We start from the raw sequence: 144,179 nt of genomic DNA on the forward strand, positions 1-144,179 counted from the left end.
ATGAGAACTTGTTCTCAACTTGCCTACCTGGTTAAATAAAAGGTGGGAAAAAAATATAAATAAAGAAATAAAGAACATCCAATAGTCAAAGGTATATGAAATACAAATGGTATAGAGAGAAATAGTCCTATAAATACTATATTAACTACAACCTAAAACCTCTTACCTTGGAATATTGAAGTCTCATGTTAAAAGGACCACCCATACGTAGAATGTATGCACACATGACTGTAAGTCGCTTTGGATAAAAGCGTCTGCTAAATGGCATATATTATTATTATTATTATTATTATTAAAAGGAACCACCAACTTTCATATGTTCTCATTTTCTGAGCAAGGAAGGAACTTAAACATTAGCTATTTTACATGGCACATATTACTTTCTTCTCCAACAATTTTTTTTCGCATTACCGGTATTTAAACCAAATTGAATATGTTTCATTATTTATTTGAGACTAAATTGTTTTTATTTATGTTTTATATTAAGTTAAAATAAGTGTTAATTCAGTATTGTTGTAATTGTCATGATTCCAAATAAAAAATATTTAAAAATTGTCCGATTAATCGGTAGCGGCTTTTTTGGTCCTCCAATATATCGGTATCGGCGTTGAAAAATCATAATCGGTCGACCTCTACTATATATAGCCTTGCTACTGTTTTTTTTCTTTACTTACCCACACACACACACCTTTTTTCGCACTATTGGTTAGAGCCTGTAAGTATGCATTTCACTGTAAGGCCTACTACACCTGTTGTATTCAGCGCACGTGACAAATAAACTTTGATTTGACTTAGACAGATATTCCACTTCTCCTCCTGAAATATGGAAACCCACAGAAATTCATAACCTGGCTTTAGCTTACTCAACAGCTCAGCAGGAAATGTTGTCTCAATCAGCAAGTACAGTCGCTTAGGCCTAGTACTTTATTCCAATAACAAAAGCTGCCCTACTTCCTTACTGTGCAATTACTACAGTACTAGCTATGTAACAGTAGTCAGTACAGTGTTACTACTACACACAGGTATAGAGCTGGGTGCATTTCAGTTGGCAGTGTTAAAACCAAGAAGTTGAGATGAGCCAAGGGTGAAGCACTCTTAGAGTCTCTGTGATCCAGTTGGAAATATACTGGAACGGGACACCATATCAATACTGGAGACGAACCAGAATCCACAGGAATCGGACTAGGCTTTATAGCTTCCAAGCCATATGGTGAAGACAGGAAAGGTGATCTGAGCTGCCGCAGTCAGACCACAGCCCTGCCAGCATCCCCTGGTTTGGCCTAGTCTCCACCCCCTGCAGCAGACCACAAACCACATGGTGATGGCTGGGCCTGGGGGTTTGTTCACCCACTATTTGATTGTACATGTGCAAGAAGATCAGCATCAGTAGCCTATGACCCTTGGCCCTTAAGACCTCAGACCACACACACTCACCCTGTCTGTCACCTGACTAAAATATGACGTAACAATGCTATTACAGTGTTATTACACAGGTATGAGAGCTAAAGTGTTACCTATAATCCCGATACTGTAACAAACAATCACTTTTTTGTTTGATCTAAATACTACTACTATTTACGGGCGGCAGGTAGCCTAGTGGTTAGTGCGTTGGATTTGTAACCGAATCCCGAGCTGACAAGATACAAATCTGTCGTTCTGCCCCTGAACAAGGCAGTTAACCCACTAGGCCGCAATTGAAAATAAGAATCTGTTCTTAACTGACTTGCCTAGTTAAATAAAGGTAAAATTAAAAAAATAAAATATCATGTTTTTTTTTTAAATGTGTGCAAATACTGATGTGTTTACATTTCAAACACCTGTCACCCAGAGCGGCTACAGGTGACATCATCCTAGCTACAGTACTTACTACGCCAGAGACAAAACCAATAAACATTTGACATAATCTAGCAATGATACAAAGGAGCAAAATACAGAAATGGTGATTGCAATCTGTAGAATCTGAATCATTAGTCATTTTATTATCAACGTCGCGTGCTAAAACTTGAAGTTGCTTAGTTAAGAGAGAGCCGAGCTAGCTTCACTATTACGTCAATAAAGAAAAGATGTAGCTACCATAACATGTATAGTTTCTGATGTTGATGTCCTTATTCCAAACAATGCAAAGCCCCCAAAATAAGAAGAGGTTAGTTTGCAAATATGTACCCAGTTGCCTCGCGCTGTCAGTGACAAGCTCCGTGTCAAAACACTTGGCTCGAGCTCAAGAAGGGGGTCTGTAATTCCTTCGCATCCGTGCTAGCTCACTACAGCTAACCTTGCATATTGGAAAGTACAGCTATTATTGCCATATATTTTGTTAATTTGCTTAAGAGATGTGAGCGGATTTAGAAAACAACTTAAATTTATTAACCAACTGTTGCCATGAGGACAGAATAGCTGGCAAGTTAGTTTCCCACGCAACATGGAACAGTTTATCGTCAAACGCAATATTACTCACTCAAGCTTCGTTGCATTCGTGCAAATTTGCTCTCACAGTTTGCTCTTCGCCAGATCACTTCGGGGTAGAAACTCCTTTGCAGTCAGCCTTACGAGCTAGATATTTCAATTCTAGACGGAGACATCTCAAACTCATCCTTGTACTTTCTCTGACGCGGACACGAGAATTTCACAAAGAAACGCCCAGTCCCAAACTCGTTAAACTAATCTCTTATTTGATTGGCTGGTATTCCCATTTTGGGTATTGCCAGTTGTTGATCTGCACATTTCCATAGGTCCTCTCTTGTAACATTATTTGAAAAAGAGAAGAACAGAATTCAAATGTATTTATAGACTATGGCAATAATAGATCATTTGGATATTCACCATGTTTACATTAAGGTATAGTAAAAACGATTTATAAAGGCTTTATAAATATAAACAATATTCAGACAGTACCAGTCAAAAGTTTACACACCTACTCATTCAATGGTTTATCTTTATTTGTACTCTTTTCTACACTGTAGAATAATAGTGAAGACATCTAAACTATGAAATAATACATATGGAAACATGTAGTAGCCAAAACAAATAGTTAAACAAATCGAAATATATTTTAGATTCTTCAAAGTAGCCACCCTTTGCCTTGATAGCTTTGCACACTCTTGGCATTCTTTCAACCAGCTTCATGAGGTAATCACCTGGAATGCATTTCAAATAACAGGTGTGCTTTGTTAAGTTCATTTGTGGAATTTATTTCCTTAATGCGTTTGAGCCAATCAGTTGTGTTGTGATATAAGGTAGGGGTGGTATACAGAAGATAGCCCTATTTGGTAAAAGACCAAGTCCATATTTATGGCAAGAACAGCTCAAATAAGCAGATAAATCGACAGTCAATCATTACTTTAAGACATGCAGGTCAGTCAATGCGGAAAATGTCAAGAAATGCAGTCGCAAAACCATCAAGCGCTATGATGAAATTGGTTATCATAAGGACCGCCACAGGAAAGGAAGACCCAGATTTACCTCTGCTGCAGAGGATAAGTTCATTCGAGTTGCCAGCCTCAAAAATTGCAGCCCAAATAAATTCTTCACAGAGTTCAAGTAACAGATGCATCTCAACATCAACTGTTCAGAGGAGACTGTGTGAATCAGCTCTTCATTGTCGAATTGCTGTAAAGAAACCACTAATAAGAAGAAGAGACTTGCTTGGGCCAATAAACATGAGCAATGGACATTAGACCGGTGGAAATCTGTCCTTTGGTCAGATTTTTGGTTCCAACTGCCGTGTCTTTGTGAAATGCAGAGTAAGTGATCTGGTGATCTCCGCATGTGTGTTTCCCACTGTGAAGCATGGAGGAAGAGGTGTGATGGTTTCGGGGTGCCTTGCTGGTGACACCGTCTGTGATTTATTTAGAATTCAAGGCACACTTAAACAGCATTCTGCAGCGATACGCCATCCCATCTGGTTTGCGCTTAGTGGGACTATCATTTGTTTTTCAACAGGACAATGACCCAACACACCTCCAGCTGGTGTAAGGGCCATTTGACCAAGAAGGAGAGTGATGGAGTGCTGCATCAGATGGCCTGGCCTCAACTATCACCCGACCTTAACACAATTGAGATTTCTTGGGAAATGTTGAATTGAAAGGAAAAGTGAAGGAAAAGCAGCCAACAAGTGCTCTGCATATGTGGGAACTCAGTCAAGACTGTTGGGAAAGCATTCCAGGTGAAGCTGGTTGAGGGAATTCCAAGAGTGTGCAAAGCTGTCAAGGCAAAGGGTGGCTACTTTGAAGAATCTAAAATCGAAAATATATTTAGCTTTGTTTTGTCACGCCTTGGTCATTGTATTTTGTGCTTTTGTTATATGTTTGGGTAGGCCAGGGTGTGACATGGATTTATATGTTGTGTTTCGTATTGGGGTTTGTATTATTTGGGATCGCGGCTGATTAGGGGTGTGGTATAGGCTTGCCTGCCTGAGGCGATTCTCAATTAGAGTCAGGTGCTTATCGTTGTCTCTGATTGGGAACCGTATTTAGGCAGCCTGACTTTCGCTTTGTATTTCGTGGGTGTTTGTAACTGTCTCTGTGTTGTAGTCACCAGATAGGCTGTAATTAGTTTCACGTTCCGTTCTGTTGTTTTTGTATTTAGTTTCAGTTATTTCATGTACCACATTTTCATTCATTAAAGGCATGAGTAACCAACACGCTGCATTTCGGTCTGACTCTCTTCTTTCAACAGACGAACGCCGTTACATGTTTCACACTTTTTTGGTTACTATATGATTCCATATGTGTTATTTCATAGTTTTGATGTCTTCACTATTACTCTACAATGTAGAAAATAGTAAAAATTAAGAAAACCATGGAATGAGTAGGTGTGTCCAAACTTTTGACTGTAAATTCAACCTTTTGGCAGGTATCTCGCTCCATAGACTTGCTTCCATTCAGCCAGAAGAGCATTGGTGATGTCGGGCACTGATGTTGGGCGGTTAGGCCTGGTTCGCAGTCTGCGTTCCAATTCATCCCAAAAGTGTTAGATGGGGTTGAGGAGAGGGCTCTATGCAGGCCAGTCAAGTTCTTCGACACCGATCTCAAAAAAACATTTCTGTATGAACCTCGCTTTGTGCTCGAGGGAATTGTAATGCTGAAACAGGAAAGGGCCTTCTCCAAACTGTTGCCACCACTGTTGGCAATCGCCAGATGGTGAAGCGTGATTCATCACTCCAGAGAACGCGTTTCCACGGCTCCAGAGTCCAATGGCGTTGAGCTTTACACCACTCAAGCCGGCTCTTGCCATTGCGCATGGTGATCTTAGGCTTGTGTGTGACCGACATTGCTTCTAGAGGCAGTTTGGAAATCGATAGCGAGTGTTGCAACCGAGGACACATCATTTTTCAGCACTCGATTCTATGAGCTTATGTGGTTGACTGGTGCAGCTCTAGCAGAGCAGAAATTTGATGAACTGACTTGTTGGAAAGGTGGCATCCTATGACGGTGCCACATTGAAAGTCAATGAGCTCTTCAGTACGGGCCATTCTACTGCCAATTTTTGTCTATGGAGATTGCATTGCTCTGTGCACGATTTCATACACCTGTCAACAACTAAATAAATAGCCCGATTCCACTAATTTGAAGGGGTTTCCACAAACTTATGGCCATGTAATGTATATTTAAGCATTAAGGCACAAAATAAATGCTTTGTCATACCCGTGGTATGCAGTCTGTTATACCACGGCTGTCAGCCAATCAGGATTCAGGACTCGAACCACGCAGTTTAAAATGTACATATAAACTCAACAAAAAAAGAAATGTCAATTTCTCAGGACCCTGTCTTTCAAAGATAATTCGTAAAAATCAAAATATCTTGACAGATTGTTATTGTAAAGGGTTTTTACACCATTTCCCATGCTTGTTCAATGAATCATAAACAATTAAGGAACATGCAACTGTGGAACAGTAACAGCTAACAGCTTACAGACAGTAGGCAATTAAGGTCACAGTTATGAAAACTGTGGGCCTTTCTAATGACTTTGAAAAACCCCAAAAGAATGATACCCAGGGTCCCTGCTCATCTGCGTGAATGTGCCTTGGGCGGCATGCGGACTGCAGATGTGGCCAGGGCAATAAATTGCAATGTCCGTACTGTGAGACGCTACAGACGGCGCTACAGGGAGACCGGACGGACAGCTGATCGTCCTTGCAGGGGCAGACCACGTGTAACACCTGCACAGGATCGATACATCCGAACATCACACCTGCGGGACAGGTACAGGATGACAACAACTGCCCGAGTTACACAAGGAACGCACAATCCCGCCATCAGTGCTCAGACTGTCCGCAATAGGCTGAGAGAGGGCTGAGGGCTTGTAGGCCTGTTGTAAAGGCAGGTCCTCACCAGACATCACCTCACCATCGCTGGACCAGACAGGACTGGCAAAAAGTGCTTTTCCCTGACGAGTCACGGTTTTGTCTCACCAGGGGTGATGGTCGGATTCGGGTTTATCGACGAAGGAATGAGCATTACACCGAGGCCTGTACTCTGGAGCGGGATCGATTTGGAGGTTCCTTCATGGTCTGGGGTGGTGTGTCACAGCATCATCGGACTGAGCTAGTTGTCGTTTCAGGCAATCTCAACGCTCTGCGTTACAGGGAAGACATCCTCCTCCCTCATGTGATACCCTTCCTGCAGGCTCATCCTGACATGACTCTCCAGCATGACAATGCCACAAGCCATACTGCTCGTTCTGTGCGTGACTTCCTGCAAGACAGGAATGTCAGTGTTCAATCAATGGGATTGAGCATGTCTGGGACTTCTTGGATCTGAGGGTGAGGGCTAGGGCCATTCCCCCCAGAAATGTCCTAGAACTGTCGTTCTGTCCCTGAACAAGGCAGTTAACCCACTGTTCCTAGGCCGTCATTGAAAATAAGGTTTAGTTCTTAACTGACTTGCCTAGTTAAAAGTTAAAAATAAAAAACATTTCACAGCAAGAAATAGCAAATCTGGTGCAGCCCATGAGGAGGAGATGCACTGCAGTACTTAATGCTGCTGGTGGCCACACCAGATACTGACTGTTATTTTTGACCCCCCTTTGTTCAAGGACACATTATTCCATTTCTGTTAGTCACATGTCTGTGGAACTTGTTCAGTTTTTGTCTCAGTTGTTGATTATTGTTATGTTCATACAAATATTTACACATGTTAAATTTGCTGAAAATAAACTCAGTTGACAGTGAGACGATATTTCTTTTTTTGCTGAGTTTATATACACTACTGTGTGAGCGTACCAAGTAATTAGGCGTCACTCTAAAGCGGGAAGGTGGAATAAACGAGTCAGGAGTAGGTTTTTTTGATTGAACACAGTTCTCTATTGAGGGTATTTTGTCAACAAAAACATTCTAACATAATCAATGAAAAATCTTCCAAGGAAAAACACACTTCTTCTCCAGATGAAACAAGAACACAATGGGATAATCTTTAAACTACAACAAACATAAATCACGGGTTTGTCACCGTCTTAGTGGTTCTTTCATCACAGCTTCTCTCTCTCTCTCGGTGGCCATCTTCCAGAGATAGTTTCCCCCTCTCTCCGCTGGTTCCATTCTCTCTTTTATAGGGGGGAAGGAGTGTATCTCATTAGTACCGTCAGCTGTGCTTAATTGACTCTGGTTACCTTGTCTCCCATGCTTTGTTGGGCTACTATCCATGAGCCCAGCCTGCCCTCTAGTGGTCCTTCCACAACTGTTTAAAAGTTTGGGGTCACTTAGGAATGTCCATGTTTTTGAAAGAAGCAATTTTTTTGGTCCATTAAAATAACATCAAATTGTTCAGAAATACAGTGTAGACGTTGTAAATGACTATAGTAGCTGGAAACGGCTGATTTCTTTAATGGAATATCTTCATAGGCGTACAGAGGCCCATTATCAGCAACCAACACTCCTGTGTTCCAATGGCATGTTGTGTTAGGTAATCCAAATCATTTTAAAAGGCTAATTGATCATTTGAAAACCCTTTTGCAATTAAGTTACAGGTGAAAACTGTCGTGCTGATTAAAGAAGCAATAAAACTGTCCTTTAGACTAGTTGAGTATCGGTAGCATCAACATTTGTGGGTTCGATTACAGGCTCAAAATGGCCAGAAACAAAGAACTTTCTTCTGAAACTCGTGAGTCTATTCTTGTTCTAAGAAATGAAGGCAATTCCATGCGAGAAATTGCCAAGAAACTGAAGATATTGTACAACTCTGTACTACTCCCTTCACAGAACAGCTCAAACTGGCTCTAACCAGAATAGAAAGAGTGGTAGGCCCCAGTGCACAACTGAGCAAGAGGACAAGTACATTAGAATGTCTAGTTTGAGAAACAGGCTCCTAACAAGTCCTCAACTGGCAGCTTCGTTAAATAGTTCCCGTAAAACACCTGTCTCAACGTCAACAGTGAAGAAAAATATATTAAACATAGTGGCTGTTTATTGTTCGGCAGTATTATGAGTTGGGGGTAGAAGCTTTAAAGAGCCCTTTGGTCCTAGAGAGAGAACAGTCTGGAGGTGACTGGAGTTGACCATTTTTGGGCCTTCCTCTGACACTGCCTAGCATAAAGGTGTTACGCACGCCTCTAGGAAGAGGGAACGCAACACCCTGCTACAACGCAACTCCCTGTGGTGCGAAAGAGGTATGGGACTGTAGGTGTGAGTAAGGATGACAAAAGGCAGAGAATTTACCGTTTACTAGGAATTTATTCCATCACACAGTAATTTTTGGGAAAAGGGGCTGGACAGAACCAAAGCAAAGAAAGTAAATATCAAAGCCCCCTCTCCTACCTTACCTGCCTACCCACTACTTACCTAACTTAACAACACCTGGTGCCCTAAACAAAATACAGGGGGTGGTCCGCCCATGTCTTACCTAGTGTGAATAGACAGTGAATATACTACGGGTATATGTATTCCCGCGGGCCTCTTGCCTAAGCACTCCCTAGGTGCCTTCCCCTTCCCCCTGGGTACAAATGAAACACAATAATACAAACTACTTCACAACAAAAGCTGAGAAACTCAGGACATTAAAGAAGCTATATCTGACAAAGCAACAAACTAACACAGAACATACCAAAGCTGCTCCCAACAACAACTAACATAGAACATACCAAAGCTGCTCCCAACAACAACTAACACAGAACATACCAAAGCTGCTCCCAACAACAACTAACATAGTACATACCAAAACTGCATGTCTCACTCTCAGCAACATATAATATAGCCATCAGCCTCCTCTTTCTACTGAGCAACAGAACTCTGGCTTATATAGCTTCAGAAGGAGTTGGTAATTGAAGACAGCTGCGTCCTGACGAGGGGACGGGGTCAGCTCTCCAATCATCAATGGGGCTGACCAAGCTGCTCGGGGAGAGTTTCAGGAAGCCATTTCCTGAAATGCATACATTAAAATACATAAACCACAACACAAAAACTGGGGAACGTAACACGCCCACCACAAAACATGCAAAGTTTGCAATAACAAAAACCAATGCATCCCCAGTTATTAAAACCGTGATAGAGCGTCGGCAATCACATTTGCAGTGCCCTTCACATAGGCTATCTGTACATTATATCCTTGTACAATCAGAGCCCACCTCATAAGGCAACGGTTATGATTGTACATTTGCTTCAGAAACACTAAAGGATTATGGTTCATGAATACCAGTATAGGCAAGGCACTGGAGCACACATATACTTCAAAGAACTTCAAAGAACTGTAAGGCAAGCAATAAAGCCAGCGTCTCTTGTTCAATTGTGTAGTACCTTGACTGACACGAGTTGAACTTGCGGGAGAAGAAACTGACGGACCGATCCACTCCCTCTTCATCTTCCTGTAAGAGAACCGCACCCACCCCCACTATACTAGCATCTACCTCCAACTTAAAAGGTTTGTCGAAGTTGGGGGCGGCAAGCACTGGGGCACTACCCTCCCTCCAGCCCGGAGCTGGCAGAGTCTCCCTCCAGTCCGGAACTGCCGGAGTCTCCCTCCAGTCCGGAGCTACCGGAGTCTCCCTCCTGTCCGAAGCTGCCGGAGTCGCCCTCCTGTCCGGAGCTGCCGGAGTTGCCCTCCTGTCCGGGGCCCGCTGCTACTTCCGGGTTGGAGCGAGCGGTCGCATCGGCACTTCGCTCCGCAGGTAGTATAACTTTTTCATTACATTTCATTACATTTCATTATAGCACAACGGTTTGATTTGTCTAATCTTAGCAATTTCTTCTTAGCTAGCTACATAGCCGTCTTTGTATCAAAGATAATTGCGTAATTATCGTATTTCGCCGTCCTAACATAGTCTTCACTAGCCAGCTAGCTAACGTCCACTGATTAGCTGCACTGGAGAAACTATTACACTCAACTGAACGACTTGATTAGTGTAGTGTTAGCTAGCTACATAGCTGTCTTTGCTGTCTTCGTATCCAAGATAATTGTGTAGTTTAGAGTGTGTGGTCTTAGAGTGATTATCTTAATTTACCGAGGTTAGCTAGCCAGCTATTTGTCGTCCTTAACGTAGGAGACTCTGCTAGCTAGCCAACAGCTAGCCAACAGCTAGCCAACAGCTAGCCGACAGCTAGCCAACAGCTAGCCAACGTCTACCGAATAGACTCAACAACCCGGTCGCATTCACAGGTAGTATCACATTTTCATTTCATTTCATTACAGTACAACGGTTTGATTTGTTTGATCGTAGCTAGCTACATAGCTAGCTACATAGCCGTCTTTGTATCAAAGATAATTGTGTAGTCTAGAGCGATTTTCTAGGTTAGCTAGCCAGCTATTGTCGTTCTTTTAACGCAACGTAACGTAAACAACACTGCTAGCTAGCCAGCTAGCCCCGAATAGCAGCACTGTCGAAACTATTACACTCAACGGAACGACTTGATTAGTGTAGTGTCAACAACGCACCCACTGCCAGCTAGCCTACTTCAGCAGTACTGTATCATTTTAATCATTTTAGTCAATAAGATTCTTGCTACGTAAGCTTAACTTTCTGAACATTCGAGACGTGTAGTCCACTTGTCATTCCAATCTCCTTTGCATTAGCGTAGCCTCTTCTGTAGCCTGTCAACTATGTGTCTGTCTATCCCTGTTCTCTCCTCTCTGCACAGACCATACAAACGCTCCATACCGCGTGGCCGCGGCCACCCTAATCTGGTGGTCCCAGCGCGCACGACCCACATGGAGTTCCAGGTCTCCGGTAGCCTCTGGAACTGCCGATCTGCGGCCAACAAGGCAGAGTTCATCTCAGCCTATGCCTCCCTCCAGTCCCTCGACTTCTTGGCACTGACGGAAACATGGATCACCACAGACAACACTGCTACTCCTACTGCTCTCTCTTCGTCCGCCCACGTGTTCTCGCACACCCCGAGAGCTTCTGGTCAGCGGGGTGGTGGCACCGGGATCCTCATCTCTCCCAAGTGGTCATTCTCTCTTTCTCCCCTTACCCATCTGTCTATCGCCTCCTTTGAATTCCATGCTGTCACAGTTACTAGCCCTTTCAAGCTTAACATCCTTATCATTTATCGCCCTCCAGGTTCCCTCGGAGAGTTCATCAATGAGTTTGATGCCTTGATAAGCTCCTTTCCTGAGAACGGCTCACCTCTCACAGTTCTGGGCGACTTTAACCTCCCCACGTCTACCTTTGACTCATTCCTCTCTGCCTCCTTCTTTCCACTCCTCTCCTCTTTTGACCTCACCCTCTCACCTTCCCCCCCTACTCACAAGGCAGGCAATACGCTCGACCTCATCTTTACTAGATGCTGTTCTTCCACTAACCTCATTGCAACTCCCCTCCAAGTCTCCGACCACTACCTTGTATCCTTTTCCCTCTCGCTCTCATCCAACACCTCCCACACTGCCCCTACTCGGATGGTATCGCGCCGTCCCAACCTTCGCACTCTCTCCCCCGCTACTCTCTCCTCTTCCATCCTATCATCTCTTCCCTCTGCTCAAACCTTCTCCAACCTATCTCCTGATTCTGCCTCCTCAACCCTCCTCTCCTCCCTCTCTGCATCCTTTGACTCTCTATGTCCCCTATCCTCCAGGCCGGCTCGGTCCTCCCCTCCCGCTCCGTGGCTCGATGACTCATTGCGAGCTCACAGAACAGGGCTCCGGGCAGCCGAGCGGAAATGGAGGAAAACTCGCCTCCCTGCGGACCTGGCATCCTTTCACTCCCTCCTCTCTACATTTTCCTCCTCTGTCTCTGCTGCTAAAGCCACTTTCTACCACTCTAAATTCCAAGCATCTGCCTCTAACCCTAGGAAGCTCTTTGCCACCTTCTCCTCCCTCCTGAATCCTCCCCCCTCCTCCCTCTCTGCAGATGACTTTGTCAACCATTTTGAAAAGAAGGTCGACGACATCCGATCCTCGTTTGCTAAGTCAAACGACACCGCTGGTTCTGCTCACACTGCCCTACCCTGTGCTCTGACCTCTTTCTCCCCTCTCTCTCCAGATGAAATTTCGCGTCTTGTGACAGCCAGCCGCCCAACAACCTGCCCGCTTGACCCTATCCCCTCCTCTCTTCTCCAGACCATTTCCGGAGACCTTCTCCCTTACCTCACCTCGCTCATCAACTCATCCCTGACCGCTGGCTACGTCCCTTCCGTCTTCAAGAGAGCGAGAGTTGCACCCCTTCTGAAAAAACCTACACTCGATCCCTCCGATGTCAACAATTACAGACCAGTATCCCTTCTTTCTTTTCTCTCCAAAACTCTTGAACGTGCCGTCCTTGGCCAGCTCTCCCGCTATCTCTCTCTGAATGACCTTCTTGATCCAAATCAGTCAGGTTTCAAGACTAGTCATTCAACTGAGACTGCTCTCCTCTGTATCACGGAGGCGCCAATTTGTAAGTCGCTCTGGATAAGAGCGTCTGCTAAATGACTTAAATGTAAATGTAAATGTAAACAGGGATAGACAGACACATAGTTGACAGGCTACAGAAGAGGCTACGCTAATGCAAGGAGATTGGAATGACAAGTGGACTACACGTCTCGAATGTTCAGAAAGTTAAGCTTACGTAGCAAGAATCTTATTGACTAAAATGATTACATTTACATTACATTTAAGTCATTTAGCAGACGCTCTTATCCAGAGCGACTTACATGATACAGTACTGCTGAAGTAATAAATAATAATAATAATAATAATAATATATGCCATTTAGCAGACGCTTTTATCCAAAGCGACTTACAGTCATGCGTGCATACATTCTACGTATGGGTGGTCCCGGGGATCGAACCCACTACCCTGGCATTACAAGCGCCATGCTCTACCAACTGAGCTACACAGGACCAAGTAGGCTAGCTGGCAGTGGCTGTGTTGTTGACTTTGTAGGCTAGCTGGCAGTGGCTGCGTTGTTGACACTACACTAATCAAGTCGTTCCGTTGAGTGTAATAGTTTCTTAATATTTAATATATATGAAGGGAAAAAAAAGGTATATACATAGGACAAGACGAAGACAAAGGCATCTGAACTGCTACGCCATCTTGGAATTTGATGATGGTGTTGGAGTCATGCATGGACATGCAGTTGTGGGTGAACAGGGAATACAGGATGGGACTAAGCACACACCCCTGTGTCGCCCCCTTGTTGAGGGTCAGCGTCGCAGAGGTGATGTTGCCTACCCTCACCTCCTGTGGTCGGCCTGTCAGAAGGTCCAGGATCCAGTTGCAGAGGGAGGTGTTCACTCACAGGGTCCTGACCTTGGTGACGAGCTTGGAGAGGACAATGGTGCTGAATGCTGAGCTGTAGTCAATATACAGCATTCTCACATAGGTTTTCCTCTTATGTAGGTGGGTGAGGACAGTGTGGAGTGCAATTGAGATTGCATTATTTGTGGATTTGTTGGGGTGGTATGCAAATTGGAGTGGGTCTGGAATGATGGAGTTTGTGTGTGCCATAACCAGCCTTTCAAAGCACTTCATGATTACAGATGTAAGTGCTACAGGGAGGTAGTCATTGTGGTATGAAGCCTTAGAGTTCTTGGGAACAGGAATGATGTTGGTTATCTTAAGACGTGGGGATTACAGACTGGGACAAGGAGAAGATGAAAATGATTGTGAATATGCCTGCCAGTTGTTCTGCGCATGCTCTTGAGGAGTTTATGACATGCCAACATAGGGTGTGGCTCAGGCTCAGGGCAGAAAAGCCCCAACTGATAAACTACAAGTGCTTTTTTCACATGTAGGCATAGTGTGAACCATTGATCTATGGCGCCCCCTGGTGTTTTCTTTTCAGGCACCGTGGAGATTTTGGGATTGTCAGTCATATGCAGAGTATGTGAGCTGAGATGAGCAGTCAGAAATACCACTCATCACTCACGGAGCGACTTCCTTTCCCCGCCTCTGCTAATGAACTGAGGTCGACACTCCAGTCCAGGTGGAGGTGGTAATGCCCCTTGAAGTTGGTTGCCAACCACCATATAAAGTCCAAAGAAGAAGAAGAACCCTGGAGGAGGAGAAATTACTAGGTAAAAAAATTGGTTTACCCTTTTATCTGTGTATTAATTGTCAGAGTAGAGGACTGTGCATTTCAGGTAAATAACAAATCCTAGCTAAATTGCCATGAATGTTAATGCTTTTCGACCTGTCCCCAAATTAATATACTTGGTTCAGAGTTCGTTTTGATATTTAAACCTGTGTGTCCTGATCATGTCTGGTGTGGGTGGACAAAATCAACATGCGTGCGATGGCGCATGCAGACGCACGCGTGTGAGCAGTGTGGTCAGCATGTTCGACTCCTTTAATTTAAATTTTTTACAATAGCCTGATGCATGGACTCATTTGCACGGGCGTACCGGACACCCCCACAGCCCCCGCCAGGGGGTGCCATGGGCCTGTTATCTACTGTATGTCAATGTTTTTACATTGAATAAATATTTTTTTCAGTAACCCTCTAAAAAGTCATTCATTAACCATATAATTTCCATATGTACTAGAAAGCTAAGCATTTGTTTCTTGGGTTTCAAGAATATGACTGATAAAAGTGTCTCTGGCCGTGAAAAATAAATAATGGAACTAATTTCAAATAAGGGTATATCGGCTAACAAATGCCATGGTCAAAAGGCTAAGACGGCTCCAGTGCAAAGTGGAGCTTACTCAAGTGTTCAAGAGCGCATATCAGACCGAGAAGCATTTCATTCTAGGCTAGAAGTGACAGTTACATGGATGGTTAAAAACAGCTTTATTGCCCTAGCAACATCAAGTAAACTGGGCAGAAGGGAGTGGTGATTCAAATACAGCAGTCCTGCAACATCTTTAATAGAGCCTCTCCCATCTTCTGAAATTGCCGGCCTGAACACGTTGTTGAAAGAGATGAGCTGTATATATAGTAATCTCCGGGACAGACCGTTTGGATACTGGACAGCCAATAAATGCTAACAAATCATCATTAGAGGACAATAGTTATTTGCTATTTTCTTCATACTGGTGAACCGGTTTTTGAGTTTTGATGTGTTTGCATTATCAACAGTCCCTTATCTCTGGTATATCTTGACCAGTGGTGTAAAGTACTTTAGGTAGGCTAGTCTTTTTGGGTATCTGTACTTTACTTTACTATTTTTATATTTTTGACAACTTTTACTTTTACTCCACAACATTCCTAGAGAAAAGAATGTACTTTTTACTCTGTACATTTTCCTTCACACCCAAAAGTACTTGTTACATTTTGAATGCTTACCAGGACAGGAAAATGGTGCAATTCATGCACTTATCAAGAGAACATCCCTGGTCATCCCTACTGCCTCCGATCTTGTGAACTCACTAAACACAAATGCTTCTTTGTAAATTATGTCTAAGTATTGGAGTGTGCCTCTGTCTATCTGTAAAAAACAACAAGAAAATATAAATGTTAGTGTAACAGTATAACTGTAATCCGTCCTCTCGCCACTTCCCGGGGGCGAACCAGGGACCCTTTGCACACATCGACAACAGTAACCCACGAAGCATCGTTACCCATCGCTCCACAAAAGCCGTGGCCCTTGCAGAGCAAGGGGAACCACTACTTCAAGGTCTCAGAGCAAGTGACATCACCAATTGAAACTCCACTAACGCGCACCACCGCTAACTAGCTAGCAATTTCACATCGGCTACACTCACCCCCCTTTTGACCTCCTCCTCTTTCCACAGCAACCAGTGATCCGGGTCACGGCACCAATGTAACAGTATAACTTTAATCCGTCCCCTCGCCCCTACCCGGGCGCGAACCAGGGACCCTTTGCACACATCAACAACAGTAACCCACGAAGCATCGTTACCCACGAAGCATGTGCCACGGCCCTTGCAGAGCAAGGAGAACCACTACTTCAAGGTCTCAGAGCAAGTGACGTCACCGATTGAAACGCCACTAGCGCGCACCACTGCTAACTAGCTAGAAATTTTACATCGGCTACATTAGCAATACCTCCCCCTTTGCGGGATGCGCAGGGGATATGGTCACTAGTGTAACCAGGAGGAGAGGCATCATTTAACACAGTAAATTCATCAGGCTTAGGCCATGTTTCAATCAGGCCAATCACATCAAGATTATGATCAGTGATTAGTTCATTGACTGGAACAGCCTTGGAAGTGAGGGATCTAACATTAAATAGCCCTATTTTGAGATGTGAGATATCACAATGTCTTTCAATAATGGCTTTATTCCAGTGACATTGCCAAGGTGAACACCGCCATCTTTAATTTTGCCCAACCTAGATCAAGGCACAGACATGGTCTCAATGGGAATAGCTGAGCTGACTACACTGACTCTGCTAGTGGCAGGCTCCACTAAGCTGGTAGGCTGGCTAACAACCTTTTGCCTGGCCTGCACCTCATCTCATTGTGGAGCTAGGGGAGTTAGAGCCCTGTCTATGTTTGTAGATAAGATGAGCGCACTCCTTCAGCTAGGATGGAGTCCGTCACTCCTTAACAGGCCAGGCTAGGTCCTGTTTGTGGTTGAGTCACAGAAAGAGGGTCACTTATCTTCAAATTATATATTTTGGGAGGGGTGATGGAGTTGTGAGACTCTGCTGTAGACCTCATCACTCCCCATAACGGGGAGGGGGCCAGAGACAATTACTCAATGCTGACATCTTTCAAGCTGTTTTACACGCTGAAGCTATGTTGCGCTTGGTGACCTCTGACTGTTTCATTCTAACATTGTTGGTGCCGACGTGGATAACAATATCTCTATACTCTCTACACTCTGCAGTTTTAGCTTTAGTCAGCACCATCTTCAGATTAGCCTTATTGTCGGTAGCCCTGCCCCCTGGTAAAAAGTGTATGTTCGCTGGATGATTTGTTTTATGTCTAATACTGCAGGCAATGGAGTGGCCAATGACTAGGGTTTTCAATTTGTCAGAGCTACTGGTGGGAGGCTCTCAGACACCGTAACGGGAGGAGTAGAGACCAGAGAAGGCTAGGCCTCTGACTCTGACCGGTTACTAAATGGGGAGAACCGGTTGAAAGTTTCTGTTGGCTGAATGAGCGACAACGGTTGAGCATTCCTACAGCATTTCCTTCCAGAATCCATGAAAAAAATTGTCCAGCTGCGGGGACTGTGCGAGGGGATTTAAACTACTATATGTACTTACTGGTGACACGGACGCTGTTTCATCCTTTCCTACACCTAAATTACCCTTGCCTAACGATTGCGTCTGAAGCTGGGTTTGCAGCACAGCCATCTTCACCATAAGGCGATTGTTCTCCTGTATATCATGAGTACAGTGACTGCAATTAGAAGGCATCATGTTAATGTTATTACTTAGCTTCGGCTGGAAGTGGTACTGACTTGCAGATAATGTGTTCGGGATGAAAAAGTTCAATGAAGAAAGTTGAAAAAAACTAAAAATATAAACGGTAATTAAAAATAAAAACCGTAAAGTTGGCAGGTAGCAAAGTAAGGTTAGCATCAAACTGCACAGCAGCACGTAAACAAGTCTACAAGTTATGACCCACGTTTGCTACTATACCAGCCTCCACTCACAAGGCCATATACACTGTCTGCAGTTGTGATACCGGTTGGACGTACTGGAGGCAGCTTATGGTAGAGACATGAACATGAACTTCTCTGGTAACAGATCTGGTGGACATTCCTGCAGTCAGTGTGCCAATTACATACACCCTATATACACCCTCAGAACTTGAGACATCTGTGTGTAATGATCATGATGTTTAATCAGTTTCTTGATATGCCACACCTGTCAAGTGAATGGATTATATTGGCAAAAGAGAAATGCTCACTAAGAGAGATGTGAACAAATTTGTGCACAAAATTTGAGATAAATAAGATTTTTGTGCATATGGAACATTTCTGGAATCTTTCATTTCAGCTCATGAAACATGGCACCAACACTTGACATGTTGGATATTTATTTTTATTCAGTGTAGCTATAGATAGTGATGAATCAATCCATAGTAAGCTAGAGTTTTGATGGTGGACTGACAGTATTATTTGGAATTAATAAACTTTCTATCCAAGCTGGGATATGTAGGATCATGTCTATGTAAAAAATAAAAATATATTTTTTTCCTTAAAAAAAAAAAAAAAATTAGAAAAGGACAAACAAATAGACCGGTACAGTTGAAAACAATTAATGGAAGTATACTGCATATGGAGACTGTTTCGTGCCAAAAACAAAAGGTTAATTAAAAAAAATAAGGGGTTAATTAATTTTCAAATAAAAAACAATTTCCTGATCTTTCTTACACTACATGACCGGAAGTATGTGGACACCTGCTCATCAAACATCTCATTCCAAAATCATGGGCATTAATATAGAGTTGGTCCCCCGTTTGCTGCTATAACAGCCTCCACTCCACTTAGGCTTTCCACTAGATGTTGGAACATTGCTGTGGAGACTTGCTTCCATTTATCCACAAGAGTATTAGTGAGGTTGGGCACTGATGTTGGGCGATTAGGCCTGGCTCGCAGTCGGCGTTCCAATTCATCTCAAAGGTGTTCGATGGGTTTGAGGTCAGGGCTCTGTGCAGGTCAGTCAAGTTCTTCCACACCGATTTCAACAAATCATTTCTGTATGGATCTCGCTTTGTGCACGGCGGCATTATCATGCTGAAACATGAAAGGGCTTTTCCCAAACTGTTGCCACAAAGTTGGAAGCATAGAATCAACTAGACTGTAATTGTATGCTGTAGCATTAAGATTTCCCATCACCGGAACGTAGAGGCCTAGCCAGAACCATGATAAACAGCCCCAGACCATTATTCCTCCTCCACTAAACTTTACAGTTTGCACTATGCATTGGAGCAGGTAGCGTTCTCCTGGCATCTGCCAAACCCAGATTGGTGAAGCGTGATTCATCATTCCAGGGAACGCCTCCAGTGGTGTCTAACTTTACACCCCTCCAGCTGACGCTTTGTATTGCTCACATGGTGATCTTAGGCTTGTGTGCAGCTGCTCGCCCCATGGAAATCCATTTCATGAAGCTCCCAATGAACAATTATTGTGTTGACTTTCCTTCCAGAGGCAGTTTGTAACTCGGTAGTAAGTGTTGCAACTGAGGACAGATGATATTTACGTGCCACGCGCTTGTGTAGCCTACCACTGAGCCTTTGTTGCTCCTAAACGTTTCCACTTCACAATAACAGCATTTACAGTTGACCGGGGCGGCTCTAACATGGCAGAAATTTGACTAACTGACTTGTTGTAAAGGGGGCGTCTGGAGAAGAAGGCTGACGTTTTACATGTTCCTAAACAATTGTGTTTTTTTTGTTTGTTTCTTTGGGTTGTTTGTAGCTTTTTTTTAAACTGATTTTATGCTGTTACCGTCTCTTTTGACCGAAAATAACTTCTGGACATCAGAACTGCGATTACTCAGCACGAACTGGCAAAATATATATTTTTCTTTAATAATGAGTCCGACGAGATCGACGTGAATGACATACTGCTTTCCCGGGAACCGGCCCAGATCCCTGTCATTTGCATGAAGAGAAGGCGGAGAAAAAGCGTCCGGAGCGCGGACTGCCTTCTGAGAATTCATAGGCGATTGAATAAACCCTCACTGCCTTCCATTCTGCTAGCAAATGTGCCATCTTTGGAAGATAAAATTGATGACCTACGCGGAAGATTATACAACCAATAGAACATTCAAACCTGTAATATTTTTTGTTTCACGGAGTCATTACTGAACGACGACATCATCAACCCACAGCTGGCTGGTTATATACTGCATCGACAGGATAGAACAGCGGCGTCTGGTAAGACAAGGGGCGAGGGAACAATGTATTTAAGGAAGTGTCAAGGTTTTGCTCGCCTGAGGTCGAGTATCTCATGATAAGCTGTAGACCACACTTTCTACCTAGAGATTTTTCATCTGTATTTTTCGTGGCTGTCTACATACCACCACAGACTGATGCTGGCACTAAGACCGCACTAAGACGTCGTCCCCACAGTGACCGTACGTACATACCCCAACAAGAAGCCATGGATTACAGGCAACATCGGCACTGAGCTAAAGGCTAGAGCTGCCGCTTTCAAGGATTGGGACTCTAACCCGGGAAGCTTATAAGTAATCCCGCTATGCCCTCCGAACCATCAAACAAGCTAAGTGTCAATGCAGGACTAAGATCAAATGGTACTACACCGGCTCTGATGCTCGTCGGATGTGTCAGGGCTTGGAAACCATTACAGATTACAAAGGGAAGCACAGCTGAAGGCTGCCCAGTTATACGAGCCTACCAGACGAGTTAACTACTTCTATGCTCGCTTCGAAGCAAATACCATGCTCTCCGCAGACGATGTGAATAATACCTTTAAAAGGTCAACATTCACAGGGACGCAGGGCCAGACAGATTACCAGGACGTGTACTGCGAGCATGTGCTGACCAACTGTCAAGTGCCTTTACTGACATTTTCAACCTCTCCCTGTCTTAGTCTGTAATACCAACATGTTTTAAGCAGACCACCATAGTCCCTGTGCCCAAGAACTCTCAGGTAACTTGCCTAAATGACTGCCGACCCGTAGCACTCATGTCTGTAGCCATGGAGTGCTTTGAAAGGCTGGTCATGGCTCACATCAATACCATTATCCCAGAAACCCTAGACCCACTCCAATTTGCATGCCGCCCTTACAGACCTACAGGTGATGCAATCTCTATTGCAGTCCACACTGCCCTTTCCCATCTGGACAAAAGGAACACCTATGTGAGAAAGCTATTAATTGACTACAGCTCATCGTTCAGCAACATAGTGCCCTCAAAGCTCATCACTAAGCTAAGGACCCTGGCACTAAACACCTCCTTCTCCAACTGGATTCTAGACTTCCTGACGGGCCAACCCCGGGTGGTAAGAATATGTAACAACACATCCGCTACGCTGATCCTCAACACAGGGGCCCCTCAGGGGTGTGTGCTCAATCCCCTCCTGTACTCCCTGTTCACTCATGACTGCACGGCCAGGCACGACTCCAACAACATCATTACGTTTGACTTATCTTGAAGCCACTCCTGCGTTGTCTTAGCTGTGTGCTTATGGTCATTGTCCTGTTGGAAGGTGAACATTCACCTTCATCTGAACAGGTGTTCTAAAGGTGATTTGATAGTTTCTGATCTACCCCCTGGGAAATACCTCACCTTTAATGATTTTATTTGATAAGCATCTTGAAATGCATTTGTTGTAAGAAATGTGCCATATAAATAGTTTGATTGATTGGCTGACGACAACATTAACAACTACACAATACAATGTTTATTTATTCATGACACTAACATTCTTTAGTTTCTATATAAACACTTGTAAATCATCATTAATTTAGATTTTATCACTCAATTTGTCATCATTTACACACATGTCACCAAACTAAGTAGCCTATTTATTTGTAGGATGTACAAAGCAATTATAGTTGCCTCTCCTTTTAGGCTTTTCAATTATTAAAGTGTAGCTAATAATGCAACATCATGTTGAATGTTTTAACTCCTGTGAAATGTATAATGATTGTCTTACAAGGCATTAAAGCATTGCAAGAGTCTACAATCAGCTTGTTTCCGAAATTCACAAAGAGAGCTCCATACTGGGACTTCCTGACCAATAGTGGAAATCCATTGTGCACCAAAGTGCTGGTGGACATAGCTTCTTTTGACTGTGGCCAGTCGGCTTTCTTTTTCATTCTGACCATGCTCACAATATGTAAATGACCATATCTCCACCAATCTGTTCAGACTAGGATATGTTTATTTCTCAGAAGGTTTACTTTGCAGGCAGCATCATACAATATAATAGGTCAAAATATGTGTTAATGCACTTCCACAAATACCCAGCAGACAGCACAAGAGATCCACAATAGAACCAGGGAGATTGTTTTGAGTTTATACTCGAACTACTAGATTACCTACCAACTACTCTGAGAGTGTATTTGTGAAAAAATGTGACAGACTTGCTGGTAGGTAATAAACCTATTTTGGTGCATGAAAATGCCACTGAAGTGTGCTGTTCTAAAGTAATCCGTGCTGTTGTTTTTCTGAACAACTTTGCAGCGTCTCAAAAAAAATCGACAACCGGATGATGGCAGCCGAGTTTAGCGCCGCAGTGTCCCGGATGTAGTAGTGGGAGGGGGGACCTGCAGGCTGAGCTTCACCTTTCGGTAGATAGGGGCATAGCTAGTTGGTGTGCGCGCGAGTGGGAGATGGACCGAGAGCGTTCTTCCGATTAGCAACTGAAATACTCAGAACTATTAAAATAATATAACAGGTTGCTGAAGAAAACATAACTTAGTCCATCTTTCACATCCAATCCACACACACTAACACGGCATTGATGGTAATGTATGCAAGGAAACAACCGAGACTCAGCGATGGGTAAACAGCTCTAACGTTACTTCTATTCAGTTTTTTCTTCTCAGTTTTGACAATCCGCCATTTTTATTGCAATAAAAATAAGTACAAACTTATGGAAGCTATTCAGCTGTTGCAGATTATTGAACTGTTCTTGTTTTGTTTTTTTCATTGATGTTTGAGATCATTACAACCTGTTTCTTATTTTTTTTAGGTGCAACGACCGAAGGGATTCACAGCCCTACCAGGTACTTGTTAGCTAGCAACAAATAAGATTAAAATGGATACTCTAGTGCAGGCTTCTTGAGTACTACAGGCCTCGGTGCGGAAAATCGCAAAGTAGCGAATTTCCTTTGGGTTTGAACGAAAAACAATGCTGTATGTTGGTTAACATTACAATTATGACTGGTAGATTGTATACATAATTTAAACGTCGAATTTTGCTTTGTGAACACATTTACTAGCGAGTTTTATTGGAGCCCATAGTTAACTATAATTCCGGCCTATTCGTAATGTCACAGTTTGCGCGATATAAGATTAAGGAGCAAAGTTCAGAAAAATAAATGTAGTTAACTAAATAAACTTCATGTTGGTCACACCCAAATACTATAATACATTAGGTTTTATTTGAAATTAAGAATTAACGTTAGTAGCTAGCTATATATGGTCGGCATTAACGCTAACTAATGTTAGCTAACGTTAAATGATAAGACAGAAAAACACTTGAATTAGCTGTCTCCCACATCTATTGATTTCAAAATGTGGCGTTACACCCCACGTTTAGTTTGAGTCTTACATGCGCAGGGTTTAGCTAATCAATTGTCATTGCCCATCCATGGAGCCAATAGCTTGTGACGTACCCACAGCTGATCTAGCTAACTACCAGATTAAGTCACGACTTTTTAGAATTTGCAAGCTCTTGTAAACACATTTTCATGGCATGCGTATTATTTGGCTGCATAATTTTGGGGCTAATAAGCTTTTGTGCTATGCAACTTGTAATGATATCACATTCACAGACACTTAGTCAGACGTCTAGATTCAGCTCGAGCCTTTGGAATCGATCATGGCTCTGAATCGATTGCCGTTCCAGAATCTATTTTTGTTTTGATTTGTTTTCAGACCCTCAAGTACTCATCGAAGAGTCACCCCGGTGGTGATCACCGCCATGACAAGATGCGAGACACCGCAGATGCCACTCCACCATGTAAAATGCTTCGGCGATCTGACAGTCCTGACAACAAACACATTGACAGCACGGGGCATGGCAGGGCAAAGGCAGTCCACGCGCAGCGGGCCAGAGAGAGGGATGGAGGTGAGAGATGCATTTAAGATCTTTAAAAAAATTGTTCAAGTAGCTAACCACCAGTGTCTGTTAGTTTCTCCCTATGCAAATCTTACTACTGACATGTATTCTGCTATTCATTTGTTAAGCTGTATGGTGTAGGCCGAGTCAGAAATATGGTGTTGCTAAGATCAAGCATACGTGTATGTCGCTCTGAGTGTCTGTCTGCTAAATGACTAAAATTTAAATTTTAAAAGTAATTTCTCTCAAATGATGTTGCCATTATAGATCTGAAGTGCAAAGGCAACAGCTCTGTCTAGTCACATGCCTTAAATCTATCTTTAAAGATGCACTATGCAGAAATGGCTCCACATTTACATTTACATTTAAGTCATTTAGCAGACGCTCTTATCCAGAGCGACTTACAAATTGGACCATTTCCTTGTTGCTAAAATACCATTAGTTTGCCTAATTTCAGTTTTGACAAAACAAGCAGTCATTGTGTAGAGCATAATAGAACCATCTAACCCGCTGGGAAATATATTTTCCAAAACCAAAAATGTTGTATATTGTTTGAAGCTTGTGTACAAAACTGAAAGTAAAAGACAAAAATGAAACTTCTGAACGGGAAGCATAGAAATAGCACATAGATGGTTTAATGACACACTTATTGGAAGTGAAAGACTGCACAGTGCCTCATATGTGCTGCTTAGTATATTTATAAGACAGTGACAATCTAGTCCAGCATATCAGCCAGGACAACACATGTAATAAATCATGGCAGAGGTGTAAATCATAAGAAAGATCATCTAACAAATCAGAAGTGTATGTCTAAACCTAGAATCGTATTCATATCCTCTCGGTTCTCCTGTTTTCTGAGTTTGGGCTCTGAATGAGGTTCATTATCCCTGGTATTTTGATCTTGAATTGAACACTTAAGTTACTCTACCTTCTGCATTGTCAAACAGTAGTCGGATGGCACTCTCTAGGATAGGTAAGACTAGACAATATTCTGAGTGCTGTGGTGAAACTAGACTGTCAGATTCATGAAAACTAGCTAGCTGGCGGATGCCAGCTCTGTAAAGCGCATCTCCTTCACTAGCACTTAATTTCACTGTCTACACTAGTCAGCCTGCTCATTGTACACTGATACTCATATGCTTACCTAAAACAGTGTTTTGAATAGGGTTACCAGTTGTGCCTTGTTACCGATTTGATGTGATCTGTTAGCATTGTGTTTTTCATCCCAATTCTAAATATGTCCATAACCAACTATTTGCAAATGCACACTATTAACATTGACTAGTTTTGTCAACTATTAGCCTCTATTTGGATGTAGCCTCTTTAACCATTGACCAAACTGCTAATGTTTCATTGTAATATTATTTTAAGAATAGTATTCACACACCAACTTTGGAGATTTGGTCATGAGATAACAGCAGTATGGTGCTCAACCTTCATTTCCCATTATACTGTACTTCTGGTCTGCTCTGTACCTGTTTAAGTCCAGCTGTGCATTATTTAAGCCTATTTACTGGCAGTGTGTTTGCCTATTTCTTGCAGGGCCTAAAATGAACACCTGTACAAATGTGGGTAGATTTTGTCATTGGTGGGTAAAGATGTCTATTTCACCCACCACGTTGGTGGCATTTCACTCTTTGTGAATGAAAGTAAATGCTGCAGTAGCTGTATTCAAAGTATTTCTGCGGCCTTGTTTCATAGCTGGTAAATTAATTTCACAAAGTCAAAGAACTACGAATCCTACTATAGCCTATCCACCTGGCGCTGCAACACTGCCTGGCTTGGGTCTGTGCGCATGTGAAGAGCTGAGTGAGATACGCTTTTAGAAGCGCTGCGCACGGGTACAAAAGTTGGTCTAATTTACTTGTCTACTGAAGTGACACTGCCCTTGTGTTTCTTGGCTATTTACATTGTATTGTTAACAAGCTAGGTTTTTCAATGTTGGAGTTTCAACTGTTAGGGAAGAGAAGACGACTCAGGCACAAACATGACATTTCCACGGTAACCTCCCACCCTTAAAGGGGCAGGTGAAATGTTTGTTTCTGATCTTTTGGTTAACTTCTTAGTGATCCCTTCACGCGCCAAATTCAAAAACTGAAATACTCATAATAATTAATAAATCATACAAGTGTTATACACCGGTTTAAAGATGGACTTCTTGTTAATCCAGCCACTGTGTCAGATTTCAAAAGGGCTTTACAGCAAACGCAAACCATGCTATTATGAGGACGGCACCCGATCAAACATACACATGATAATCATAATTCAACTCGCCAGGCACAACACAAAAGTATAAATAACATATTATTCATGCCTTACCTTTGAAGATCTTCTTTTTTTGGCACTCCAATATGTCCATTATACATCACAAATGGTCCTTTTGTTTGATTAGTTCTGTCTATCACCAAAATGTCCATTTATTTGGCGCGTTTGATTTTGAAAATACACCGGTTCCAACTTGCGCAACATGCCTAACATGCCTACAAAGTATCTAATAAGTTACCTGTAAAACTTGATCCAGACTCTTCAAACAACTTTAGGTATTTTTTAACATAAATGATCGATACAATTTAAGACGGGATAAACTGTGTTCAATAGCGGATAAAAACAAAGTGGAGTGAGTTCAGGCTTTCAGCCTCTAACAAACAGTACACTTCACTCGACCCTCATTCTGAACTGCCTTACTTCTTCATTTCTCAAAGGAAAAACAATCTCTAAAGACTGACATCCAGTGGAAGCGATAGGAACTGCAAGCAAGTGCCTTAGAAATCCAGGTATCCATAGAAATCCCATTGAAAAGATAGTGACCTCAATATTTTTCCCTGGATGGTTTGTCCTCAGGGTTTCGCCTGCCAAATAAGTTATGTTATACTCACAGACATCATTCAAACAGTTTTAGAAACTTCAGTGTTTTCTATCCAAATCTACTAATAATATGCATATCCTAGCTTCTGGGCCTGAGTAGCAGGCAGTTTACTTTGGGCACACTTTTCATCCGGATGTGAAAATAGTGACCCCTAGCCTTAAGAAGTTTAAGATTCAGGTCACAAATTAAACAATATACCACGATACTTCTTACTAGTAATACATTTATTGTTTTAGAAAAATTACTAAGCATGTTCATCTATTTTTTTGTGTGTTTTTGTTGGTGCAATTTTAGGGAGAAAATCTGGAGGAAAAGATATGAGTGTCTGGTAGCTTTTTAAATCTATCTGCCACAGTGGCTGGTGGGCTTTGGTCACTATCCAAAATGTCTGCCCTCTTTTTCCCTACCCTGACTGGAAATCGGTCGTTGTTTGTCTTTATCCACAATGAGAATGGCATAACCAACCTAACCTAGCCAGACATGTATGAACAGTGAAATACCAGTGTATAGGTTTGTTTACTTCAATATCATGCTGAACATCTGTGGCACATACGCTATATACAAGGGACATCTGGGCCTGTATTCATCAATCATGTGCGATTATGAGTGCTGGCCTAGAATCGGGTCTCTCCTGTCCATGTAATCTTAGTCATTACGATCTAAAAGGCAAAACTTTTTGTGTATCATCACTCTTCTGAGATACTTTATACAGGCCCTGAATTAAGCCCCACTCTAAGTCAGTACACACAGTTCTTGCCTGTACCATACAATGTAAATACTATACAGAAGGAAGCCTGCCTAATTACATATGATTAAATTAATTACTGTGGTTGGCTCATCATTCACTGAACAAAATTATAAATGCAACATTTTAAATTGTTGGTCCTATGTTTTATGAGCTGAAATAAAAGATCCCAGAAATGTTACATATGCACAAAAAGCTTATTTCTCAAATTGTGCGTCGCGTGCACGTGCGTTGCAAAAATAAATGTCAAAATCCATGTTATGCATTTATTGCACACAACGAGCATCTGCGTTGCCAAGGGCTAAAATAGAAGTCATTGCTATTTCTGACGCAGATCGCGCTGCAAGTCCTGCCTCTCCCATCTCCTCATTGGCTTATAGAAGCAGGTACCCACATGCCATCTCCTCATTGGTTATACCCACGTGGGTGATTGAAAGACTAACTGTTTTGCCGGTCGTCGTGGTAATACTATGAAAGTTTAGATGCCAATCGCCATATAAGTTCAAAGATGAAAAAGCCGGGAAGGAGGAGAGATGACTAGAAACGATTCGGTTGACCGTTTTATGTGTGGATTAATTCTCGGAGTAGAGGACCTTGTGCAGTTTGGGTAAAATAACAACTCAATGTTTATATCCCAGGAAAAATTAGCTAGCAACAGCAAGCTAGCTAAATAGGACAAATTAGCTAGCATGTGCAAGCTAGCTAGATAAATTGCCATACATGTTTAATGCTTTTCAACCTGTCTCCAAATTAATGTAATTGGTTCAGAGTTTGTTTTGATATTTTAACCTGTGTGTCATGAACACGTTTTGTGTGGGGGGACAAAATGCATTTATGCGTGCCAGCCGTTTTGGGTTCCGTGTCAGTGAGCATTTCTCCTTTGCCAAGATAATCCAGGTGTGGCATATCAAGATGCTTATTAAACAGCATGATCATTACACGGTGCACCTTGTGCTGAGGACAATAAAATTTACATTTACATTTAAGTCATTTAGCAGACGCTCTTATCCAGAGCGACTTTACTCCACAATACTAACCTAAATGAGAGTGAAAAGGAGGCCTTTCTAAAATGTGCAGTTTTGTCTCGCAACACTGTCCTGTGTGGCTCAGTTGGTAGAGCATGGCACTTGCAATGCAAGGCTTGTGGGTTTGATTCCCACGGGGGACCAGTGCAACAAAAATATGGAAATGTATGCACTCACTACTACTATACGTCACTCTGGATAAGAGCATCTGCTAAATGACTAAAATGTAAATGTAATGCCACAGATGTCAAGCTTTGAGAGAGTGTGTAATTTGCATGCTGACTGCAAGAATGTCCTCCAGAGTCCAGAGGATGGAATGTTCGTTTCTCTACCAACATCGTTTTAGAGAATTTGGCAGTACGTTCAACCGGCCTCACAACCGCTTTCTAGGGTTAAAGCGTGGTGTGGGCAAGCAGTTTACTGATGTCAGCTTTATGAACAGGGTGTCCCATGGTGGGGTTATGGTATGGGCAGGCATTAAGCTATGGACAACAGACATGATTGCATTTTATCAATACACGTTTGAATGCACAAAAACTCTGATCTGATCCTGAGGCCCATTTTCTTTACGCGTATCTGACCAACAGATGCATATCTGTATTCCCAGTCATGTGAAATCCATAGATAAAGGCCGTATGAATTTATTTCAATTGACTGATTTCCTCATATGAACTGTAACTCAGTAAAATCAATGAAATTGTTTTATTTATGTTCAGTGTGTTTATTCTAGGCAAAACATGCCTTTGCCATGACATACAAACTCACCTTGTGATATACTCATTTTACTCCTTAGGCCCCTTGTAACTCTCTAGGCTTGTTGCGAGAACAATTTTTTTAAAGGTGTGAGTAGTTCTGACAAGTGCTAGAAAATGGCAGTGAATTTCTGATTTGTTCCGCTTAAATTATACATGCATTCTTTCCCCAATCTCACTTTTGGTAGGAGCTAACTAGCGTTCACCCCATACTGTTACCAGGAGTTGCAACCAAAAGTATATTCTTGTAAACTATGGAGCGATATGGGACTGGCAAAGATTTTCAGCTTGCAGGCAGAAGCTGGAATAAGTTTGAGTGACAGTGAGCGCTTTGCATAGGCGATTTGTTTGTTTATGATGTATTTTTTGAAACTAGAAAAAAATGCCTGGAACGTAAAATAACGTAGTCTGCCAGTTTCCATGTTTTTAAAATAACTGTTCTGTTCCGGGACAGTATGGATCACTTTCGTTCCTTGAAATGTTATTTTCCTGTTTGTTGGTTCTGTTCCTTGAACCGGTTCCAACCCCTGATTGGCCCCGTGTGTTGCAGCCTGCCAACCCTTCTATCATTTTCCATCATGCCATATAACAAACAATAGTTGGCCACAGCACCTAGACCTACAGCACGGGATGAGGAGTTAACTTGTAGGGCTAGGGCCCTATTAGTATGCTTTTAAAATGTAGAAATACTTGAAATAACTCATCTGACATGACATAATTGTTAAAAGCAATGCAATGGCAAGCTTGCTAAAAAAACTTTAGTAATGTCAGCTCAATGATCACTTCAATGAAGGAAAGATGCATGTTAAGAGTATTTGAACCGTGCCAAAGTTGGTAGACCCAGACGTTGACAGCTACTTATTTCCCCATAGTCACTTTGATGCACAGTACTACAAACTAAGCCTCAATGTTTCACCATCTTCAGGGGAGCATAAGGAAATCCTTAATTGAATACCTTTTCAGACTTTGCCATGTTAATGTAAAGGCCACAATAGTCTAAAATAGCTGTTCGTTAATCTTTTCAGTGTTAGTTTTTGGTACAGTTAAGTATTCTGTGCAAGAAGTACCCTTATCAATGAACAACGGAATGAATTACAAGAAATACATTAAAAAAATAAACCATCCTTCTGTGAGTTGCGTCTGTGGTCTGAAATAAGGCTCCTGCCCATTTCAATTGGTCTCCTAATATGAGTATCTGCCATATTTCTATTCAATTTTGATTATCACAACATTTCTTACAAGGTAATAGTTGACAATGTCACTATTTTTTTTATATTGTCTTAGTTCATTTTATTATCTGGTGGAACATCTTTTGATAAAGCACACCCAAAAAATGCATCGCCTTATTCACCGATTTGTCTCCAATGACAGTGAACGTTCAATCTATTCCAGTAATGGAACACCTGATTTCAAGTAATCAAGGGCTTGATGATCAGTTGATTAATTTAATCATGTGTGCTTGTACTAGAATAGATAAGTGGAGTGGCTGGAGGCACTCTTCAGTCACCTGTTGATACCCTTTTCGTTCGCCTCAGATAATGTTCAGGGTCGGAAATTAACTTTTTGGGCCACCAGCCACTGTGGCTGGTAGATAAAGAAAATCTACCAGCCAAAAATCACAAAATAACTGAGCGTGCATTCTGTTTCAAAAACAAATGTTTTACCAGTAAAAAGTATTGGGGTATAATGCTTAATTGTATTTTTTTTAAACCAAAATATGTTAAAATGCATCATTTAGAGCCAATAATAAAAACAACTTATCAAGAATCAACAAAGTGCCTGCCCTGCCACAAAATGCTGTTTATTTGTAATTCGTTTTGATAAGCAGTACATGATGTGCTCCTAATTAGAAATGTAGAAGCACACACATCTAGGAGAACAATGAGTAAAAGTTTTTGGCAGTGATCCACCAAGCACAATCATTAGGTGAGACAAATGTTCAGCTGGCCTTTTTAAGGGACGAGATGTTACCGACTTTCCTTTTGCACTCGCTTGTCTGTGATGAAACAAATCAATGACTGCGATGTCCCCCAGCAGCAAACTCAAAGTAACGTTGAAAAACCACTTTGCATGTGAACAAAACGATGTTCTAGCCAAGAAACATTAGGACAAAGTCATACTTCACTATCCTTTCTAGTCAATTTCAAATCAAATGTAACTATTTGTCACGTGTGCCAAATACAAATGTAGACCTTACAGTGAAAGGCTTACGTACAAGCCCTTAACCAACAGTACAATGAACATGCATAGATAATAAACAGCGAGCACAGCAGTGTACAAAACAAATCTGGGGGGGGGGGTTGCCATACGAACAACCCTCTGTGGCGCCTTACGGTCAGATGCCGAGCAATTGCCATACCAGGCGGTGATGCTCTCGGTGGTGCAGCTATAGAAACTTTTGGATATCTGGGGACCCATGCCTAATCTTTTCCGTCTCCAGGAAGAAAAAGGTGTTGTGCCCTCTTCACGACTGTCTTGGTGTGTTTGGACCATGATAGTTCGTTGGTGTGTTTGGACCATGATAGTTCGTTGGTGATGTGGACACCAAGGAATTTGAAGCTCTCGACCCTCTCCACTACAGCCCTGTCGATGTTAATGGGGGAATGTTCGGGCCCGTCTTTTCCTGTAGTCCAGGAAAAGGTCAGCTTCTTTGTCTTGCTCACATTGAGGGAGAGGTTGTAGTCTTGGCACCACACTGCCAGGTCTCTGACACGCCTATAGGCTGTCTCATCATTGTCGGTGATCAGGCTGTTGTTGTCAGCAATGTTAATGTTGTTTGAGTCGTGGGTGTACAGGAGGGATCTAAGTACACACTCAGTGTGGTAGACGTGTTGTTGCCTACCCTTACCACCTGTCAGGAACTCCAGGATCCATTTGCAGAGGGAGGTGTTTAGTCCCAGGGTCCTTAGCTTAGTGATGAGCTTCGTGGGCATTATGGTGTTGAATGATGAGTTGTAGTCAATGAACAGCATTTTGTCCATGTGGGAAAGGGCAGTGTAGAGTGCGATTGAGATTGCGTCATCTGTGGATCTTTTGGGGCGGTATGCGAATTGGAGTGGTTCTAGGGTATCTGGAGAGATGCTGTTGATGTGAGCCATGACCAACCTTTCAAAGCACTTCATGGCTACTGATGTGAGTGCTACGGGTAGGTAATCATTTAGGCAGGTTACCTTCGCTTCATTGGGCACAGGGACTATGGGTGGTCTGCTTGAAACATGTAGGTATTACAGATTAGAGGTCGACCGATTAATCGGAATGGGCGATTAATTAGGGCCTATTTCAAGTTTTTATAACAATCGGAAATCGGTATTTTGGGGCGCCGATTAAAAAATAATTACATTTTTTATGTTTTTTTATACCTTTTATTTAGCTAGGCAAGTCCGTTAAGAGCACATTCTTATTTTTAATGACGGCCTAGGAACGATGGGTTAATAACTGCCTCGTTCATGGGCAAAACCACAGATTTTCACCTTGTCAGCTCGGGGGATCCAATTTTACTAGTCCAACGCAATCACGATCTGCCTCTCTCTCGTTGCACTCCACAAGGAGACTAGCTAGCATTAAATTTCTTATAAAAACAATCAATCAATCAATCATAATCACTAGTTAACTACACATGGTTGATATTACTAGATATTATCTAGCGTGTCCTGCGTTGCATATAATCTGACTGAGCATACAAGTATCTGACTGAGTGGTGGTAGGCAGAAGCAGGCGTGTAAACATTCATACTGTTACACTGGCAATACTAAAGTGCCTATAAGAACATCCAATAGTCAAAGGTTAATGAAATACAAATGTTATAGAGGGAAATAGTCCTATAGTAACTACAACCTCTTACCTGGGAATATTGAAGACTCATGTTAAAAGGAACCACCAGCTTTCATATGTTCTCATGTTTTGAGCAAGGAACTCAAAACATTAGCTTTCTTACATAGCACATATTGCACTTTTATTTTCTTCTCCAACACTTTGTTTTTGCATTATTTAAACCAAATTGAACATGTTTCATTATTTACTTGGGCTAAATTGATTTTGAACTATTATATTAAGTTAAAATAAGTGTTCATTCAGTATTGTTGTAATTGTCATTATTACAAATAAATTAATAAAAATTGTCCGATTAATCGGTATCGGCCCTTTTGGTCCTCCAATAATCGGTATCGGCGTTGAAAAATCATTATCGGTCGACCTCTTACAGATGTCAGGGAGAAGTTGAACATGTCAGTGAAGACACCTCCCAGTTGGTCATCGCATGCTTTGAGTACACGTCCTGGTAATCTGTCAGGCTTTGTGGATCTTGACCTGTTTAAAGGTCTTGCTCACATTGGCTACCGAGAGCGTTATCACAGTCGTCCAGAACTGCTGGTGGGTGCTCTCGTGCCTCAAAGCGAGCATAAAGGGCATTTAGCTCGTCTAGTAGGCTTGCATCACTGTGCAGCTTACGTCTGTGTTTCCCTTTGTAGTCCGTAATAGTTTTCAAGCCCTGTCACATCCAAAGAGTGTTAGAGCCAGTGTAGTATAATTAAAATTTAGTCCTCTATTGACACTTTGCTTGTTTGATGGTTCGTCTGAGGGCATAGCAGGATTTCTTATAAGCGTCCGGATTAGTGTCCCGCTCCTTGGAAGCGGCAGCTCTAGCCTTTAGCACGATGCGGATGTTGCCTGTAATCCATGGCTTCTGGTTGGGGTACGTACGGTCACTTTGGGGATGACAAACTTCTAATTTGTAAGTCGCTCTGGATAAGAGCGTCTGCTAAATGACTTAAATGTAAATGTAAATGTACATGTGGGCTTTGGATTAAATTTTTTTTTTTTTTTAAACTTTTTCCAAGTGGTCTATGTTGCCAACATGGTTGTTGAAATATACATTCTTAATTTCCAACCTTGAGAATGTTCGCATGATGATTTTGCCTGGACAGAATAAACAAAAACATGCTAAATGTATCTCGAGCCCATGGTAGCAGGATGGTTCAGGTATGGACCCGAAAGACATCAGGGCTTGTATTTAGTGTCTGAAACTAGGAGAGATCATCTACGATCAGGTCCTCCCTGTCCATCTAATCTTATTCATTATCTAAAAGGCAAAAATTATCCTAAAACAGTACTCCTCCTCTAAGAGCCATAGGGCTCTTGCCAAAAATAGTGCCCCACATAGGTAATAGGGACACAACCCTTGCCCTTTAGGAGTTATCCCTTAAAGTTAAATGCCTTTCAGCATCCCCTATTATTCTCGCTCTCCACTGTTGATACTGCTGTCAGTACAGAGATGCCACAGCTAATCTGTCCACTGTGACATAGCTACTTTGTGACATAGCTACTTCCTCCACCTGCTGCGTTTGGTGATGCTATGTCCCTGTCCCAAATTGCAACCTATTCCCTATATAGTGCATTATCTTTGATCAGATCCCTATGGTCTCTTGTCAAAAGTAGTGCGCTATATAGGAATTAGGATATCCTGGTTCCCTTAGGCTTCTGCCTCTGACTCATACCTGCCGCATGGGACTGGGAGCTTTCTCTCACACACACACACACACACACACACACACACACACACACACACACACACACACACACACACACACACACACACACACACACACACACACACACACACACACACACACACACACACACACACACACACACACACACACACACACACACACACACACAGCAACCTTCCTCCTCCCTCTGGGCCTGCAGCCACAGGCAATATGGCCCACTGTGTTAACACGCCATTGTATCTGCATCACAAAGAATTAAAAGGAAAAAACTTATGAGATACAGCAAACACTATCTGCTATTGATGCAGACAAGTCTTTTTATTTGGCATTGGTTTCCAGTTAAACAAGGTTTAACTTTTGAATTTGTGAATTGGAAATATGTGTATTTCTGGCAAGTCAGTTTTCCTAACTGCGTTTTGGATTTGCAAGCCAGTGTTGTGTTTGATAGGTTACGTTAATATGTAGCTTAGTAATTACCTTCACTAATTTGCATTAGCTGAGTACCTCTGTCAATCTCTGGATGTTAGCCTATAAGCTACTTCTGTTTACTTCTACTTTTTTTTTACCTTACTTGGGGTAGTTCTGTGCCACTGTTTTTATTTGCCTTGTCAAATGTTTAACTGTGACCTTTCTGTGATGCTTATCTGATTATGGGGATGCCTCTGAGGTCTAGCTGCTAGTTAAAATTCTTCTAGAAATAGATTGCCAGATTCAGTTGTGCATTAACAATGTAACTTTGTTTACTAACTTGTTATTTTGAGAAGTGGTTTACTTGTAATGTGAATCTGTGTAATATTTATACCCCAAAATAAATACTACAGTGTAGTTTTGATTCCAATTGAGGCACTGGTTTCTTCTTCTCGTGGTAGTTGGATGCACTTATCAGTCAGCGATTATTCTTATTAGGCTGATGTCTGGCTGACGCATTCTAAGCTTACCAAAAAAGTAAGGCTACAATGTATTATCTTGAGTTTCTGTTACAGACTGAATGGGACAAGTGAAAGGACTTATATCTAGCAATATGATACTTGCCTGTTGGTTGAATAAAAAACAACTTTTCTGTTCTTTCTAGGGACCAGTTATTCTCCACAGGAAAATTCACACAACCACAGCACCCATCATAGCAGCTCCAATTCACATTCGAACCCCAGCAAGACATCAGACGCAGTAAGTACATTACACGCTTGCCACCTTTGCGTTGTTGATGTTAAAGCATGGTGGCCTGGACAATGTCCCAATCTCTCATTTTCTCTGAAGTGTACACTTATTCACTTCCCTGCGTGGATTTGAAAGGAAATTATTGGTTTTAAGAAATAAGCTGCTGATGCCTAAAATAGTCCAATGACTTGACATTTGTGGGAAGGAGTGTACAAGTGTACACGTTTCCCTAATCATTTGCTGAACATCTTCAATGTGCTAAATGCGTCAGTCGGTCTCTTGAGTGGGACTCTATAGCCAGACACTGGACCAGACCAGGGTTCGTATGTATCAAGCATTCCAGACATAAACTATTATGTCCAACATAAACTATTGTCCTGTGGCCTGGGAATAACATTTTGGACAAGTGGATCTTGTCAGTCACTGACTTGTCCAGGCCAGTAACTTCTCAGCACATTTTGCATTCCAATTTGACATTTACCTGCTCTGTCAGTCTGCCATCTGAAAACCATTGAAGACCACATGCTGAAAAGTCATACTATTTGTATTTGAGCAATATGATTGGGTGGTAAAGCACCACACTCACAACTTACAGCAGTACATTACTAGGTGACACGCCCATGAGCCTTGCAGAGCAAAAATAAGCATTCATCAATCCACCCGCTGATCTTATGTTATTTATTTTAGGTGAACATACTTGCAATAGTCTGTCTAATGTTCATTTTATGCAAAAGGTGTATTGATATCTAAAGGGGCAACATCTTATTCTTAAAATGTGACTCGTTTCAGGAAACTAGGCATATGTTGCGTGTCACTACTTCACAGGAGAGCCATTTGAGAGCTTATGTTTTTGATCAAAATGTGTTTGTTTGTTTGTCAGAAATGCCTTCTGGAAAGTGAACTTTAATGTACCTTAACATACTTGTATACCATCTGTAAATACTAATACAATTAAATTACGAGCCTAGTTGGTTTAGCCACAGAAAAAGTCAGCAACCTTCCTGCTAGCCATGATTGGCTGAGATGAGTTGGCTGGACATGCTGAGAGAGGAGTTCAGATTGGTCTGCCATATAGCACGCTTCTGTCTATTTGAGCTGGTCAGTGTATGTAGGTAATCCTGTCTTAACGTGGATTAAAAAATATATGTATGTATCACGTCAATGTTGCTCTCCACTTTCTGGAGGACTGAGTTTTGAAATCAGTGGAATTCGAGTATGATGGCTAAGGAGCTGGAGAAAGGACCTGTCTCCGAATAACATCTTCAAACTAAGGGCAACCATGGCATCTGACAGGCAGAGGCGTCCATCCATGATAGTCTAGCTATCGGCATTTTTTCCGATATTATACGTTTATAATTTTGACAGTCGTTTTCATATCAAGTTTGTATACTGTTAGCTTGCAAGCCAGCTAACCTTACGTGTATGATATTATTCGTATCTCAGAGCCATTTGCTTTGCTAGATATAGCCCGATGCTAGCTAGCTAACATTGAACCTGGTTGGTTAGCTGCCTGCAGATTCATGCAGGGTAGTAACATTATGAGTTGGGATTATGGTTCATTCTTTTACCTAGCTAGCTACATGTTTCAACAAAAGACTCCAATTTGCAAGTAACCATTTCAATAGAATGTCAATACGTCAACTGTTGCTAGACATAGCTGGTAAATTCCCTCTGGCTATCTACTCTGATTTCAGAGCACTCTCGTCTGTGTGCCAGAGCGCAGAATAACGGACAAATTTATGGACGGTCAACACCCGTTGAATATGGCCAGTGTCCGTAAACGTTGGCAAGAAAGCGCAAATTGTTGTCAGCAGCATAGTTGCAATCACCAATGCTCTGGATAACATAACCGCCTAACCTGCACTGCGAGGGCAAGTAAAATGGTCAGTGAACGGTTCTCTCATGTTAGCCAGTTTGCTTGACTGTTAGGACAGAACGCTCGGCTCAATCCTTGAAGAGTGATGGTTGGGTGTAAAGCTTAAGAGGATGTGAACGATGCTGAATTACTAGTAGTAGTAGTAGTAGTACCAAAACATTCAAAGGACCTTTTCTCAAAAAGTTACAAGTTTATCAACTTTAAAACCAGAATTACTTTTCCATTGTTCCTCAAATGCAGTGTATGATATACCATTTTGTAGCTCTGTTTCTGCTTTTATCCAATGATTTGTTGCTACAAGACCAAATCAAGGCGGTTGGTCACAAATGACATATTATACAAACAAAAATGAATGCTATGAATACAGTGCAATGTTAAAAAATGGATTAGCGTCCCACCTGGCCAACATCCAGTGAGATTGCAGAGCGCCAAATTCAAATACAGAAATACTCATAAAAATTCAGAAAACTAAATATATTTTACATAGTTTTAAAGATGAACTTCTTGTGAATCCAACCACTGTCAGATTTTTAAAATGCTTTACGAAGAAAGCATACCGTACGATTATTTGAGAACATAGCCCAGCAGACAAATCATTACAAACAGTAACCAGCCAAGTAAGAGTTACACAAGTCAGAAATGGAGAGAATTAATCCCTTACGTTTGATGATCTTCATATGGTTGCACTCAGAGGACATACATTTACTCAAATGTTTATTTTGTTCAAAAAAGTCTTTTTATATCCAAAAACCTTCATTTTGTTCACGCTTTTTCTTCACTAATCCACAGGCTCAAACGCAGTCAAAACAGGCAGACAAAAAAATCCAATTTGTATCCGTAAAGTTCATAGAAACAATGTTTATATTCCATCCTCAGGTTGTTTTTAGCCTAAATAATCAATAATATTTCAACCGGACAATAACGTCGTTAATATAAAATGTAAACAAGAAAGGCGCGCTCTCGAGATTGTGCATGAAAAAGCTCTGACACAGCAGGGTCCACTCATTAAGATTGCTCTTACTCCCTCATACTGTAATGTCATTGAATAGAAAAACTACACACACACACATCCTACTTCCTGAATGGATTTTTCTCAGGTTTTCAACCGGCCAAATCAGTTCTGTTATACTCACAGACACTATTTTAACAGTTTTAGAAACTGTCAAGTGTTTTCTATCCAAATATGCATATCATATCGTCTGCACCCGAGTAGCAGGCAGTTTAATTTGGGCACGTTTTTCATCCAAAATTCTGAATGCTGCCCCCTACCCTAGATAAGTTAAACCTCTGGGATATGTGGGACGCTAGTGTCCCACCTCGCCAACAGCCAGTGAATTTGCAGGGCGCCAAATTCAAAACAGAAATCCCATAATTAAAATTGCTCAAACATACAAGTATTTTACACAATTTTAAAGATAAACTTCTTGTAAATCCAGCCACAGTGTCCGATTTCTAATAGGCTTTACGGCGAAAGCACACAACGATTATGTTAGGTCAGCACCTAGTCACAGAAAACCGTACAGCCATTTTCCAGCCAAGGAGAGGGCTCACAAAAGTCCGATATAACGACTAAATTAATCACTAACCTTTGATCTTCATCAGATGGCACTCACAGGACTTGCATCATAAATGTGTGTTTTGTTCGATAAAGTTTATCTTGATGTCAGAAATGCATTGTCTCGAACAAACATCCGGTGAAAGTGCAGAGAACCACATCAAATTACAGAAATACTAATAATAAACATTGATAAAAGATACAAGTGTTATGCATGGAATTATAGGTAAACCTCTCCTTAATGCAACCGCTGTGTCAGATTTCAAAAAGGCTTTACGGCAAAAGCACACCTTGCGATTATGTTAGGTCAGCACCTAGCCACAGAAAAAACGTACAGCGATTTTCCAAAGAGGTGTCAGAAATAGCGTTATAAATAATCACTCCCAGGATTCCCAGTTCCACAAATGTTTGTTTTGTTCGATAAAGTCCATAGTTTGTACAAATACCTCCTTTTTGTTAGCGCTTTTAGTTCACAAATCCAAACTCACGAGGCAAGGGCAAGTCCAGGCGAAAGTTCAGACGAAAATGAAGGAACGCAGTTACCTCTCAAGGCCACGCACATGATTTAGCTCATTGCATTCTGCCAAACACATGACTCAAACAGCTCTCATTCTCTCCCCCTTCACAGTAGAAGCCTGAAACAAGGTTCTAATGACTGTTGACATCTAGTGGAAGTCTTAGGATGTCCAATATAACCCCATAGACACTGTATATTCGATAGGCAATGACTTGAAAAACTGCAAACCTCAAATTTCCCACTTCCTGTTTAGATTTTTTTCTCCGGTTTGCCTGCCATATGAGTTCTGTTATACTCTCAGACATCATTCAAACAGTTTTAGAAACTTCAGATGTTTTCTATCCAATATTAATAATAATATGCATATATTAGCAACTGGGACCGAGGGACAGGCCGTTTACTCTGGGCACATTTCATTAGGCTTATTAGGTTTACCCAATAATAATGCACTGAAACACAGATTGGGCATGTTATTTATTGCGCACGTTGTTACAAATCAAATATATCGAGGAACTCAATTGACAAAATGGAACTCGATTGATTTAAATATGATAGGCTACATGGGCCTACATTTTCCAATCTTTTAATGCAGTCATCTGTTTTTAATTTGAAGCATCTTTTTATCCTTCACTTATTCGTAACAATTGCAACGACTCTGTATTTGTAATAGACTTCGTTCTGAAGTTATTGGTAGTCAGACAGATAAACATAATGGTTTTAGCGGAGATCTTTCAATAGTGGCACAAGATGGCAAAAAAAGCATCTAACGAAGCACTTACCTGCTACGAGTGGTCTGAGGCAGTCGGTAAATAACGAGCGTTTTTTAGTGCAACTTTAATAGCGGTGGTTTTGGGAAACAGCTCAGCGATAACGATGCCCCCGTCTAGGTTCTCCACTACCACCCCCATTGAAATATTGACCTATCAGGGGCATCAGAAACCATAAAGCTGCTTCAATGTAAACATATTAGGGTACAACAATATAGTTGGCCTATATATTTAGTTAAAACATTTCACCTTAATGTTGGAACTGCCACGTCTTTTTGGGATATTTCAACAACTTGATCTAAGCACCTCGCCTCCGTTTCGTCCACAAAACAAGGATAATAAATAAAAGTATTGGGGCGGATGGTTGCGCCATTTCCCTTAATGCAGATTTCATCTTTAACCTCTTAAGTCGACCCGACACGCATGCGTCCCATCTAGCCATCTGGATCGAAAATGCGCTACGCTAAATGCTAATAGCACTCGTTAAAACTCAAACATTCATTAAAACACACATGCAGGGTACTGAATTAAAGCTACACTCGTTGTGAATCCAGCCAACAAGTCAGATTTTTAAAATGCTTTTCGGCGAAAGCATGAGAAGCTATTATCTGATAGCATGCAACACCCCGAAATACCTGAAAGGGACGTAAACAAAACAATTAGCATAGCCGGCGCTACACAAAACGCAGAAATAAAATATAAAACATTCATTACCTTTGACGATCTTCTTTGTTGGCACTCCTAGATGTCCCATAAACATCACTATTGGGCCTTTTTTCGATTAAATCGGTCCATATATACCCTAAATATCGATCTATGAAGTGTGATCCAGGAAAAAAGACTGTTTTAAAACGCAACGTCATTTTTTTAAATAAAAAAAGTAGACGATAAACTTTCACAAAACACTTCAAAATACTTTTGTAATCCAACTTTTGGTATTAGTAAACGTTAATAATCTATCAAATTGATCACGGGCGATGTGTATTCAATAGCTCCACGTCTTGAAATCCTGTTCGGAAATTTCTCATCCAAAACATCCTGTCGGAGACCGGAAGGAATGGGCTCTCTCAATTGACAAGACTAGCGACATCGCGTGGAAGCTGTAGGACTTGCAATCTCAGCCCCATGTAATTTGCTTTCCAATAGACAATACATGCAAGTGGCGCATTGATATATTTTCCAGATTTTGGTGATCAGTTTTTCTTGCGCTTTTCAATGAAACACGTTATGTTATAGTCACAGCCGTGATTTAACCAGTTTTTAGAAACGTCAGTGTTTTCTATCCACACATACTAATCATATGCATATACTATATTCCTGGCATGAGTAGCAGGACGCTGAAATGTTGCGCGATTTTTAACAGAATGTTCGAAAAAGTAGGGGGTAGACTTACACGTTAAATGGCAAAATATTATAAACTCAGAAAAAAAAGAAACTTCCTCTGTCAACTGCGTTTTATTTTCAGCAAACTTAACATGAGTAAATATTTGTATAAACATAAGATTCAACGACAGACATAAACCGAACAAGTTCCACCGACATGTGACTAACAAATGGAATAATGTGTCCCTGACCAAAGAGGTCAAAATCAAAAGTAAGTGGTTTGGCCACCAGCTGCGTTAAGTACTGCAGTGCATCTCCTCCTCATGGACTGCACCAGATTTTCCAGTTCCTGCTGTGAGATGTTACCCCACTCTTCCACCAAGACCTCTTCAAGTTCCTGGACATTTCTGGGGGGAATGGCCCTAGCCCTCACCCTCTAATCCAACAGGTCCTAGACGTGCTCAATTGGATTGAGATCCGGGCTCTTCGCTGGCCATGGCAGAACACTGAAATACCTGCCTTGCAGGAAATCACTCACAGAACGAGCAATATGGCTGGTGGCATTGTCATGCTGGAGGGTCATGTCAGGATGAGCCTGCACGAAGGGTACCACATGAAGGAGGATGATGTCTTCCATGTAATGCAAAGCGTTAAGATTGCCTGCAATCTCAGTCCGATGATGCTGTGACACACTGCCCCAGACCATGATGGATCCTCCAAATCGATCCCGCTCCAGAGTACAGGCCTCGGTGTAACACTAATTCCTTTGACGATAAACGTGAATCCGACCATCACCCCTGGTGAGGCAAAACCGTGACTCGTCAGTGAAGAGCACTTTTTGCCAGTCATGCCTGGTCCAGCGACAATTGGTTTGTGCCCATAGGCGGTGCGGTTGCCCGTGATGACTGGTGAGGACCTGCCTTACAACAGGCCTAGCAGAAGTCCTAGTATGATGTTTAAAGCCTTTACAATGGTGATATGTGAAGTTATCTGGATTTTTACGAATTATCTTTGAAAGACAGGGTCCTGAAAAAGGAACATTTCTTTTTTTGCTGAGTTTATATGCCATTTGATATCTTTGTTAGCCTACATTTTCATTTGATAAATAAATATAGATGATTTAAATCTAACAATTGACTTGATTTCATAACACACACATTTCAAATATGGACAGTCCAGGGATATTTTACCCCCGATCTGGATAAAAAATTACCTCGTCAGACAATTATTTTAAAGTCTTGTATTTGATTGATTAAATTGGAAACGAATGAAATAAGGGTAGGCTTCACCAACATTAGTTTTCCATTCATACATGTCGGGTAAATTGTCACAGTACATTTGCCTTGGTAAACGAGAAAATACACTTTCAGTGGTCCAGAATGATTGTCGAACGGATAGATAAATTGTCCTTTCGTCTTCACAAAAAGTAGGTCTTTGATAGCAAGCAGGACCAAGGTAACACCGATATCAAGTGAAAACCTACAGGGGGAAACAGTCTTATGCTTCTATCAGCTGCTAGGCTAATTCCTTTCCTACTTTTGTTTTCATTTAAAAGATGTTAAGTGTGTGTCAAGTGGCTGGCCTCTTCAGTCAGTAATGAGCTGTGAAGCTGCTGTCTTGGATGAGATCATGATCATTGGTTTCCCAAAGAACGGAGCCTGAACACGGCCTTGCCTTTCTTTATTGTTGTTGATATTCCCTAGTCCCTAATTATTGGATGACATTGAACATAATTCAAGTGTTTGTCACTTGTCAAAAATAAAGATCAGCAAAATGTATTTTATTTAACTTTATTATATTTAGCTGACTGGTACCATGCACACCATTACTCAACAGGCCTGTGAATACAACAAATGTGTATCTGTAGTCTCTGGGCAGGTGGTTTTCTGAAATCCGGAAACATTATTGCCTTGCTACCAATGTTGCTAGGAATTTGTCTTGGGTTTTGTACATGGAAGCATCCACCTCAACAATCACAAAAAACGGCAATATTTTGAAATCTTGAGAAGCGTTCCTAGTTGTCAGTTGGGTTAGCCAGCATCCGTCCCTCCGTCTCATCTCCCAACCAGCCCTGGTATCGGAGCCAAACCTTCATGCCCAAATAGACCCACACATCTTTTACATCTCACATTGCAAGCTCTTGCATCAGATCTAATCCCTCTCTTGCTGCGGTATATATTTTTTGCCTCAACTCTTGATGGGATAAAATGCAGCGTTTTATTTTCTCCTATCCTTACTTAATTGTCCCTTCTCATGCTCTTTCCTTTCCCGAATGTCGTCATCTTCTTGCCAAATGTCCCTCGCTCTCTCTCGCGCTCTCTAGGGCCTTCATAAAGTATTCAGACTTTTCCCACATTTTGTTACTCTGAATTTAAAATGGATTCCATTGAGACTTTGTCACGGCCTAAACACAACGCCATATGCACAAAAAAAGAAGTGTGTGTATATAAATGCGCGCACACCCACACACACACACATATGGTAGCAGGGTAGCCTAGTGGTTAGAGCGTTAGACTAGTAACCGGAAGGTTGCAAGTTCAAATCCCCGAGCTGACAAGGTACATATCTGTCACTCTGCCCCTGAACCCACTGTTCCTAGGCCGTCATTGAAAATAAGAATTTGTTCTTAACTGACTTGCCTAGTTAAATAAAGGTCAAATAAAACACAGTGGGGTAAAAAAGTATTTAGTCAGCCACCAATTGTGCAAGTTCTCCCACTTAAAGACGAGAGGCCTGTAATTTTCATCATAGGTACACTTCAACTATGACAGACAAAATGAGGGAAAAAAATCCAGAAAATCACACTAGGATTTTTAATGAATTTTTTTGTTGCAAATTATGGTGGAAAAAAAGTATTTGGTCAATAACAAAAGTTTATCTCAATACTTTGTTATACCCTTTGTTGGCAATGACAGAGGTCAAACGTCTTCTGTAAGTCTTTACAAGGTTTTCACACACCGTTGCTGGTATTTTGGCCCATTCCTCCATGCAGATCTCCTCTAGAGCAGTGATGTTTTGGGGCTGTTGCTGGGCAACACGGACTTTCAACTCCCTCCAAAGATTTTCTATGGGGTTGAGATCTGGAGACTGGCTAGGCCACTCCAGGACCTTGAAATGCTTCTTACGAAGCCACTCCTTTGTTGCCCGGGCGGTGTGTTTGGGATCATTGTCATGCTGAAAGACGCAGCCACGTTTCATCTTCAATGCCCTTGCCAAAATAATCTGTCCCCCTGACGGGCGTGCCATATCGAGAAGCTTATTAAACAGCATGATCATTGCACAGTTGCACCTTGTGCTGAGGACAATAAAAGTTACTCCACAATACTAACCTAAATGAGTGAAAAGGAAGCCTGTACATAATATAAATAATCCAAAACATGCCTGAGTACCACACTCCATTATTTTGGGGTTATCAAGAAACAGAATAGAGCCAAGTACAGGCAAAATACTAGAGGAAAATCTGGTTGTCTGCTTTCCAACAGACACTGGGAGACAAATTCACCTTTCAGCAGGACAATAACCTAAAACACAAGGCCAAATATTCACTGCTTACCAAGACTATGCTGAATGTTCCCGGGTGGCATCTATGGCAAGAGTTCAATGGCTGTCTAGCGACAACCAACTTGATAGAGCTTGAAGAATTGTTTTAACCTCTTGCTTCTACCTGGCACGCAGGCGTCCCATCTAGAGCTCTGGAAATGCAAATGCGCTACGCTAAATGCTAATAGTATTAGTTAAAACTCAAACGTTCATTAAAATACACATGCAGTGTATTGAATTAAAGCTACACTCGTTGTGAATCCAGGCAACAAGTCAGATTTTTAAAATGCTTTTCGGCGAAAGCATGAGAAGCTATTATCTGATAGCATGTAACACCACAAAAGACCCGCAGGGGACGTAAACAAAATAATTAGCATATTCGGCGCTACACAAACCGCACAATAAAATATAAAACATTCATTACCTTTGACCATCTTCTTTGTTGGCACTCCTAGATGTCCCATAATCACTATTGGGTCTTTTTTTCGATTAAATTGGTCCATATATAGCCTAGATATCGTTCTATGTAGACTGTGTGATAAATGAAAAAAAATAGCGTTTCATAACGTAACGTCATTTTTTTAAATTCAAAAAGTCGACGATAAACTTTCACAAAACACTTCGAAATACTTTTGTAATGCAACTTTAGGTATTAGTACACGTTAATAAGCGATCAAATTAATCACGAGACGAAGTGTTTTCTATAGGGATCCATCTTGAAATACTGTCCGTCTATTTCTCAACCAAAATATCTGGTCGGAGACCGGAAGAAATGGGCTGTCTCTTGTTCGTTTGACCAAGAAACAAATCCTAGGCAAATGACAAGACTGTTGACATCGTGTGGAAGCTGTAGGTACTGCAACCTCAGCCATATTTAATGTCTTTCGCCCATAACAATGGGTTGAAGCGGCGGATGGATATATTTTTCCACTTTCAGTGATCGAATTTTCCTGCACTTTTCAATGAAACGCACGTTATGTTAAAGCCACAGACGTGATTTAACCAGTTTTATAAACGTCTGAGTGCTTTCTATCCACACATACTAATCATATGCATATACTATATTCCTGGCATGAGTAGCAGGGCGCTGAAATGTTGCGAGATTTTTAACAGAATGTTCGAAAAAGTAGGGGGTAAGCTTAACAGGTTAATTCATGTGTAAATATGGTACAATCCAGGTGTGCCAAGCTCTTAGACTTACCCAGAAAGTTAATCATATGTTATTAACATTTCTTGACTCTGGTGTGAATACCTATGTAAATCAGATATTACTGTATTTCAATCAATTTACTTTAACTTCTAAAAACATGTTTTGTCTTTGTCATGGTGTATTGTGTGTAGATGGGTGAGAAATAAATGTTATCCATTTTGAATTCCCGCTGTAACACAACAAAGTTGAATAAGTGAAGGGGTATGAATACTTTCTGAAGACATTGTAGATGCCCTCAGTCTGCTTGCTTGCTTGTGGTGGCACAATGCACAGAATGATGGCTTGCCATAACTCTGTGGTTCATGACACCTGGTAGGTCTGCCGTTGTGAGACCAGTCTCTCGGCAGATGTTGGCCTCCCGTGGTATTCCTGTCCTCAATGTAAAATGCTCTCCCTCACTCACCTTTTTCCTTTCTCCCTTACATAAATGTCCTCTTCCCTACTCCACAGCCATATGAAGATAAAGATGACTGGTCAGAGCACATCAGTTCCTCTGGGAAGAAGTACTACTACAACTGCAGGACCGAGGTCTCACAGTGGGAGAAACCCAAAGAGTGGCTGGAGAGGTACGCATTATGCCATTTTCATTAACATAATACCGATTTCACACTACTGAGCCTAGTTGAGCTGGCCTGGTTTTCTATTCATTTTTAAAATGCTTGTCTCTTAAGTCCTTGATGAGCTGTGAAACTGATGTCTGAAATCATAAACACCGCTTACCAAAACATTGAGACTGGGATGGCTTTGCTTTGCTCTACCCTGGTCCTGATTTGTTATTGCATTAAATGTAACATAAGCCATATTGTTTGTAAGTTACCATTCCATTTGTAGGGCCTTAAATCCACATTTCGGAGAACGTGGACAGAATCTTGGAATGCAGACACTTAAAACTGCTATTCAACAATATTAAAAAATGTCTTCGACTTAATATGAAATCAACTACATTTGTTGAAATTATTAGAAAATGCATTCATTAAGTTAATCATAAGACATTAACCAAATGCATCAGTTTTTCATATATTTCTGGAACTTTCTGAAACGGCGTGTGGTGCAGGTATGATTAAGGCAGCCCCCCGCACCTCTCTGATTCAGGGTGGTTGGGTTAAATGCAGAAGACACGTTTCATTTGAATGCATTGTTGTACCACTGACTAGGTATCCACCTTGACCTTTCTTCATTTTGTGTAGCCGTTAGCGATTATGCTAATAATTACAAAAGTTCTGGTAGAAATGAAAAGGCTTTCCAGAACCTTTTCCAGTTAAATTTTAACTACAAAGTAGCCTTCTTGTGAACCACGCTTCCCTAAAACAGGAAGCATGGGGAAGTTCCATGGCAGTAATCCTCTAAAGAGTTTGGAAACCTGGTGCATGCGCAGCCCCCTCCTGTACTCCCTGTTCACCCATGAATGCGTGGCCACGCACGCATCCAACTCAATCAAGTTTACAGACGACACAACAGTAGTAGGCTTATTACCAACAATGACGAGACTGCCTACAGGGAGGAGGTGAGGGCTCTGGGAGTGTGGTGCCAGGAAAATATCCTCACTCAACGTCAACAAAACAAGATAATTGTGGACTTCGGGAAACAGCAGAGGGAGCACCCCACCTATCCACATTTACGGGACCGCAGTGGAGAAGGTGGAATGCTTCAAGTTCTTTGGCGTACACATCACTGACAAACTGAAATGGTCCACCCACTCAGTGTGGTGAAGAAGGTGCAACAGTGCCTCTTTAACCTCAGGAGGTTGAAGAAATTTGGCTTGGTACCTAAAACCCTAACAAACTTTTACAGAGGCACAATTGAGAGCATCCTGTCGGGCTGTATCATCGCCTGGTATGGCAACTGCACCGCCCGCAACCGCAGGGCTCTCCAGAGGGTGGTGTGGTCTGCCCAACGCATCACCGGGGGAAAACTACCTGCCCTCCAGGACACCTTCATCACCTGATGTCACAGGAAGGCCGAAAAGATCAAGGACAACAACCACCCGAGCCACTGCCTGTTCACCCCGCTATCATCCAGAAGGCGAGGTCAGTACAGGTCCATCAAAGCTGGGACCGAGAGACAGAAGCTGTTTTTCAATCTCAAGGCCATCAGACTGTTAAATAGCCATCACTAGCACATTAGAGGCTGCTGCCTATATACATAGACTTGAAATTACTTACTGGCCACTAATAATGTTTACATATTTTCTATTTCTCATCTCGTATATACTGTATTATATTCTACTGTTAGTATATGCTGACATTGCTTGTCCATATATTTATATTTTCTCCTTTACTTAGATTTGTGTGTATTGGGTATATGTTGTGAAATTGTTAGATATTACTCCACTGTTGGAGCTAGGAACAATCATTTCGCTACACCCGCAATAACAGCTGCTAAACACATGTATGTGACCAATAACATTTTATTTTATTCGATCAGTGACGCCTCGCAACACGTCAAACCAATTAAATGCCTGCTTTGGCGGGGCTCCAGAGGCACTCACCAGATTAGTGCCTTAGGAGCAACCGTACAAAAATTAATCAAATTTAACCTCTAATGCTAATCTCCAGGAAGCCTAATTGTCTCCTTATTTCCATACTGTACTTGCATGACAAGGGTCGGATTTCCACTAAACAATTTTAGGTCCGCACTTACAAGGCATGTACAAAACCTGGTATATGGTTTGCCTCATACTGAACATTGTCTACTGGTATAATTTTAAACTGTACATATAACTCGACATGTAAACAGTGTATGAGTTTAGCTATTCTCTGCTTCAGATGAGATGCCCATAAGGCCAGTAATGCCATCATACTGTAGGCTTATGGCTGCATTGGCGATGCATGCCTTATGATAAGCTGCAAATGGATTCACATAGCTAATATACTGAGGGTGACAATCAAATTAAACAGATTGGAGTTCTACAACTACACAAAAAGGACATGTTCATTTGGGAATACAACAGACACATTAGACAGAACACCACCCCCTCTTGATTGTGATGTGATTCATCAACATTGACACTAGTTCATACGCACTATCCTCTAGTGCCTTGCAGTTGGAGGCTGAGCAATTGCCGTACCGTACCAGGCAGTGATGCAACCAGTGTCGATGTTGCAGCTGTAGAACCTTTTGAGGATCTTAGGACCCATGCCAAATCTTTTTAGTTTCCTGCGGGGGAATAGGCTTTGTCGTGCCCTCTGCACGACAGTTTTGGTGTGTTTGGACCATTCTAGTTTGTTGATGTGGACACCAAGGAACTTGAAGTTCTCAACCTGCTCCACTACAGCCCTGTCGGTGAGAATGGGGGCGTGCTCGGTCAGGTGAACAAACTCCAGACCAGTGGTGGCCAACCTTGCTCCACTAATCCCTGATCTACAGGGTGAGCAGACTTAAATTCCAGCCCAGCAATAGCGCACTTGACTCAACTCAAGGTTGAATCAGGTGTGTTATTGCTTGTCTGAAACAGAAGGCTGCACATCCATCAGACCTCCAGCATGATTGGTCTGCTCCAATTGTTGTCGATTATAACTATTTTTGTATACAACATTTGCTAACATAGGTAGGCCTGCACATGTAACCCATGGCATATAGGATATGCCCTTAGTCTGTTGGGGCATTCATTGGGACCTCTCCATCTGCAAACAGGCTTTGACAGCTTTCCATGTCTGAAGACAGAAATCGTGTTCATAATACTCAAATTAGACCGAACTGAATATTATGTTGCCATTTATGGCTCTGTCCTCAGTTTTCCTATCTAGGGACTGGAACTATGAAAAGATTCTCCAATGTCCTCCCACAAAAAGACTTGCCCTATCCAATAGCTAGCCTAGGCAGCCAATAGTGCATGGGCACTAGATCTGCACAGTCTGCTGCCTAGGTTATTAGCCTACACTCTCCCTTCAATGACAGCAGCAATTTCACTCTCTTTCATGGCTGTTATTTACGCTTTTGATGACTATTTTTAATGTACAATGATTGCATCAGAATAGCTAGCTAATAGGATGTTGGGTGATTACATTTAATTCCCTTAGCTAAATAGTGTGGAAAGTTGGCTAGCTAGCAGCTCAGTTGTGTTAGCCTACAAAGTGGCCTACTTGTAGCCAGCCAGCTAGCTAATAATACATTGTTTAATAAAGGAAACTATTTATTTACTTGCCTCTGCTGTTTGACCAAGGACCCAATCTTAACAATGATTTTGGTGGTAGCACAGCCAGTGGCCACGTGGACGAATCGAGACTAGGGGAAAAGTGTTTGTCATCAGCATAATCCACTTTCAATTTCTATAAATAGCAGACTATCGGCCACACTTAAACTAGCATAGGCAACAACTACCCGGATGGAAAACAGTGACTCATATAACATACAGCACCCGTTCTATGGGCGTGTGGGTGGAGGGTTCTTGAAATGTAACATCCAATCAAAATCCCAGTCGACCATTCAAAACGGTTTTGCAATACAAAATTCTCTAGACCTCAAAGTGAGGCGTGACAACGATGTGATTTGAGGTATGGCAGCGTGAGACTAACTACAAAGTAGCCTTCAGGACAGAATGATATCATTATTTGCATCAATCCTGTGGCCATTTTTTGTTTTCAAATTTTGCAATCACACGAGCGCTACAGAAACATTGCTAACCAAACAGTCTCTGACTGGTACACACTTGAATTGAAGGGTAACTACACCCAAAACCCACACATTTCTTTAGATTTGTTTTCCCATCATTAGAATTTGAACACTGCAAATTGACCACTGCAAATTGACCACAACTAAGCCCAACAATAGATTGTATTTGAAAATAACGATTTCATTATTTGATTGAGACGTAATCACATGCTTTATTAGTTAGACCACTTTAGTTAAAACACAAATTTCCTAAATCAATTGCCAATCCCTGATTTAGAACGTTTTGTTTTTCTATTAAAAAGGTAGGATTTTTGTGAACAGAAACTGGGAAAAACAAAAACCTGAACTAAAAGGAGAAAATGGAATTTGGGAAGAAACTAAACTCAATCAAATGTATTTATAAAGCCCTTTTTACATCAGCCGATGTCACAAAGTGCTTTACAGAAACCCAGCCTAAAACCCCAAACAGTAAGCAATGCAGATGGAGAAGCACAGTGGCTAGGGAAAAACTCCCTAGAAAGGCATGAACCTAGGAAGAAGCCATGCTCTGAGGGGTAGCTGGTCCTCTTCTGGCTGTGCTGGGTTGAGATTATAACAGTACATGGCCAAAATGTTCAAACGTTCATAGATGATCTGCAGGGTCAAATAATTATAATAGTAGTGGTTGTAAGAGGGTGCAACAGGTCAGCACCTCAGGAGTACATTTTAGTTGGCTTTTCCATACAGATTAAACTGAATCGGGCAAACAATTCAAACATATTATATAGGGCTCTACCTTTGCGCAGATCTTCCTCATCTTTGAGTGCCAATGTGTTTTACTTACCTTCGGGCCCTTGTCAAAAGTAGTGATGGATCAATGGTGCCAGTTGAGATGCAATCTTGAGCTCTAACTTGACTGTTTGTTTGTTTCCCAGAGAGCAGAGGCAGAAGGAGTCCTCCACTAAGTTGACGCCGGTCAACAGTTTCCCCAAAGACAGGGACTACAGACGGGAGGCCATGCAGCAGGCTACATCAGCCACTGGCTTTACTGCTGCTAGTAAGTCTTTAAAAAATTGTTTTTTTATACAAGGTCTCCCATTGAGGTACAAAAGTAGGCTTGGCCGGTGTCATGCCTTCATACCGGCCTTGTGCCATACTGGGATATTCGGTAATACCTGCACTAAGCACAAGGGGAGCTATTTTCGAACCCCACAGCCTCTGTAATCCGAAGGTTAGCAATGCTAACAAGTACATGTAAAATCCCATAGAGAATTGTAACTAAATGGTAACGAGCGCATTGCAAATATTTTATACAGTCTCTGATCTAAACTATTTAACGACAGACATCCCAGTTCATACAAGTAACTCTAAAATGCTATTCAGTTTGCTGCATGCCCAAAACATATTAGACTGCAGGGCTCTTGATCCAGGAGGGGGTTCTATTTATTTATTTTACCTTTATTTAACCAGGCAAGTCAGTTAAGAACAAATTCTTCTTTTCAGTGACTGCCTAGGAACAGTGGGTTAACTGCCTGTTCAGGGGCAGAACGACAGATTTGTACCGTGTCAGCTCGGGGGTTTGAACTTGCAACCTTCCGGCTACTAGTCCAACGCTCTAACCACCCTGCCGCCCCTATGCGACGCTTGATTTTGGTAGAAGCTAACCGCTTAGCTAGATAGCCGGCTAGCTACTAAATTATCAAACCAAATGCACAACTGCAGAGCATTTACAACATTTTAGACAGTTATCTTAACTATTAAGTTATCTTGCTGGCAAACATTTAGTTGTGAATTCCATAATGTAACTACATCTAGGGTTTCAAAGGGTCTGTATATTTCCAGACATTTTCCATGGGAAGTTAAGCCTTGAAATTTAGCTTAAATTCATGAAAAATGTTGCCTTATAACAGTGAACCTTTTTTTGTGGGATATACATAAGGCAATTCTAGGTCTTGTGGCATATTTTGGTTAAACTATCCCCAATTCAATGGAATTGCAACCCTCTGCATGCACAGTGCATTCTTCCATCACATGTACAGCTGATTCTCAAGATCTTGCACACTAATGAGATGCTATTGAGCCCACACTATTACACTGTCTGAGCCAAGGACTACATGCTTTTGTAACGGATGTGAAACGGCTAGCTAAATAGCGTTTCAATCGGTTACGTCACTTGCTCTGAGACCTTGAAGTAGTAGTTCCCCTTGCTCTGCAAGGGCTGCGGCTTTTGTGGAGCGATGGGTAACGATGCTTCGTGGGTGACTGTTGTTGATGTGTGCAGAAGGTCCCTGGTTCGCGCCCGGGTATGGGCGAGGGGACGGTTTAAAATTATACTGTTACATTGATGCTGTTGACCCGGATTACTGGTTGCTGCGGAAAAAGGAGGAAGGTCAAAAGGGGGGTGAGTGTAACGGATGTGAAACGGCTAGCTTAGTTAGCGGTGTGCGCTAAATAGCGTTTCAATCGGTTACGTCACTTGCTCTGAGACCTTGAAGTCGTAGCTCCCCTTGCTCTGCAAGGGCCACGCCTTTTGTGGAGCGATTGGTAACGATGCTTCGTGGGTGACTGTTGTTGATGTGTGCGGAGGGTCCCTGGTTCGCGCCCGGGTATGGGCGAGGGGACGGACGTAAAGTTATTCTGTTACACTTTCTGGTAAGTTTTGATTACAGCACTGGGTGGGGTGAATATATTTTATGACTTACCCTACCGTTCTAAAGTTTGGGGTCACTTAGAAATGTCCTTGTTTTTGAAAGAATCACATTTTTGTCCTTTAAAATAACATCAAATACAGTGTAGACGTTGTAAATGACTATTGTAGCTGGAAACGGCTTTTTATCTTATGCAATATCTACATCGGCGTACAGAGGCCCATTATCAGCAACCATCACTCCTGTGTTCCAATGGCACGTTGTGTTAGAAAACCCTTTTGCAATTGTTAGCACAGGTGAAAACTGTAGTTCTGATTAATGAAGGAATACAACTGGCCTTTAGACTAGTTGAGTATCTGTAGCGTCAGCATTTGTGGGTTCAATTACAGGCTCAAAGTGTCCAGAAACAAAGACCTTTCTTCTGAAACTCGTAAGTCTATTCTTGTTTTGAGAAATGGAGGCTATTCCATGCGAGAAATTGAAGATATTGTACAACGCTGTGTACTACTCCCTTCACAGAGCAGCACAAACTGTCTCTAACCAGAATAGAAAGAGGTTCGGGAGGCCCCGGTGCACAACTGGGCAAGAGGACCAGTACATTAGAGTTGAGTAACAGATACCTCTCAAGAACTCAACCAGCAGGGTCATTAAATAGTACCCAGTCTTAAAGTCAACCGTGAAGAGGCGACTCCAACTCCGACTCTGTCCAGTGTCTGTTCTTTTGCCCATCTTAATCTTTTATTTTTATTGGCCAGTCTGAGATATGGCTTTTTCTTTGTAACTCTGCCTAGAAGGCCAGCATCCCAGAGTCGCATCTTCACCGTTGACGTTCAAAACCACTCTTATAATTCTCTGGTATTTGTGACTTGGTGTTTTCAGATCATTTTAATCTAAGACTGTCATTGTCAGTGAAAGTGTAGTCACTTACTGGAGATACTGCAGGAGTGGTGGTGGCTCATGTTGGTGAGTGTGTGCCTGTGCTGTACAGCCAAATGGGGAGGACAGACTAGCAGGGGCTTCTAACCAGACTTCAAAATCCTGTTGATTTGAGATGGTTTGAAACAATAGAATATTTATCCAAACTAGAACTACTGTGTACAGTGGGGTCTGAAGTTGACACCCTTGATAAAGATGAGCAATATTGTATGTTCAAGAAAATGGGGAAAGTATATTTACAATTTGCTAAACATACATCAAAAGTTAGGTAGGGGTCAAAATTGACACCCCTGAAAATTATTATAAATAAAGCAGTCAAGGTTATTTGGTCCCATATTCCTAGCATTCAATGACTACATCGCTTGTGACTCTACCAACTTGGATGAATCTACACACAATACCCCATAGAGAAAGCAAAAATAGATTTTTAGCAATCTTTGCTAATTTATTAAAAATAACCTGAAATATGACATTTACCATAGTATTCAGACCCAGCCGGGTTCAAGACCGGGCTCTGGCTGGGCCACTCAAGGACATTCAGAGCCACTCCTGCATTGTCTTGGCTGAGTGTTTAGGGTCATTGCCTGTTTTTAACATGTATTTTTATTTAACTAGGCAAGTCAGTTAACACATTGATTTACAATGATGAACCCAGACTGTGTTGGGCCAATTGTGCGCCACTCTATGGGACTCCCGATCACGGCCGGTTGTGATACAACCTGGAATAGAACCAGTGTCTGTAGTGACTCCTCTAGCACTGCGATACAGTGCCTTAGACCGCTGCGCCTCTCAGGTGCCTGTTGGTGAACCTTCGACCCAGTCTGAGATCCTGAGCACTCTGAAGCAGGTTTTCATCAAGGATCTCTCTATACTAGGCTACCTGTGGAGGCAGGTAGTCTAGTGGTTAGAGCACTGTCTCCCAGTCCCTTTCGCTAAAAAACATCCCCATAGTATGATGCTGCCACCACCATGCTTCACTGTAGGGATGGTTCCAGGTTTCCTCCAGATATGATGCTTGGCATTCAGGCCAAGTTTCTTGGTTTCATCAGACCAGATAATCTTGTTTCTCATGGTCCTTTAAGTGCCTTTTGGCAAACTCCAAGGGGGCTGTCATGTGCCTTGAACTCAGGAGTGGCTTCTGTTTGACATCTCTACCATAAAGGCCTGATTTGGTGGAGTGCTGCAGAAATGGTTGTCTTTCTGGAAGGTTCTTCTGTCCTCCGCAGAGGAACTCTAGAGCTCTGTCAGAGTGACCATCGGGTTCTTGGTCACCTCTCTCAGCAAGGCCCTTCTCCCCCGATTGCTCAGTTTCGCTGGGAATGCTGCAGAAATGTTTTGATACCTTTCCCCAGATCTGTGCCTCGACACATTCCCATCTCGGAGCTCTACGGACAAATCCTTCGACCTCATGGCTTGGTTTTTGCTCTGACATGCACTGTCAACCTTATATAGATAGGTGTGTGCCTTTCCAAATCATGTCCAATCAATTGACTTGACCACAGGTGGACTGCAATCAAGTTGAAGAAACCTCAAGTCTGATCATTGGAAACAGGATGCAGCTGAGCTCAATTTCGAGTCTCATAGCAAAGGGTCTGAATATTTATTTTTTATTGTGTAGATTGAGACATTTTTGAATAAGACTGTAACGTAACAAAATGTGGAAAACGTCTGAAGGCACTGCCACAACAGGTGTAAATGTGGAATGACAAGTTCTGTCAGCTGTTATGACCATGTCATGATGTGTTATGACACTGGGTGTCAAGTTAAGTGTTACCCAATTGAGTATACAATATATTTTGTACAGTCATTATTGCTCATCTTTATCAAGTGTCAATAATTTCAGACCCTACTATATGAATGTCACTCGCTCGACACACCCACTTGCTGAGCTGTCATTTGAAAATGCGATTTCACTTTTGAGGCAGTTTCCACTGGTGCGGACCCTGTCTTTAATAAACGTGTCTGTTGCCCAGACAGAGGCATTCTTGTACACTGCACTTGCCAGTATCACTTGTTTATTAGGCTAAGCTTTCGTCTTGGCCTCTTAACTTCTTTGGGGTACCCCCCCTTCTCAATTTCCCCTAAAGACATACCCTAATCTAACTGCCTTGTAGCTCAGTCCCAGAAGCAAGGATATGCATATTATTGGTATCATTTGAAAGGAAACACTGAATTCTGTGGAAATGTGAATTTAATGTAGGAGACTATAACACAATAGATCTGGTAGAAGAAAATACAAGGAAATAAACATACATTTTCTGTTTTTATTGTTGCTGCATCATCTTTCAAACGACCAAGAACAGCCAAATATACATATAGGATGCTGGGGATGATTTGAATGAAGAACATAAGATGGCAACAATAGCTGAGCAAAGGTTTAGACAGAACATAAAAAATGAGCGAGCTACATGACATTGAGCATGAAGTCACTCAAGTGTCCCACACAAATGTAACCAAATGTACCCAAGTGGCCAAATTGGTACAGTGATACATTTTGAAGGAAATAACTATATACATAAATGCTATTCTAACACACACCAAAAAATATATATGTAAAAAAAAATATTTTAAAAATGTAAATAACGAGGGTAACTATTTACTGTCTCGCTTTCTCTATCAATTTCCTCTATAATTTGGGTTAAATCTGTATACCTAGACTTTGTTTTAGCTTTTCCTGATTTATTCGCCATAATTTGAATATATAAACTTGTTGAAAATTCTATTGACCCTGTACTGCTATACGTAACACTCGTGGCTCCGTCAAGTAGGATTTGCAATGGCGAATTAACCTCTTTTACACCAGAGTTTACGACAAAGGCTGGTCTTCAAACGTATAACCATTACATATTGCCGTTTACCTCAACTCATTGGCTATCTTCCAAGCTAGATTTCAAGATGATCAGTGGTCATTGGGCCAAAATGCAGTCAATCAATGATAGACCGGTCCTAACATTGGTGTGCAATGAGGTCGTTGATTGGTGTCTTCAAAACGGTTTGTTTCGGTCAATACGTCCAGGGAAAAGAACAGTGAAGTATGGTTGTGGTAGTAACAACCAGAGGATTGAAACCAACACCAACAACTGGATAAATGTATGTTTAGTGTGTGTAATTACCATGAACGCTTCATCCAAAGTTGAATGAGACGGAAATCACGACGCAAGCGGTTTACAAATGTTATGTGTTAGGCTATAAAAATGGATGTTATCAAACAAAACGAACATTCACTGTGTAGTTGGGACACTTGGCATTGCCACCAGAGGAAGATCTTCAAAGGTAAGCAATTTATTTTATTATCTGACTTTCGTGACGCTAATTCATGCTTGGTTGGAAAATGCTAGTAATACTTGTGTGTGCGGGGAGCTGTCCTCAAAAAATCGCATGGTTTGCTTTCGCAGTAAAGCCTGTTTGAAATCTGACACAGCGGCTGGATTAATAAGACGTTCATCTTTTAAATTATTTAAGATGTATGTATTTACAAAAATGTTTACTATAACATGGTGTATTTAGAATCTTAGCACTCTGCAGTTTCACCTGGATGTTGGCCTGGTGGGACGTTAGCGATAGTTTATCGATAGCCTAGCATAGCATTATGTCCAGCTAGCAGCAGGTAACTTGGTCACAAATCAGAAAAGCAATAGAATTAAATCGTTTACCTTTGAGCTTTGGATGTTTTCACTCACACGACTCCCAGTTAGATAGTAAATGTAAAACAAAATCTCAAATATTATTTTTGTAGGCAAAATAGCTCCGTTTGTTCTTCACGTTTGGCTGAGAAATCAACCGGAAATTGCGGTCACGACAACGCCGGAAAATATTCCAAATTAGCTCCATAATATCGTCAGAAACATGGCAAACGTTGTTTAGAATCAATCCTCAAGATGTTTTTCAAATATCTATTCGATAATATATCCACCGGGACAATTGGGTTTTCAGTAGGAGCGAGAGGAAAAATGGCTACCTCTGTATTTTACGCAAGAATCACTCAGAGCCATCAGGTGACCACTTGCGCAATGTAGCCGCTTATTCTTCAACATAAATGCACGAAACTACGTCACAATGCTGTAGACACCTTGGGGAATTACATAGAAAAATGTAATCTGGTTGATAGCCCATTCACTGCTCAATAGGGACGCATCGGAACGCAGAGCATTCAAAACATGAGTCACTTCCGGATTGGATTTTTCTGTCTTTCGCCTGCAATATCAGTTCTGTTATACTCACAGACAATATTTTTACAGTTTTGGAAACTTTAGTGTTTTCTATCCTAAGCTGTCAATTATATGCATATTCTAGCATCTTGTCCTGACAAAATATCCTGTTTACTTTGGGATTGTTATTTTTCCAAAAATGAAAAAACTGCCCCCTAGTCACAGCAGGTTAAATGCACCTGCAAAAAAATTGTGATCAGATGTGCGAATCATAACTGGATGTGCGAATGCTTTTCACATTTGAGATCTGACAAGGCTGCCTCCCTCACTCCTTCCTCCTCTCCTCCCTCCACAGAATCAGCCCAGACGGAGAAGCAGCCAGCATTGGCGTCCTCCTCAGGCTCGGGCCTGAACCCCACATCGGTTACCCCCGGTTCCTCTTCGGCCTCTACCACGGTGCCCGTGTCCCCAGTCCTGCAGTCCCCCATCCATACCCCTCTGCTCCAGGACCCCTCACTGCTCAGACAGCTCCTCCCAGCACTTCAGACCGCCCTACAGCTTAACAATGCCAGCGTCGACATGGCCAAGATCAACGAGGGTAAGAAAGTCACGTGCGTACACACCATGTCATCTGAAGAGTCTTACATGTGAGGGTTATGGTGGTAAATGATTTCGCAGCCAGCAAATTATGGGTCATCGCCATCTGTTTCTCTTAGACCCAGTATTCTCTTACCCTTCTATCCACAACACTGTAATAGCTCAGACACACAAACACGATAGAGGGTATGCTGAATGTCTCTGAAGCAAATTAAGATTGAAGTGTTTGTTTTGGTCATGATTGTGACTGAGACCAGTAGTCTTTCAACCTTTCTTTTACCCCCCTCTGAGGACACTACACAGGTACTAGGCAGGTACAGTCGAAGTCGGGAAGTTTACATACACCTTTACATTTAAACTCAGTTTTTCCACAATTCCTGGCATTTAATCCTTGTAAAAATGTCTTGTCTTTAGGTCAGTTAGGATCACCACTTTATTTTAAGAATGTGAAATGTCAGACTAATAGTAGAGAATGATTTATTTCACATTCACAGTGGGTCAGATGTTTTCATACACAACATTTGTATTTGGTAGTATTGCCTTTAAATTGTTTAAACTTGGGTCAAACTTTTCGGGTAGCCTTCCACAAGTTTCCCATAATAGATTGGGTGAATTTTGGCTCATTCCTCCTGACAGTGCTGATGTAATTGAGTCAGGTTTGTAGGCCTCGTTGCTCGCACACGCTTTTGCAGTTCTGCCCACGCATTTTCTATGGGATTGAGGTCAGAGCTTTGATGGCCACTCTAATACCTTGACTTTGTTGTCCTTAAGCCATTTTGTCACAACTTTGGAAGTTTGCTGGGGGTCATTGTCCCTTTGGAAAACCCATTTGCGAGGTTTGGTCATTATGGCCAAACAGTTCAATTTTTGTTTCATCAGGCCAGAGGACATTTCTCCAAAAAGGATGATCTTTGTCTCCATGGGCAGTTGTAAACCGTAGTCTGGCTTTCTTATGGCGGTTTTGGAGCAGTGGCTACTTCCTTGCTTTGCGGCCTTTCAGGTTATGTCGATATAAGACTCGTTTTACTGTGGATATAGATACTTTTGTACCTGTTTCCTCCAGCATCTTCACAAGATCTTTTGCCTTTTGTTCTGGGATTGATTTGCGCTTTTCGCACCAACGTACGTTCACCACAAGGAGACAGAACGAGTCTCCTTCCTCAGCAGTATGACGGCTGCGTGGTCCCATGGTGTTTACTTGTTTACTATTGTTTGTACAGATGAACGTGGTACCTTCAGGCGTTTGAACCAGACTGTGGTGGTCTATAACTTTTTTTCCCCTGCGGTCTTTGGTGATTTTCTTTTTATTTATTTTTATTTTCCCACTGAGTTTGAAGGTAGGCCTTGAAATACATCCACAGGTACACCTCCAATTGACTCAAATGATGTCACTTAGCCTATCGGAAGCTTCCAAAGCCATGACATAATTTTCGGGAATTTCCCAAGCTGTTTAAAGGCACAGTCAGCTTAGTGTATGTAAACTTCTAACCCACTGGAATTGTGATACGGTGAATTATAAGTTAAATAATATCTGTAAACAATTGTTGGAAAAATTACTTGTCATACACAAAGTAGATGTCCTAACTGACTTGCCACAAGAAATTTGTGGAGTGGTTGAAAAACGAGTTTTAGTGACCCCATCCTAAGTGTATGTAAACTTCCAACTTCAATTGTATGTACACTTGACTAACAGGTTACCTGTGTATGCATACACCCACATGTTGTCCAACCTAGGAGTGAGCTGCCTTTTCTTCTGAGGTCTTCCATATTGGTAGTGGTGCCTGACTGTGTGGTAATGTTGTCATGATACCAGAATTTTGATTTCGATACATTTACATTTACGTCATTTAGCAGACGCTCTTATCCAGAGCGACTTACAAATTTTAGTATCATGATACTCGATATCAAGGCATATTAGCCAGTCACAGAATGGCTCTTGATTCTGACAGATCAACTCAGCTACTTCTTCAGTCGTTTGGTGTCTTGAGTTCAATATCATTGCATTTAAAACACACATATCATTGCATTTAAAACACACATATCATTGCATTTAAAACACACATATACAGTGGGGTAAAAAGGTATGTAGTCAGCCACCAATTGTGCAAGTTCTCCCACTTAAAAAGATGAGGCCTGTCATTTTCATCATACTTACACTTCAACTATGACAGACAAAATGAGAAAAAAATCCAGAAAATCACATTGTAGGATTTTCAGTGAATTTATTTGCAAATTATGGTGGAAAATAAGTATTTGGTCACCTACAAACAAGCAAGATTTCTGGCTCTCACAGACCTGTAACTTCTTCTTTAAGAGGCTCTTCTGTCCTCCACTCGTTACCTGTATTAATGGCACCTGTTTGAACTTGTTATCAGTATAAAAGACACCTGTCCACAACCTCAGTCACACTCCAAACTCCACTATGGCCAAGACCAAAGCACTGTCAAAGGACACCAGAAACAAAATTGTAGACCTGCACCAGGCTGGGAAGACTGAATCTGTAATAGGTAAGCAGCTTGGTCTGAAGAAATCAACTGTGGGAGCAATTATTAGGAAATGGAAGACATACAAAACCACTGATAATCTCCCTCGATCTGGGCTCCACGCAAGATCTCACCCCGTGGGGTGAAAATGATCACAAGGTGAACAAAAATCCCAGAACCGCACGCGGGGGCCTTGTGAATGACCTGCAGAGAGCTGGGACCAAAGTAACAAAGCCTGTCATCAGTAACACACTATGTCGCCAGGGACTCAAATCCTGCAGTGCCAGATGTGTCCCCCTGCTTAAGCCAGTACATGTCCAGGCCCGTCTGAAGTTTGCTAGAGAGCATTTGGATGATCCTGAAGAAGATTGGGAGAATGTCATATGGTCAGTTGAAACCAAAATATTACTTTTTGGTAAAAACTCAACTCGTTGTGTTTGGAGGACAAAGAATGCTGAGTTGCATCCAAAGAACATGAAAACGTGGCTGGGTCTTTCAGCATGACAATGATCCCAAACACACCGCCCGGGCAACGAAGGAGTGGCTTCGTAAGAAGCATTTCAAGGTCCTGGAGTGACCTAGCCAGTCTCCAGATCTCAACCCCATAGAAAATCTTTGGAGGGAGTTGAAAGTATGTGTTGCCCAGCAACAGCCCCAAAACATCACTGCTCTAGAGGAGATCTGCATGGAGGAATGGGCCAAAATACCAGCAACGGTGTGTGAAAACCTTGTGAAAACTTACAGAAAACATTTGACCTCTGTCATAGCAAACAAAGGGTATATAACAAAGTATTGAGAAACTTTTTTTATTGACCAAATACTTATTTCCCACCATAATGTGCAAATAAATTCATAAAAAATCCTACAATGTGATTTTCTGGATTTTTTTTCTTATTTTGTCTGTCATAGTTGAAGTGTACCTATGATGAAAATTACTGGCCTCCCTCATCTTTTTAAGTGGGAGAACTTGCACAATTGGTGGCTGACTAAATACTCTCTTGCCCCACTGTGTATATATATAATGAGTGACAGCCATGTCTGCATTAAAGGAAATGGTCACCCATTTTGAATGTTATTGTTTTGTTCATCGAATTATGTCTTGATTTTCTGGGTCATTTCATGTTTTCACGTGAATCTGACCATCTAATAATTTGGTGATGTAAAAATGTATTTGAATGCTCATTCGACGATCTGACACAATGTGTCTTTCCCTCTCTTGGTGTAGTTTGTGTCATGTTTACAAAAGGTAGCAGATGCTCTTATCCAGAGCGACTTCCTCAAGGGCTCATCTTCAAATTTTTCTCCCAGTCGGTTCGGATTCAAAACCGCAACCTTTCAGTTACTGGACCAAGGCTCTTAACCGCTAGGCTACCTGCCGCCCTGTGTTCTAATGCTACTATTAGTCAGGGTCTGGTTGGTTGGAGGCTGACCCTGTCTGGCGTGTCATGCCTGGTGCTTAAGTGCTCCAGAGCAAATGTGCTCAGCGGGGCCCTCTGTCACACAGACCGGGGCTCTGCAGCAGCCCAATCCTGCTTCAATATGCACCAATGACTGGCCATGCAGAAAAGAACATGGCTGGCACTGGCTGTCTGGGGCGAGCGTGTCATCCTCTCTGACTGCTTTATGATCCCTGAGCATGGCCCAGAATGCAATATCTTTACTTGAAGCCAACATAAGATACTCAAAGACATTGTAATGCTTTTATTACTTGTTTTCAAGCATGTGTGCCTTCAGGTTTCAAATTGTATTCTGTGCCGTGACCATTTCAGATTTGTTAGAAACATTGCATAACTATGAGATGCTATTTACGTTTTGAGGTCCACTCTCTAACAAACAAAAACACGTAAAATTGCATATTGATGTAGTGTTGCAATTTTAGTGTGCTTCTATACTAGAACATTAAACTTTCTGTACTTTGTCTACTAATTGAGAGGTTGTCTGTCTATCAGCGCAGCCGATGTCCCCTTATAGTGCGAGTGCACCGTGCATGCTACACTTATTCATTGCTAGCTCCTAACCTGTCCTGAGGAACCACTTTACTCACTGGGAGTCTGGGCTGCATCATGTTATCTCCCCACTCATGCTGCACAGAAGTTAACACACTTGAATAATGCAACACAGAATGTAGAAATGTTGCAACTGTTATTTACTGTTTGCAAAACAGTCCATTACAGGCTAGAACACAATGCAAGAAGATACCAGTAGCTTCCAGCTTTGTAGGCTAATTTTCCTTGCTAGCTTACAGCTGAAGCCAACATCCATTCACTCCCCTAGTACTTTGTGATGACATGCAAACCATAATGAAAAAAATGCTGATTTTCAGTCACTGCCAAAAACGTTATTCGTTCACGTCGTCTCTCTTGCCTCACATCTGGGGGTGGGGTGGGGGGGGTCATTAGGTCTTAAACGGACAGCATACTCTGTTATAAAAATATTGCTTCTTCTATGCATGTTAAGTACAATAAAATAAGTCCCAAATGGAAGGCAAAGAGATGTAAGCTCCATGAAGTCAGCCAATACAAGCTCAATAATTCAATGTATGCCCATACTCCACTTGATGGAATTAAGTCTGTATTGTAAATTTTTCTTGGCTACATCTTTATTTACCAAGTTTATCAACAGATTTACCATTCAAATAAATTATTACCGTTATGTAGTTTGGTAAAAGCAAATTGATTCATTAATGCATACATAGCTTTCTCTGAAAAATTGACAAAAGGTTAAAAATGTAATGATATTGAACTCAAAAGATCTGTCTGGATAAAGTGCAATTCTGTAACTTTGGCTAATATACCTTTTTAATCCAATGGTATCGTGATACTAAACCTGGTATGGCTATCGGAGTCAAAATTATGGTATCGTGACAACAATAGTGAGGTACAAAGTAGAGGTCGGCCGATTATGATTTTTCTATGCTGATTGTTGGAGGACCAAAAAAAGCCGATGCCGATTTGAAAAGAGATTATTTTTTTAATACAAGTTTTACAATTATTTATTTATTTGTAATAATGACAATTACAACAATACTGAATGAACACTTATTTTAATATAATACATCAATAAAATCAATTTAGCCTCAAATAAATGAAACATTTTCAAATTGGTTAAAATAATGCAAAAACTAAGTGTTGGAGAAGTAAAAGTGCAATATGTGCCATTTAAAAAAGCTAAGGTTTTGAGTTCCTTGCTCAGAACATGAGAACATATGAAAGTTGATGGTTCCTTTTTAACATGAGACTTCCAAGGTAAGAGGTTTTAGGTTGTAGTTATTATAGGAATTATAGGACTATTTCTCTCTATACAATGTTGTATTTCATGTACCTTTGACTATTGGATGTTCTTATAGGCACTTTAGTATTGCCAGTGGAATAGTATAGCTTCCGTCCCTCTCCTCGCCCCTACCTGGGCTCGAACCAGGAACACATCGACAACAGCCACACTCGAAGCAGCGTTACCCATTGCTCCACAAAAGCCGCAAGGGGAATAACTACTCCAAGTCTCAGAGCGAGTGACGTTTAAAACGCTATTAGCGCGCACCCCACTTACTAGCTAGCCATTTAACTCCTCTGGTAGGCTTGTGTCACTGTGCAGCTCTCGGCTGTACTTCCCTTTGTAGTCTAATAGTTTGCAAGCCATGCCACATCCGATGAGCTTCGGAGCTGGTGTAGTACGATTCAATCTTAGTCCTTTATTGACACTTTGCTTGTTTGATGGTTCGTCGGAGGGCATAGCGGGATTTCTTATAAGCTTCCGGGTTAGAGTCCCGCTCCTTGAAAGTGAAGGCTCTACCCTTTAGCTCAGTGCGAATGTTGCCTGTAATCATGGCTTCTGGTTGGGGTATGTACATACAGTCACTGTGGGGACGACGTCATCGATGCACTTATTGATGAAGCCAATGACTGTGGTGCACTCCTTAATGCCATCGAAAGAGTCCCAGAGCAAATTCCAGTCTGCACGCAAAACAGTCCTGTAGTTTAATATCTGCTTCATCTGACCACTTTTTTAAAAAATTAACGGAGTCACTGGTGCTTCCAGCTTTAATTTTTGCATGTAATCAGGAGGATAGAGTTATGGTCAGATTTGCCAAATGAAGGGTTGAGGAAGAGCTCCGTGTGTGGAGTAAAGGTGGTCTAGATTTTATTTAATTTTTCCCCCCTCTGGTTTGCTCATTTAACATGCTGATAGAAATTCAGTAAAACTGATTTAAGTTTCCCTACATTCAAGTTACCGGCCACTGGGAGAGCATTTTGCTGTTTGCTTATGGGGGAATACAGCTCATTGAGTGCGGTTTTTGTTCCAACCTTGCTCTGGTATGTAGACGGCTACGAAAAATACAGAAACTCTCTAGGTAGATAGTGTGGTCTTCAGCTTATCAGGAGATACTCGACCTCAGGCGAGCCAAACTTTGACTTCCTTAGATATCGCACACCAGCTGTTTACATAAATGCATATGCCCCTGCCTCTTGTCTTACCAGAGGCTGGTGTTCTATCCTGCTGATAGTCTATAACCCTCCAGCTGTACAGCCACTACACGGTGAGACATAAGATATTACCGTTTTCAATGTCCCGTTGGTAGGATATATGTGCTTTCAGTTCGTCCCATTTCTTTTCCAGTGATTGAAAGTTAGCTTGCAGAACGGAAGGCAAACTCAGATTAGCCATTCGTTGCCTGATCCTCGCAAGGCAGGCACCCTGATCTTTTGCTTCAATCTCCGTTTCCTTCTCCAGCGAATCACGGGGATTGGGGCCTGGTCATGTGTCTGGGATATCCTTCATGTCCGACTCATTGAGTGTAACTTCTCGTCTAATTTGAGGTGAATAATCCCAGTTCTGATGTCCAGAAGTTCTTTTTGGTTATAAGAGGTAGCAGGAACATTATGTACAAAACAAGTTATGAACAACACGAAAAACCAACAAAATGGCATGATTGGTTGAGAGCCGGTAAGACCTCAGCCCTTACACTCCGGTGAATTTGTCCTGCGTGTTATAGAGTTGGGTGACGTCAACCTTTGTCCTGTCGTAATTGTGTACTCATAAAAGATATTGATATATGATGATATTGCACACTATTGGCCAACCCCCTAAAAAATACATGCTTAAAATAAAATACAAAATAAGACGCTGCTAAAACCACCGTTGGGCTATAGGGCTAAATCGCAAGCTAAATCAAATTTTATTTGTCACATACACGTGTTTAGCAGATGTTGCGCATGTAAAGAAATGCTTGTGTTTCTAGCTTCAACATTGCAGGAATCTGTAACAATACACACAATCTAAAGGAATGGACTTAAGAATATATAAATATTTGGACGAACGATGTCAGAGCGACTGACTTGCCTAGTTAAATATAAATAAACTTTAATATGAGATGAATAATGTAAAATACTTCAACATTATTAAAGTGGCCAGTAATTTCAAGTCCATGTATATATGCAGCATTCTCTGTGCTAGTGATGGCAATTTAACAGTCTGGTGGCCTTGAGATGGCTATTTCTCAGTCTCTCTGTCCCAGCTTTGATGCACCTGTACTGACCTCTCCTTCTGGATGATAGCGGGGTGAACAGGCAGTGGCTCGGTTGGTTGTCCTTGATCTTTTTGACCTTCCTGTGATTACGGGTGCTGTAGATGTCCTGGAGGGCAGGTAGTTTGCCCCCATGATGCGTTTGACAGACCGCACCACCCTCTGGAGAGCTCTACAGTTGCGGGCGGTGCAGTTGCCATACTGGGCGGTGATACAGCCCAACAGGACACTCGATTGTGCATCTATAAAAGTTTTAGGTGACAAGATGCATTTCTTCAGCCTTCACAACACTCTGTGTGGGTGGACCATTTCAGTTTGTCAGTGATGTGTATGCCGAGAAACTTGAAGCATTCCATCGTCTCCACTGCGGTCCCATCGATGCGGATGGGGGGGTGCTCCCTCTGCTGTTTCCTCCTTTGTTTTGTTAACGTTGGGTGAGATGTTATTTTCCTGGCACCACAATCCGAGCCCTCACCTCCTCCCTGTAGGCTGTCTTGTCATTGTTGATAATCAGGCCTACTACTGTTGTCGTCTGCTAACTTGATGATTAAGTTGGAGGCATGCATGGCCACGCAGTCATGGGTGAACAGGGAGTACAGGAGGGGGCTGAGCACACATCCTTGTGGGCCCCCAGTGTTGAGGATCAGCCTCTTGAAGCTAGGGGGCACCATTTTATGTTTGGAAAAATAACGTTCCCAAAGTAAACGGCCTATTAACAAAAGGCTAAGCTGTGTTTTCCTATATTGCACATGTGATTTCATGAATACGAATATTTTCTAGTTAAATTATTTGACTGTGGCGCTATGCTATTCAGCGTTGTTGATGACAATTCTCCCGGATCCGGGATGGGTGGTTCTAAGAGGTTCACCTGGGGGTGGCCCGCCAGGAAGTCCAGGAACCAGTTGCCCAGGACGGGTTTCAGACTCAGGGCCTCGAGCTAAATGATGAGCTTTGAGGGTACTATGGTGTTGACTGCTATAGTCAATGAACAGCATTCTTAGATGGGTAATCCTGTTGTTCAGATGGGATAGGGCAGAGCAATGGCATCGTCTTTGGTTCTGTTGGGGCGGTAAGCAAATTGAAGTGGGTCTAGGTTGTCAGGTACGGTGGAGATATGATCCTTGACTACTCTCGCAAAGCACTCTTGACAGAAGTGCTACGGACGTGGCTAGGGAGACCGTCTGGCCTGAAAGCCTTGCGAGGGTTAACACGCTTAAATGTCTTACTCTCGTTGACTACAGAGAAGGAGAGCGCACACTCCTTTGTGACGGGCCGCGTTGGTTGCAGTGTTATCCTCAAAGCGGCGAAGGTGTTTAGTTTGTCCGAAAGCAAGACGTCTGTGTCTCCGACGTGGCTGGTTTTCCCTTTGTAGTCCGTTATTGTCTGTAGACCCTGCCACTTCACTTTCTCTTTACTGACGTTTTACCTGTTTGATTGCATTACGGAGGGAATAACTACGCTGTTTGTTTTCGGCCATATTCCCAGTCACTTTGCCATGGTTAAATGCGGTGTTTTGCGCTTTCAGTTTTGCGCGAATGCTGCCATCTATCCATGGTTTCTGGTTAAGGTAGGTTTTAAAATTCAGTGGGTACAACACTTCCTGATTAACACAGTCACCGTATCAGTATATTTGTCTGTTGTTCTCGGAGGCTACCTGGAACATATCCCAGTCCGCGTGATCAAAACAATCTTGAAGCGTGGAATTCCAATTTGGTCAGACCAGCATCGGTGTAGTCCTTAGCACGAGTACTTCCTGTGTGAGTTTCTGCCTATAGGAAGGGAGGAGCAACATCGAGTCGTGATCAGATTTGCCCGAAGGGAGGGCCTTGTAGGCATCCTGGAAGCTGGAGTAGCAGTGGTTGAGTGTTTTAAGTCGATGTGTTGATAGAACTTCAGTAACGTTTTCCTCAAATTTGCATTGTTAAAATCCCCAGCTACAATAAATGCAGCCTCAGGATATGTGGTTTCTAGTTTGCATAAAGTCCAGTGAAGTTCTTTGACGACCATCGTGGTATCGACTTGAGGGGGAATATACACGGCTGTGACTAACCGAAGATAATTATCTTTTGGAGGTAATACGGTCTGCATTTGAGGTATTCTAGGTTGGATGAACAAAAGGACTTGAGTTCCTGTATATTATCACAGTCACACCATGAGTAGTTAATCATGCAACATACAACCCCGCTCTTCTTCTTCCCGGAGAGAGATTTATTCCCGTTTGCCCAAATGAACTGAGAAACCAACTGGCTGAACGGACTATCCTCAGAGCCATGTTTCCGTGAAAGAGTATGTTACACTCCCTGATTATTCTCTGGAAGGAAATCCTTGACCACAGCTCATAAACTTTATTATCCAGAGAATGAACATTAGAAAGTAATCTACTCTGAAGCGGTGGGTGGTGTGTGCGCCTCCTGAGTTGGACTAAAAGTCATCTCTGAGTGCCTCCATTCCACCAGCTGAGTTTTGGAACAACCTCTGGCATCAGTTCAATTGCCCTGGGGGATACGAACAAAGCATCCGGTTCAGGAAAGTCGTATTGCTGGTAATGCTTGAGTTACCGCCACGCTGATTTCCTGGGCAAATAATGTAAATACTGCTAAAGCGCTTGAAGCACAGCAGCCCTATACATTGGCGCCATTATTGCATCAAGTGGATGAATCATTACAAAATTATAAGTGTGGGAAAATCCTTTCTAATATTACTTTCTGGTAGAGTTTCATCAGTATGGAACAGGTGTGTCTGATGGAACCAAGTGACAGTCGGCTGATTAGGAGCGGGCTAAAGCTGGCGTCATGGACAAAAACCTATATCGTAATTGATCAATTGCAATCTATTTTTTTGGGTTGAAGTGCACAGTTACTCTAGCCTGGCTGACTTGCGCCGCACGTGACTACACAGCGAGCTGCACTGATGTAAAGGCTGGTGTTAGCAAGACTACAGGTACTCTCCATTATTTGGTTACCAGGTGATCCATCATATATCATCATGATATAACGCTGCTACAGACAGAGCCCTGTATTTTAAACATTCATTTAGTTATGCATTGATTTCTTAATTCTGATTTTGAATGTAATAATATTTCGAACCAAGTTCAAGTCTGTCACTATGTTGATGTTTGGTAATTGCCGCATATTATTTGCCCCAAATACAATCAAAATGTAGGCCTGTAACTTTTTGCCACCGATCGCGTGGAGAGGTCGATGGCCAAAACACAGAAACCGCGTTCATCCATTTTGGTTGGTGGCTTTCATAACGTTTGATGCTTTTCCTTTGGCTGATTCCCAGGCTTCTAACGAGTCTTGCAGCCCCTGGCCTGGGCTATTATCTCCCCAGTGTGGTAGTCTGCAAGCACCGGCTGCGCAGCTTATAAACTGCATCGGTGTAGTGCAGTGTCAATTACATGTAGGGCTACAGTTGTTGTCACGAAATAGTACACCGCTTTCAGCTCCGATGTTATTTTGGCATGACATTTCTTGTACGTGGCATTTGGTATTTCTTGTCCAGAGTGTGAACCATCTTCTTGAACCCGCTGATCAATTGTTTAAATTGGGGCCATGTCATTTGCAATGTGGTACGTTATGGCATCTGTTATATCATTCATTCCTTCAGTCAGAATGTATTCAAATCAAATTATCAATTGTTATCAGTCACATATATTTAGCAGATGTTATTGCGGGTGAAGCTAAATGCTTGTGTTGCATAGGGAGTTGTGTGTTTGTGTGTGCAAGCAAACTATTCCATAATGGATTGTTGCCTGGGCTCTTGTCATGTCGCTTGTTGGCCTCTGCCTCATTTTTCTTCGTCATGCTGTGTTACATGCCTGTGTTTCAAATGGTAGGTTAACATGCTTGTGTTTCCTTGAGTGGTTGCTATAGTTTTGCGACAGTTCAAGCACACTGCCTCACGCTGCTCAATGTCACTAGGTTTAAAACCAAAGTAAGTCCCAACAACCAACACTGCATCCTCCTTTGTCATTATTTGTTCTTGGATTTCTTGGACTGCATGTTCTTCATTGCTGTTCATTTCCCCCCGCTAATGAGCGAAGCTACACGTAACATCACTTGAGAACTGCCAACAGGTGTGGGAACATGGAATAGAACACAGCTCTGGTTGGCTGCTGTAGTCTTAGTTCAAATGAAACGACATGAAGGAATATTGTGTAATCATCGAAAAATACCGACATATGCAAAATTGCTTTAGTATGACTCAAATGTCTGTAATTTTCGGTTTATCGTCCCAGTGAGTTACATAATAAATCATGGGTTGGATAGAAGCATAGTCTACAGCAGGGGTGTCAAAGTCAAATGGACGGAGGGCCAAATAAAAAATTTAGCTACAAGCCGAGGGCCGGACTGTTCGAATGTTCATTGAAAATTTTTTAAATGACGCATATAGTCTAGTGAACCTAATTGAACCTACTGAAAACCTAACAAATATATTCCAATATGATCAGATAAATAAAGCAATATTTTCTTATGGCTCTGTCGGTAATCTTTAATTTTCAACAGACACAAAAGACAAATTTCCTTTATATAAAAATCCCCATAACATGAACATTAAATGAAAGAAACCGGTATTCAAGGCACCATCAGTAGCCTATATTTTCTATTTTAGCAAAAGTGGGCTAAATTTACTTCAAAGAAAAAAACAATAATAGCAATTTTCTATCATCCACTCAACTGAAATATTTTTAAAATATAATTGGATTGAAATACAATAAAATAAAGTGCAAAAATCTATTAATCAAAAACAACACTTTGTTTAAGGAGAAGTAACATGCAGTGAAAACAAATATTAAACTTTAACTTTTAAACTTGAACTGAGTAAAAACTCTAAATATGTGATTGCACAGTAATGTTCACTTGTTTGAGGTTGAGGGTGATACTTGGTGGTGTCCCATCTTTTCCACAAGTTCATCAATGTTCGGGGTAAGGCTCTGAGCTGAGGAAATCCTCAGAATTGAGTGGAGGTGTTCAGCAGTAAGTCGACTTCTGTGTGATGTTTTGTTCAAGTTCATCAAAGAAAACAGTTGTTCACACAGGTATGTGCTGCCAAACATAGACAACGTTTGAGCAGCCTGGATGCGCAGCTGGGGCATTGTGTCGGGAGGAAACGGGCGAACTCCGCAGCACCCACTGCCGCACAGTTTGGTTTTAAATGCCTTCACTGTACTGTACATATCAGAGATGACACGATCCCGACCCTGCAGCTGCAAGTTCATTGCATTCAGATGACTCGTAATGTCACACAGAAAAGCCATTTCACACAGAAACATTTCGTCTCGGAGTTGTGTTGTGTCTTTCCCTTTGCTGTCCAAGAACAGACAAATCTCCTCACGAAGCTCGAAACATCTTTGAAGCACCTTTCCCTGGCTTAGCCATCGCACCTCTGTGTGATAAAGCAAATCACCATGCTCCGTTTCTAACTCCGTCAGAAATGCCTTGAACTGGCGGTGATTCAAACCTTTGGCTCTGATAAAGTTAACTGTGCGCGTGATGATGCTCATTACATGCTCCATTTTCAAGGCTTTACCGCACAACGCTTCCTGGTGTATGATACAATGATAAGCTGTCAGCTCACCTGTCGCGTTTTCCTCTTGCATCTTTTCCCGTATCTTCGCCACCAGTCCGCTCCTGTGTCCACACATCGCAGGTGCTCCGTCGGAAAATCCCCCTCCGTAAATGGCCGGGCTGATTTAGCGATCTCTTCTGCCAAAATAAAACTGGCCTTGACAGCAGCCTGGCCTTGTGATTTGGCTTTTTTGAACAGAGCCTGTCGAGATTTGAGGCCTCGTTTTAATTCCTCTGCCTTTTGTAGCCTTTGTTCCATGTCCATATTCTTGTTTTTGTCCGCGTGTTTCGTTTCATAATGTCGTCTCAGATTATACTCTTTCAGTACCGCCACACTTTCTCCACACAGAAGACACACAGGTTTTCCAGCTACCTCCGTGAACAAATACTCCGACTCCCACCTTGTTTGAAACCCCCGGTTCTCAGTGTCCACCTTCCGTTTTGCCATTTTTGATGGGTATCTGAAAGTTAATTTTACTGTGATGCTGACAACTGCTGTGCCAATAAATATTGAAATGAAGCAGCCTACTGCTCGGTGCGTCACCGTTGCATTGTGGGAAATGTAGTATTGGTGCGTGTAAAAGATCTGCGGGCTGCCGGCTTGCTGCGGTCTGCGGGCCGGTTCTAATAACAAATCAAGATCATCCCAGGGGCCGTAAAAAACCTTCTCGCGGGCCGGATGTGGCCCGCGGGCCTTGACTCTGACATATGTGGTCTACAGTCTAAAGAACTGGATACTAATTGCTTTGCCTTGTCCTTTTCTCTTAAGTCTAATGTTTGTTCCAGTTCTCATAAAGCTGTGATTGAGAATAGCCTAGGCCTATAGCCTCTCACATTCAAAAAGAACAAGACTGAAAGTGGCAACTTTAGGACAACAGTACCGTCAAGAGCTATTAGGGAAATAGTTTGTCGTAAAGCTTCTATGATAGGCTATATTGGACATTCGGTTTTTTACCTTGCATGCCTGTGTTTCATGCAAAGAACGATGAAAGCATAGTAGCCCAAAGTGATATTGAATGGAGAGCATTTTTATTTTTTTAATACACCTCTAGACACTATATTGGAGTGTCCAATTTATAAAAATAAAAAAATTAAGTGAATAGTTTTTGTCTATAAAGCCCATGCATATGACAGAGTGAGGAAAAAGTTAAACTATGTTTTCTGACTGGACATTTTGCACTGCCTTGGTGAAATTCACCGCTCTGTCTAGCCTAGATTCCTCTCTTGTGTTCTGCTCTATTGAAACAGGTTGTACCAAATGGGAATAGGCCGTTTACTCAATTTCACTTGGGCGCTAACCATCTCAGTTCTGCGGCTTTATGCGCGGCTCCAGTGAAGTTCAAATATGGTAAACCATTGTCTGTCACATCACGAGATCACCATCGACGATGGCTGTCAATCATCAACGCTAGTCGATACTATGGTAATATTGCCCAATCCATCCTGATTAAGTTTGCTCCTACGTCAAAATACATTTTTACCAGCTAGAGAGTAGTTATAGAATTTAATTTGCTCCATTGTTTACATTTTGTTTGGTCGCGCACTTAGTGTGGCCTATCTGATGGCTCTAAAACAGGGGTGATGTTAGGGATCATCTTATGTTATGGTTTTAGATAAAAGCCCATATTTCTAAGCTTTCTTCACTCATTTTTTATTTTTTTCCTTCTCTTTCCAGTCCTCAAAGCTGCTGTCACTCAAGCGTCGTTACAGTCGTTGCTTCATAAGATCCTCACAGCCGGCCCGTCAGCCTTCAACATCACTACTCTGCTCTCCCAAGCAGCCCAGCTCTCCAACCAAGGTAGGCCTTCAGCCACCCTGTTGTTTTATCTGGCTTCCTTGTTTGTTTTTAGATCCACAATGGCAACCTTCCTATTCCAACTTGCCACTGTTGATTTATAAAGTATCTAAACCAGATAGATGTCTAATTCTCCACCCTCTGTTACCCCCAACAGCCCAGCAGTCAAACCAGTCCCCCATGTCGTTGACGTCAGACGCCTCCTCTCCCCGCTCCTACGTGTCTCCCAGGATCAGCACGCCGCAGAACAACGCTGGTCACCACAAAGCCCTGCTCAGCACCCCCCCTGTAGCCTCACAGAACAAGGTACTGTCTACTACTACCACTCTGGTCTATGGTCTACTACTACCACTCTGGCCATGTCTATTTGGCTGCTTTTAGACATACAGCCCAATTCTAATATTTTTTTCACTAATTGTTCTTTTGACTAATCGTATCAGCTCTGAAAAGGATCTGATGTGATTGGTCAAAAGACCAAGTAGTGAAAAAAAGCCTTGCCAGTCTAATATACTAACTACTGCCTGCCTAGCAGCCTACTTCCTGCCTCGAACCTCTGTCTAAAGTAGGCGAAGCCATGTCTACCTCACTCTGCCTGCAGAGCAACTCTGTTCAATCAATGTGTCGCATTACAAGTATTGGCTGTCTTGTTCTGTATGTAATGTAAATGAGTGAAGGGAATGGTAGTATTTGTGTTGGCTTTATAACCTAGCTGGTCTGAGCCTAGAAGTATTTTCTGTTGGTGTTTCACAGCATCACAAACTGGCCTAAATCATACCCAGGTTCAGTGTTTAAGTGATGTAGTGTTGTCACAATACCAGAATTTGGACTTCCATACCAGGTTTAGTATTACGATACTCAATACCAAAACAATACCGTGGCAAAGAAATATGTATTAGCCAAGGTCAGAGAATGGCAATTGATCTAGACAGAAACTCTGCTACTGCTCTGTACAATCATTGGGGATCTTTTGAATTATATCATTATATTTGAATATTTTGATGTCCATTTTTTGAGACAGCCATGTCAAATCAACATTTTTACATACACTTAGGTTGGAGTCATTAAACCTTGTTTTTCAACCACTCCACAAATTTCTTCAAACTGGTTTTGGCAAGTCGGTTAGGACATCTACTTTGTGCATGACACAAGTACTTTTTCCAACAATTGCTTACAGACAGATTATTTCACTTATAATTCACTGACCCACACAATTACAGTGGGTCAGAAGTTTACATACATGAAGTTGACTGTGCCTTTAAACAGCTTGGAAAATTCCCAAAACTGTCATAGCCTATCAGAAGCTTCTAAAGCCAAGTGTCCTCATTTGAGTCAATTGGAGGTGTACCTGTGGATGTATTTCAAGGCCTACCTTCAAACAGTGCCTCTTTGCTTGACATCATGGGAAAATCAAGACCTCAGAAAAAAGGATGAACCAGACCTCCACAAGTGTGGTTCATCCTTGGACCGTAATTTCCAAACGCCTGAAGATACCACTTTCATCTGTACAAATAATAGTATGCAAGTATAAACACCATGGCATGGGACCACGCAGTCATCATACCGCTCAGGAAGTGGACGCCAAGCAACTTGAAACTCTCAACCTGCTCCACTACAGCCCCATCGATGTGAATTGGAGCGTGTTTGGCACTCCTTTTCCTGTAGTCCTGAAGTTGTCTTGCTGAAATTGTGGGAGAGGAGGTTCTCCTGGCACCACACTGCCAGGTCTCTGACCTCCATAGAGGCTCTCTCATTGTTGTTTGTAGTCAGGCAGTCAGCCAACTTAAAGATGGTGTTGGAGTTTTGCTTGGGAGTGCAGGTGGGATCTAAGCACGTACCTCTGTGGTGCTCCTGTGTTGAGGATCAGCGTGGCAGATGTGGTGTTGCCTACCCTTTCTACCTGGTGGTGGCCGGTAAGGAAGTCCAGGATCCAGTTGCAGAGGGAGGTGTTTAATCCCAGCGTCCTTAGCTTAGTGATGAGCTTCGTGGGCACTATGGTGTTGAACACTTGAGCTGTGGTCAATGAACAGCATTCTCACATAGGTGTTCCTTTTGTCCAGGTGTGAAAGGACAGTGTGGAGTTTAATAGAGATTGTGTCTGTGGATCTGTTGGGGCGGTACGTGAATTTGTGGGCTAGGGTTTCCAGGATGATGTGACCAGCCATTCAAAGCACTTCATCACCACCTTCCGGAGACACCTGAAACCCCACCTCTTTAAGGAATACCTAGGATAGGATAAAGTAATCCTTCTCACCCCCCCCCCCCTTAAAATATTTAGATGCACTATTGTAAAGTGGTTGTTCCACTGGATGTCATAAGGTGAATGCACCAATTTGTAAGTCGCTCTGGATAAGAGCGTCTGCTAAATGACTTAAATGTAAATGTAAATAAGTGCTATGGGGCGGTAGTCATTTAGGCAGGTAACCTTTGCTTTCTTGGGCACAGGGACCTCTGATCTGCTTGAAACATGTAGGTATCACTGACTTGGTAGGGGGGAAAGGGGGAAAATATCAATGAAGACACTTGCCAGTTGGTCCACGCATGCTTTGAGTACATGCCCTGGTAATCCATCTGGCCTTGTGAATGTTGACCTGTTTAACAGTCTTGCTCATTTTCAGCAAATTGAAAAAAATAGTCCCATCGTTAAGAGGCTAATGGTCTTGCTCACATCTGCTACGGAGAGCGTGATCACACTGGCGTCTGGGAACAACTGGTGCTCACGTTCATGTTTCAGTGTTGCTTTCCTCGAAGCAAGCATTGAAGGCATTTAGCCCGTCTGGTTGTCTCGAGTCACTGGGTTGTGGCTGGGTTTCCTTTTTGTAGTCCATAATAGTTTGCAAGCCCTGCCACATCCAACGAGCGTCAGAGCCGGTGTAGTAGGATTCCTCCTTAGTCCTGTATTAAACGCTCTGCCTGTTTGATGGTTCGTCGGCGGTCAGAGTGGGATTTCTTATAAGCTTCCGGGTTAGTCCTGCTCCTTAACTTCTTGGTGACGGGGCAGTATTTTCACGTCCGGATGAAATGCATGCCCAAATTCAACTGCCTGCTACTCATCCTCAGAAGGTAAGATGTGCATATTATTTGGATAGAAAACACTGAAGTTTCTAAAACTGTTTGAATCATGTCTGAGTATAACAGAACTTATGAAGCAGGCGAAACTCCGAGGACAAACCATTCAGATTACTTTTTTTTGAGGTCACTCTCTTTTCTATGGGTTTTCATTGGGAATCCAGATTTTTAAGGGACCTTCTTGCAGATCCTTAGCTGTCACCAGACTTTAGAAATAGGTTGAGGTTTTTCCTTTGTGTAATGAAGAAGTAGCCCTGTTCAAAACGAGGGTCACTTCAAGTGTACTGTTACGTGACCAGAAAGGTAGCGTCAGTTTGTTTTCTTCCTGTATTGAACACAGATCACCCAGTCTTTAATTTAATCGATTATTTACTTAAAAATACCTAAAGTTGTATGACAAAAGTAGTTTGACATGTTTTGAGGTATTTTGTAGTGTAGCAAGTTGGAACCGGTGTTTTTCTGGATCAAACGCGCCAAATAAATGGACATTTTGGGTATATATCAACGGAATTAATCGAACAAAAGGACCATTTGTGATGTTTGAGACATATTGGAGTGCCAACAAAAGAAGCTCGTCAAAGGTAATGCATGATTTTATATTTTTATTTCTGCGTTTTGTGTCGCGCCTGCAGGGTTGAAATATGTTTTCTCTCTTTGTTTACTATGGTGCTATCCTCAGATAATAGCATTGTTTGCTTTTGCCAAAAAGCCTTTTTGAAATCTGACATGTTGGCTGGATTCACAACGTGTAGCTTTTAATTTGGTATCTTACATGTGTGATTTTATGAATGTTTGATTTTTAGTCATTTATTTGAATTTGGCGCTCTGCATTTTCACTGGCTTTTGGCCAGGTGGAATGCTAGCTTCCCACATCCCAGAGAGGTTAAAAGCGACAGCTCATGGCTTTGGCTCAGTGCAGATGTTGCCTATAATCTGAGGCTTCTGGTTCATCGACGCACTTATTGATGAAGCCGGTGACTGAGGTGGTGTACTCCCCATTGCCATTGAATAAATCCCGGAACATATTCCAGTCTTTGCGAGCAAAACAGTCCTGCATCCGTGTCGTCTGACCACTTTTGTATATATTGATGTAACTATTATATCGAAGTAAACTTGGGAGTCACGTGATGACATGTTGTGTGGTCCTCCCACTACAACTCAAAAGCATTTCATTTATTAGTCTACTGATGAAATAGTGCCTTCAGAATGTATTCATACCTCTTGATTTATTCCTTGTGTTACAGCCTGAATTCAAAATTCTCACCCATCTACACACAATACCCTATAATGAGAAAGTGTAAATGTATTTTAGGAATGTTGGCAAATTAATTGACAATATAATAGACATCTCATTTACATAAATATTCACACCCCTGAGTCTGTACATTTAGAATCACCTTTTGGCAGTGATTACAGCAGTCTTTCTGGGCAAGAATCTAAGAGCTTTCCACGCTAAGTTCTTCAAGCTCTCAAATTAGTTATTGATCAAGATGAATTCATATCCCAGTGACTGGTAGAAAGCAGACTGAACCAGGTTTTCCTTCAGGATTTTGTCTACTTAGCTCAAAATCTCCCCAGTCCTTAAAGATTGCAAGCATACCCATAATATAATTCAGCCACCTCTATGCTTGAGGCAAATGTTTGAGGCAAATCCATTACTACACTTTGTATTCTGGACATAAGGTAAATTGCTTTGCCATATTGTTTGCAGTATTACTTTAGTGCCTTGTTGCAAACAGGAGGTTTTGGAATGTTTTTTAAATTCTGTACAGGCTTCTTACATTTCACTCTGTCAATTAGGTTATTATTGTGGAGTAACTACAATGTTGTTGATCCATCCTTTATTTTCTCCTATCACAGCCATTAACCTGTTGGTGATAGGGGGCAGTAATTTTCATTTTTGGGGAAAAAAATGTTCTCGTTTTAAAAGGGATATTTTGTCAGGAAAAGATGCTAGAATATGCATATAATTGACAACTTTCGATAGAAAACGCTAACGTTTCCAAAACTGTAAAGATATTGTCTGTGAGTATAACAGAACTGATGTTGCAAGCGGAAGCCTGAGAAAAATCCAATCCGGAAGTGCCCCAGGTTTTGAAAGCGCTGCGTTCCAATGACTCCCTATATGGCTGTGAGTGTACCATCAACGAGCTTACGCTTTCTACGTATTCCCCATGGTGTCTTCAGCATTGTCACATAGTTTTACGCATTTCTGTTGAAGAATAGCCGTATGGGGGCACATTGGTGGCTCCGAGAGAGACTCTCGCGTAAAGTACAAGGGTAGCCATTACTCCAATCGGTCCTAGATAAATGAGGATGGATTCTAAACAACATTTGCCATTTTTCAGTCAATATTATGGAGCTAATTTGGGGGGGGGGGAATTAGGCGTTGTGGTGACCGCAATTTCCGGGCGATTTCTCAGCCAAACGTGAAGAACAAACGGAGCTGTTTCGCCTACAAAAATCATATTTGGGGAAAAAATGAACTTTGGCTATCTACCCGGGAGTCTCGTGAGTGAAAACATCCGAAGTTCATCAAAGGTAAATTATTTAATTTGATTGCTTTTCTGATTTCCGTGACACGGTTGCTTGCTGCTAGCAAGGCATAATGCTATGCTAGGCTATTATAAACATACACAAATGCTTGTCTAGCATTGGCTGTAAAGCATATTTTGATAATCTGAGATGACAGGATGATTAACAAAAGGCTAAACTGTGTTCCAATATATTTCACTTGTGATTTTCATGAATCGGAATATTTTCTAGGAAGATTTGTCCATTGTGTTATGCTAATTAGTGTAAGATGATGAAAACGATCCCGTTCACGTGATGGGGTGTCACTAGAGGTTAAACTTTAACTGTTTTAAAGTCACCATTGGCATCATGGAGAATTCCCTGAGCGGTTTCCTTCCTCTCCTTCAACTGAGTTAGGAAGAACGCCTGTATTTGTAGTGGCTGGGTGTCCAACACCGTCCATGCTCAAAGGGATATTTACGGTCTGCTTTTTAAAATGTTACCCATCTGCCAATAGCTGCCCATCTTTGCGAGTCATTGGAAAGCCTCCCTGGTCTTTGTTGTTGAATCTGTTTGAAATTCACTTCTCGACTGAGAGACCGTACAATTATCTGTATGTGTGGGGTAAGGAGATGAGGTCGTCATTCTAGTCATGTAAAACGCTATTATTACACACAGTCATGCAATTTATGAGACTTGCACATTTTTACTCCTGAACTTATTTAGGCTTCCCATGACAAAGGGGTTTAATACTTATGACATTTCAGCTTTTCATTTTTTAAAACTAATTTGTAAAAACCTAATTCCACTTCGACCTTATGGGGTTTTGTATGTTGGCCAGTTTAATCCATTTTAAATTCAGGCTGTAACATAACAAAATGTGTAAAAAGTCAAGGAGTGTGAATACTTTCTGAAGGCACGAAGTTATAATGACCTTCACAGCGTGACGAAAATGCATGGTGATGAGCTTGACGGGTCTTTGTATGATATTTTATTATGAGGATTTTCGAATATTTGCATAAATATGTCACCAATTGGATGGAAACCATAGCTACTGCCATTTGTATTCTATAACATCCCACACCCCCTTGTGTTTGTGTGTCGAGTCAATCAACAGCAAGTGAATTTCAGGAAAATTATGGTTTGTGCTAGTCTAATCTGGGCTTTTAACCTTCCTCTCTGTCTGTGTGCTTGTGGTGAACCTCAAGGGTTCTGGTGTGTTTCCTCTCTAACCCTTCTCCACTCTCTGGCTGTGGTCCAGGTGAGCAACACGCCGGCTGTGAAGCAGCAAGGATCAGCCCCTCAGCCCTCCCCCCAGCAGCCCCTCCCCAGCGACAAACAGCACGGACACGACATCGCAGCCTCCCCAAGGACTCTCCAGCGTCAAGGGTGAGCTTTTCATTTACATTTTTAGTAATTTAGCAGACACTTGATTCATTTATGGGCTAGAGCACTGTACAGTACATTCGGAAAGTATTCCCTTTTTTCCCACATTGTTACGTTACAGCCTTATTCTAAAATGGATTAAATTATTTTTCCCATCTTCACACAATACCCCATAACGACAAAGCGAAAACAGGTTTTTAGACATTTTTCCAAATGTATTAAAAATAAAACTTATACCTTATTTACATAAATGTTCAGACCCTTTGCTATGAGAATCGAAATTGATCTCCGGTGCATCCTGTTTCCATTGATCATCCTTGGTGTTTCTACAACTTGATTGGAGTCCGTGGGAAATTCAATTGATTGGACATGATTTGGAAGGCACACACCTCTATACAGTTGAAGTTGGAAGTTTACATACACTTTGCCAAAGACATTTAAACTCTTTTATACTTTTTCACAATTCCTGACATTTAATCCATTTAATCCAATGTGAAATGTCAGAATAATAGTAGAGAATTATTTATTTCAGCTTTTATGTCTTCACATTCCCAGTGGGTCAGAATTTTACATACATACACTCAATTAGTATTTGGTAGTATTGCCTTTTTTAAATTGTGTGGGGTCGGGTGCCTTCCTCAAGCTTCCCACAGTAAGTTATGTGAATTTTGGCCAATTTCTCCTGACAGAGTCATGTTTGTAGGCCTCCTTGCTCACACACGCCTTTTCAGTTCTGCACACACATTTTCTATGAGATTCAGGGCTTTGTGATGGCCACTCCAATACCAATAGCTTGACTTTGTTGTCCTTAAATAATTTTGCCACAACTTTGGAAGTATGCTGGGGGTCATTGTCCATTTGGAAGCCCCATTTTCGAACAAGCTTTAACTTCCTGGCTCATGTCTTGAGATGTTGCTTCAATATATCCACATAATTGTATTCCTCATGATGTCATCTATTTTGTTAAGTTCACCAGTCCCTCCTGCAGCAAAGCATTTCCACAACATGATGCTGCCACCCCTGTTTCACAGTTAGGATGGTGTTCTTCGGCTTGCAAGCACCCCCTTTTTCCTCCAAACATAACGATGGCCAAACAGTTCTATTTTTGTTTAATCAGACCAGAGGACATTTCTCCAAAAAGTACAATCTTTGTCCCCATGTGCAGTTGCAAACCGTAGTCTGGCTTTTTTATGGAGATTTTGGAGCAGTAACTTGACTTTTTCCTTGCTGAGCGGCCTTTTCAGGTTATGTCGACATATGACTCGTTTTACTGTGGATATAGATACTTTTGTACCTGTTTCCTCCAGCATTTTCACAAGGTCCTTTGCTGATCTTCTGGGATTGTAAGTACACAAGTAGCCATTTTTCCAATCGCTTCTTATGAGAAACCAATTGTCCCGACGGTTCTTTTATCGAATAGATATGTGAAAAACACCTTGAGCGTTGATTCTAAACAATGTTTGCCATGTTTCTGTCGATATTATGGAGCTAATTTGGGAAAAAGTTTGGCGTTTTAGTGACTGCATTTTCCGGTCGATTTCTCAGCCAAACATGAAGAACAAACGGAGCTATTTCGCCTACAAAAATAATATTTTTGGAAAAAAGGAACATTTGCTATCTAACTGGGAGTCTCCTGAGTGAAAACATCGTTCTTCAAAGGTAAATTATTTAATTTGATTGCGTTTCTTATTTTCGTGAAAATGTTGCCTGCTGGTAGCAGGGCATGATGCTATGCTAGGCTATCGATAAACTTACACAAATGCTTGTCTAGCGTTGGCTGTAAAGCATATTTTGAAAATCTGAGATGGGTGTGATTAACAAAAGGCTAAGCTGTGTCTCAATATATTTCATTTGTGATTTTCATGAATAGGAATATTTTCTAGGGATATTTCTGTCCTCTGCGTTATGCTAATTTTTTTCAGGCGATGATTACTTTCCCGGATCCGGGAAGGGCAGTATCAAGAAGTTAAAGGCACAGTCAACTTAGTGTATGTAAACTTCTCACCTACTGGAATTGTGATACAGTGAATTATGAGTGAAATCTGTCGCAAAAAAATGTTGATGTCCTAACTGACTTGCCAAAACTATAGTTCGTTAACCTGTTGAGTGTAGGGGGCAGCATTTTGATGTTTGAATGAAAAATGTACCCAAATGAAACTGCCTATTTGTCAGGCCCAGAAACTAGAAGATTAATATAATTGTCAGATTAGGATAGAAAACACTTTAAAGTTTCCAAAACTGTCAAAATATTGTCTGTGTATAACAGAACTGATATTGCAGGTGAAAACCTGAGGAAAATCCAACCCGGAAGTACTGTTTTTCCTGAAAGCTCTCTGTTCCATTGCCTGCCTTCGCACCATTTAAATGGATATCAACCGAATTCCTTTTCCCATGGCTTCCACATGGTGTGAACAGTCTTTAGACATAGTTTCAGGCTTTTATTCTGAAAAATGAGCGAGAAAGATATCGTGTCAGTGGATGGCTGGGTGCCAGCAGCGTTTTGCATGCGCAACAGCTTGGAGCAGACATTTTTCCTTTTCTCCTATTGAAGAAGCTACAGCCCCGGTTGAAATATTATCAATTATATATTGTAAAAACAACCTGAGGATCGATTATTTAAAAAATCAAATAAATGTTTGACATGTTTCTACGAATTTTAATAAGGATACTATTTGGAATTTTCATTTGCGATGTCTTGACCACTCGAGCCTGTGGATTTCTGAACATAACGCGCCAACCAAATGGAGGTATTTTGGATATAAAAATAATATTTTTGGAACAAAAGAGAATTTATTGTAACTGGGAGTCTCGTGAGTGCGAACATCCGACGATCATCAAAGGTAAGCGATTTAATTTATTGCTTTTCTGATTTTCATGACCAATCTACTTGGCTGCTAGCTGTTTGTAATATTTTGTCTACTGAGAGAGATGTCCTTACATAAACACTTGGTATGCTTTCGCCGAAAAGCTTTATTGAAATCTGACACACCAGGTGGATTAACAACAAGCTACGCTGTGTTTTGCTATATTGCACTTGCACTCATGAAAATTAAATATTTTTTGCATTTAATTTGAATTTGGCGCTCTGCAATCGAGCGGATGTTGACAAATGATCCCGCCACCAAGACGCTTCCTAGAGCTGGCCGCCCAGCCAAACTGATCTATCGCAGGAGAAGGATCTTTGTCAGGGAGCTGACCACGGTCCTGATGGTCCCCCTGACAGAGCTGCAGAGTTCTTCTGTGGAGATGGGAGAACCTTCCAGAAAGAGAACCATCTCTGCAGAACTCCAATCAGGCCTTTATGGTAGTGCTCAGATGGAAGCCACTCCTCAGCAAAAGGCACCGGACAGCCCGCTTGGAGTTAGCCAAAAGGCACCTAACAACTCTGACCATGAGAAACAAGATTCTCTGGTCTGATGAAACCAAGATTGAACTCTTTGGCCTGAATGCCAAGTGTCATGTCTGGAGGAAACCTGGCCCTACTGTGAAGGATGGTTGTGGCAACATCAAGCTGTGTGGATATTTTTCAGCTGCAGGGATTGGAAGACCAGTCAGGATCGAGGGAAAGCTGAACGGAACAAAGTACAGAGATCCTTGATGAAAACCAGAGTGCTCAGGACCTCCTTCTTCACCTTCCAAAAAACCAACAAACCTAAGCACACAACCTTGACCACGCAGGAGTGGCTTCAGGACAAGTCTCAATGTCCTTGAGTGGCTCAGCCAGATCTTGGACTTTAACCCGATCTAACATCTCTGAAGAGACATGAAAATATCTGTGCAGTGACTCTCCTCATCCAATCTGACACAGCTGGAGGATATGCAGAGAAGAATGGGAGAAACTCCCCACATAGATGTGCCGAACTTGTAGCGTCATACCCAAGAAGACTTGGTGCTTCAGCAAAGTACTGAGTAAACGGTCTGAATACTTGTGTAAATGTAATATTTCAGTTTATTTATACATTTGCAAAAAAGAAATCTTAAAGCAAAAACTGTCATTATCGGGTATTGTGTACATTGAAGAAACCAATACATTTTTGAATAACATTGTGTGGCGTTGAATGTGTTAATTTGTGTTTTTAGTGTGGGAAATCTATTTACAAAAAATTAACAGAGCAGATGCTCCTATCTATAGAAGACAAAACAACCACATATTGCTAGTAAGATTCTTCAAGAAACTCTGGTCTGACTGATGTGAAGCAAAAACAGAACTATGCCATCTGTGAGCCTGCCTTGTAGGAGACAGTTTGTCAATATGTCATGTTGTGGCACCACCTGCTGGCGGTTTATAGAACAACACATTTTTCATAAGTCATTGCATTGTATCGCTTCACACAAAGACAATGGATGCACCATTGTTTAACCAAAGAAATCAAGACATCAAGTTAAACACATCTGATATGTATTGGAACTGTTAAGCGGATTTAACCAAATATCACGATTCACAAGCCACTGAGTGAATACAATGTTGCAAAATTAAGTATTACAATGTAGATTACCCCACCCTGACTGTAGTCAGACACTGGACTTCATGGGTGTTTTGGGCTAAAAATAATATGCAGTCTTGTCTGATGTGGACCCTTTTCTCTGGTTGTATTTGATCAGCAGAATCTCACATAATATGCACAATTGTTTAGTTATTTGATTTCTAAGAACCTTAATTGTTGATATTATGCTATGTTGGTCTGTTTTGTATGATATTGGTTTGACCCTCCTGTCTCCTCTGTTACAACAACAAAGTTGGTGTTCGTGTTATTACAGCAGAATATCATTGGCATATAATATGCATAATTAGTCTGACCCTCTCGTTGCGCTTCTGTCATTACACAGCAGTCAGAGGAGTCCATCCCCAGGTCCCAACTACGTCCCCCCCAGCAGCAGCAGTGCCACCACCTCCACCCCTTCCAGCACCTCTTCCTCCACCCGACCAGCTTCCTGCTCCTTCACCCCCACCCTAGCAGCACACTTCAATGAGAATCTCATCAAGCATGTCCAGGGCTGGCCTGCTGACCACGCAGAGAAACAGGTAGGATACGCATTTAAGGAATTGTATGCATTATTTTTTATTTCACCAGTAAAGATATTTGGTAAAGAGCATAGAGAGTGTATAGATTTTACAGTATTGGGTAACCTATTCATTTCATTATTTTGATGTGAACCCAGATTCATTATGCAATGATCAGTATCATTGCTGTTGTTCTTTTTGATTTTCTTTGATTATTTTAAACTTTTTATCTTCCCCCCCAGGCTTCCAGACTACGTGAGGAGGCCCACACCATGGGAAGCATCTACATGTCTGAAAATTGCACGGAGCTCAAAAATCTCAGATCCTTAGTTCGAGTCAGTGAAATTCAAGCGACATTGCGTGAGCAGAGGTAAGAGTCCAGACCCTAATAGCCTGCGATATGTGTGTTAACATCCATGTGTTCTATTATTACAAATCTTTTAACATGACAACTAATACATTTTTTTTTCTACTCTTGTCTAGGATATTATTTTTGAGACAACAAATTAAAGAACTTGAAAAGTTGAAGAATCAGAATTCCTTCATGGTCTGAGAACTTGAGTTGAAGAATGGAGAGGATAGGGTGGAGAGACCCATTGCACATGGTTGTAAGAGAGCCGTTGGTTGGGAGAACTGTTCTTGTTCTGTGCCCAGTCTTAACACAAGCTGCAGTTGGGTTGGCTTTGGACCGTTGGGCATGGAAAGTGCTGGGCTTGTGGGAGAGGGTCTGAGTGGTTTGTTGGTTGGGAAAGAGGGGAGAAAAAGGGTTGATACAAGACATGGCCTGTGTCCCCAATGGCACCCTATTGCCTTTATAGTACATTATGTAGTGGATAGGGTGCCATTTGGGATGCCCCTATGGTTGGTTTTGTATGTGCCCTGAAGATGTAGATTTCTTGTAGATGTTATCCATGTTGTAAATATGTTTTGTAGAGTATTGAAACCATGGAAAGCCATGCTTATCAAAGCTTTTGACATCCAAACTAATCAACGTTATGCCGAGGAAGTAACGGCTTAATTTCATAGCCTCCTTCATATTAAACTTGTCTGTCAGTGGTATGTCCCAAATGCCACACTATTTCCTCTATAGTGCACTACCTTTAACCAGAACCCTATAGGCCCTAGTCAAAAGTAGTGCACTATATTGGGAATAGGATCCTATTTGGGACGGCACTGTCAGTCTGCAGACTTGAAACTTTTGTTTTAAAAGATGGGTGAACCATTGCCTTGAGAACATCTATGACCTGCATGGAAACGGTGGAGTACAGTGTTATACAGTCAATAAAAACTGAAACATTAACTTAGTATAAAACAAGCAAGCAAGGTAAAACAAACTCAATGGTTTTTCTCTGCTCTTGAATAATAATAATGCTCAATGTATTAGTTATTTTCCCTATCATCCCCCTTTGGTTGAAGTATAATGGTTACACACACACAGGATGTGTCCCAAATGGCACACTATTTCCTATGTGTATTGAACTACTTTTGGTTAAAATTTGCACTATATATGGAGTAGGGTGATATTTGGGAGACGGCCGCACACAGCTACCCATCCCCACCTTCCTCCTGCTGAAAGGTACATAATGTCTGGTCGCAATGGTTCAGATCTGTTTGTTCACAGCTCCCTGTGGCCCTGTCCTGCATTTCCTAAAATGAAAAACAAACAAACCAGTGCCTGGTCGTGTGATGAGTGAGTGAAGGGGGGGGGGGGGGAAAGAAGGTGCCACAATTGTGCTGCTTTGAGATCAAGGACCATTCCCACTGCTAGCCCCTCCATAACTCCCACCCTGGTCATACCCATTACATGCAGGAGCCCAACCCTGTGGTCTATCTCCTCCTATAATGTAGAGGAGCCGGGAAGAGTAAAAACCCTCCTGTTTTTTTTCCTCAAACTTTCCAGCAAGTTTTTTTGGGGGGGGGGGGGGGGTTACTTATATTAAAAGCGAGGTGGCACAGTCTTGGTTCAACCGAGAGTTCATTCCTATGTACAGTTGATAAAGTAATAATGGAGTTTAAGAAGTAAAGAAAAAGGCTTTATTAAAAAGTTGCAGTGCTACTAGTATATCAGAATATGTTATTAATAAATTATTGCTACACTTTTCTTTGCACAATGAGTGCTACTTGGAGCTATTAAAGCAGCTGTTTGGGGGGGGCACTGGCAAGGTATAGGGTACGTCTGAAATGGCACCGTATTCCTGATTTGGTACATTACCTTTGACCAGGGCCCATAGTCAAAAAGACTAAAAAGGAGAAGATGTCATAATTCTCAAGATTTTTCAGGAAGTGCAATGGAAGCCAAATGGCACTCGGTGAATTGACCTGAATGACACAATTAGAACTACTGGCTCCCGTTTGTACTTCTTGCTCTCTGTTATGAGTCTCTCTTCTCCTTTTGAGTCTTCTTACCTAAAGGGCCTGGTTAAAAGTGGTGCACTATATAGGGAACATGGTACCATTTGGGATATGGACTTGGAGGTGCTGATCACTAACCTCACACACCAGGGTCAGAGGTTGAGCAGAGCAATGACAGCCAATGTGATATGTGCGTATTGTAATAAACATGCTAAACTCAAGTGAGCACTGGTTATTATTTTATTGGGGTTCTGTTAGTGTTTTGTTTATTACTATTAATGCTAGTGCCTTGTTGAAAGTCTTAAGTCACACAACCTCTGACGTGGAAATAAATATACCATGTTTTTTTCTATTTGATCCAGTAACAAAAAGATATTCAACAAGTGTTTGTCATGCATCGATCTATAGGGTTGTTTTTGGCACTCCCGTCCATACTTGCATCTTTGTATCCCCCCTGTTCACTCCGAGTCAGTACAGAAACAGTGGCTTTGTCCCAAATGGTGCCCTATGTATAACAATAGTGCTCTATGTAGGAAATGGGGGTGCGATTTGGGAAGTAAACGGTGTCCTGAGCTGTGACTGCCTGATTTTTCCTCCACTGTTCTAATCTTCTATTCAGTCTGATTTGAGATGCACCAACACATTCAGTAAAGCTGACCACATCATTGCTTTGTATATTGTTTTCCTCTGAAGTATATTGAAAAAATAAATAAAATATGCCTCTACAGAACCAAGTTCTCTGTTTTGACCTCTTCAGTTAATTACTTTGTTTATTAATGTCTGCTGTCATGTTTACTCATTGTCATGTCCAACATGTTTGGTTTGACGATGGACTTGGCAAGAGCTCAAACAGACCTGGGACCAGGGTAACTTGTTCCAATGTTTCCACAATGAACATGGTGAATGTTTCCAATATGTCAGTGTTCAGTATGTCTAGGGTAACCAAAATAAAGGACCACAGAAGAACGACAGTTCAAGTTAGTCCTTTATGTTGACAGTGCATTTGGAAAGTCCTCAGACCCCTTGACTTTTTCCACATTTTGTTACATTAAAGCCTTATCCTAAAATGGATTTGTAATTTTTCCTTCCGTATACACAATACCCCATAATGACAAAGCCAAAACAGATTTTGAGTGTTTTGCAAATTGTATTAAAAATCATTTTAAAAATGCCTTGTTTATAAGTATTCAGGTTAAGATGCTTGAAATTGAGCTCCAGTGCATCCTGTTTCCTTTGGAGTCCTGTGGTAAAATGTATTTGATCTGACATGATTTAGAAAGGCACACACCTGTCTATAAGGTCCCACAGTTGACATTGCACCTCAGAGCAAAAACCAAGCCATAAGGTTGAAGGAATTGTCTGTAGAGCTCAGAGACAGGACTGTGTCGAGGCAAAAATCTGGGGACTGATACCAAAACAGAAGTTTGGAGCCACCAAGACTCTTCCTAGAGCTGGCTGCCTGGCCAAACTGAGCAATTGTGGGAGAAGGGCCTTGTTTAGGGAGGTGACCAAGGTTCTGATGGTCGCTCTGACAGAGCTGCAGAGAACCTTCCTGAATGACAACCATCTCTGCAGCACTCCACCAATCAGGCCTTCATGGCCAGATGGAAGCCTTTCCTCAGTAAAAGGCACGTGACAGCCCACTTGGAGTTTGCCAACAGGCACCTAAGGACTCTCAAACCATGAGAAACATTCTCTGGTCTTATGAAACCAAGATTGAAGTCTTTGGCCTGAACCTGGCACCACCCCTATGGTGAAGCAATTTAGTGGCAGCATTATACTGTGTGGATGGTTTTCAGTGGCAGGGACTGAGATACTAGTCATGATCGAAGGAAAGATGAACGGAGCAAAGTACAGAGATCCTTGATGCAAACCTGCTCAGGACCTCAGACTGGGTGAAGCTTCACCTTCCAACAGAACAACGACAGGAGAAACTCAGGAGAATGGAGAATTTCCCAGAATACAGGTGTGCCAAGCTTGTTGAGTCATACCCAAGAAGAATCGAGACTGTAATTGCTGCTAATGGTGCTTCAACAAAGTACTGAGTATAGGGTCTGAATACTTTTGTAAATGTGATATTTAAAAATATATACATATTATACATTTGCAAAAATGTCTAAAAAGCTGTATGCTTTGTCATTGTGTGTATCGTGTGTAGATTGATGAGAGAAAAAAACAATTTAATCAATTTTAGAATTATGGCTATAATGTAACAAAATTTAGAAAAATATTTTCTGAATGCACTGTAAGTGGACTGCTGCCATCAGGTATCTGGCAATGCTTGCCAGTCCTCACTTTCTCCCCTCATGTCTCCACGAGCTGTCACTCTTTCCTCTACCCAATGATTCTTTCTTCATTTAAGATTCCTGTTTTCCTTCCCTTTTCCCAGTTGCTACTTTAGATTTCTTTCTCCTTTGCAGGACGGAGAAACCCCCATGAAAATCAGTAGGTCTTCTGTTTATTACTATTATGGGGCCATGTATCGTGGGCCAAAATACCAGCAACAGTGTGTGTAAACCTTGTGAAGACTTACAGAAAACGTTTGACCTCTGTCATTGCCAACAAAGGGTATTTAATAACAAAGTATTGAGATAAACTTTTGTTATTGACCAAATACTTATTTTCCACCATAATTTGCAAATAAATTCATAAAAAATCCTACAATGTGATTTTCAGGATTTTTTTTCTCATTTTGTCTGTCATAGTTGAAGTGTACCTACGATGAAAATTACAGGCCTCTCTCATCTGTTTAAGTGGGAGAACTTGCATAACTGGTGGCTGACTAAATACTTTTTTGTCCCACTGTATGTGAGAATGCTGTTCATTGACTACAGCTCAGCATTCAACACCATAGTGCCCGCAAAGCTAATCACTAAGCTAAGGACCCTGGGGCGAAACACCTCCCACTGAAGCTGGATAATGGACTTCCTGACGGGCCACCCCCAGGTGGTAAGGCAACAACACATTTGCCACACTGATCCTCTATACTGGGGCCCCTCATGTGTGCGTGTTTAGTTCCCTCCTGTACTCCCTGTTCACTCACGACTGCATGGCCAAACACGACTCCAACACCATCATTAAGTTTGCTGATGACACAACAGCAGCAGGCCTGACAACAATGAGACAGCCTATACCGAGGAAGTCAGAAACCTGTCAGTGTGGTGCCAGGACAACAACCTCTCCCTCAATGTGAGCAAGACAAAGGAGCTGATAGTAGACTACAGGAAAAGGTGGGCCGAACAGGCCTCCATTAACATTGACGGGGCTGTAGTGGAGCGAGTCGAGAGTTTCAAGTTCCTTGGTGTCCACATCACCAACAAACTATCATGCTCCAAACACACCAAGACAGTCGTGAAGAGGGCACGACAACACATTTTCCCCCTCAGGAGACTGAAAGGATTAGGCATGGTTCCCCAGATCCTCAAAAGTACTACAGCTGCACCATCGAGAGCATCCTGACTGGTTCTATCACCACGTGTTATGGCTACTGCTCAGCATCTAACCGTAAGGCGCGACAGTGGGTAGTACATACGGCCCAGTACATCACTGGGGCCAAGCTTCCTGCCATCCAGGACCTATATGCTAGGCTGTGTCAGAGGAAGGCCCAAAAATTGTCAACTCCAGTCACCTCCAGACTGTTCTCTCTCTAGGACCAAAAGGCTCCTTAAAGCTTCTACCCCCAAGCCATAAGACTGCCGAACAATAAACAGCCACTATGTTTAATATATTTCTCTTCACTGTTGATGAAAACTGGTGTTTTGCGGGAACTATTTAAAATGAAGCTGCCAGCTGAGGACTCTAATGTACTTGTCTTCTTGCTCAGTTGTGCACCGGGGCTTCACACTCCTCTTTCTATTCTGGTTAGGGCCAGTTTGTGCTGTTATGTGAAGGAAGTAGTACACAGTGGTGTACAAGATCTTCAGTTCCTTGGCAATTTCCCGCATGGAATAGCCTTAATTTCTCAGAACAAGAATAGACTGATGAGTTTCAGAAGAAAGTCCTTTGTTTCTGGCCATTTTGAGCCTGTAACCGAACCCACAAATGCTGATGCTCCAGACACTCAACTAGTCTATAGAAGGCCAGTTTTATTGTTTTTTTAATTAGCACTACATTTTTCAGCTGTGCTAACATAATTGCAAAAGGGTTTTCTAATGATCAATTAGCCTTTTAAAATTATAAGCTTGGATTAGCTAACACAATGTGCCATTGGAACACAGGAGTGATGGTTGCTGATAATGGGCCTCTATACACCTGTGTAGACATTCCATAAATAATCTGCCATTTCCAGCTACAATAGTAATTTACAACATTAACAATGTCTACACTATATTTCTGATCAATTAATTTGATGTGATTTTAATGGACAACAAATTAGCTTTTCTTTCAAAAACAAGGATATTTCTAAGTGACCCCAAACTTTTGAACGGTAGTATATATATATATATATATATATATATATATATATATATATATATATATATATATATATATATATATATATATAATAATTAAAGAGCATCAGTAAAATATCAATAGCAAGGCTATATCCAGGGGCTACTGGTATAGAGTCAATGTGTGGGGGCACCAGGTTAGTCAAGGTAATTGAGATTTTTAAGGCATATTAAAATGACTGAACAGTGATTTGAGTTAGTTGATTGGTTTGAGATCATTTGAGTTAAGCTGATTGCTTGATTAATTGATTCATTCATTCAGCAGAAAATGTTTCATGCAAGAGAGAAAAAAGAATGAAAACCTGTCTATCCGTGACTACCATCCACAGTTGGCAGGGGACATTTCACTCTGAGCCAGTAGATGGCATTATTCAACCATACAACTGAGGTCAACCCAGTATCACAGATTATTGTGAAATAGACACAAATTGCTTATGGGAAATTTGTGGCAGACACACGAAAATGTGTATTTTTTTGTGTGCAGTGCACGAGTTTGTATACAGTTAATTTCAACCACAGATAACGACAGTAGGTTACTTAAGACAGATATGGCCATATAAATACGAATGTCTAGCAACCCAAAGGTTGTGTGTTTGAATCTCATCATGGATAACTTTAGCATTTTCTCTAATTAGCTACTTGCAACTACTTACTACTTTTGAGATACTTTGCAACTACTTAGCATGCTAGCTAAGCTTAACCCTAACCTTAACCCTTTAACCTTACTCCTAAACCTAACCCTTTAACTACTTAGCTAGCATGTTAACTATCCCTAACCTTATCCCCTAAACCTAACTCTGACCTTAACCCCTAGCCTAGCTAACTTTAGCCACAACAAATTGGAATTAGTGTAATGTACACTAATGCATTGTTAAGAAAGAAAATCATTGTGATGAAAAAGTGGACTGTTTTGTGTGCCTGTCACGAGTTTCGAATAAGTAATTTGTGTTCATGTTACAGTAAGATGTGATGGTGTGTTGCCTGAGATACAGACAAAAGGCCTACCTTTCATGCAGGGAACATGCCATTCATTATGGTTCATCCATAGAGCACCTCAAGGCTTTTTGGATATTATTACAATATCTGATCATATATCTCCACCTCTATTTCAGTTCTGAAGTGTATTAGAATTTAATATATTCTAGAGGAAAGGGTTGCATAGGCTATTATGTTACAGTTCTTCGTGACAGTTACCTGAAACGGATATAAAAAGTTAATTTACCAGACAGAGAGCATCATTTTGGAGCATAGGAGTGTCATGTTTGTTATAAAGATTAGCAATATTAGCAGAGTGTGAAAACAGTTGCAAGGATAAGAGTAGGCCTATATCGGACATTTCTATAATGGTGTAACTACTTGTCATTTCTAGAGGCAGATCAACAGGTTTAGGTTTAGCCTAGTTTGTTCAACAGTTTTGGGTGGATGATGCAAAGCAGGTGTAGGTCTGGCGTCTCTCAGGAAAGCTTTACCCTTTGACATTGTGTCTATGACCGTCTGGCAAAAATGTGTCTCAATTCAATTCAAAGGACTTTATTGGCATGGGAAACATATGTTTACATTGCCAAAGCAAGTGAAATAGATAACGCTAATAAACAAAAGTGAAACAAACAATCAATCAGAAATTAGGTGTAAACATTGCACTCACAAAAGTTTCAAAAGAGTAGAAACATTTAAATGTTGGGCCTATATCATGGCTATGGCTATGTAATAGCGAGAGGCATCTCTCTGTCTCTCGCTATTCTTCGTAGGCTGGAGATATTATTTTCCATTTAGGCCCAGGCCTAGCATTTTCTTTTGGTATGAATATTTTTCATATTTGTCTTAGGCTACTAGTTGGCTTGACATTTTCACAGAATATGTGACTAGGCATTTACTACCATCATGAGAATGTTGCCATTGTTTCCTTTTCCGGAGATTCCGCCCAAAGGTGTTAATTAGGGGATAGAGACAGATGAAAACTACTGCTGCATAGTTTACCACGAGAATGTTTGATGCTATCAGTATAAAAGCTTACCTAGCTAACATTCCACGTAGCCCATAATCTTGTTCGTTCATGGAATTCTGAAATAATCTAATTCTCAAGTTGAACACTTTAGCCTAAAATAGGTATTCAATATCCTAATATTCCTAACCCATGTAGGCCTATAGCCCACAACCCAGACATGGGATGGCTGGCTGCTACATAATAGGCATACGACATTGGTGAATAACACTTAACCTTTTTCCTGAATAATGTAATTTATGATTGTTTGGTTGTAATTCGTTCTTGTCTCTCAGTCAATCAACCTTTAAAACCTTTTTTTTTCATTATTTGTTCTTTAAGATAAAAAATGTCAAACTGTCTTGGACTACAGTTTTCAAAGTAATCAGAATCAACAGAATAGACTAGTGGTGTTTGATTTGGGCTGGTTGGTTTTGATATCGATCGGAGACTAGTGCTGCTGTGTGTTTTGCATGGGATTGTTTCGAGGGTAATTGAGTGTCCGTGTCTGTCTGTGTTGTCTCAGTGGCGCCAAGTGTCTTTTTGGATTGCTAATTTCTCTAAACGCCTATTAACCACCCATAACATCCATTTACACAGGCAGCAGCAATCTATACTGAACACAAATATGAACACATCATGCAACAATTTCAATGATTTTACAGAGTTAATGTTCATATAAGGAAATCAGTCAATTGAAATAAATCAATTAGGCTCTAATCTAGGTATTTCATGTCTAGGCAGAAGCACAGCCATTGCTGGGCCTGGGAGGGCATAGGCCCACCCACTGGGGAGCCAGGCCAAGCCAATCAGAATTTTTTTTACCCACAAAAGGGCTTTATTACAGACAGAAATACTCCTGAGTTTCATCATCTGTCCGGTCTCAGACGATCCCGCAGGTGAAGAAGTCGGATGTGGAGGTCCTGGGCTGGTGTGGTTACACGTTGTAAAGCCAGTTGGACGTACTGCAATATGTTGGAGGTGGCTTATGGTAGAGAAATTAACATTAAATTATCTGGCAAAAGCTCTGGTGGAAATTCCTGCAGTCAGCATGCCAATTGCACACTCCCTCAAAATCTGTGGCCTTTAATTGTCCACAGCACATAGTGCACCTGTGTAATGATCATGCTGTTTATTCAGCTTCTTGATATGCCACACCAGTCAGGTGGATGGATTATTTTGGCAAAGGAGAAATGTTCACTAACAGGGATGTAAACAAATGTGTGCACAACATTTGAGAGAAATAAGCTTCTTGTGCTTATGGAAATTTTCCAGGATGTTTTATTTCAGGTCATGAAACATGGGACCAACACTTTACATGTTGCGTAATAGATCTCTGGGCTGGCATAGGCCACCTGCTCGCCTAACGAGGCAATTTGGATAGGCTACATACAGACAGGTAGGTAAAGATGAGCTCATAGCCTAACTTCTAAATAGACTAGACTATGTTTTCATTATTAGTTTATATTCAACCTGAATAGCCTAAGGCATGTATAGACCTATTTTATGCTGCTTTTTATTAAAACAATGTAGCCAACACTCACGGCTACATTGATTGACCCAAACTGTAACACTGTTACATTGTATTGACTAGTCAGTATAAGAGAGTGTATGGCACTTACATACAATAGGAGGAATGTTAAATTGTGTGAATGCAATGGAAATCAATGGAAATCTAAAATATGCAAATTGCGCTAGGGATGACCCAATGAGCACTCAGTGGGCGGACTTAGGTTACGTATCGAAGTCTGGCTCAGATATTTCTTCAACTCAAGAGCCTCTCCCCGAAATCGACTAGTGAAGTGTTGATGCGAGAGTGAGCAACCATTTATTCACTTTTCGTTGGTTTCGGATTATAAATGTTATGCACAACCATCATCGCGGGTGTGTGTGAAGTCGGAGTGGACAAGTAGTTACAAGATTTATCACTTTTTCTACTCATGGAATGTATTTTTTTCTTATTTTCAGCAGCTATAAACATTCCGTTTTTTTCCTGCAGGGCTATCCAAGTAAGGTAAAAGTCGGATTTTAGGGCTATTTCTCTTGTAACTTAGTTTTCTCGATGCAGGGACAAGCCATTCGTTTTTTTTGTTATTTTCTTACGTCTTCCAAACGATTGTGATTGTGGCAACATTTGTTCGCGGTCCACCGCAATCTTCTGCAGCGTTCATGTAACCTTGTCTTTGAGCTCAGCCCTACGGGTTTTGCTACTGGGATAAGGGGACTAAAAAGTTACTTGTCATAAATGGATCGCCATTCCAGTTTCATTTGCATTTGGCTACAACTGGAACTGTGTGCCATAGCTGTTCTTCTTACTAAAGGTAAACATTGATCCCTAAAAACGTGCTTTTAAGTTAGCTTTTTTGGATATGTTTCTAAATGTCTCTCAATCAACAATACGTTTTATAATTTTACCAGATAATCCAACACCAGAGGTGTCGTAATTGTTATAACTAAGAAAACGCAACTTTCTATCCAGCAGGTGTTCTGTGTGTCCCCCCATGAGTTCATATTGCAAGGCCTTCCATTATGGTAAAATTGGCACTAAACAGACTGAATGACTCAAATGGTTATCATAGTTCTCGCGTTTGTGCACACGCACTATTTGATACGTGTGATATTATGTAGCCTATAGGCTATAGCGGTTAATGTAAAGGCTTAGGCTACTATAGTATACTGGTGATTGTCTGGTATATACAGCATTTGGCATTTATAAGACAGTAGTGTATTAGAGTGCCATAATACTGCTATAATGTGTTGTTTAGGGCCCAATGTAATGCATGTCCATGTCAATGGTCAGCTCATGATGTTTTAATAAAATGACAGCATGTAACTGAGACTCTGAATGTAGCCTACACACAAACAGCTTGTAACAACATACAAAGGCCCGTATTTACTTGGGTGCATCTCTGTGTTTTTATGTTTGTTGCTGTCTTGTAACACAGTGTTAATAAAGATAAGGATTTCTATTGAAAAGTATAACAACTCGATACAAATAGCCTGTTACATATTTAACCGTTTTAAAACCACAGCCTAAGAGTAAACTAAAACATCGGATTATAAGTGAAACGCTACTCATAACATTTACAACGCGTTTTTATCACTATTTTTATTTCAATAAAGAAAAGGTGCAACAAATAATAATGATACGGTTGTTTGGTGGAAGCTTGTGAGATGAGAAGCCAGGGGAACACCCAGCCCATCCTGACCACACTAAAGCTTGCGTGCAAGTTGAAAAGGGAGTCTCCTGCACCACTCTCACCCCCCTTTACAAGTTTCCACTTGGGTTGAATTTTTGAAAACTTTGGCACACAAACCACTAATTATAAGCTACACGGTTCCTGTTTTATAATACGGACTAAAAGGACCATTTTGCACCGAAAGCTCTTAAACTCGTCTTATTTGCTATAATTTAAACAGAAATACTTCTCAAAGTATTTCAGCTTGTACCTTGTCATTTACATGTATTTTGACAATGTTGCCAATGTCACTTCAGTCTTAATCTGTGAGTCTTAAAAAGATAAGTAGTCTGGTTTCTGGGTCTTGAAATAGTGAGGTGACATCATGATTTGATTTTAAAAGCAAAGTAGATAGACTATAGGCAAGGCTATTGACCGTTTTTATTCTGGGATAGGTTATTCACACAGCGTTGTGCGTGACTAACTCATATAGCCTACGTCCAGCTGACAAGTTTATAACATTTCACTTATTTTACTATGAAACACAAGATTTCTCCCCTGTCAGAATACGTTTGATTTCCCAAACTGCTAACGTTACCCTGTTAGAAAACATAGGCATAGTCCGTGCATACATTTCAAATCTGTGAATTAAGACGTTATTATTACTAGATAATAATATGTAGAATGTGTGGTCTGACATGTTGGTGGTGGGTAGGCTATAGCCTAATATTTAGCCTACAAGACTTCATAAACAAAGACTTACATGCATTTCCTAATTTTTTATTTTAGGAGAAATACGGTGTTACTGTGATGCACCCCAGTGCGTGGCCACAGGCTACATGTGCAAATCGGAACTAAACGCCTGTTTCACCAAGGTGTTGGACCCTATGAACACGAACTCGCCTCTCACACATGGGTGTCTAGATCCCATAGCAAACGCTGCCGACGTGTGCAGCGCTAAGAACACAGATGCCCTGAGTGGGGGCTTGTCCACACTAGAATGTTGTCACGACGACATGTGTAACTACAGAGGACTACACGACCTGGCGCACACCAGAGAATCTACAGGTAAGGAAGGGGAGAGAATGGAAACTTTCAATTGCCCTACTATGGCTCTGTAAACTGTATGGATATTGAAGTTATTATATTATGTTCTATTCTACTCTTTTGACAAGGTTCATAATGTGTGATAGACAGAGCAACCAAAGTGACGATTTGTTGTGTAGCCTACTCTTTACATGTGTCATAGTCCTATGCTGGAACTCTATCGACAACGGCCTACTGTAAGGACATGCTGTCCATACACTTTTGTCTTTAACAATTCCGTCTTTAACAAAACTTCAGTTTGACTTTTAATCGGAAGCCAGCGTGGGGGTGCGTTGTAGAATATCCCTTCTCAGACTGTATGTAGTGGTGCCGAAATACTAGCTTAATTGAGTTATGGAAAGGTGCATACAGCCTTACAGAGAGGAAGGGAGAGCTCTCAAGTAGGGATTTCTGTTATGACTCAGTCCAAGGGAGTTTAACTCATTTAGTAGCTGAATAATTTTTTTGGGGGGGCTCTTATTTTAGAAAGGCGACTCATTGCATTCACCTTCTGAAAGCAGAAGACAGAAGTTTCCATTGAACATTGGTGTACATTGCACAATAAAATAATCGTATTTTCCCTCCACCTCCAGACCACGGCAGGTACCAGCCTGAGAGCAACAACCATAACCTGGTCACGCGGGTACAGGAGCTGGCCTCTGCCAAAGAGGTGTGGTTCAGGGCGGCGGTGATTGCGGTGCCTATCGCGGGAGGCCTCATCCTGGTTCTTCTCATCATGCTGGCGTTAAGGATGCTCCGCAGCGAGAACAAGCGGCTGCAGGACCAGAGGCAGCAGATGTTGTCTAGGCTCCACTACAGCTTCCATGGCCACCACACTAAGAAGGGCCACGTGGCAAAGCTAGACTTGGAGTGTATGGTGCCTGTGATGGGCCACGAGAACTGCTGCCTCACCTGTGACAAGATGAGACAGGCAGACCTGGGAAATGACAAGATACTGTCACTGGTACACTGGGGGATGTACAGTGGGCACGGGAAGCTGGAGTTCGTATAACTTACTTTTCTAAGATCGTTTGACTTCACTTTATGTCCCACCACACCCTTCCCCACCCGCCCCCCCCCCAAAAAACAGCCAAGACTGCCTCCTCCACTCGTTGGGGTTTCTCTTTTAACTTAAAAAATGAATCCCCTTTTTTGTCCATTGTACTTATCTGTTTTCTTCAATGGAAGAAAAAAAGAGGACAGAATTGAACGCAAGCCTTGTGGTTTTTGCTAAAGGAGCACTTTACTTGAAAATTAAAGGCAAACCAATGAGGAGCTGAGCGGGCAGGGCTGAGCTGACGGATTGAAAGAGCTCTGTCAAGACCCTGTCTGCCTGTGCATCCTGGACTTTACACAGACTGCTGAAGGATTCCAAATCGGTCTTATTTGCACATTTGTAAAAACAAAAAAACTTTGTTTTGCTTAAAGAAAAGCTAAATAGGAGAAGAATTTTACACTGACACCAGGGTACAAAAAAATACTTTTTGAGGAGTATAGGTGACTTAAGGTGTGTACACTCCTCTGTATGTTTCTTGATCCAAGCTTATTGTAAAGATTGAAAATATATATATTTTTGTCTGAAAGAAACACCCTGTTCTGTGTGTTCTTCCCTGCTACGTGTGTGTGAGAGCGAGAAAGAGAGATGAGAGCTGTGGCTCATGTCAGAGATGCCTTTTTTCGATCTGTTTCTTTCTGGGTTGTGTGTCTATACAGTACTATGTGAGAGGATGTGTGGCGAGAGAGGAACATGCTGCCTCTGTGATGTGTGTGTGTGTGTGTGTGTGTGTGTGTGTGTGTGTGTGTGTGTGTGTGTGTGTGTGTGTGTGTGTGTGTGTGTGTGTGTGTGTGTGTGTGTGTGTGTGTGTGTGTGTGTGTGTGTGTGTGTGTGTGTGTGTGTGTGTGTGTAGGTCTGACTTCATAGTGAGGCCATGTTTCACAGTAGTGCTCCATATGACTCAGTCATTCTTGAACTTCCTCCAAAGGTTAGGATCTCAGCTTCAAACAAATGTTGTTTATTTCATTGCACATGCTGGATTTCTCCTGGAAGTAGTGTGGATATTTATTTTATACTCAATCGAAGGCCTGTATAATCCCTCCCCATTCAGCTTCTCTGGATGTGTTTCTGCCGACACACTAACCCTCCTGTATCCAACCTCGTGTTGATGAAGAGGGCTTTTTTCCCTGCCAAGCAACTGGGCTAGCGATTATGCTAAATATCTTGTTACACCACTTAGAAATAGATCTCAAGTGTGATGGTGGGATTTGTTTTATTAAGAGAGTTATTGATGAGCTATTAAGATAGTTAATATGGAACCTACAGACTTTTGGGTTTAATAATGTGAATAATGTGCCTGTATTTTTTTAATATAGTTGTTGAAAACCCCCATCACTTCTTTTCCCAGTATGTGTTCCTCTCCCATCGATTTGTCCTTCTACTTTATTACATAGTAATACTTCCCTGATGACGTCTGAGAGGGGAGGGATGAACATGCAGGAGCACAAACACACACAGTATGCACTCAACCACGCATGCACACACACACACACACACACACACACACACACACACACACACACACACACACACACACACACACACACACACACACACACACACACACACACACACACACACACACACACACACACACACACACACACACACTCTCGCATCTTCATAAACATACAGACCGGATGCACCGTCACAGGCTACCTGCCACAGGCTACCCCACGATAGGCTACCATTTTGCTGAGAGGCAGGCGGTCATGCTGTTTGTATTGACATGCACATGTAATGAGGTGGTCAACTGGTTTCCTTCAAAAGCCCAATTTGTTTTGAAGTGACTTCAAACTCCTCCCTTTCTAACTTGCCAGTGAATTTGTATTGATATACAGTACCAGTCAAAAGTTGACACACCTACTCATTCAAAGGTTTTTCTTTATTTTCTACATTGTAGAATAATAGTGAAGACATAAAAACTATGAAATAGCACATGTAGAATAATGTAGTAACCAAAAAAGTGTTAAATGAATCAAAATATATTTTAGATTCTTCAAAGTAGCCACACTTGGACTTGATGACAGCTTTGCACAATCTTGACATTCCCTCAACCAGCTTCACCTGGAATGCTTTTCCAACAGTCTGGTAGGAGTTCATACTTGTTGGCTGCTTTTCCTTCACTCTGGTCCAACTCATCCTATACCATCTCAATTGGGTTGAGGTCAGGTGATTGTGGAGGCTAGGTCATCTGATGCAGCACTCCATCACTCTCCTTCTTGGTCAAATAGCCCTTACACAGCCTGGAGGTGTGTTGTCCAATGATAGTCCCACTAAACACAATCCAGATGGGATGGCTATGCTGGTTAAGTGTGTCTTGAATTCTAAATAAATCACTGACAATGTCACCAGCAAAGCACCCGACACCATCACACCTCCTCCTCCATGCTTCATGGTGGGAACTACACATGTGGAGATCATCTGCTCACCTGCACTGCATCTCACAAAAACATGGGGGTTGGAACCAATAATCTCAAATTTGACAGATTTCCACCGGTCTAATGTCCATTGCTCGTGTTTCTTGGCATAAGAAAGTATTTTCTTCTTATTGGTATCCTTTAGTAGTGGTTTCTTTGCAGCAATTTGACCATGAAGGCCTGCTTCACGTAGTCTCCTCTGAACAGTTGATGTTGAGATGTGTCTGTTTCTTAAACTCTGTGAAGCATTTATTTGGGTTGAAATTTCTGAGGCTGGTAACTAATGAACTTATCCTCTGCAGCAGCGGTAACTCTGGGTAATCCTTTCCTGTGGCGGTCCTCATGAGAGTCAGTTTCATCTTAGAGCTTGATGGTTTTTGCGACTGTGCTTGAAGAAAACTTAAAAGTTCTTGAAATGTTCCATATTGACTGACCTTCATGTCTTATTTGAGCTGTTCTTGCCATAATATGGACTTGGTCTTGTACCAAATAGGGCTATTTTCTGTAAACCACCCCTACATGGTCACAACACAACTGATTGGCTCAAACGCATTAAGAAGGAAATAAATTCCCCAAATTAACTTTTAACAAGGCACACCTGTTTAATTGAAATGCATTCCAGGTGACTACCTCATGAAGCTGGTTGAGAGAATTCCAAGAGTGTGTCATCAAGGCAAAGGGTGGCAAAGGATGTCCAAACCTTTGACTGGTGCTGTATATTCTGGTTGTGTCGGACCCTGGTTAAAAGTTGTGCACTATATAGGGAATAGGGTGCTATTTGGGGGGGGGGGACTCTCACTCTCGCGTAGACTTGTCAAGAATCATAGGCTCATCTACTCCAGTCTCATGTTTTCCCACTAGCAGCTATGAGGGTGAGATATACAGCTTTTATTGGTATGTGACATTTTTCAACCTCATAGCGGGGAAGGTTAACTAGCGTGATTTAAATCAGAGGTGTTTTTATTTTTTTCTCTCCACCTCACTGACGATCAAGATTCATGCAGTCGGTGCTGGGTGTGTGTGTATGTAAAGGGCTCTCATGTACTATGTTGTGGCTGAGTTAAACGATATGAAGTGAAAGTGAAAACACACATGGAACCTGTTAACACCTGCACATGGTAGTGGATGCACACATACTGTTACACACCTTCTATATTATTCTTGTTTTCTCCTCTTCAGCAGACTCTATAGCAGGGATCATCAACTAGATTCAGCCGTGGGCTGTTTTTTTTCCTTGAGGGGATGGTCAGGGTGCTGGAACATAATTACATATCAGTTGTAGACTGCAAATTGACCACAAGAAGCCCAAACAGATAAAATATTTGACTAAAACATAAAAATCCGTGCTTACATTTGTTTACGATCACATACACTACATGGCCAAAAGTATGTGGACACTTGCTCGTCGAACGTCTCATTTCAAATTCATGGGCATTAATATGGAGTTGATCCGACTTTCCTGCTATAACAGCCTCCACTCTTTTATTTTTTATTTTAATGGAATCTTTATTTAATTAGGCGAGCCAGTTAAGAACAAATTCTTATTTACAATGGCGTCCTACACCGGCCAAACCCGGACGATGCTGGGCCAATTGTGCGACCGCCCTATGGGACTCCCAATTACGGCTGGTTGTGATACAGCCTGGAATCTATCCAGGGTGTCTGTAGTGACGCCTCTAGCACTGAGATGCAGTGCCTTAGACCGCTGCGCCACTTGGGAGTCCAAGGTAAGCCTTCTTTTCGGAAGGACTTCCATTAGATGTTGGAACATTGCTGCAGGGACTAGCTTTCATACAGCCATATGCATTAGTGAGGACGGGCACTGATCTTGGGCATAAGGCTTGGCTCGCAGTCAGCGTTCCAATTCATCTCAAAGGTGTCTGATGGGGTTGAGGTCAGGGCTCTGTGCAGACCAGTCAAGTTCTTCCACACCGATCTCGACAAACCATTTCTGTATGGACCTCGCTTTGTGCGCGAGGGAATTGTAATGCTGAAACAGGAAAGGACCTTCCCCAAACTTTTGCCATAAAGTTGGAAGCACAGAATCGTCTAGAATTTCATTCTTTCTATGCTGTAGTGTTAAGATTTCCCTTCACTGGAACTAAGGGGCCTAGCCCGAACCATGAAAAACATCCACCAGACCATTATTCCTCCTGCACAAAACTGTACAGTTGGCACTATGCATTGGGGCAGGTAACATTCTCCTGGCATCCGCCAAACCCAGATTCGTCCGTCGTACTGCCAGATGGTGAAGCGTTGTTGCTTCTCGACGTTTCCACTTCACAATAGCAGCACTTAGACTTGACCGGGGCAGCTCTAGCATGGCAGAAATTTGACAAACTGACTTGTTGGAAAGGTGGCATCCTATGACGGTGTCACGTTGAAAGTCCCTAAGCTCTTCAGTAAAGCCGTTCTACTGCCAATGTTTTTCAATGGAGATTGATTGACTGTGTGCTCGATTTTATACACCTGTCACAGGTGTGACAAATAGCCGCTTCCACTAATTTGAAGGGGTGTCCTCATACTTTTGTGTATACAGTGTATATCTCTCAATTATGTATGGGAATACTTTGCTACAGATTTCCAAAATTAAAATCACTTGGAGTTGATTTGTTGGTGTTTTTACAGTCTTATGTACAACAACAAAAAATGTGGTCAGAATACTGTGGTCCGCCAGTTGGAGTACCCTGCTCTATAGAGATGTAAGTTTATCCATGTTAACTATTGATCATGAGTAGTTTATTACTCAGTATTTATCCTTAGTGAAGGTTACAGGTTATTATTTATCTTCTCTCAGCATTAACTACAAAGGTACATTACTCTTAATGCACAGTACAGTACATTAGTGTCATTCTGCCCTGTGACGAATGGACATTCTTTAAAACAAGAAATGGAATAAACATTTATTCCACACAAAGCAAATTAATTTCCATTGAATGGATAAAAACACGTGTTGGTCCCTGTCCTAATTTACCCATCTAAATATTTATCCCTGCGTGTTAACATTTAGATATAAACCTTCCTCAAGAGAAAAATAATTTGTTTGGGAATGTTTACGAGATCTGACTGGGACTCTTGAAGCTTAATGTCACTGTCTGTAAATAGATGTTTTTTATTTTAATTTTAAAGGGGCTTTTCAGTTGCATTTCAACCACAGTTAAATCAGCACAATATCTCTCCAAATGAAAGATAATGATTAAATTACAAGTTCCAAATAGATCTGACTTTGTATATCGGTGTAGCTAACAACTAGAGGTCGACCGATTTATGATTTTTCAAGGCTGATACCAATACAGATTATTGGAGGACCAAAAAAAGCCGCTACCGATTAATCGGACGATTAAAAAAAAATAATATATATATATATATATATATATATATATATATATATATATATTTACATTACATTTACATTTAAGTCATTTAGCAGACGCTCTTATCCAGAGCGACTTACAAATTGGTGCATTCACCTTATGACATCCAGTGGGACAGTCACTTAACAATAGTGCATCTAAAACTTAGGGGGTGGGGTGATTACTTAACCTATCCTAGGTATTCCTTAAAGAGGTGGGGTTTCAGGTGTCTCCGGAAGGTGGTGATTGACTCCGCTGTCCTGGCGTCGTGAGGGGGTTTGTTCCACCATTGGGGGCCACAGCGAACAGTTTTGACTGGGCTGAGCGGGAGCTGTACTTCCTCAGTGGTAGGGAGGCGAGCAGGCCAGAGGTGGATGAACGCAGTGCCCTTGTTTGGGTGTAGGGCCTGATCAGAGCCTGGAGGTACTGATGCCGTTCCCCTCACAGCTCCGTAGGCAAGCACCATGGTCTTGTAATGCGAAACTGGAAGCCAGTGGAGAGAACGGAGGAGCGGGGTGACGGAGAGAACTTGGGAAGGTTGAACACCAGACGGGCTGCGGCGTTCTGGATGAGTTGAAGGGGTTTAATGGCACAGGCAGGGAGCCCAGCCAACAGCGAGTTGCAGTAATCCAGACGGGAGATGACAAGTGCCTGGATTAGGACCTGCGCCGCTTCCTGTGTGAGGCAGGGTCGTACTATGTTGTAGAGCATGAACCTACAGGAACGGGCCACCGCCTTGATGTTAGTTGAGAACGACAGGGTGTTGTCCAGGATCACGCCAAGGTTCTTGGCGCTCTGGGAGGAGGACACAATGGAGTTGTCAACCGTGATGGCGAGATCATGGAACGGGCAGTCCTTCCCCGGGAGGAAGAGCAGCTCCGTCTTGCCGAGGTTCAGCTTGAGGTGGTGATCCGTCATCCACACTGATATGTCTGCCAGACATGCAGAGATGCGATTCGCCACCTGGTCATCAGAAGGGGGAAAGGAGAAGATTAATTGTGTGTCAATAGCAATGATAAGAGAGACCATGTGAGGTTATGACAGAGCCAAGTGACTTGGTGTATATAGGAGAGGGCCAAGAACAGAGCCCTGGGGGACACCAGTGGTGAGAGCGCGTGGTGAGGAGACAGATTCTCGCCACGCCACCTGGTAGGAGCGACCTGTCAGGTAGGACGCAATAAAGATGCCCAACTTGGAGAGGAGGATCTGATGGTTCACAGTATCGAAGGCAGCCGATAGATCTAGAAGGATGAGAGCAGAGGAGAGAGAGTTAGCTTTAGCAGTGCGGAGCGCCTCCGTGATACAGAGGAGAGCAGTCTCAGTTGAATGACTAGTCTTGAAACCTGACTGATTTGGATCAAGAAGGTCATTCAGAGAGAGATAGCGGGAGAGCTGGCCAAGGACAGCACGTTCAAGAGTTTTGGAGAGAAAAGAAAGAAGGGATACTGGTCTGTAATTGTTGACATCGGAGGGATCGAGTGTAGGTTTTTTCAGAAGGGGTGCAACTCTCGCTCTCTTGAAGACGGAAGGGACGTAGCCAACGGTCAGGGATGAGTTGATGAGCGAGGTGAGGTAAGGGAGAAGGTCTCCGGAAATGGTCTGGAGAAGAGAGGAGGGGATAGGGTCAAGCGGGCAGGTTGTTGGGCGGCCGGCCGTCACAAGACGCAAGATTTCATCTGGAGAGAGAGGGGAGAAAGAGGTCAGAGCACAGGGTAGGGCAGTGTGAGCAGAACCAGCAGTGTCGTTTGACTTAGCAAACGAGGATCGGATGTCGTCGACCTTCTTTTCAAAATGGTTGACGAAGTCATCTGCAGAGAGGGAGGAGGGGGGAGGGGGCGGAGGATTCAGGAGAGAGGAGAAGGTGGCAAAGAGCTTCCTAGGGTTAGAGGCAGCAGCTTGGAATTTAGCGTGGTAGAAAGTGGCTTTAGCAGCAGAGACAGAGGAGGAAAATGTTGCCAGGTCCGCAGGGAGGCGAGTTTTCCTCCATTTCCGCTCGGCTGCCCGGAGCCCTGTTCTGTGAGCTCGCAATGAGTCATCGAGCCACGGAGCGGGAGGGGAGGACCGAGCCGGCCTGGAGGATAGGGGACATAGAGAGTCAAGGGATGCAGAGAGGGAGGAGAGGAGGGTTGAGGAGGCAGAATCAGGAGATAGGTGGGAGAAGGTTTGAGCGGAGGGAAGAGATAATAGGATGGAAGAGGAGAGAGTAGCGGGGGAGAGAGCGAAGGTTGGGACGGCGCGATACCATCCGAGTAGGGGCAGTGTGGGAGGTGTTGGATGAGAGCGAGAGGGAAAAGGATACAAGGCAGTGGTCGGAGACTTGGAGGGGAGTTGCAATGAGGTTAGTGGAAGAACAGCATCTAGTAAAGATGAGGTCGAGCGTATTGCCTGCCTTGTGAGTAGGGGGGAAGGTGAGAGGGTGAGGTCAAAAGAGGAGAGGAGTGGAAAGAAGGAGGCAGAGAGGAAAGAGTCAAAGGTAGACGTGGGGAGGTTAAAGTCGCCCAGAACTGTGAGAGGTGAGCCGTCCTCAGGAAAGGAGCTTATCAAGGCATCAAGCTCATTGATGAACTCTCCGAGGGAACCTGGAGGGCGATAAATGATAAGGATGTTAAGCTTGAAAGGGCTAGTAACTGTGACAGCATGGAATTCAAAGGAGGCGATAGACAGATGGGTAAGGGGAGAGAGAGAGAATGACCACTTGGGAGAGATGAGGATCCCGGTGCCACCACCCCGCTGACCAGACGCTCTCGGGGTGTGCGAGAACACGTGGGCGGACGAAGAGAGAGCAGTAGGAGTAGCAGTGTTGTCTGTGGTGATCCATGTTTCCGTCAGGGCCAAGAAGTCGAGGGACTGGAGGGAGGCATAGGCTGAGATGAACTCTGCCTTGTTGACCGCAGATTGGCAGTTCCAGAGGCTACCGGAGACCTGGAACTCCACGTGGGTCTCCGGTAGCCTCTCCGATACTGAATGAACACTTATTTTAACTTGATATAGTACTTGATATAGTACATCAAAATCAATTTAGCCTCAAATAATGAAACATTTTCAATTTGGTTTAAATAATGCAAAAACAAAGTGTTGGAGAAGAAAGTAAAAGTGCAATATGTGCCATGTAAGAAAGCTAACTTTTAAGTTCCTTGCTCAAAACATGAGAACATATGAAAGCTGGTGGTTCCTTTTAACATGAGTCTTCAATATTCCCAAGAAGTTTTAGGTTGTAGTTATTATAGGAATTATAGGACTATTTATCTCTATACGATTTGTATTTCATTAACCTTTGACTATTGGATGTTCTTATAGGCACTTTAGTCTTGCCAGTGTAACAGTATAGCTTCAGTCTCTCTCCTCGCTTCTACCTGGGCTCAAACCAGGAACACAACAACAACAGCCACCCTGGAAGCAGCGTTACCCATGCAGAGCAAGGTCTGGTCTCCAAGTCTCAGAGCGAGTGACGTTTGAAACACTATTAGTGTGCACCCCGCTAACTAGCTAGCCATTTCACATCGGTTACACCAACCTAATCTCGGGAGTTGATGGGCTTGAAGTCATAAACAGCGCAATGCTTGACGCACAACGAAGAGCTGCTGGCAAAACAAACAAAATTGCTGTTTGAATGAATGCTTACGAGCCTGCTGCTGCCTACCACCGCTCAGTCCGACTGCTCTATCAAATCAAATACTTAGTTATAACATAATGATACACAGAAATACGAGCCTTAGGTCATTAATATGGTCGAATCCGGAAACTACCATCTCAAAAACAAGACGTTTATTCTTTCAGTGAAATATGGAACCGTTCCGTATTTTATCTAACGGGTGGCATCCATTAGTCTAAATATTCCTGTTACATTGCACAAGCTTCAATGTTATGTCATAATTACGTAACATTCTGGCAAATTAGGCGGCCCAAACTGTTGCATATATGCTGACTCTGCGTGCAATGAACGCAAGAGAAGTGACACAATTTCACCTGGTTAATATTGCCTCCTAACCTGGATTTCTTTTATCTAAATATGCAGGTTTAAAAATATATACTTCTGTGTGTTGATTTTAAGAAAGGCATTGATGTTCATGGTTAGGTACACATTGGAGCAACGATACACACCACATTGATTATATGCAACGCAGGACACGCTAGATAAACTAGTAATATCATCAACTATGTGTAGTTAACTAGTGATTATGATTGATTGATTGATTGTTTTTTATAAGATAAGTTTAATTCTAGCTAGAAACTTACCTTGGCTTGCTGCATTCGTGTAACAGGCAGTCTCCTCGTGGAGTGCAATGAGAGGCAGGTGGTTAGAGCATTGGACTAGTTAACTGTAAGGTTGCAAGATTGAATCCCCCGTGCTGACAAGGTGAAAATCTGTCGTTCTGGCCCTGAACGAGGCAGTTAACCCATCGTTCCTAGGCCCGTAATTGAAAATAAGAATGTGTTTTTAACTGACTTGCCTAGTTAAATAAAGATTAAATAAAGTGTTATGTAAATTGTTAATGAAAACTTGAAATCGTCCCTAATTAATTGGCCATTCCGATTAATCAGTCGACCTCTACTAACAGAAGTTGTGTTAGTGAGGAGAAGGAGGAGGAGGGGAGGAGGAGGACGACGACAAGAGGAAGGAAGAGGGGTCTGGAAGCGACCAAGCCAGTCCTCATGAGATGTGTTGAGACTCTGGCTATTAACTTACTGAAATTCAGAGAGCCCCCCCTAAGGATCCAGACTAGGCCCAGTAGTGACCTGTCCCCACCAGACCTTAACTGAACTGAGATGAACCCAGCCCTGGGCCTCTGGGACTGTGCCCCTCAGACAGACACCTTTCTCCATTCAGCACTCTGTGCACGTGACACCCTCATCATCAGTGCTACTATAAGGGCACTTATGGGCCCTTCTCTGTCAGTTGAAGATTGGGTCCTAAAGAAAGATGGCAGAACAATGTTTAACTCTCCTGAGAGACTGACATTTCTTACCCTCTGAGTCCCACCTCCTACAACCACACATCTCTCCAGTCATGGATTACAGAGATAGGCGCATATGGCATAACAAGGACGGGCCTTTCTTGTGGTTAAAAACCCTCTTTTGTAGTTACAATGTTATACAAGTCAGATGGGCCTAGTCATAGATGTAGGCATACGGAAGGGACATGTTTATAGTGGGACAGTACAATGTGCACCAGATTGATTGCTTTTCATCTTGCTAGAGGACCACCTCCCACCTTTATGCCACATCCTGCTGTTAACGTAATCCCCGTACATCCAAACAGACTTCTGTAGTCGAGGAGAGATTAAGTACATTATCAGGTCCCAACCGTGAGCACATTTAATGAACACAGAGTGTGACAATGGAGGCAGAACCTGAACATAACTGTTAAATAAGCCTCCCCCACACACACAAGAAAAAAGAGAGGGAGAAAAGCTAAAACGTTGCGTGCATACTAAGGACTAATAATAATGGCTTTCACAAAGCGTATTGGCAGCTGGCCAGAGCCAGGCTAATCTCTTGAAGAGTACAGAGCAGGGACGGTGAGCGGCGGCAGCACCTTGAGTTGGCAGCCATAGCCCTCGGGGTGTGTGTGTGTGTGTGTGTTGGCAGCCATAGCCCCAAGTGGGACACTGCTATGTGCAGGGAAGTTATACTGTGTGTGCATTGTGAGTCTTACATCCTAGAGATTACCTGATTGAAAGGAGAGATGACTGTGTTTCAGTGCATCTCCCTGACACTATTCCCTACTGTATGGAACATTTAAAAGGATGGCAGGCAGTGATATGCCCACGGGATCTAGCCCCACAGTAACAGGTAAGACTGTGGAACTGCCTCACAAAGGGCACTCTATTCCCTGTATAGTGCACCAGTCAACAAAACAAAAGCATAATAATGGCCATGGGGAGGAGAGTGGCGCTGTTTCCCTACTGCAGATTTCATCTTTAAGACCAAATGTGTCCAATGTATTTCATAGTAAGAGGGGCCCTACTAAGTCATCTACAGACAGACAACTGAAAGAAGGAGTCCATAAGTGATAAAACTTAGTGGAGCGATAAAACCGCTCCTGAAAAAATAGATTTATCTATTTGTTTCTGTTTGAGAAATCACTAACTGACACAGCTAGCACATGTTGGAGGGCTACACCGCTGCAGGGCAAAGCATGACATTTAGACTGCTATGTTCCAAAACACTGGGGTAAACGCTGGGTAATTATTCTCTCTCAGAGCTTTACGACACTTTCTGGGGAACGTTCAAACGGCAGGGTTTGTTTGGGGAAAGTGTCCTATTTACCATTTACAATAAAGGTTGTTGCATCCCAAATGGCACCCTATACCCGATATAGAGCACTACTTTTGACCAGGGCCTGGGTCTTGGTCAAAAGTAATGCACTATATAAAGGATAGTATAAAAAAATAGGGTGCCATTTGGGATGCAATCAGGGACAGACATGCAAAGGCTTTAGGTGTAAATATATACATTTTTATACAGTACATACACACATGGAAAATCATGTTTGGCATATAGGCCTACATGTGATTCTTGTTATACATTTCACAAACATGATATTTATTTGGAGTATAATATTATTGGTTGAGATTTGTACATACTGTAATGGCAGGAGTCAGCATTCCTGTATGCTGATAGACTACAGTATATAGTAGATCCTCAGAGACCTCTCCTCTCCACATCTTTGATGATAGTTTATAGCCTATAGAACTGAAAACATTACTTTTGGACATTTAGCAGACACTCTTATCCAAAACGACTTAAAGTCAGTGTATTCAACTTAGGTAGGTAGGACAACCACACAGTCATGAAACCACACAGTCATGTCCTCCTCTCCACCTCTCTCTACCTCTTCCCTCTGTCCACTCCCCCTCTTCCCCCTTTCCTCTCCACCTGTAACAGCTCTCGTTTGTGGTAGAAAGAGTAGACCAAGGTGCAGCGTGGAAAGTGTTCTTGATTTTAATTTAAAAAACACTCAAACAAAATAACAAATCGAAAACGAAAGCGTACAGTTCTGTCAGGCAACAGTAACCAAATAGAAAACAAGATCCCAAAAACTGGCTGCCTAAGTATGATTCCCAATCAGAGACATCGATAGACAGCTGCCTCTAATTGGGAACCATACCCGGCCAACAAAGAAATAGAAAACTAGAATGCCCACCCAAATCACACCCTGACCTAACCAAATAGAGAAATTAACAGGCTCTCTAAGGTCAGGGCGTGGCACCACCTCTTTGCAGATACTCTAGAACTTCAGACCTCCCCTCCCCTGTCCATATCTCTCTAGCGGGAGACAGGCCACGTCTACTTGGGTAATGGCTGGATCATTAATGCCCAGTGATCCAGCACATGAGGTCATAAACCAGCCTCCCTGAACCCGAGGTCCCCCATCCAACCCAACCAGACACCTAGAGGTCACCACTCCCTGCTTCCTCTAGCACCCTCCACTACATCCTACATTAAGTGCATATTCACTACGGCAATTTACCAGTCACAGCCTGCGTCCTAAATGACACCCCCACACATTGACATGGACTCTGTGCCGGTGACCCCCCTGTGTAGCCCTACTGTTATTTCCTGCTGCTCTTTAATTATTTGTCATTCTTATCTCTTTGTTTTAGGTATTTTCTTAAAACTGCATTGTTGGTTTAGGGCTTGTAAATGAGCATTTCACTGTAAGATCTACACCTATTGTGTTCGGCGGATGTGACATACAATTTGATTAGATTTGATTCCCTATATCCTTCAAACTCAACTCTGGACCTAGAATCCAGTTCCACTGATTTTTTTCACTGTTCTCCTCTTGTCAGGGACTGATTTAAACCTTGGACACCAGGTGTGTGCAATTAATTATCAGGTAGAACAGAAAACCAGCAGGCTCCGGACCTCATAGTGTAAGTGATGAATATCCCATGCCCTATAACTAACTCTGGTCAAACGTAGTGCACAACATAGGGAATAGGGTGCCATTTAGGAGAAAGCCACAGTCCCTCTGAGTCCCCATAGCTCAGTCCCGGAGAGTTTAGTTTGTTGTAAACATGATTCACTGCCCTCCAGACCTCTCAGTCTTAATGACTGTTTGGAAACTCTAGAGTGCAGGAGTAAACAGTGCTTCACTTTGCCAGACCAGACAGGCTGCCTCTCCCTCCCTGGTGTCCTGGTGCATCCGGTGGAATGGTGAAGCCGCCTGCCCCTGGCTAAAGACCACGGCTCATAGGCAGGCCCATAGCCTGGTCAGATTTGACCTGAGTATTGCGGTTATTGGGAAGGGTGTCTCTCTGTTTCCGAGGTGTGGTGTATTTTTAAAGCAAGGTCAGGTATGGTGAGCAGGTAGATCTCAAAATGTGGTGGTCGGTGCCGTTTAAGATGAGAATGGCCTTATTTTTACAACAGCATACTGTCATTCATATTTATTTCGAGGCACACTAACCAGCATGGCTACCACAGCATTCTGCAACGTTACCCATCCCATCTGGTTTGCGCTTAGTGGGACTATCATTTGTGTTTCAACAGGACAATGACCCAACACACCTCCAGGCTGTGTAAGGGCTATTTGACTAAGAAGAAAAGTGATGGAGTGCTACATCAGATGACTTGGACTCCACAATCACCCGACCTCAACCCAATTGAGATGGTTTGCGATGAGTTGGACTGCAGAGTGAAGTAAAAGCAGCCAACAAGTGCTCAGCATATATGGGAACTCCTTCAAAACTGTTGGAAAAGCATTCCAGGTGAAGCTGGTTGAGAGAATGCCAAGAGTATGCAAAGCTGTCACCAAGGCATCGGATGGATACTTTGAAGAATCTAGAATATAAAATCTGTTTTGATTTATTTAACACTTGTTTGGTTACTACATGATTCCATATGTGTTATTTCATAGTTTTGATGTCTTCACTATTATTCTACAATGTAGAAAATAGTAAAAATAAAGAAAAACCCTGGAATGAGTAGGTGTGTCCAAACTATTGACTGGTACTGTATGTGACCTGGCGAAAAATCCTTTCCAAGCCAACCCATATCAAAACCGCTACACACAGTCTACATTGTTGTTACCATATTAGCTAAAGTAATGTCATAGTCAACATAGCTAATATAACTAACGTGTTAGTAAACCTGCTGAAATCAGTAAGTAGTTCAGCAGTCACACCGTCGGATCCCATGGCAAATCAATTAGTAAAATCAAAAGCTTAACTTGACTTGGAAGAGTTCCAGTGTTGTGTTGGATAGCAATAGCCAGCTAGCTAACATAGCGTCCCTCTGTTTGAGCCGAGTGTTTGAGTAGGCTAAACTAGCTAGCTGCATTTGCTAGCTAATTAAGTGAAAGTGAGTAAGTGAATGTGAAAAAATCTCTCTTGCTTTTACATTTTTGAAGAAATTAATTTGTTCCAAACTGTTGAACTATTGTCTTTCTCTTTGAGTCAACTACTTACCACATTTTATGCACTGTAGTGCTAGCTAGCTGTGGCTTATGATTTCAGTACTAGATTAATTCTCTGATCCTTTGATTGGGTGGACAACATGTCATTTCATGCTGGAAGAGCTCTGATAGGTTGGGGGACTGTCACGACTTCTACCGAAGCCTCTCCTTGTTCGGGACAGGCTTCCTGGTACGGTCCGACGTATTAGATCCATCCATGCTGCGAGAGTTCCACCATCTCCATCCGGATCGCCCTGCACCTCGCCCTCCGGGTCGTCACCGAGGCCGGTGTCGACGTGCTGCTGGAGCTGCTGGAGCCGCTGGAGCCGCGAAGCCTCTCCTTGTTCGGGCAGTGCTCGGAGGTCGACGTCACCGGTCTTCTAGCCATCATTGATCCATTTTTCATTTTCCATTGGTTTTGTCTTGTCTTCCAACACACCTGGTTTCAATCCCATTCATTACCTGTTGTGTATTTAACCCTCTGTTTCCCCTCATGTCTTTGTCAGAGATTGTTTGTTATTTCAGTGTTGTGTTGTTTTTTGTATTGTTGTGCGACCGGTCCTTGTACCCACTTTGTTTATTGTTTACATTTAGTGTTTGGAGTATGTTTCGTTTATCGTTATTAAATAACTCCATTACACTCAGTTTGATTCTCCTGTGCCTGACTTCCCTGCCACCTATACACACGACTCTGACAGGGATGTCCTATTAGGTTGGGGAAGTTGTCATATTTACTGTGTAAGTCTACGGAAGAGGGTTTGAACCATGAGCCTCCTAGGTTTTGTATTGAAGTCAATTTATCCAGAGGAGGATGGAAGCTCGCTGTCCTCCAGCTACACTATGGTGCTGCCCTACAGAGTGCTGTTGAGGTTACTGTAGAACTTCATTGCAGAACAGTGTTTTATTAAATTATTTGGTGACGTGAAAATATTTAGTATACTTTTATCTAAAGGATAACTTTTTAAATGTTTCATTATAAAACTAAAAAAATGAAATTCACAAAGGAAGGTGATCCTCCTGAGGAGCCTCCAATCATCTCACAACTACCTCTGGTAATTTTCCATCTAAGACTTACGCAGTTCAGGTAGTTACTATTGTGAGTCTGAGGCTCCATATTGAATTCACTACCTCTCAATCTCATAAATCGTCCAAGTTTGGGAAAAAATACCACCATCTCCTCAGAAAAAATACGAAATAGTTATCCATGTGGTCTGGCTCTGCACTGCTAGGAGGATGTGGCTCTTGAGAAGAAGAGTGAAGTTCACTTCCAAACATAAATATGTTTAAATGTAGGACAGTCCCCTTGGGTCACTGAGAGCAGGGCAATGGAAAATAAACAGGACGAGAGGCTTCCTCTGCTCTGCTTTAGTTCCAAATGGCACCTTATTCCCTACATAGTGCACTGGTCAAAAGTAACGCACTATGTAGGGAATAGGTTGAATTTGGTGCATTTGGGATGTGGACTTCTGTGGAGACGGACGAGGGGTGAGGAGGGGTGAAGAGGTTCCCCCATCCCATGGTTCTGTAATCCTATACTCCATTAATTAGAAGTGTAGAGGGAGAGCTGGGGCATGGGGGAACAGGAGCTAGAGCTACAGTAATCACAGTTTACCAATGTACTGGCCTGGTTTGATGGTCAAATAGTAAAAGAGAGAGATGGTGGGAGAAGAGGAGGGGGGAGGGTATATGAGATGGAGAAATAGAGAGAGAGAGTGAGGGAGAGAGAGTTAATTTCTTCTTCTTTTTGTTTATTCCAGAGAGGACCAGCTAACAACAAACATTCATACTTCTTTAAAGAACATTCCACTGAGACTCTCATTAGGTCATTACCTAATGTTTTCATAGGAATGTTCCAGTGATGTGCAAGAAGTGTTTCCAAGAGACCATTCCCTTAATGTTAAACAGAACGTGGTTACCATGTTCTCGGAATATTCAATATTAATGTTCTAGGCATGTTTCATTGGAACGTTGCAAGAGCATTCATGTGTCCAGTTTTCTGAGGGATAGGAGAATACTCCATCAACATCACAACAAACATGGTTGCCATGGTCTCAGAGTTGCAAAAACATTCCTGTGTCCAATGACATCATGTGTCTGTTAGGTGTTATGTTGATTCAATGTTCGTCTAAGCCTCAGAAAACTAGAAACATGAATTTTCTTGCAACGCTCCGATGACACATGTCAAGAACATTAATATATTTTATTCTGAGAACATGGAAACAATGTTCTGTGTATGTTTGGTGTGACGCTGATGGAATATTCTCCTAAACCTCAGGAAAAACTGGACACATGAATGTTCTTGCAATGTTCTTCCTTTCTGTTTTCTGTTTCCTCCTGCTCTACACAGCTCCTAGCTCAGCTAATCATCACAATGGGTTAAGCCTGTTTACTACTGGGGTCAAGGTCCCAGGCACATATTTACGGCTGCTCTCATAAGAGCCATTGTTGTTAAACTTCACCCAGTACATGCTATGGCCACATTACGATCCTAACAGCCCCCTGCCTCTGTTTGTTTGTTTGTTTGCTCTCTCTCTCGTTAATTAATGTTCCTCAAAATCAATCATGCTTTATTAAAATTCATACATTATTTCCCTTCTGAATGCTTAATGAATTACAGATACATTACGCTAGAATAATATGCTGAAAGCATAGGTTTCTTATTTCTCCATTTGAGTGTGGGAGGTTATGCGGCCTCTTTGTTCTTGTATTTTTTAAAGAGATATTTGCAATAATTCCCTGCTTTTCCCCTCTCCTTTGATTCCCCTGTGGGGCTTATAGGGAAACACATTTACAGCACTCCTCTCATCTCCTCTCCTCTTCTCTCCCCTCGTCCTGTGTGGTTTAGGCAGTGGTGGCAGCCCTCATCTGTACAACATTAAGAGTTAAGAGTGAACATTGGGCAGACCACTGAAGTCTGAGAGGGGGCGAAGGGGGGGACAAGGGTAGGGGGACAGGGGGGGTGGTATGGAGGGGGACAGACAGGCATAATTCAGACCAGAGGTCTGTGGAGTGGTGGAACCTAAAAGGGCCTGCAGTCAGACAGGAAGCACTGTGTTAACTCCTGTCTCGTTTAGGATCTGACATTGGGGCTGAGGCTGGGGCTGGTCTGCATTTGGCCAACCCTGCCTCAACCCAACCCAGCCCAGTGTAGCCAAGGCTCCAAATAGGACATGATTGAATTCTAGTGAAAGTGAATTACATTGTATCCATTACTGATGTGCAATTAATGTTTAATAATACAGATGTGTTTAGTTTGTAAATGATTCGTTCTTATGCACAATAATTGTACAGTTGTGTAAAACATCTATTAGATGTTGTCTGACTAAAAACCCTGTCTGTCTCACTAACTGATCAACACAAGTGTATAAACACTTGGGGCTGGATGACAAACAGATTGGTGCTGAGTTGAAGACTTGGGCCTAGCACAGTGGAAAACATGTTCTCTACTATTGAGCTTGTAGTGTGTGTCCGCGTGTGTGTTTGTGCTTGAGTGTGTGCATGTATGCGTGCGGGTGTGTTCCTACACTATTTAAAAGAGTCATTTTTAGTGTGATGAAAAATTGAATTTGACCTTACTGCTATTAGCCCACAGAAACACATTGAATAACACATGGCAAAACCGATTGACCCCTCCAAAAACCTATGGGATGTATGGTTTGAGGTCTCTGAAATGCATCTGCGAGAAAGAAAAGCACCAGGACCTGAAAAACAAGCAATAAAAAGAGTTACATGTGTAACCCTGGTCCTAAAAAAGCCTATTCGTTTTCATAACATTTTTCACCGGTCAGTACAGGGTTACCTTGAGATGAGTCAATCCGTTTTGTCACCAAAGCCCCATATACTACCCACCATTGCGACCTGTACGCTCTCTATGGCTGGCCCTCGCTTCATACTCGTCGCCAAACCCACTGGCTCCATGTCATCTACAAGACCCTGCTAGGTAAAGTCCCCCCCTTATCTCAGCTCGCTGGTCACCATAGCATCTCCCACTTGTAGCACACGCTCCAGCAGGTATATCTCTCTAGTCACCCCCAAAACCAATTCTTTCTTTGGCCGCCTCTCCTTCCAGTTCTCTGCTGCCAATGACTGGAACGAACGACAAAAATCTCTGAAACTGGAAACACTTATCTCCCTCACTAGCTTTAAGCACCAACTGTCAGAGCATCTTACAGATTACTGCACCTGTACATAGCCCACCTATAATTTAGCCCAAACAAGCCTTTTTGCCTTTACCTCCCTTCTCACCTAATTTGCTCACATTGTATATAGACTTGTTTATACTGTATTATTGACTGTATGTTTGTTTTACTACATGTGTAACTCTGTGTCGTTGTATCTGTCGAACTGCTTTGCTTTATCTTGGCCAGGTCGCAATTGTAAATGAGAACTTGTTCTCAACTTGCCTACCTGGTTAAATAAAGGTGAAATAAAATAAATAAATAAAGTCCCGTAAAGCTTGTGGTTGTCGTAGAGAAAAACGGAGAACACGTGTTTGTGAGCTTTATAGACCAGGTTAGTTTCTAGAAGTAGTCCAAACCGTTCAGACGATACCGACGTTTTCGTGAGAAGACCAATTTTCAGGAAGTCTCCTGGTCTGACAAACATCGCTGTGGCTCTGCCACCTTCCACCGCAGATGAGGAAGGCCAACGTCGATGGGATGTGGTCAATTAAGACGCAAGACTCTAGCTTAAACAGAAGGACACATGTTTTATTATGCTAATTAGATTTTCATGAGGGACGCGAGAGAGAGAGAGAGAGAGAGAGAGAGAGAGAGAGAGAGAGAGAGAGAGAGAGAGAGAGAGAGAATCTGCTCCTGTAAAAAATGCTTTGTTAAAACCAAACTGCGTGGAGTCCAATATTGTTCACTCATAAACACAGAATAGGGGAAACTGTCAGAAGTAATACAATGTACACTATCATTCAAAAGTTTGGGGTCACTTGCAAATGTCCTTGTTTTTGAAAGAAAAGCAAATGTTTTCATTAAAATAACATAAACTTGAGCAGAAATACAGTGTAAACTGCATTAATATTGTAATGACTATTGCAGCTGGAAACTGCAGATTTTTTATGGAATATCTACATACAGTAGACTTACAGATGCTCATTATCAGCGACCATCACTCCTGCATTCCAATGGCACGTTGTGCTAATCCAAGTTTAGGCTAATGGATCATTAGAAAACACTTTTGCAATTATTTTAGCATAGCTGAAGTTTGTTGTGCTGATTAAAGAAGCAATACAACTGGCCTTCTTAAGACTAGTTGAGTATCTGGAGCATCAGCACTTGTGGGTTCGATTACAGGCTCAAAATGGCCAGAAACAAAGGACTTTCTTCTGAAACTCGTCCATCTATTCTTGTTCAGAGAAATGAAGGCTATTCCATGCGAGAATTTGCCAAGATCTCTTACAATGCTGTGTACTACTCCCTTCACAGAACAGCACAAACTGTCCCTAACCAGAATAGAAAGAGGAGTGGGAGGCCCCGGTGCACAACTGAGCAAGAGTACAAGTGCATTAGAGTGTCTAGTTTGAGAAACAGATGCCTCATAAGTCCTCAACTGGCAGCTTCATTAAATAGTACCTGCAAAACACCAGTCTCAATGTCAACAGTGAAGAGGTGATATGCCTTCCAGGCATATCCTAGCTTCTGGGCCTGAGTAACAGACAGTTTACTTTGGGCACACTTGTCATCCAGGGGTGAAAATATTGCCCCCTACCCTAGTGAGGTTAACAATGTCTACACTCTATTTCTGATCAATTTGATGTTATCTTAATGGGCAAGAAATTGTATTTTCTTTCAAAAACAAGGACAGTTCTAAGTGACCCTAAACTTTTGAACAGCAGTGTATATTTCAATATTTCATTTTAATCTGTCCGTCTGCATATTTCAAGACATGGCATATGAGGGTGCAGTGACGATACTTTTCTTGTCAATCATCTTCAAAAAACGTATGCTTAAAAACTGTAAATCAACCAAACCTCCATTTTTAATACAATAGAAAGGTTTAAAGCCATGTGGCGGAGAGTGATGCGGGAGCTGGAGATGTGGGTGTGAGCAGGTGGGTCTGGGTAGCGGTGATGTTGTTAATGTTTGTGTGCTTCTGTATGCTGTCGTTTGTATGTCTATGTTTTGTATTTACAAAGATTGTAATTATAATAATAATAAAAATAACCAAGGGTTAACTGTAGCAGTAAGTCTGGGGTTATTGCCCTGTATCTGGGGGTTTCTAAATGTCAAAACTGTTATGCAGGTGAGTGAGGACCCAAAAGCGACTTAACAGAAACAGAGTTTATTTAAATCCAAACAGAAAATAACATAATCCTCAATCCTTAACAGGAAATGTCCAAACGGGGATAACAGAAATCCTCTAGTTGTAGAGGGGAATAACAGGATAAGCGGCAACAGACTGCAGGTCCCTTCGGGAGGGCGCGGGCCGTAGCTGACAGAGACACCTGCTTACACGCAGCATCTGATGAAGGCAAAACACGACAGGACGGAACAAGAACACAGCAACAGCAAACAAGGATCCAACAAGGACAGAAGCAGAAACAGAGAGAGAAATAGAGACTTAATCAGAGGGCAAAATAGGGGACAGGTGTGAAAGAGTAAACGAGGTCGTTAGGAGAATGAGGAACAGCTGAGAGCAGGAACGGAACGATAGAGAGAGGGATAGAGAGAGGGAAAGAAACCTAATAAGACCAGCAGGGGGAAACGAATAGAAGAGATAGCACAGGGACAAGACATGACAATATATGACAATACATGACAGTACCCCCCCACTCACCGAGCGCCTCCTGGCGCACTCGAGGAGGAACACTGGTGGCAACGGAGGAAATCATCGATCAACGAACGGTCCAGCACGTCCCGAGATGGAACCCAACTCCTCTCCTCAGGACCGTACCCCTCCCAATCCACTAAGTACTGGTGACCACGTCCCCGAGAACGCATGTCCATAATCTTCCGGACCCTGTAGATAGGTGCGCCCTCGACAAGGACGGGGGGGGGGGAGACGAACGGGGGCGCGAAGAAAAGGCTTGACACAGGAGACATGGAAGAGCGTATTCTGCCCAGGGGAGCTGTTCTACCCAAGACGCAGGGTTTCGAAAAGAAAGACTGCGTAAGATGCGACCAATAGTCTGATTGGCCTGTTCTGCTTGACCGTTAGACTGGGGATGAAAACCGGAAGAGAGACTGACGGAAGCCCCAATCAAACGACAAAACTCCCTCCAAAACTGAGACGTGAATTGCGGACCTCTGTCCGAAACGGCGTCTAACGGAAGGCCATGAATTCTGAACACATTCTCAATGATGATTTGTGCCGTCTCTTTAGCGGAAGGAAGCTTAGCGAGGGGAATAAAATAAGCCGCCTTAGAGAACCTATCGACAACCGTTAGAATAACAGTCTTCCCCGCTGACAAAGGCAGACCGGTAATAAAGTCTAAGGCGATGTGAGACCATGGTTGAGAGGGAATGGAAAGCGGTCTGAGACGACCGGCAGGAGGAGAGTTACCTGACTTAGTCTGCGCGCAGTCCGAACAAGCAGCCACGAAACGGCGCGTGTCACGCTCCTGAGTAGGCCACCAAAACTGCTGGCGAATAGAAGCAAGCGTACCCCGAACGCCGGGGTGGCCAGCTAACTTGGCAGAGTGAGCCCACTGAAGAACGGCCAGACGAGTAGAAACGAGAACGAAAAGAAGGTTACTAGGACAAGCGCGCGGCGACGGAGTGTGAGTGAGTGCTTGCTTTACCTGTCTCTCAATTCCCCAGACAGTCAACCCGACAACATGCCCCTCAGGGAGAATCCCCTCGGGGTCGGTAGAGGCTACAGAAGAACTGAAGAGACGTGATAAAGCATCAGGCTTGGTGTTCTTAGTGCCCGGACGATAAGAAATCACGAACTCGAAACGAGCGAAAAACAACGCCCAACGAGCCTGACGCGCATTGAGTCGTTTGGCAGAACGGATGTACTCAAGGTTCTTATGGTCAGTCCAAACGACAAAAGGAACGGTCGCCCCCTCCAACCACTGTCGCCATTCGCCTAGGGCTAAGCGGATGGCGAGCAGTTCGCGGTTTCCCACATCATAGTTACGTTCCGACGGCGACAGGCGATGAGAAAAATATGCGCAAGGATGGACCTTATCGTCAGAATGGGAGCGCTGGGACAGAATGGCTCCCACGCCCACCTCTGACGCGTCAACCTCGACAATTAATTGTTTAGTGACGTCAGGAGTAACAAGGATAGGAGCGGATGTAAAACGCTTCTTGAGGAGATCAAAAGCTCCCTGGGCGGAAACGGACCACTTAAAGCACGTCTTGACAGAAGTAAGGGCTGTGAGAGGCGCTGCCACTTGACCGAAATTACGAATGAAACGCCGATAGAAATTCGCGAAACCGAGAAAGCGCTGCAACTCGACACGTGACTTAGGGACGGGCCAATCGCTGACAGCATGGACCTTAGCGGGATCCATCTGAATGCCTTCAGCGGAAATAACAGAACCGAGAAATGTGACGGAGGAGACATGAAAAGCGCACTTCTCAGCCTTCACATAAAGACAATTCTCTAAAAGGCGCTGGAGAACACGTCGAACGTGCTGAACATGAATCTGGAGTGACGGTGAAAAAATCAGGATATCGTCAAGGTAAACGAAAACAAAGATGTTCAGCATGTCTCTCAGTACATCATTCACTAATGCCTGAAAGACAGCTGGAGCATTAGCGAGACCGAACGGCAGAACCCGGTATTCAAAATGCCCTAACGGAGTGTTAAACGCCGTTTTCCACTCGTCCCCTCCCTGATGCGCACGAGATGGTAAGCGTTACAAAGGTCCAACTTAGTAAAGAACCTGGCTCCCTGCAGAATCTCGAAGGCTGACGACATAAGGGGAAGCGGATAACGATTCTTAACCGTTATGTCATTCAGCCCTCGATAATCCACACAGGGGCGCAGGGTACCGTCCTTTTTCTTAACAAAAAAACCCCGCTCCGGCGGGAGAGGAAGAAGGCACAACGGTACCGGCGTCGAGAGCAACAGACAGATAATCTTCGAGAGCCTTACGTTCGGGAGCCGACAGAGAGTATAGTCTACCCCGGGGGGGGGAGTGGTCCCCGGAAGGAGATCAATACTACAATCATACGACCAGTGAGGAGGAAGGGAGGTGGCTCTGGACCGACTGAAGACCGTGTGCAGATCATGATATTCCTCCGGCACCCCTGTCAAATCGCCAGGTTCCTCCTGTGAAGAGGGGACAGAAGAAACAGGAGGGATAGCAGACATTAAACATTTCACATGACAAGAAACGTTCCAGGATAGGATAGAATTACTAGACCAATTAATAAAAGGATTATGACACACTAGCCAGGGATGACCCAAAACAACAGGTGTAAAAGGTGAACGAAAAATCAAAAAAGAAATGGTCTCACTATGGTTACCAGATACTGTGAGGGTTAAAGGTAGTGTTTCACATAATATACTGGGGAGAGGACTACCATCCAAGGCGAACATGGCCGTGGGCTCCCCTAACTGTCTGGGAGGAATGTCATGTTCCCGAGCCCAGGCTTCGTCCATAAAACAGCCCTCAGCCCCAGAGTCTATCAAGGCACTGCAGGAAGCTGCCGAACCGGTCCAGCGTAGATGGACTGACAAGGTAGTACAGGATCTTGATGGAGAGACCTGAGTAGTAGCGCTCACCAGTAGCCCTCCGCTTACTGATGAGCTCTGGCTTTTACTGGACATGAAATGACAAAATGTCCAGCAGAACCGCAATAGAGACAGAGGCGGTTGGTGATTCTCCGTTCCCTCTCCTTAGTCGAGATGCGAATACCTCCCAGCTGCATAGGCTCAACACCTGAGCCAGTGGGGGGAGATGGTAGTGATGCGGAGAGGGGGGACACTGTTAACGCGAGCTCTCTTCCACGAGCTCGGTGACGAAGATCTACCCGTCGTTCTATGCGGATGGCGAGTTCAATCAAAGAATCCACGCTGGAAGGAACCTCCCGGGAGAGAATCTCATCCTTAACCTCAGCGTGGAGTCCCTCCAGAAAACGAGCGAGCAACGCCGGCTCGTTCCAGTCACTGGAGGCAGCAAGAGTGCGAAACTCTATAGAGTAATCCGTTATGGATCGATCACCTTGACATAGGGAAGCCAGGGCCCTGGAAGCCTCCTTCCCAAAAACTGAACGATCAAAAACCCGTATCATCTCCTCTTTAAAGTTCTGATACTCGTTAGTACACTCAGCCCTTGCCTCCCAGATTGCCGTGCCCCACTCACGAGCCCGTCCAGTAAGGAGAGATATGATGTAGGCGATACGAGCTCTACCCCTTGAGTATGTGTTGGGCTGGAGAGAGAACACAATATCACACTGGGTGAGAAACGAGCGGCATTCAGTGGGCTGCCCAGAGTAACACGGTGGGTTATTAATTCTGGGTTCCGGAGACTCGGAAGCCCAGGAAGTAGCTGGTGGATCGAGACGGAGATTGTGAAACTGTCTTGAGAGGTCGGAGACCTGAGCGGCCAGGGTCTCAACGGCATGCCGAGCAGCAGACAATTCCTGCTCGTGTCTGCCGAGCATCGCTCCCTGGATCTCGACGGCTGAGTTGCGAGGATCCGTAGTCGCTGGGTCCATTCTTGGTCGGATCCTTCTGTTATGCAGGTGAGTGAGGACCCAAAAGCGACTTAACAGAAACAGAGTTTATTTAAGTCCAAACAGAAAATAACATAATCCTCAATCCTTAACAGGAAATGTCCAAACGGGGATAACAGAAATCCTCTAGTTGTAGAGGGGAATAACAGGATAAGCGGCAACAGACTGCAGGTCCCTTCGGGAGGGCGCGGGCCGTAGCTGACAGAGACACCTGCTTACACGCAGCATCTGATGAAGGCAAAACACGACAGGACGGAACAAGAACACAGCAACAGCAAACAAGGATCCAACAAGGACAGAAGCAGAAACAGAGAGAGAAATAGAGACTTAATCAGAGGGCAAAATAGGGGACAGGTGTGAAAGAGTAAACGAGGTCGTTAGGAGAATGAGGAACAGCTGGGAGCAGGAACGGAACGATATAGAGAGAGAGGGATAGAGAGAGGGAAAGAAACCTAATAAGACCAGCAGGGGGAAACGAATAGAAGAGAAAGCACAGGGACAAGACATGACAATATATGACAATACATGACAAAAACGGTTCGAACCCTAAATGGCACCCTGTTCCCTTTGTATTATACTACTTTATAACATGTCTAAAGAGCGACGGTCAAAAATAGTGCACTATGTAGTGAACAGAGTGCTATTTGGGACAGACCCATCATCTTCTAAATGTCTCCTGTGTCTCGGAAAGGAAAGTATGGTCCATTCTCACATTGGTTAGCTGTATGTGTGTAGTTTTAGTGCAGGATTCTAAGTGTGTTTGACTTGATGTATTTTAAACCACTGTGTATATTTCCTATTGACATGAGAGTCTTACTCTTTCCTTCCAAAGCCTCAGCCTTTTGCAGAGATGGCCTGGCCCTGATCACTAACAGGTTATCATGTAACACAGTAGCCAGGCACGCACACACACACATTACCAGTTGCCTCAGCCTTCCACTCAAAATAACACTCCCACAATTTCCACTCCTTGGCAGAAATCAAACATAGGTCACCACAATGTTCAAAAGCGATGGCATACATCCGTAAAGCCCAAAACTTGCATACATCCGTAAAGCCCAAAACATCCGTGTGTGTGTGTGTGTGTGAGAGAGAGACAGCACATCCGTTGTTTGAAGGACCTTTCGGTTCTCACAACAGTGTCCAGGAATTCTTCATCGTCCATTTCACTGTTTTTGTAGCCTGGGTTTGTAATGTCATCTACTCACCCCCGAACACAATCCCAGTGAAGGGCACGCTGATCTCTTAGCAGAGTGTTGTAGCCCAAACTCTGTATATGTGGCTCTTAGCAGAGTGTTGTAGCCCAAACTCTGTATATGTGGGTGGGGGAATAAGGCATAATAGCAGCATTTAATAGCAGAAGTAGTAGGTTATTGGTTGCTCACAGTCCTATACTGAATTGTACGGCAATACAATCATAGATTGTATATAAAGTGTGTGGCCTTTTATTTCTCACTGTAATCAGCACTCCTCTCTGACTCTCCGTGGTTCTGATACTCCTTATCCTCCATCCTCCTTTAACTCTGGCCAGGGCTTCTCTTATCTCCCTTCTCCACTTACCACCTAGGAACAAGCGGCTTAACTTATCTTTCTATCTCCCCTATCTCCACTATACCCCAGTCTTTTCCTCTCTCCAGAGGAGTGTTCAGTGGCCTTCAAGCCGTTCCCGTTATTGGGATTCCTGTTACTGGGATCAGCTCCCATTTAGTTGAGAGTGTGTGTGTTCGAGGGCTGTACCTATGTTTGTGTATGTGTTTGTGTGTCTACTTCCACATATCTGTGTGTGTGCGTCTGTGTACGCAGCCATCTGGATGTGGGGCCAGTGGGGCCGGCCCCGTAAAACTGCAAACAGGAAACACATGAAATCTGATTGGCGTTGTCGAGGCGATGACAGGCAGCCTGCCTCTGTAGTAGAAGGGCTTCCAAGGTTCTGAGGGGAAACGAACGTTTCACTCAGACAGTCTTAGCTTAGACTTCCTTATTCGTTTCTATGAAGAGCATCATCACGATGACTGTCATTCACAAAGTGGGAGAAATGGTGATGGTGATAAGAGTCATGATGACTATGGTCCAAATGGTAAAGCAATCTAGGGGTAGAACCTGGGGAAATGGGTTTGTCCTAAATGGCACCCTATTCCCTATATAAAGTGCACTCCTTTCGACCAGGGCTCGTGTGAGGGTTTGCATAGGGTAAACACTGCAGCACACAGGAAGTTGTTTAAAGTTCAAGTTATGGTTAGAAGAAGAAGATAAGTATTGTACCTGGTGCTCTGAAGTCAACCCCACTCTCATAGACCAAGCATTTCCAACCAAATCCCCCTACCAAATCCTCTACCATTCCCCTACCACCAGAACATTCAACTCGTGGAGTATCCCATGGCGTTATTTTAGTAGAGACTGAACTCTTTATTTGAGCAGTGCAGAAGTCTCACTATGAAGAATAGAGATGTACTCTCAACAGGGTATGTCCCAAATGGCACCCTATTCCCTGTATAGTGCACTACTTTTGACCAGAACCAAATGGGCCCTGGTCAAAAGTAGTGCACTGTAAAATGGATAGAGTGCCATTTGGATGGAGGCTTAGTCTCAACACAGTTTGCTTCAGGCAGTACAGACACAGAGAGCTCTCTCTGAACTGGACTCTAATTCATTAGATTCGAGAGGGAGACACCAACACTGCCTGGGTTTAATGGTACCCACCCCCTTGGGGAAGACGGACAGAAGTGTTCCACAACACAAATTCACATTTACAGTACAAAGCAGAATTGTCATAGTACCGTCAAGGAAATCATACTTCATTGCTATCTTGTTCAGAATGAACACTGCCAATATTTGCTCATGGAGCCGTTAATGCACCTGCATCACCACTACTGTGTTCAACACTTCTAAGACTGTGAATGACAGGTGCTGGGTCTCCACAGTAGCTGCAGATATTCCAGCACAGCTATCTGCTTGAGAACGCACACACACACACACACACACACACACACACACACACACACACACACACACACACACACACACACACACACTCACTCACTCACTCACTCACTCACTCACTCACTCACTCACTCACTCACTCACTCACTCACTCACTCACTCACTCACTCACTCACTCACTCACTCACTCACTCACTCACTCACTCACACACGTTACACTGCCAATCAGCTTGCACCTGCTTCTCATAAAGGGGAGAAACACACCCACCTGACATTGCTAGATTAACAGAGGATGTGGGAAGCATGCCGCCATGTTGACATGTAACTACTGGGTGGGCCTCAGGCACATGCTATTGCTAACCACAAAGAACACAATGGCGAATAATAGAGTTCCTTTATTTGTCATGTTGTTCTGCTCCAAGTCTGTTCAGTCGCTGTATGTGTGAGGAGAGAGAGAGAGAGAACGTTGAGCTGCTTGTTTCAGATGTTGGCTCCTCCAGGCTGTAACAGGATATCATAATGAGGCCTGTCTCCCGCTGGGCATTTCTCTCTAGTCTACTCTACACTGCACCGCTCTGACTGGGAATTAATTACCTGAGTTCAGGGTTCTCTCTCTTTTTCCCTCCCTCCCTCCCTCCCTCCCTCCCTCCCCCTCCCTCCCTCCCTCCCTCCCTCCCTCCCTCCCTCCCTCCCTCCCTCCCTCCCTCCCTCCCGCTTTTTATTGTGCTGGACGATCATGCGTCATTGCTGTCGCCCTACCTTTTTATTTCCTTGCAGTTAGTCCTAATTACACACACACACACACACACACACACACACACACACACACACACACACACACACACACACACACACACACACACACACACACACACACACACACACACACACACACACACACACACACACACACACACACACACACACACACACACACACACACACACACACACACACAGAGAGAGAGAGAGAGAGAGAGAGAGGAAAGGAGAGAGAGAGAGTAAGACAGAAAGAGGAAAGGGGAGACAGAGAGGGTAAGATATATAGAGAGTAAGATACATAAAGAGAGAGGCTATTCTTTCTTTTTGCAACATGAAATCACTAATCAGTTAGCATGTGGAACAATCATCAACCTTTGGACTGAAGAGTCTAGCACTGGAGTTCAACAAAATTTTAAAGATGTTGACGTCATCACTCTGCAGTATGTAAGGCAGACATTGTCACTCACTGTCCAACAGGCTACAAAGAGGTACTTGTGCCATCACAGAAAGACAGCTCTGTCAATAGAGGCAGAGATTCTGGAGGACTGATCATTTGGTACAAATCCGAACTACAAAATCGAATTGATCCCCTCAAAATTGGTAATTATCACATTTGTGTCACGCGGGAGTAGGTGTGTGTGCAGGAATCAGACGCAGAGAGAGAGTAACGGAGTAAAGTGCTTTACTATTGCACACCATACTGATAAGCTCAATACAATACAGGGCAAAGAACACTATACCAGACAACCCTAAACCACAGGGTGTCCAGTATAGAAAACAAAATACTACCTGATCAAACGACCACACGAGGGGACAGCTTTATTACAGGCCATACTGTTTGTAATTGCCTTAATTTCCCCCATAGAAACAACAGTGACAGCATCGTCAACAACAATGGAAGGGATCTGTTGCAGCTCTGTAGAAGCCTGGGTCTGTACTTTGTCAACGGTAGGTTATGGGGGGGCTCTTTGGGGAGATTCACCTACTGCTCACCTCTTGGCCACAGCACAGTAGACTATAAGATTACAGACATTGACCCTTTCTCTCTCAGCTCATTCACAGTTAAGCCTCCAACACCTCTGTCTAATCACAGTCAAATTACAGTCAAATTGCAAATTTGAGAAAACCATGCAACATCAGAAGAAAAAAACTAAATGTTTCTGAAAAATGGTTTGATAACGAATATATAAAACAATTAGAAAATACCTAAGACAAATGTGAAATTAAAAACATACGCAGCAAAACAACCCAGAGCTACGCTATGAATACTTTGAAACTATGAAACAATATAAACAAACACTGAAACGCAAGAAATTAAATTCTACCAGCAATACACTTGATGAAATTGAAAATGCAGTTGACCAAAATCAGTTCTGTGACATGTATGATTTAAGCACGACAAAGCCACAAGAATTAGCCATACAAGTTTAAGGAATTTGGAAAACTTTATTTTGATAATCTATGAAAAAACATCCCACAAAAAGATTTAGAACAGAACCACTTTGAAATTCAACAAAATTGAACATGCTTGAATCAGTCATTAAAAACAACCAAAATCCATTAGATTACCCAATAATCCAACAAGAACTAAATGAAAAGCTAAACGCTTTCTCCCTAACCATCGCACTACTGACCATAAATACACCTTACACACACTAATTAATAAACACGTCCACCAAAAAAAGCGGGCAAAATCTTTGCTTGCTTTATTGATTTAAAAAAAGCATTTGATTCTATTTGGCACGAAGGGCTTTTCTACAAAATTCTCCAAAGTGGGCTTGGTGGTAAAGATGTATGACTTAATAAAATGTATGTACACAGAAAACAAGTGTGCAATAAAAATCTGAAACCAAAGAACATAATTATTTTCACAATGTCGAGGTGTGAGACAAGGCTTCTGTTTGAGTCCAAATCTTTTATATATACATTTATATTAATGAATGAGCAGACATGTTGGACCATTCTCCAGCCCCAGGACTCACACTATTTGACACAGAGGTAAAATACATGCTATATGCTGATGATGTGGTACTTCTATCACCAACCAAAGAAGGTCTTCAACAGAACCTTAACATTCTAGAGCAATATTGCCATAATTGGGCCCTGGCTGTAAAAAGATTGGGCCCTGGGTGTAATGAAAATCATAATTCCCCCCCCAAAAAAACAGATGTCAGAAACACAAATATAAATTCACCCTGAACAACACTATAATTTAACACACAAAAAATTACACCTACCTTCGTCTGACCATATCTGTATCGGAATACATTAATATGGATGCGAATGCACTCAAAGAAAAAGCCCGCAGAGCATTGCATGCAATAACAATACAATTATTCAATATGAACATCCCAATTAGAGTTTGGGTCAAAATATTTGACAGTGTAATCCTACCAATAGCTCTTTACAAAAGTGAGGTTTGGGGGCCAATCAATACATTTGACTTTGATATGTGGGACAAACATCCAATTGAAGCCCTACATGCAGAATTCTGTGGTAATGAAAATACAGAAAAGATGCTAAAAATGTTGGCCACATCTAAATTCAAGTCCAAATTCAAGTCTTCAATTTAAAGCACTTCAAACCCAAGAGCTGAGCCCAGAAACGAGCCCTCTCAGTCAGCTGGTGTTGGACCTCACCAACCAAGCTGACACCAGCACTGCTTCAAAAGAAAGAATTCCAATAAGCAAAATCATGAACCAATCAAAGGAATCATATTTACAACATTGGAAAAGCGAAACAAAATCCCAAAGCCGACTAAATTGCTATCTGACCCTAAACAGAGAATATGAATTGGCTGATTATCTCTACTCTGTCAGAGATACGAAGCAGAGACAGATCCTTACCAAGTACAGGCTGAGTGGCCACCGATTGGCAATAGAAACTGGCAGACTGTCACGTTCTGACCTTTATTTCCTTTGTTTTGTCATTATTTAGTATGGTCAGGGTGTGAGTTGGGGTGGGCAGTCTATGTTTGTTTTTCTATGATTTAGGTATTTCTATGTTTCGGCCTAGTATGGTTCTCAATCAGAGGCAGGTGTCATTAGTTGTCTCTGATTGAGAATCATACTTAGGTAGCCTGGGTTTCACTGTGTGTTTGTGGGTGATTGTTCCTGTCTCTGTGTTTGCACCAGATAGGACTGTTTGGGGTTTTCACGTTTCTTGTTTTTGTATTCAGTTGTTCATGTGTACATTTACGTATTAAAAGAACCATGGACACTTACCACGCCGCATATTGGTCCTCTGATCCTTTTCGCCTCTCCTCTTCGGAAGAAGAGGAGGAAATCCCTTACACAGACATAAAAAGACATGGCTACCCAAAGAGGAGTGTGTATGTGTTCACCGCACGACCATGTTGTGTATCATGTTGTGTATCATTCCAAATTGTAGTGGTATGGGCAGTAGGGTGATGGTAGTGATAGCAGGTTAATGATGGTGGTGGTGGTAGTAGTAGTAATGATGTGATGGTGAAGATGACAGTCATTTAATTATAAGTTAGTTATAGTTTCATTTATATTTAGCTTTTTATATTTATTTCATTTCTAATATATTGTTATTGTTGCTATTTTTGTATTTAATTTTGTATTATTATTTACTTCCATTTTATATTATCATGTGTTATTGTTTATAATTGTATCACCAATGTATACTGTATACACGGTTGCTTTGGCAATATTGACACAATGTTTTTCATGCCAAAAAAGCAGCTAGAATTTGAATTTGGGAGAGAGAGAGACGAAAGGAGAGAGACAGTGTAAGATAGACAGTAAAGGAGAGAGAGAGAGAAGGAGAGAGGAAAGGAGAGAGACAGTGTAAGAGACAGGAAAGGAGAGAGAGAGAAGGAGAGAGGAAAGGAGAGAGACAGTGTAAGAGACAGGAAAGGAGAGAGAGAAAAGGAGAGAGGAAAGGAGAGAGACAGTGTAAGAGACAGGAAAGGAGAGAGAGAGAGAAGGAGAGAGGAAAGGAGAGAGACAGTGTAAGATAGACAGGAAAGGAGAGAGAGAGAGAAGGAGAGAGGAAAGGAGAGAGACAGTGTAAGAGACAGGAAAGGAGAGAGAGAGAAGGAGAGAGGAAAGGAGAGAGACAGTGTAAGAGACAGGAAAGGAGAGAGAGAGAGAAGGAGAGAGGAAAGGAGAGAGACAGTGTAAGAGACAGGAAATGAGAGAGAGAGAAAGAGAAGACAGAGAGAGAGACAGACAGAGAGCTGAGCTAACATCTGCTGGTGCGGTGGCATTTCACAAATATCTTCTTGGGTCTTCAAATAATGCAGTAAAAGTATTAACCAGACACATCAGTTATTCTAGTTTGTTCAGTTTGTTGCTTGTTTGTTTAGACAGAAAACACACGAACGTCTGTTTCAGTTTGTACAAATTTACCGCTAGAAGCACGAACAGATATAATATTTGACGAAAAGATAATAATTTCAAACCTTGCTAAAATTTGTATGCGATCACATATATATGTCTCTCTATTAAGCGTTGGAATACTTTGGAAGAGATTTCCAAAATGTAAATCACTTGGAGCTGATTTCCTGGTGTTTTTACAGTCTTTATGTCCCTCAGCTGCCAGTGGGGGAACACTGATATAGGGAATAGACTGCCGTTTGGGACGCAACCCCAGACTCCATTCCACCTCTGGTAATTGGTTGCCACAGACTTCTTAACCAAAATCTAATTACTTAAGGGTTCATGAGATTTGGCCTCCTTGGCATTTATGAGATTTGGCCTCATAGCAGTTTTGCTGAGTGGCAATATTCAGAAGAGGCCTATATGAAATTCTTAGATTGCTGCTATGAATTGGCAGATTTTACTCTCACAACACACACACACACACACACACACACACACACACACACACACACACACACACACACACACACACACACACACACACACACACACACACACACACACACACACACACACACACAACATGAAATATCAGAGTCAGTCAGAGCTGGAGAAACTAACGGGTTCAGACGAGGCAGTGAGATTACATCCAGCCAATAGACAAAAACCAAACCTGCCTGTGTTTTTTTCTCTTTGCGGCTAAATTACATGTAATAGCACAGAGCCTAATTCAATTCAACTATTATTTTGGTTTCAGTAACAGGGAAGAGCATCCCAAATGGCCCCCTGGATGCTTGTAATTACACTATATAAGGAATATGGTGCCATTTGGGATGCACACAGAGAGACCTCCAGCTGACTGCTAGAAATAAAGCCTGTCGAATTTGTCAAATGGGAGACCCTCAGAAAGATACAACATTCATTGACTGTTGTCAGCGATGGATAAAAATGACAGTCCTTCATAGAGTAGATATTTCCACACCAGTTCCATATCTCTGTCATGAGGCTACTGTAAATGTAATGGATACTCTTATAGTAATATAAGCAATTTAGCAAATGATCTTAGCGACTCACAGTCGTGTGTGCATACATTTTTGTATGGGTGTCTCCAGCAGGAATCGAACTCAAAACTTTGCAGTGCAAGTGCTACGCTCTGTGACAGTGATGGCGGATTTCCACTTCCACTAAGGACTTAACCCAGTGTTTTACCCAAAAGGGTTAGACTTTTGTGTTTCCATCTCCATGGCTTGGCCCCAGTGTCTCACTGAGCCACATCCTCAGTGGACCTACTCTGACGTGGAGCCAAGACCCAGGCCTCTAGTACTTTTGAGCTGACATTTATACCTTCTCACAAAGAACTGTCTTAAAAATGCAGAGGTTGTTAAATCTGCTCTTCAGAAGACCTCAGTGTCAGCACTAGCTATATGGAAACACAGTCCCCCCCCCCCAAAAAAAAAAACATATTTGTAAACAAATACAGGGGCACTGCTCACTTTGGCCTCTAGTCAGGGCTGTCTGCGGTTTCTTGCCAGATGGGCCTATCTGTATGTCTGTCCCGATACCTCGTTCCCCTAGGAATGTTTTATAATTAGTGTCTGTAAACACCACTGGAGAAATGTGAACAAGCACCTGGCGACTGGGTCATCTTCGAATGCACGCTAGGGATGTGCCCTTTAGTTTGGAATGTCAGCTGGGAAAGAACAAGAACAAGGTACAAGGTTTCATCCCAAATAGCGCTCTATTCCCTACATAGTGCACTACTTTTGACAATTAGAAGAACGTGAAGTTTCAACAAGGATGGTAACAGAACCTCTGCTCTGAATAGTGTAATTCCAGCTGCCATGAGACCCATCATTTCCACAAACTGGTTTAAACCATCTCTCTCTCTCTCTCTCTCTCTCTCTCTCTCTCTCTCTCTCTCTCTCTCTCTCTCTCTCTCTCTCTCTCTCTCTCTCTCTCTCTCTCTCTCTCTCTCTCTCTCTCTCTCTCTCTCTCTCTCTCTCTCTCTCTCTCTCTCTCTCTCTCTCTCTCTCTCTCTCTCTCTCTCTCTCTCTCTCTCTCTCTCTCTCTCTCTCTCTCTCTCTCTCTCTCTCTTCTCTGTTGGATGATGGTCTTTAGGGGTAAGATAATGGTGAATAGGGACAAACCATTTGGGAAACTCTTATTTTTGTGTTCCCAAGGATTCCAAAACCACAATTAGTTTACAATTGTTACTTTCCTCCTTTGAATGAAATACTCTTTCCTTCTAAAATGTGACCATTTGTATCATCAGTCAGGCAAATTTGTGACCTAAAACAGATTAATTTAATAACCGAGGTCCTCTCTTTGAATGTGATTGAAACTTCACAAAATACATGTGTTGATTGTCACAATTACACCTACTCTGTCCTTTAAAGCCCCTGGAAACACACAGCTTATATATATTTTCAGACTCGTCTTTTTCACCCTGAAACCCCCGTTTCTCATCCTCCCTTTCTTCGTATCTATTCATCCATTCTTCTGCCTTCTGTCTTTTCTCTCTACATGGGTTTTGTGCAAATGCAAAACATGGAATGGTAGGGCCCTAAATGTAAGCTTTATTGTAAATAGACAGTGGTCTTTAATAAGGAGAGCCTGTCGTATAAAAATTGCCATTTGAAGAATTTGCCTTTATTAAGCAATAACTGGATATTTAACTCATATGGATAGTTAAGCATTAACATAAAAAGTAGCCGGGTGACTGTTCAGCTCAGTGTCAGTGTTTCCATTCCAATACAACTCCATGATGTCAAAGGCTGAGGTGCCATATGTGCCCGCTAACATTACAAGCTCGATCTGTTAGTCCACACACGCACGCACGCACGCACGCAAACACGCAAACAAACAAACACACACACACACACACACACACACACACACACACACACACACACACACACACACACACACACACACACACACACAATATGTTTCTCTGGAGTAGAGGCTACAGTAACATTATGGACATATCACTCCCTGAAACTATTCCCTATTGTTCGCTCAGTGCGTGTGTTTAAGGGGCATTTAGTGTGAGGGCCTATGGTCAGTGAACTGAACGTTACATTACAGCTTGGAACACAACAAACTGTTCAGAGGACTTACTGTTGCAGGTGATCGCCACACTGCTCTGTATAGCATTTTCTCTGTATAGCATTCACAAGCCAACCTTTTGCATATTAGCTCTGAATATATTGTTTTTCGGTATGTCGGTCTGGCTCTCTACTACAAATGTGACCAGAGATGAAGAACAGAAAACTGCAGGATCAACAGACCTCTGTGTGTGTGTGTGTGTGTGTGTGTGTGTGTGTGTGTGTGTGTGTGTGTGTGTGTGTGTGTGTGTGTGTGTGTGTGTGTGTGTGTGTGTGTATGCCCATGCTTGAGCACATGTGTATGTGTCAGCCAGCTAGCATTAAGGTCAGACAGATAGTAACTAAATATTTATCTTTCTGTGCAGCTGCCTACCCTGCAGTCCTACCTAATGAAAGACGAGGAGTATTTAGAGAGAGTGTAGCCATTCAATTACCATCTCCAAACAAGACTCAGACAGTAGTTTACGAACAGTCTTTAGTCTTTCTGCTCTGTAAGGGAAGGAAAGGAGGGGAGGGTGGGGTGGGTTGAGACCGGTAGGGGATGTCAGGGTAGTAGCTCTATTACGTAAACAGTATTTACATTAGCCATTGAGAACCCCCCAAGGGGTGTTTAGAGACATTCCTTAATCAACTACCGCTAAACCCTGAGCCATTAGAAACAGCCTTTTCCACACTTCTTCCAGGACTGCTAAGGCACACACACACACACACACACACACACACACACACACACACACACACACACACACACACACACACACACACACACACACACACACACACACACACACACACACACACACACACACACACACACACACACACACACACACACACACACACACAGTCTATGGTAGAGGAGTAGCTATAGAGAAGATAAAGTAATGAGACTAACTGATTGTCAGTTGGTAAGGGAGACCTTATCTCTGACATTGTTTACCCATCCACCACACCCCCTGACCATACACATACTCACAATCAACTACCTCAGTTAACCTAGAGGACACATTGTGTGGGAGTGTGTATGCGTGTCCGTGTGTGTGCGAGTGGGTGTTTGTGTATGTGTTGGGGATGTCTAATCAGCTTAACACATTTATTTATTTATTTCACCTCTATTTAACCAGGTAGGCCAGTTGAGAACAAGTTCTCATTTGCAACTGCAACCTGGCATAACATAACATTACAGTATTTTTCAATAAAGTATTCTCTCATAGCGACACACCAGAGAACAAGAAACACATAGATCAGCCAAACAGTCAGGCAGAAAGGCAGTGAGTGCTACATAGGGTTTTAAGCCAACCAACACAATACCATTCTCTCGTAGTCACTGGTTACCCTGCCTAAAACTGTTCCTAAAACAATGGGTATTGTTTAAAGGAACATTCTATCTCCATCTAACCAGAACCATACTTGTCTACAACTGAGTCATTTAAAACATCAAAATTAGTGGCAACTGAGCTGCCGCCAATGTGAAGGAGACAAAACCTTAGCTTTCCTGGAGTATTAAAACACATCATCCTGAGACACTTTGAAACATTACACTTAATCAAGAGTTGTGCAACACCTTGCCAGGGACTGGAAGCAAAAGGTTGAAATACTATTTTGGTGTTTCGAGTTCTGTTAAGTGCAGAATTAGATACCTTCTCTTTCGGTGTTTTTTCCTCTCTCTACAAACTGGACTCGGGGATAGACGTAACATAGTAAATGTAAATCCGGGACACTCCAATTAGTATGACATGCTACATTTCGCATGGTATGGTATTAATTAGTGGATGTCCATCATCCAATTTGTAGGATAGATTCCGAAATACAATACGTATGATATGCTACGAAGTCCAATTCGTACTATATGTTCCAAATTTGCAAACTTATTATGTTTTACGAGTTCCAATTTGTTGTGGCTAACATTAGCTAGGTGGCTAAGTGGCTAATGCTAACGTTAGCTAGGTGGTTAATGTTAGAAAGGCTAGGGGTTAGGGTTGGGAGTTAGGTTAAATGGTTAAAGTTAGGGTTAGGGGAAGGGTTACCTAACATGCAAAGTAGTTGGAAAGTTGCTACAAAGTTGTAACTGGTTGCAAATTTGCTAATTATAATAAATGCTCAAGTTGTCTGTGATGAGATTTGAACACACAACCTTTAGGTTGCTAGACATTTGCATTATATACCTACTTGCCCTGTCAGGAACCAGGCTTCCATAAATGGGAAGTCTAGGAAAGTCCATAGCACAAAATCAGCTTAAAAGGGAACCCGGGGCGCAGTGGTTTAGGGCACTGCATCGCAGTGCTAGCTGTGCCACCAGAGACTCTGGGTTCGCGCCCAGGCTCTGTCGCAGCCGGCCGTAGAGATATACTTGTCTCATCGCGCACCAGCGACTCCTGTGGCGGGCCGGGCACAGTGCGCGCTAACCAAGGTAGCCAGATGCACAGTGTTTCCTCCAACACATTGGTGCGGCTGGCTTCCGGGTTGGAGGCGCGCTGTGTTAAGAAGCAGTCTTATCTTGGTTGGGTTGTGTTTTGGAGGACACATGGCTTTCGACCTTCGTCTCTCCCGAGCCCGTACAGGAGTTGTAGCGATGAGACAAGATAGTAGCTACTAACAATTGGATACCATGAAATTGGGGAGAAAAAGGGGGTAAAATAAAAAAAATAAAAAAAAGGGAACACCTTGCAACATGTTAAACCAATCAAATACCTTGCTAAGGTGCTCACTAGATTAGTGTCGTGGGAGGCGTGAAATCACTGATTAAAACCCCATCAAAATATGTTACACATAAAATATGTGGTGAATTGTACGAATGTAATAGGAACAAACCCAAACTTTTCCAAGGTAAATAGTTTTTATTGCGAAGAGGTTTTAGAAGAGATAACGGGACCTGTCACACTGAGTAATGGGTTTTCAAAAGCAGTATGTGGCTCCTGTCGCAAACTTCTACTCAAATATAAAAGAAGTGCTAATGACGTGGAAAGAATCGTCTGTTTTGTGAGGGCAAGAACAAATTCTAGAGTTAGAATGAAAAGATATGCCTCGGCTATTTCAATCCCCAGAAGTACCAAACGACTGTCAGTTCAGGAAAGCACAGAGAGTCCAGAGAGACGAGGCCTATTCAGGGACCCAGCCCCAGCAATAGATGACCAGTCGCCAGATATAGGGATTCAACCACTACAAGCACCGTTTTTTGGTGCATCATCGGCTGTAAGTGATAACAAAGAAAGTGATCACCGCATAGTTAAAGTAAGTGCCTTACCTTCGAACCGCATAGGTATCTACAGCTAACTTTTGTCAATGCAATAAGACCTCCATCTACAGGTGAACTTTTGTTTGATTGTTTGTTTGTTTATTATCCCAGTATTAATCATTACACTCTTCATAGACTTATCATATAGGTCTAAAACAAGTCTGACAGGCTCACATTTGTAGGCCACATTTAGTAACATCTTCAGTTGATCATATTGACAATTTTAGCCTAAATAATTTATACATCGTTTTTTATTTTCCCTTGACAATGAAGTAACTGATATAGACAATTTTATGTGGCACATACACAACGTTTACCATTGCAAATATATAACACCAGTCTCAGATGTTAAAACCTTATTTTCCTTTTATTTATTAAGGCTACAAAAAGGTCCTTTGGAAATAATTGGTATATGTTTTCAAGGTAATCGGAACAGAGCAATACCAAAGTATTTGATGCAAGAACTACAAACACCATGTGCGCCTGACAAAAGTCCTCATCCAACATCAAGGGGCCTAGGTCCAGTTTGACAGAGAAAGTCAGCAGGACCGTTGAAGCGCAGACAGTCCTCATGCAGCGATTTGATAATGACTGTGAGCTGAAGCCAGAGTCTGGAAAGCACTCAATCTCAAGTAGATCTGAAGACATCAACCATATGGTAAGTGTGCTTCTTGATCAGAAGGTGCTTGTTTTGACACTGGGAAGATTCTATCCAAACTTCCAGAACTTCCAAATAAACCTGTTGCACAAATTGGACTTTGAGGAGCTAGTGTTGTGGATCAGCAACCACAAATTGAACTTACTCCGTGCTCGTTTGGCACACGCAGACAGAAGCACAAACGTTGAAAGCTGACATCCACTGTAGTACTGTAGTACTCAATGTTCACTCATGACTGCACGGCCAGACACGACTTCAACACCATCATTAAATGTTCCGATGACTCAACAGTGGAATGCTTGATCACCGACAACAACGAGACAGCCCATAGGGAGGAGGTGGTGCCAGGACAACAACCTCAACGTGATCAAGACAAAGGAGATGTTTGTGGACTACAGGAAAAAGAGGACAGAGCATGCCCCCATTCTCATCGATGGTGCTGCAGTGGAGCAGGTTGAGAGCTTCAAGTTCCTTGGTGTCCACATCACCAACAAACTAGCAAGGTCCAAGCACACCAAGACAGTCGTGAAGAGGGCACAACAAAACCTATTCCCCCTCAGGAGACTGAAAAGATTTGGCATGGGTCCTCAGATCCTCAAAAGGTTCTACAGCTGCACCTCTGCCTGGTATGGCAACTGCACTGCCTCCGACCGCAAGGCAGTACAGAGGGTAGTGGGAACGGCCCAGTGCATCACCGGTGCCAAGCTTCCTGCCATTCAGGACCTCTATACCAGGCAGTGTCAGAGGAAGGCCCTTAATATTGTCAAAGACTCCAGTCACCCTAGTCATGGACTGTTCTCTCTGCTACCGCACGGCAAGTGGTACCGGAGGGCCAAATCTAGGTCCAAGAGGCTCGTGAACAGCTTCTACCCCCAAGCCATCTCCTGAACATCTAGTCAAATGGCTACCCAGACTATTTGCATTGCCCCCATCCCCTCTCCACACCTCTGCCACTCTCTGTGGTCATTTATGCATAGTCACTTTAATAACTCTACCTACATGTACGTACTACCTCAACTAACCGGTGCCCCCGCACATTGACTCTGTACCGGCACCCCCCCTATACATTGTTATTTTTTACTGCTGCTCTTTAATTACTTTTTACTTTTATATCTTTTTCTTATCCATATTTGTTTTTAAACTGCACTGTTGGTTATGGGCTCATAAGTAAGCATTTCACTGTATTTGCCTCTACCTGTTGTATTTGGTGCATGTAATACAATTTGATTTGACTGGATTTAGAGACCCTAGAAAGGAAATTGTTATCTACATACCACAGTTAGCGAATTAATGTAAGAAAGAGGAAAGAAAATGTTCCACTGAAACCAATGACAATCCAGACTAAAATATCTGTTTTTACTTCTATAATGCATTTATTTCTGTAATTATTTTTGACAAAAAATATTCTATGTACCTTTTTTTCATTTATTTGTGTAATTACTTTTATTTTTACAATGTTATGTAGTCTTAACATTCTTCCTGTTGTTGCTGTCTGAAAGGTGATATAGGAGTGCGTTTTATGGGCTGTGAAGTGTACACTGTGTCGAAGCAGTAACCCAACTGCTATAGCTTAGTAGTTGGGTTATAAATTACCAATTCTCTAGGCCATCACTGGGTGGAAAGGGCACACTTTTTCTACTTTGAAAATTGTGTAAAGTGTACAGTAAAATCACATTAAAGTCATACAATCCACTGAGAATTGATGTTTCAAATCTGGATTATATACTGAAGTCAAGTGAAGGAGAAAAGTGAAAGATTAAACATGCACTGTGGGTAGCAGATCATATCTTGTCCCACTCTGCACATTAGATGACTGAAAAGTAGTATTAGAACACATTTAGAACACATTCAAAGAGCTGTAAACACTTTCACCCGCCTGCAGCTGATACTGATTGACACATACATTCTCATATTTTCTGAAACTCCAACAAGCTGTCTTACATGTTACAGGATAAGTGAATGTTGACTTGTGCCTTCCCTCCCTGCTCTTACATATGCCTGCATGTAGGACTCAAGATCTTGAGGTGGTCCATAGTTGACTACATGATGGTCACCCTTAAAGTCTACCTCCAATGCTGAAGTAGCCAT

General features: G+C 42.4%; 3 protein-coding genes across 6 annotated transcripts in view; 2 read left to right on the forward strand and 1 right to left on the reverse strand.

Moving 5' to 3' along the window:
* Positions 1-2,597, reverse strand: part of LOC124016882 (MAGUK p55 subfamily member 7-like) — a 276,920-nt gene extending 274,323 nt beyond the window's left edge. For both annotated transcript variants that reach the window (XM_046332224.1, XM_046332223.1), the window contains exon 1: positions 2,456-2,597. The gene's annotated coding sequence lies outside the window, so the exon portion shown is untranslated. The remainder of the gene's footprint in view (positions 1-2,455) is intronic.
* A 19,923-nt stretch (positions 2,598-22,520) lies between these two features.
* LOC124016881 (WW domain-containing adapter protein with coiled-coil-like) lies at positions 22,521-90,201 on the forward strand. Its single transcript, XM_046332222.1, has 13 exons — positions 22,521-22,740; positions 22,931-22,964; positions 23,839-24,031; positions 35,990-36,084; positions 47,314-47,429; positions 52,389-52,510; positions 59,541-59,783; positions 75,032-75,154; positions 75,309-75,457; positions 81,993-82,120; positions 86,945-87,140; positions 87,362-87,489; positions 87,603-90,201. Exons 1-13 carry the CDS (start codon positions 22,700-22,702, stop codon positions 87,670-87,672), a joined length of 1,638 nt encoding a protein of 545 aa, XP_046188178.1. The 5' UTR covers positions 22,521-22,699; the 3' UTR covers positions 87,673-90,201.
* A 7,479-nt stretch (positions 90,202-97,680) lies between these two features.
* LOC124016885 (BMP and activin membrane-bound inhibitor homolog) lies at positions 97,681-101,755 on the forward strand. 3 transcript variants are annotated; one of them, XM_046332225.1, is made up of 3 exons: positions 97,681-98,224; positions 99,872-100,150; positions 100,762-101,755. In XM_046332225.1, the coding sequence occupies exons 1-3, from the start codon at positions 98,149-98,151 to the stop codon at positions 101,178-101,180; spliced, it is 774 nt and encodes a 257-aa protein (XP_046188181.1). In that variant the 5' UTR covers positions 97,681-98,148; the 3' UTR covers positions 101,181-101,755. The 3 variants fall into 3 exon arrangements, with proteins under 3 accessions (XP_046188181.1, XP_046188183.1, XP_046188182.1); XM_046332227.1 differs by having other exon boundaries at positions 97,681-97,917; XM_046332226.1 differs by having other exon boundaries at positions 97,681-97,912.
* The last annotated feature ends 42,424 nt before the right edge of the window (positions 101,756-144,179 follow it).

The sequence above is a fragment of the Oncorhynchus gorbuscha genome, unplaced genomic scaffold, assembly GCF_021184085.1.
Source record: "Oncorhynchus gorbuscha isolate QuinsamMale2020 ecotype Even-year unplaced genomic scaffold, OgorEven_v1.0 Un_scaffold_103:::fragment_2:::debris, whole genome shotgun sequence".
NCBI classification, from domain to species: domain Eukaryota; kingdom Metazoa; phylum Chordata; class Actinopteri; order Salmoniformes; family Salmonidae; genus Oncorhynchus; species Oncorhynchus gorbuscha.

Excerpts from the sequence above, each read along its gene's own strand:
- LOC124016881 (XM_046332222.1), top strand. The coding sequence starts at position 22,700 with ATGGTAATGTATGCAAGGAAACAACCGAGACTCAGCGATGG. Across the intron at positions 47,430-52,388 it reads CCCAAAGAGTGGCTGGAGAG|AGAGCAGAGGCAGAAGGAGT; the intron begins GTACGCATTATG and ends TTTGTTTCCCAG. Across the intron at positions 75,155-75,308 it reads AGCCCAGCTCTCCAACCAAG|CCCAGCAGTCAAACCAGTCC; the intron begins GTAGGCCTTCAG and ends TACCCCCAACAG.
- LOC124016885 (XM_046332225.1), top strand. The coding sequence starts at position 98,149 with ATGGATCGCCATTCCAGTTTCATTTGCATTTGGCTACAACTGGAACTG. Across the intron at positions 98,225-99,871 it reads AGCTGTTCTTCTTACTAAAG|GAGAAATACGGTGTTACTGT; the intron begins GTAAACATTGAT and ends TTTTTATTTTAG. Across the intron at positions 100,151-100,761 it reads GCACACCAGAGAATCTACAG|ACCACGGCAGGTACCAGCCT; the intron begins GTAAGGAAGGGG and ends CTCCACCTCCAG.